The 116,518-nt window shown below is 40.2% G+C and overlaps 1 protein-coding gene and 1 long non-coding RNA gene across 5 annotated transcripts; one reads left to right on the plus strand and one right to left on the minus strand.

Annotated features, from left to right (window-relative positions):
- Positions 1-16,819: 16,819 nt before the first annotated feature.
- Positions 16,820-111,741, minus strand: ADAM23 (ADAM metallopeptidase domain 23). 4 transcript variants are annotated; one of them, XM_020780736.3, is made up of 26 exons: positions 111,365-111,741; positions 109,512-109,738; positions 98,709-98,785; positions 94,304-94,367; positions 91,527-91,609; positions 88,704-88,767; positions 86,897-86,969; positions 85,127-85,194; positions 77,579-77,644; positions 76,962-77,033; positions 74,365-74,531; positions 73,293-73,377; positions 70,755-70,845; positions 69,413-69,464; positions 66,599-66,698; positions 64,399-64,470; positions 62,833-62,919; positions 60,177-60,257; positions 51,283-51,333; positions 49,141-49,204; positions 45,496-45,601; positions 43,730-43,849; positions 42,157-42,325; positions 40,677-40,788; positions 28,553-28,643; positions 16,820-20,827 (listed from the first exon to the last, which is right to left on the minus strand). In XM_020780736.3, exons 1-26 carry the CDS (start codon positions 111,594-111,596, stop codon positions 20,782-20,784), a joined length of 2,520 nt encoding a protein of 839 aa, XP_020636395.3. In that variant the 5' UTR covers positions 111,597-111,741; the 3' UTR covers positions 16,820-20,781. The 4 variants fall into 4 exon arrangements, with proteins under 4 accessions (XP_020636395.3, XP_020636396.3, XP_020636394.3 ...); XM_020780737.3 differs by lacking the exon at positions 28,553-28,643 and adding an exon at positions 32,852-32,942; XM_020780735.3 differs by lacking the exon at positions 28,553-28,643.
- On the plus strand, positions 111,037-113,116 carry LOC140701732 (uncharacterized). Its single transcript, XR_012080675.2, has 2 exons — positions 111,037-111,241; positions 112,802-113,116. It is a non-coding gene; the product is annotated as an uncharacterized LOC140701732 (long non-coding RNA).
- The last annotated feature ends 3,402 nt before the right edge of the window (positions 113,117-116,518 follow it).

Below are 116,518 nucleotides of genomic sequence, written 5' to 3' on the forward strand. Positions count from 1 at the left end.
CTGAAACAATCTTTCCCCTCTGTCAGATAATATTTTCTCCCGTTTGATATTCTGCACAGTGCCAGCTTCACTGGCTTTGCTAAATCAAAGCAATACTCTCAATATATGATTTAATTTGGAAGCATCTGGGCATAACAGGCTGTAATTTCAATTGCAAAACCTTCCTTCGTTATGGTCAGTTTTGGTGCCTTGATCATTAGAAAAATGGCAAGTTATTTATAAATAGTAAACTAAAATGCAGTCTAATAGACCAGTGAAAATTTCTCAATAAGAAAAAAAAGTTTGTTATAATTGTTGAGAAATAGGAGCTTGGAGTTTTTATTCCATTTGTGGGAGCATCCTTTTGAATACTCCTATGTGTAAAAGTGGGAGAAACAGAAAAAGATCCATTGATTTCCCCTTCCCTTTCAACCTTCAGTAATTCTCTGCCCTTTTTCAGGGGATCTCAGACCTGAAACAATGACAGCCCAATGAGGACTGAGTGTGCTGAGTGACACCCCCCCCCCCGAGTGAAGTGAAGTGACCCTTGGGCAAGAAAAAATGGATGTGAGGCGTAGAATCCTTCCTTTGGTGGAATGTTTGGCCGGAACCCGCAGGAGGAAGTGGCACCTCGTTTAGAAATTCAAGAATAGGCGATTCCCTTTTTATAGGGCACAAATCAACCAACCAACCAACCAACCAATCGATTAATAGTTTTTTAAAAAAGTAAGTTTTGATAAATAAAATTTTAATAAATAATAAATAGTTTAGAGTGTCAGAGGGAAGACACGTAAGAGGAAAGGGGTTAATAACAACAATAATCACAGGCTGCCAAACTGATTTCGCCGTAGGGCGACTCTTTCCAGGGTTTCGTTCCCACACAGCTGTGAAGCGCAGGGACCTGAACTCCAGCCCAAGTCTTCCAGCCCTTGCTGTGAAGATCGAAGCACAGAGAAGAGCCATGTGCTCTGCCTTGGTGTCAATAATTAAGTAAAAAAGAGGAGGAGGAGGAGGAGGGTATTATCCTGAGGTCCCCTAACTCCGTGTTTTCCCGCTCCGTGTTTTCTACCTCGCCGTTGCTTTCTTCTTGCTTTCTCTCTCCCTCCCTCCTTCTCTCCCTCTCTCTTGTCGTTGCCTCTTCTCTTTTGGTCCGATTCTTTCTCTTTCCCGCACACGGCAGGACTCTCCTCTTCCTCCTCCTCCTCTTCCTCCCTCCTGCCCCCCCCCCACACTTCGCAGCAGGAAGCCTCCTCCACTCCCCGAGGGGCGCGCCAAGCCAGGCGGCCCAGCTTGCTCCGCCGGAGTCGCTCAAACTCCTCGCTCGGCGCCGCCGGCGGAGCTTTCCCTCCAGAGCGGCGAGGCTGCTGCCGGGCGAGGCAGACGCGCAACGCTTTACGGTGCAAGGTTTCGCGGTGCCGGAGAAGTTCAGGCACGAGCTTGGGCTTTCTGCTTAGCCCTGGCAGGGGGGGGGTGCCCGCTGAGAAACTGCCCAGGGACTCGGTCGCCGCCAACCGGGACGAGGGAGATGCCCGGGGCCCTGGGCGCTTGCCCTTCCTTCTCCCTGAGCCGGCGGAGTCTTGGGAGCTCTCCTTGGTGCTGAACCTGTCCGGCGCTATTGTGCGCCCCTCCCCTCATCCCCTGCCCAGGCTCGGCTCGGCTCTGCTTTGGAAGAATAAGCGGTGTAGTGGTGACGGTGGTGAGAAAGAGATGCTCTTACCTCTCTGAATTCGGGGAGGCCCCTTCAAGTGATCCCCCGGTGAGGATGACTCTGTCTCAAACTTCCTCCTTCCCGAGAAGCTGAAATCTGCCTTGGTCTTCAGAATTCCCCTTTGCTCTTTTATAAAGAGGTGGGAGTGGTTGGCGTTTCTTTCTCTTGCGTCAAAGCCCTGGGCAGACCCCTTTCCCCCCCCCACCCCTTTCAGATGCAATCGATGAAACAGATGACTTCCTGACCCTCCTAGGCATGGCGTTTCTTTCGCAAGCCCTTCAAAAGACAACGTGCTCCAAATGCCACTCAAAGATAATGCAAAACTGAGGCTGCCTCTAGGGGGCCCCCTTTTCACCCCCAACAGCTGCTACTGGTGGCTTTGCAGCGATACAAGGTGTAACAGAAGCTTCTGTAATCCTCCACCTAATTTGTATGTGAGCAGAATTAGTCCATCAGGGGAGAAGCCAATTCCTTTCAGAAAGTTATTTATGTTGGGCAAAACCAGCCCAATTTGATGTCAATAGAAGAGGTTGAAAACACAACCCCCCATGTGCCTGTTCTGTATTGATGGGGACATACCTATACAAGCACATTGATCTACAGGTTGACAGTTCCGAGAAGGAGATTGTGCCTCTCAGCATGTAAAAATTGTCTTTCATGGGACGGAGTGGATCTTCCACTCCTCATGGCCAAATCCAGTCTGGAGAGGCTCGGCTACCAAGACCACTCAGTTGCACAGATTGTGACAGCGCCTCTGCAAAAGCTGGGATGGCTGGCCATCTTTGTGTTGCTAGATGTTAAGGGACCACACTTAGCTGAACCCAGGGAGGCTTCATCTCCATGTTTCCTTTGGCCATATTGTATTAGGCTGTATTCCTGTCAATCATTGATGCAATATGCCTTCTAAGGAGGCATTAGTTGCATTCTGTCTTTATCAGGACTCTGGGAATATAAGCTTATTAGGGCTCTAGCTAGTCCAAAAAACCACCAATGAGCATAAACTCAACTGCATCCAATGGGTTTCATTGCCAGGGATGTGAATACAGTGGTGTAAACTTTAACAGGCACCTAGTTCTCTCGTGGAAAGCATTGGGACTTGCCCAGCTGGATCATTGTCCTTTTTTTAAAAAAGTTTTATTTTAGGGGTTAGGGTTAGAGTTAGGGATGGGGACAGGGGACATGGGATAAAAAGAAAGGTTACTTACCTGTAACGATGGTTCTTCAAGTGGTCATTCTGTGAATTCACACAAAGGGTTAATACCAGCGCCAGCGTTGGGCCTCTCGGAACATTCTCTAGCTGCAAGAGAAAAGTAACAATGTTTAGGACTACCCCTACTGCGCACGCCCAGCCTAACCGTCCCTCAGTTCCATTTGTCCGCCACAGGTACTCGAGTCATAGAGATGCCAGTGACAGACAGACAGAGGGGAGGCCGGGTGGGATTGTGTGAATTCACAGAATGACCACTTGAAGAACCATCGTTACAGGTAAGTAACCTTTCTTTCTTCATCGTGGTCTTCTGTGAATGCACACAAAGGGTGATTAGCACGCTTACTAACCGGATGGTGGGCTGTCACTGAAGAGCCGATGTTAACACTGCTCTCCCGAATCTGGTTTCCTCTCTTGCCCTCATGTCCAATCTGTAGTGGGTTATGAAGGTAGAGGCATTGGACCAGGTAGCGGACCGGCAGATGTCGGGCAGGTCGACGCCACGGAGTAAGGCAGTTGATGAGGCAACAGCCCTGGTGGAGTGGGCTTTAAGTCCTTTTGGAGGATCTCTGTGGTTGAGCTCGTAGGCAAGGGCGATGGTAGATACGAGCCACCTAGAGAGCGTCGACGGCGAGGCCGGACAGCCCTTCTTTGGGCCAAAGTAACAGAGAAACAGTCTGTTGGCCAGTCTAAAGTCCTTGGTCCTGGAGACATAAAAGGCCAAGGATCGTCGAACATCAAGCATGTGGAGCATGCGTTCAGCATCAGTAGTCGGAGACGGAAACAAGGTCGGTAGAATCAGTGGTTGATTTACATGGAAGTTGGAGACCACCTTCGGGAGAAAAGAGATGTCCAGGTAAAGCATAACCTTGTCCTTAAAGAATTGAAGGAAGGGTTGGTCATAACGGAGAGCTGCCAACTCACTAGCTCGGCGAGCAGATGTGATAGCCACCAGGAACAGCGTTTTTAAAGAAAGCATCTTGAGGTCACAGGTAGCCATAGGTTCAAATGGAGGCCTGGAAAGAGCATGTAGAACCAAGTGAAGGGACCACTGTGGGAGCGGTGGACGAACGGGAGGTCGGAGGTTAGAGAGACCCCTCAAGAACATCCGGACGGTAGGGTGAGAGAAAAACCAGGAAGAAGGAGAAGCCCTGGGTTGGAAGAAAACAACCACCGCAAGGTACACCTTGATAGTAGATATAGACAGGTGGAAATCAAACAGGTAACGGAGATACTGTAGAAGCGTGGAAAGAGATACAGGGGAGGGAACAAGCTCCCTCTGCTGGGTGAATTTCAAAAAACTTTTCCACTTGTAGGTATACAAGCGAGACGTGGAGGGCTTGACGGCGTTAGTCAAGACCTCTTGGATTTCGGGACGATCCTCCACACCGTCAGATGGAGCGTGTCGAGGTCGGGGTGAAGGACTTTGCCTGCTTCCTGGGTCAGCAGGTCCGGCCACAGCGGAAGGGTCATGGAGTCCACAGCCATGCTGACTAGAGTGGGGAACCACACTTGGCGAGGCCAAAGGGGTGCAATGAAAATGGCCGGAGTCATCGAACGTTGGAGCTTGATTAGGGACCTCTGTATCAACGGAATCAGTGGAAATATGTACAAGAGACCCTGGTTCCATGGAATCATGAATGCGTCGCCGAGAGAATGCAGGCCGAGACCGGCTCGAGACGCGTACCTGAGGTATTTTGCATTGTGAGGGGATGCAAACATGTCCAGCACTGGAGACCCCCACCGGTTGCAAAGGTCGTGAAAAACCAGGGGGTTCAGTTCCCATTCGTGTGTCTGATGTTGAAGCCTGCTCAGAGTGTCCGCAATGGCGTTGTCCTCTGTGGCTACATGGATGGCTACCGGGTAGATATGATGACGGTAGCACCACTCCCAGAGGAGGATGGAGAGATACAGGAGTGAGTGAGAGCGAGTTCCTCCCTGCTTGTTGACATAGTGCATTGTGGTAGTGTTGTCCGTCACTAGCTGAACTCCGCGGCCCTGTAGCAGAGGGAGGAAGGACCTGAAGGCTTTGATAACTGCAAGGAGCTCCAGGTGATTGATGTGGAGCATGGTTTCCTGTGGGGTCCAGAGGGCATGAATGGTGTGATGACCGCAGTGCGCCCCCCAGCCGGATGGACTGGCGTCCGTTGTGACCTGAACGGAGAGACGGAGTGGACGAAAAGGCCGGCCAACCGTGAGGTGGGGTGTGTACGTCCACCCCTGGAGCTGCCTGGCGAGCTCCGGGGTGACCCGGAGACGCTTCCTCTGGCTGTCCGTCATAGGGTCGAAAAGAGTGAGGAACCAAGACTGGAGCGAGCGTAGCTTGAGGCGAGCGTGAGCGAGCGCCGGTGTTGTAGAGGACATCAGGCCGAGGAGGTGTTGGGTGTGATGGGCTGTCACTCGAGCACGAGGGCGAAATTTCCTGATGGCTCGCTGAATCTTGTGCATCCTCTCTGGGGAAAGAAATGCCCGACCCTTCACAGCATCCAAGCAAACCCCTATGTATTGTACTGTTTTGGAGGGAACGAGCTGAGACTTCTGTTTGTTGACAGTGAGACCGAGATTGGAGAGGAGATACAGGATGAATTTTGTGTCTTTCAGGGATTGTCTTCGTGAGGTGGAGACTACGAGCCAATCGTCCAGGTAAGGATAAACGTGGATGCCCCGGAGACGAAGGTAAGCTGCCACTGGGGCCATGACCTTGGTAAAGGTCCGAGGAGCTGTGGACAGGCCGAACGGCAGGGCCTGGAATTCGTAGATTGTGCCCTGAAAGATGAACCGGAGAAACTTGCGGTGGTCGGGGTGGATAGTGACGTGGAAGTATGCGTCCTTTAGATCTATAAGGACGAACCAGTTGTTTTTCTTCAGCAGGTGCATGATGGACTCTAGGGTGAGCATCCGAAACCGTCTGGGTCGCAGGTAAGTGTTTAGAAGTCTTAGATCGAGGATGGGCCTTATGCCTCCTCCTCTTTTTGAGACAGCAAAGTAGCGGGAGTAAAAACCGCGGTGTATGTCGCGGGGTGGTACTGTATAAATGGCATCTTTTCCCAAGAGAGATGATATTTCTTCCTCTAGCGAGGGGTCGAAGGGAGAATGATTTATGAAACCTAGCGGAGGAGATCTTATAAACTCCAGCTGGTAACCGTGCTGAATAATTTTTAGAGCCCAAGTGTCGTTTGTGATGGTAGACCAGTTGTGAAGAAATGGTTGAAGACGGGTGGCAGGTGGCGAGTGGGTAAAAATGGGGGGCCGAAAGTCAAAGATACTGTTTTTGTTTTCTTCCAGGTGGCTTAAAGGATTGGCGGCGATGAGACGGACGAGGCCGGTATCCCTGATAGCCCTGGAGAGAAGAAGAAGACTGGCCAGAGCGTTGTTGAGGTGGGTGCTTGTAAGGACGGTACTGTTGAGAAGGTTGATATTGACCATAAGATTTGCGCCATGGGGGCCTTCGCTGCCTAGACTGAGTTTGGACAGAGTAGGATTTGGCAGTCCTCTTGGCCTTGTGAAGGTCCTCTAAATGGGAGTCAGTCTTTTCGTTGAACAGCCCGGTAGCGTCAAAGGCGAGGCTCTCAACCTTTGATTTGACGTCCTCCATTATGTCTGCAGAACGGAGCCAAGCATGGCGCCGGACAGTGACGGCAGACATGAGAACTCTGGCAGAGATCTCTGCTGCATGTCTGATGGAGAGACGCTCATACTTGGATACCGTCTGAGCTTCCTCATATGAGTTCAGGAAAGCTTGCCGGGAGTCTTCAGGTATCATTTTGAGACCTGGCAAAAGTTTGAGCCATAACTGTTTGTGATAAGCCCCTAGAACAGTCTGGTAATTTATGACTCGAAGTAACAAGGTGACAAGGGAGTAGATTTTTCTGCCGATGATTTCCAGTTTTTTACCCTCCTTGTCAACGGGGGTAACGTGAGCTTTGGCCGATGGCCTTGAACAGCTTGTTTCAACAATGAGTGAGTTTGGAATCGGATGCTTGAGTAAAAAGTGGGTGTCAGCCCCATGAATCTTGTAGAAGTGTTCTGTGCGACGAGGGACATTAGGAGTATTCGCAGGCTGAGCCCAGAACTCCTTAATGGCCTCCATAACTACAGGCACAAAGGCTATACTAGGGGGAGCGGTACTGTCCTTCTTGATGTCTCCGAAGAACAAGTCCTCACCCGGAGGCGAAGGGAGATTCAAGTCCAATTTCAGTGTTTTGGCAAGTCTGGACATCATCTGAGAGTAGGAAGAAAAATCCTCAGATGGAGAAGAGGCGTGAGGGTCACCTGTATCTGAAAGCACCACATCACCCGGAGGTAAATCGTGCGGTGGCAGGGGTGGGGGTTGTTCCTGATCAGAGTCAGAAGACTGCTCCGTGGACACCTCATCTGGGTCCGAGGAGAAGACATCCCTCTTCTTCTTTGGAGGGGGTTTCTCGATGCCGACCGGCGCTGTCGGAGGTCGAGTCGGGGCCGCAGTCGGCGCCGAGGTGGAAGGGACCGGTTGCGGTGGAGGGGCAACAGGTAGCGAAGGAGGCTTTTCTCCGACTCGAATAGCTCGGCGTCGACGTCGAGGACGGGTCGACTCCGAGGAAGAAGACAGGTATATGTACCGGATCTTCTTATGGTACCGGTCTCGAGATGCGGACGTCGAAGACGAGGAAAGGGACCTCGAACGCTGACGTCGACGTCGATGGCGCTTACGACGCTTGGGGCGGTCGGAGTCCGCCGAACAGGAAGAAGAGGATCGACGTCGATGTTTGCTACGACGCCGATGGGAGCGTCGCTTCTTCCGAGAGCGTTTGCGCTTAGAAGATTTCGAGTCCGAACGATGGGAAGAGTCGGACTGGGTGGAAGCCCGATGCCTCTTCTTCGACCGTTTCCATCGAGGAGACTTCGACCTCGAGCGGCCGGAGGAAGGGGATCGACTCGTGGAGCGATGCTTCTCCGTGCGGGAACGTTTGCCTCGAGGAGATTTCGACCTCGAACGCACAGGTGAACGAGGCACCTTGTCTCGAGGAGATCTCGAGTCCGAGTGTACGGACGAGATCGACACAGGAGGCGACCCCTGGCCCGCAGGAAAAGGGCTATGTGGGGCAGAAGTGAGACCAGTAGTGACACCTACTAACTGGCTCGGCGTCGGGGAAGACATTCCCGATGGTGGCACAGCTTCAGTGTGTCGAACCGGAGGAGGAGCGGGTGCCTCGAACGAGGTCTCGAAGCGTCTCGACAACTCCTCGAGAATCGGTGACGGTATCGAGCCCGAGCTCGGAGAAAGTCGAATGGATGTCATTTTAAGCTGGGCGGCTGCCTTAGCTTTAGATGTCTTCGACGGTTTAGCTTTTGGTGGAACAAGAGCCGGGGGCTCGGGATTCGAAGCAGGCGCGGCCGATTTCGACGACGCGGATTTTTTCGACATTTTCGAAACTTTGGAGACAGGAAATTGAACAGGAGCTGCTCGAGAAGTGGAAGCCATTTCTCCCTCCGAGGGCGCCGTGGAAGACAACGTTGACTCCCACAGATGGAGTTTAAGGCGCTGCTGGCGAGCCTTAAGAGCGGCTTTAGTGAAAGCTTTGCAGTGTGGGCAAGTTTTGGAGTTGTGCGATTCCCCCAAACAATACAGACAAGTATCGTGGCCGTCCTGGTGGGGAATTTTGCGATTGCACACCACACACCTGCTGAATGGCCCGGAAGGGGACATAGGGCGGGAAAAAAACGATGTCGACTAGTTTAAGGGAGAAGGCAAGGCAGTCCGTAAGCAGTCCGAGTAAGGCCAGTAGAAGAAAATAAACCGAGTCGTCTAGTTGAAGGGAGAAAGCGCTAGGGTAGTCCGTGAGCTAAGCGAGGTCAAAAAATCCAAGGAATAATATCAGGTCGCAAATAGAACGCAGCTAAGACGAGAGGCTCCAAACCGCTAGGCGGAAAAATGGAACTGAGGGACGGTTAGGCTGGGCGTGCGCAGTAGGGGTAGTCCTAAACATTGTTACTTTTCTCTTGCAGCTAGAGAATGTTCCGAGAGGCCCAACGCTGGCGCTGGTATTAACCCTTTGTGTGCATTCACAGAAGACCACGATGAAGAACAGGGGTTGTAAAATCAACATGAACATTTTACAGTTTTCATTCTTGTCTATTACATTTCAAAGATATATAAATTTCCGGTGTAACTAATTTATAATACATATTATAATATTACAGAGGCAGCAGGACAAGGCAAATGGCAGTGGGAAGGGGGTGAGGGCAAGCTCTGGGGGTGGGGGGACTCACCTATTTTTTAAGATAGTCTCATGGGCTGCTTAGAAAAACAAAAGCCCAATGAACCAATGAATTAATTGGTTGGTTCGTTGGTTCACTGGGGGGGGGGAGATTTGTGGGTTGTAGGTAAACAAGGTTGATGACACATGAATCAAGACAAACCACCATTTTGGCAGTTCATCCCCATCTCTATTAGGATATTTAATCTAAATATGACCAAGGCTGGCTGGCTTGCTTGCTTGCTTGCTTCCTTCCTCTGGTCCCACCTCTCTTTTCCTTTTATGGTTAGCTGCAAGGCTTTTTGATTACAGAAATATTCTAAACCAGAGGGCTCAAACATTTGTGGCCCGCCGGATGATAGTTTGTGGCCCCTTCCTTGCCTGCCCCCCCAAAGCACCCACACATCCTCTGCTGTCAAGAGTCAAAAAAAGCCTTGCCTCGCTTGCCGGCTCTCTCCCAAGACAGCGCCTCTTGCACCCTCCATCTGGAACTGCAGCCTGCCATTCAGCCAGCCCGCCTGTCTGCCGGCTGGCAGGCTACAGTTCCGGATGGAGGGTGCAAGAGGCACTGTGTTGGGGGAGAGCTGGCGAGCGAGGCGTGCTGCCGGCCCTTTTCCCCGAGCCGCCACCGAGCGATGCCTGAGAGCGGAGCTAGCTCCTGGCCCATCCTTGAAGAGCGCCTCCAAGCCACCAACAGCAGCTGTCACCACCACCGCCTCTTCCAGGGAAACTCTCTGGCTCTCTTTCTCTCTCAGCACCGCAGCACTAGCCCGGCTAGCGGCCGCCTCAGCGCCCAGCAGTGCTTCTTCCTCATCCTCATCCTCATCCTCTTCATACTGCTTCAGCCACCTTGGCTCTGGAGGCTGCCTGGGCTTGCCTTGCAAAATTTGCTCCTCTGTCATGGTGGGGGTAGCTGCTGCTGCTGAGTGTGACTTTTTTTGAGGGGGGTCCTCAGAGGAAGGTTGCCGGACCTCTGTTTGTGTGTTTGTGTGTGTGCGTGTGCATCTGTGGGGGGCCTGCCCTGTTCTGTTTAATTTCATGGGTACAGGTGGGGGCTTGCTTTTCTTCTTTGGCAAGGCAAATTCTGTGAGGGTTTTTTAATATTTTATGTCATGCCCTCCTCCCCTCCCCACGGCCAGGCGGTTGTGGCGCTCCCTCCCTTCCCCGCTTCTTCGTCCTGCTGCTGCTGGTGGTAGTGAAGAAGGAGCTGGAGGGGGTCGTAGCCAGTGATGAGGGCTCGCACGCCCCTCCTCCTCCTCCTTGGAGCCCTAGCTGGGCTGAGGAAACTCCTGGCCAGCTTCCTTGGGCTCTTGCTCTGGTTGGTGGAAAATCTGATGCGGCCCAGCCTCACCCTGACTCTGCCTCCAGTGACCCCCAGGTAAATTGAGTTTGAGACCCCTGTTCTAAACAGTCTTTTATTTCACCCCTCTTTTTTGTGCATGTGTTCGCAGGTGCAGAGGACATCAAGTATTGTATTAATGTAATGCCTCATCACTGATAGAGCAAAGAGCAACACAGTATAATTTCTATTTAATTTAATCCTATTTAATGCTTTTGATACTTTTTGGCACTCTCTTACTGCAATAGATACACAGTAAAGCTCAACATTAGCACCTTTGAAATCTTAGCAGCCCTAGAATATATTAGTAATGTGGAAATATATGAAATACTAAATGAAAGGTTCAAAGTACTGTTCTCGGGTCAGTGATCTTACTGTGATTTTGCACTGCAATCTAAGCTGAGAGAGCTGTTCTGCCTCTTAACAACTGCAGAAAAAATACCCAGAGAAATGTTTTCAAAGAATTCACTTCAGAAGCATGATTTTCCTTAGAATTCAAGCACATATGATTTTTTTAAAAAATTAAAACATTGGAGGGAAATGGGGGAAAGGAATGGAGGTACATACTCTTACTGCCCTAAAAAGCATGTCCTAAGAGCTTTCATCGAATGGAAACACCACCTAAAGACATGCCCCCCCCATCTTCCTAAGAAAGACTTAGGAAGGGAAAAGACATATAAAGGGAAAAGACACAATTGAATCCAGCCCCCTGGAAGCAGAGGAGAAAAGCCAGTTTGGCAGGAAATAGGCTGGAAGGAATTGAATCTGCCTTGAATGTCATGTGGACATTAAAAAATGTATCAAATGTACCTCCTTTACAGGTGGAGCAAATACCACTGTATTTGACCATGTACAGCTTGTTTTGCTCCAACCCCCCAGCATATGCATTCTAATGGATGTATAGAATATGCCCATAACATATTAGAATTACGTCCATATTTTAAGCTGTATCTACACTGTATTGTAGCCACCTGGGTCTCCTATGGAGTATAAATAATATATGGATGCCCTATGACTCCTCCTCCTTTGCACTCCTATGTGAGGTGAACCTGAAGGAAAGTGCACCGAAAAACAAGTGACTGCCAGTTAGACAGACTGGTTGATCAGTCTGTTATAGTAGCAAAAAAACAAAGACATCATTTTCTGCAACCTTCGTCCTTATCAACCAAAGCCAAACAGCCTCTTGAATCAGACAGACCTATAGCATTTAATTCAGGTTCTTTGTGTGGGAGGCTTTGACTGGTTGGTTGGGTGCTGTTGTTTCTTTCTGTTGGCATGTTTTTAATTACCCTTTAATTTTTAAAATAGTGTTTGTTTTCATTTGAGTTCACTACTGTCATTTGCTTCTAGTCCCCTTTGTGTGGCTGGAAGGTGACACAGATACTTCACAATTAATAACAAATAAACTGTTTCTGTCTTCATCCTGAACAGCAGCTAGGCAAAGTTTTGCAACACAAAACTCCTTTGACTACGGCAACTTCTACCAGGGGCAGAGGATAAGTTATTTATCTTTAACTGCATTCTGATCCTTGAGCCCACTGTGTCACATTTTAGTCTCTGGAGCCTATCTGTATTAATATACAATTGAAAGAATTTTTTTGAAAACATTTTGTATGTTATATGACAAAAGACTCAAATGTAGCTTATAAATTATGGTTTCCATCAATTATACCACTTTCCATTGGTAACTTACATGGTTTTTCATCCATGTAAGCCATAATGACAAGGAATTGACTTTCCTGCACTCCACATCAGTAGGAATGGCCACTTTAACCACAGTGGCTGCTTTGTGTCTACTTGTTGATTTGACTGTAAACATGTTGACAAAATAAACACCATGTGCAAAGGATGCAACACCATGGAAGTTAACAGTGGAAAGCAGTACAATTTTACAGAAAAACAGCTACCCACAAATAAAGTATTTCTGCCATACATCAAAGGGGTCAAGGACTGCATGGGAAAACTTTTGAAAAAACACAACCTACAAACAGTATTCAAGCCCACCACAAAAATACAACAAATGTTACAGACAGCAAAGGACAGATGGGACCCCCTCACCACTGTAGAAGTATACCGGATACCTCGCAGTTGTGGCCAGTATATATTGGAACCACAAAACGAAGCATCCACACCAGAATCAAAGAACATGAGAGACATTGTAGACTAAAAAACAGGAAAAATCGGCAGTAGCTAAACATGCCCTAAAACAAGATGGACATGAAATACTATTTCAAAATACTGAAATACTGGACAACACCAGCAATCATTACGTTAGACTGCACAGGGAAGCCGTTGAAATCCACAAACACCAGCACAGCTTCAACAAAAAAGAAGAAAGTTTAAAACTCAACAAAGCTTGGGTCCCAGCACTGAAAAATTCAGCTTGCAAAAGGTCAACAAACTCTACCCTGCCACAAGGACCGGTGATCACTGCACAGAAAAGATCAGCTAACGACACTCAGGACTCACAGTGACAGATAATCTCTCCTCCTTATCACAACAATACACCCACAACAAAAACACACTGATCACCATAATCACCCGTCTCCTGAAAAGGATAAAAGCTGATCCAACAGCTATAAATAGTCAACTACCTAACAAACTGCACCAGAGCAGAGTGCTGTCCTCTGAAGATGCCAGCCACAGATGTCATGAATTTGATTATGAAAATAGAATAGAGATTTATATCATAGGGTTTATTTAAGAGCAGCAACGAAAAAGCTAGAAATCTGCTTGTGTCCAGGTGCTAATTAGAGAGAAAAAATGTACAAGGTCAGTTCTTCTCCAGCTAAAGAAAAAAAAAGTCAAGAAGAGCAATACGACCTTTATCTTATCTCAGCTCTGACGGACAAGGACATAACTTGTTAATTTAAGAAAGATGGGAGAAGAGAGAAGAAGGAGAAGAAGGACGGAGAAGAGAGATGGGGGAGAGTTTGCTTGCACGACAGCCAGAGACAACACACGGAGAGAGATGCATCTGGCAGAACTTTAATTTGAAGACTGCGTAAGAATGTTAATTTAAGATATAGTTAGACTGTTTATTGTTTTCGTTTTATAGAGGAAATATCTGGTGCTGAAAGCTGGGGTATTGGAAATAATTAATGACGTTATTATGCTTTAGTATGTTTGTTTGAATGTTTGTTTTAATAAAAGATAAAAAGACAATTTGTCTGTAAGTTGGCTCCTTGTTTAGACCACATGGTAAAATTGGCTACTTTAAAAATATATTATTTGATCTGGCCGCGTTTATGCTACCAAATTAGGGTCCTAAAGTAATAAAAAAAAAGAAGAGCAGACCTTCCAGATTGTTTATTTAAAATCGAGACAGACTTGGGTGAAGGAGTGAGAAGTCTCCTAGGGCAAAATTACAGGACCCGATTTTGCTGGCAATAGGGACGGATCATTCTGAATCCCTCTCTGTTTCGTGTAAAGGCAGTTCTAAGGAACGCTTTTACCACAACAGATACTGAACAACCTTAAGAACATGGCCAAAGAGCCTGAAAAACCCACAACCATCAGACATTGGCTGTGAAAGCCTTCACGAATACACTGTATTCCTGCACTAGGATGAAATATATAAATGAGTGAATCACTACATTTGCCTCAGAACAAAATTCTCACATATACCATGGCATTCCACCACAGAGCACTGGCACACGGTACATGTGGTATGTACACCATTGTTTTCTTTTTGGATGTTGGCCAGGGAAGATGCAGCCCTTCCACATGCGGCACTGCAAGCTCCAGCATCACTCTCACTAGGGGGTTTGCTAGCTGCTTAACCAGGGCTGGTGGGTACCACAGACCAAGAACCATGTGGAGGGTCACATCTTTCCCACCTCAATGTACACCATCATGTTCAATCATCACATAACTTTTTGTCTGTATTACCTTCCTTCCCACCTATTTACAAGAACTTGCAAAAGAACAGTGGCAAAAGCACTGGTGAATTAGCTACACGTGCCCTGCAGGCAGCTTTCCTTGTTTCACCTATTCTGAGAAATTTTTTACTGAAGGCTAGACAATTAATTTTAATGATGTTCAGGAGCCTTTAAGCATATCATTTGCATTCTGAAAAGAATGCTGTTACTTGAACAAGGGTCTGGCCCTTATCCCTTGGGGCAGGAGTAGGGAATTCCTGACAATGCAATAAAGGGATTAGGTATTTTGTTTCTTTCCTGCTTATGCCCATTAGTCCCTTTATAGGTAATAAAAGAGCCAATTTCCTCATGCATCTCCATCCATAAAGGATATGATTCATTCATCTACAGGGAGGAAACAGTCAGACAGACCCTGAGACACTCCGAAGCAAAAAAAGCACATCTACTATGTTCCTTAACATTTCTACTACGCTGCAGAGACACAAAAACCATACCAGCCTTCCTCAAGACAAAAGGGAGCATCATTTCCCCACAGACCAGCTGTATCTATCACCGCTTGGAACATGCCCTCCTACGGGAAAGAATTCACACAACCCACAAAAAACTGGACTCCACAGACAAAGAACTACTATGCCTACACATCACTATCATCTTTGTCAATGTTGCAACAACGTACAACTTTGGCAGTATTATAGCAGATGTGAAGTACCCTGAAGGTCACCATTAACACTTTTAATGGGCATAGTCATGTTAGCCTGTTGCAGCTTGATTACGGAGATGGGTGTTTTCCCACACACCAATCTGCTTGTCTAGCAACCAACTACCATTTTGTTTCTCATGTGTTTATATCAGCAAATACATGGTGAAATACTTTTTAACAGCCACTAAAACCCCACCAAGGTTAACTCCTGCCTTCTGCAAATGGCTGTGAAGTATAGTTGTTTTCTCAGCATCCCAGTGTTGATGACAACTCTTAAGTTGAGTTGGTGGAGTGTCCCATCATTGAACATCTCTAAAGCAAAGACACTGTCTTGAAAATAGGAGATCACATTGTACATGGAATGGTTGAAGGGCGGTGCGGGGAGGGACACAAATCCTTGCTATGTCTGTCTGAGATTGAAGGACAACTCCAAGTACTATTTTGAGGCATCTTTCACACAAAGACAATTTATGTGCCAGTCAAAATACTGGGTCATATGAGAAGTTTTGCATTCTGTGGAACAGCACAAACCAGAGAACTTCAGAACACAAAGATGCATAGTGATGCCGGACGTAGGAAAATAGATTTGTCTTACAAAGACGGAGAGCAATTAAAGACTAACTTTTCTGTCTTTCATAGTGAAAAACTGAGGTTCTCTTTATTCCTGAGCAAAGGAAGCCAGGGGAGACAACCATGGGCTGAATAAAAAAAAAACCTGTGCAGATTACATTTAGACACCCGTTATAGTTACATTCACAGGCAAGAATGTCTGTCCTGCACACACAGCTAATTTGATAGTTAAAAAGTTTTTAATTACAAATCCAGAGCAGTTTCTATCCCAACTCTGCCATCACTCTTTCTTCCTAAATTTTCTTTGCAAAAAGGATTTTTTAAAAAAAACCTTGCATCTATAATGGTGGCTCCTGCCATTACTGTTGGCTTATACTATTACATCATTACTACAGGCTTCTGACACTGGCACTATAACATTATAGTATTAAATATACCGTATTTTTCGCACTATAAGACGCACTTTTCCCCTACAAAACAGGGGGGTGGAAAGTCTGTGCGTCTTATGGAGCGAAGAAAACAGATTATTTTTTCCTGTTTTCTTCTCCTAAAAATTTGGTGCGTCTTATGGAGAGGTGCGTCTTATGGAGCGAAAAATACGGTAATTAGATGCAATATGGAACCACTGGAGCAGTCCTTGTGCTAAACAGTCACTAGGTTTCTGGCCAATTAAATGAGAGGATCAAACTATTTCTTTTATTAGCATAGATTAACCTTTATTATTATTTTTGAATCATATTTCTGACTTTCAAAAACACACATTATAAAATCTTTCCTAGGAGCACTGGCTAACTTTGGAATTCTTTACTACGTTTGTTGTCAGACCTCTGAATATGCTCTAAAAATTATAATTCCCCATCCACCTCAGAAAAAACATAAAATTGATTCACAGGAGCAATACAGAGCCACATTTTCCCCACTACTGTGATCTCCTCTCACCAAACAACTAAGCTTAGCTGCATTTGTGTATGATTTTTGATGAGACCTATAAATCCATCAAACATTTAAGTTTTACTAGAGGGTGAACCATCTGATAGCAGTCACAAAAATGGTTATGAAATCTACTGTGATGAAGAGTTATCTCTGGCAGCTTTTAAAATGCTGGTCACCTTCACTGTGTACTGCAACACTGGTTGGATGTGGAACATAGGGATTCAATTTAATGGTAGCATACAAAAAAAGAAGTACAGAAGTTGCAATTTTCCATTGTTCATGAAGTTTTTAATACTCATTTACTAAGATGCAGAACAATGACAACCAAACTTCCATTCATCAGCAGCCAACAAGATATGAATGAGTATTAACTTTAAATAAAAATGACTTTGTCATATTGTGCATTTTAAAAAATAATTACAATTTAAAAGGAAGATCAATAGTGAAAGCAACAATGATATAAAATGATTGATAGCTTCTTAGATCAAAAATAAATTCAAGTATTATTTTGTAAAGTTCCTCAGACATTTGTCTTTGAATTTTAAGTTTGTGCAATACCTATCATTGCATAGTAAAGAAAACTTTTTAAAACTCCTGTTCTATGTAGTTTATTTTAACATGCACCTAGAATATATTTTTGTTAATCAGTGTAGTGGAGTTTCCCCTTAGAGAATTTGCTCAATCTGGTGGGATCATGCAGCATATCAACATAAGCTATATAAAATTTCCATACATCTTCCTGTTAAAATGAATTCATTTTAATGGGAAAAAAATATTCTGGCTGAAATGAAAACTTATATTCTGTTGAACACTATTAAAATGATACTGACAGTGGTTAAAAAAAGAGGAAGCATGTGTTCTCTACAAAATGCTGTAAATAAAAGCTTATAAAATAAGTCTCTATCTCAACAAGTTTGATTACATAATTGTAGTAGCACAGGAAAACTATAATCCAATTTCCGTGAGCTGTGTGGTTGCATCGTCATTTACATTCTATACATCTGTGTATTTTAAACATACATACACATAACAGAACAGCAGAGGAGAAATTTAGACATTAGATTCATTGTTAAATTGCTAGTGTAACAAAAAGTTACACCAAATATTGCAGTATGTACATAATTGGGGACCAGTGTGGTCTAATTTAAAACACCACATCGCACATTTACAATGTTTTGTGAATTACTTCAGGTTTTTTTTAAAAAAAGTATAACAATCTGATTTTTAAACCATATTGAATGGCATTCCTACTGTGGTTACTACACTACTCCCCGAACAGAACCATAAAGGAGACATTAGCACCTATTTAAATATCATTCACAGATACTTATATTAAAATGCAAAATGACTCTAGGCAAAATAGTTCTAAGATCTAATTGCATTTTCAGGTCAAGAATTAAAATATATTGCCTTAAAGATGCTGCAAGGTCTGGGCTACATTTGTTAAGAGTCCCCTAATTTCAATAACCTAGTATGATGTACTTTCCATTTCATCTTTCACTCATAAGGTAGTACCTCTTTATCAATTACCATAATTATGAGAAAATGTGAATCAGCCAATTGGATGTGTGCTGCCTTTGAATGTAATACAGCCATTGGCATAGAAAAAGCTACAATAGTAATACACAACCAATGGTATACTATGAGGAAATCGAATGCTCAAATAACATATATTAACTTAACTCTAAAAATAGTTTCAACACGATTTTAAAAAGTGTTAACTGCCTGATATCTTTCTGCTGAAAGAACTGATTCTGCCAATGGAATCAGGAAGAGGGCAATCTCATCTACCCAGTACAGCCCCCCTGCAAATCTACAAAACCTGCTTTAGAATGCTGAAAAGCTTTCTGGAACCTATTTGTGGGTAGTATGGTAGCTGCAGGGAGAAGGAAATGAAAGATACATTATGCAGATGTTTGCTGTTGGATGTTGGCCACTGTTTCCGTTTCTTTTTAAGATAGTTCTGAACTGTGCATGGGAAAATTCTTTTAAAATGATAAAATATTTACATTAACATACAATGAGGATGATTTCTGAAGGTTCAGTTGAGTTATACAAATTGATATAAAAATATATGTAGTCAGATCAAATTTAATTATATGGCTCTTTAGAGTACAAAGCAAAAGCCATTCATGATTAAAATGTCATCCTACACTGCTGCTAATCACCACGAAACAAAACATCTGATCTCTCACTGTTTCTGTACTTTGCTCCAGTACTGTACTGAATTCTGATGCAATAGGAACTGAAATGAAGGTTCCCAACTGTGGAAGATAGGCCTTTTTCTCTCATGGGCCACATTCCCTAAGGGGTAACCTTTCTCAGGAGCCTCTTTCTGATAGCAGGAAATGTCCAGTGAAAAAAGTTGACAAAACCATCCCTTTCCTCTGTTTCTGCCACTTTTTGCTTTCTCTGCCACCCTCTTCCCTCCCACTTAGCAGGCTGCTGGAGGAGCAGCAGCTGGATCCTGCTGAGATCTGAATGGATCACTTGCACAGCACTTTTGAAAATGGGCTGAGGCCTGCATTAGATCAGATAAAGAGCTGAATATGGCCCTAATGCTGCCGTATGCTCATTTCTGGGTTATAAGACGCTTACTATTTGAAACATCATACAGTATTTGCATTTTTGCAGAATAACTTATTATTGGCCTAGTTTTCTACCAGGCATGGAAGCCTCAAATTGCAGCAGCAATGCACTGGGATGTTGATGTGGACATCATTATAAACCAACTCTCCTGGGTAAACAATAACACTCTCCTTATTTTGCAAAACAGAACTGAGTGGTGATAGTAACCACAGGCAGATTAGGAAGTAACATTCAAAGCTGTGCTTTAAAATATACATACTACATAAATAAATGGAGAAAGGTATGGGCATTTGGATTATTTTGATAAATCTGACATAAAACAGAAAGGTGGACCTGAAGGTGAGTGATGCTGGGAACTATAAGACAATACATGGGAAAGCCTTAACCTATTAAAAGCTCTCAATATTCTAAGTGTATTTAAGGCTTATTTAGGCTTTTTTCCTTTCATACAATGTGTGTGTGAGAGAAAGGAAAACAGTAAAATTAATAAAATACAAGCTTGGCACTTCTGTGATTAATTTGAGAGGGTGTTGGTTTGTTACAATATATACACATTATCTCCCTGTCAATACATGACACATCTGGAAAGAGAAAAATTAATTGCATACATATGCATTTAGATATATATTAATGAGATTTGGAAGGGTGTGGGTGGTAGTGTTTTTAGTTTTACTTTTTTTGGTTTGAAGCATACACATTTTAAAAGCAAGTCTCTTTTCTGCTGGAACGTCTTGTGTCTGCATGTGAAATGCCTTTTTAGAGCAAGCCAGAACCTCCACTATATGCCATGCCACCAAAACAAACAAACAAACAAAAATTTAGCAACATTCTAAGAAGGCTTACAACTTAAAACAGATAGAACGTATAGAAAAACAATTAAGAAATGTGCTATATTTAGACAGCATGACACAAATCTGAGATTTAATGACATTTCTTCTTTTTATACTCAACAATAGGCATTAGCTTGGCCCAACCTGCCATACTCGAGAGTTTTTTTTTTTAAAATCAAAATAATAACAAATACATATACTATGAAGGGAGTCTGAGAATTTAAAAAGTAATGAGAGTTGCAGTGGTGGAATGCAATTTTTGAAAAACCCAGAATCAATTTTTCAGTGTTTTATTTTTACGGTTTTCTTGGTATGAAGATTTTGCTTGGGGTCAGCTTGCTAGCTTGTTTGCTGTATATATGCCATGCAGTTTACCATTTCAAAATTTAGCTTATCATGCCACTGGAGTCTGTCATTAATATTAAAATATCATGCAAGGGCATGTTATCAGTTAAGAAATTCTTTACCTATTTGAATATTTTCAATCAGTTCTCTTATTGCACTTGGTTTGTTTGCTCCATTCTTTGTTATTTTTTTAAAAAAAGTTAGGCCAAAATAGTTTATTTATAGCACTTGTCTTGTGTCTAACACTCTAAAAAAAAACAAATGAGTGGAGGGTGTTCTTGCACTTGAATCTCCAAAAAGGACAGTTCTCCTTCAATCCTTTCATACATATCCCAGCCTGTAGTTTGTTGTAAATCATTTGTCTTAGTTTTCGTCTGCGGTGATGTATTTTCTGCACAGCTATTACAAAATTCCACCATATCCAGAATCCAGCAATATGTAGGAAAGTTCTTCCAATGAGTTCCTTAGATACCTTGTTGATTTGGATCATATCTTCTCTTTTTGACATTTCTTCCAGTTCAGCAAGAGGCAAAACAGTAAGACAGGAAAACAAGAAATATTTTAGTTAGTCATAATGGGGGGAAAAGACATGTGATCACCATACAGTAGTAAGGGCTTATATAAAGACACTCCAGATTTAAGCTTCAATAAACCATTTAATTGCTTCATTTTGGGATGAATTTAAAGCTTTGTACTGCCACTGGTTCAGCTGAATGTGAAACTGTATCAAATCTTAAAACTCCTCTATTTATGAAATATTAATGCTATATCACACACACAAACAAAATTGCAGCCATATCCATCCAGTTTTTACTCAAACTGGCCACAAGGAAGCCAATAGAATTTTATTTCAGTCTAAAACGTTTTCTCTGTCTTTTGTTAGCCTTTACTACAATATGGAATACAATTCAATCACCAGTCAACAAATGCTGAGAAGCTCCTCTTGAAGAAGAATGGACTCCAGCATATGTTAGTTGTGCTATTAGAATTTCGCAGGCGTTATTAGCAGAAGATTTTTGAATAAATGTCCATTCTCCTGTGATACCAGCATCCTAAATTAACAAATAGCAAGACATTACAAAGCCACATAAAAATTGGATGCAACCTCCCCATAATCTGGCTTTATGTGGGGCATCAAGCAAGGGGCTCATGCATTTAGTCTTAACACTGGGCGTGTGCACTGCTACTTATCACCAAATTATCATGCAGTAAAACATAGAACAGGATTTCACAGATTCTTCAGCAGTGCGGAACATAAAGCCTTGAGCCTTCTCCACTACATGCTCCTCTTGCTGCAGTCAATAGGATTTGGAAGTAATTTTATTTTGTTTTTCTTGTAAATCTTATCAGTTGTGTGTGATTGCAAAAAGACAGTATTTTCAGACTTTACTTTGTGCCACACATCTAATTTAGACATGCACTTTACCAATCAGTTTGGAGAATCCTCTTATATCATTTTCATGACATTTTGCACACAAAATATACTCCTAAGTATGTACCACGAATCACAATGACTGAATTATACTCATATAGTAATCTCACCACTTCTTATGCAATAATGATACATTTGAATTTTTTTATTCCAGCAGAATCATCAAACTGTTTTTAATACCTTCGAATACCAGTGTACCAGTCAGTAATGATCATCCATTTCTGCTACTGCGAATAGGCGATTGTTTCCATCTTCCATACATTTAGATTGCACAAACATGTTGCATTTTGTGTCCTATTGGTTCTATGGTCAGATGTTGCTTTCATGGTATATGCGTACATGTACGAAATCAAAGATAATGCTTCATGCATCTTGTCTACAGAATCTTAAACCAGATGGATATTTTACTCTTTAAAGGATATCACAGGATTTTGTGTGTGTGTGTATTTGAGTAAGATAGTCTAATGTGCCCAACTTCTCTTGAATTTTGTATAATTTATGAAGAACCAGATATGAACAAAAGAACTTTGCTATGTTTTCATATCACACAGTGCTTTCATAACGAACAAAGAGCATTGAAGTCAATACTAAAACCTGTCTTTTAACTGGTAATAATAAATGCAATTCAGTCGCAAATTCCATATTGCATAATTATACACCAGTGTTAGAATCACACTGCTTATTGTAAAAAGGTTATGCAGATGAGCATGAACAGAGCATTGCTCTTCAAAAACAAGCAGCAGGGCATGTATTTTGGTTTCTCTCATACGAAACATTGGATTGTTTCTAAAAAGATTCAAATCTGAACAGATGTAAAGATTACCCATATGATGTTCTGCTCCCCACAAGATAGTTTTATGACAGAAAGTAGCCCCACTGTGGATCTAGAAGTAATCATCTTTAACTTATTGTGCTATCAAAAATGACCCATGTACTAGAAAGCTTTTCCTGCTCAAAACAGCTTCTGTATTTAGATACTGATATCTACCGGTATGTAATGCAAGCCCACACATGTTGATTCAAAAGAAAGCCTTATTTATTTTAAATGGGCATCCTCAGAGAAAGTGTACGTAGAGTGGTAGTCTAAATTAAAGACTGTCCTAGTAACAAAAATGAGCAATTTATCCTTCTCTAAGAAGTAATAAAAGCAAAATCAAACATAAGAACATAAAAAGAGTCCTGCTGGATCAAGCCAAGGTCCAGCTTCCTGTATCTCACAGGGGCTCCACCAGATGCCTCAGGGAGCACACGAGACAACTAGATACCTGTATCCTTATACCCTTCCCCTGCATGTGGCATTTTGAGGTAACTTCCTTTTAAGCCTGGAGATTATACATCCCCATCATGGCTTGTAACCTGCGATGGATTTACCTCCAGAAATCTGTCTAATCCCCTTTGAAAGGCATCTAGGCCAGATGCCATCACCACATCCTGTGGCAAGGACTCCACAGACTAACGACACACTGGGTAAAGAAATATTTTCTTTCGTCTGTTCTCACTCTCCTAACACTCCATTGGAGTGGATGTCCTCTAGTTCTGGTATTGCATGAGAGGGAAAAGAGCTTCCCTCTGTCCACTTTATCCATCCCCTGCATAATTCTATACGACTCGATCGTGTCCCCCCTCAGGCACCTTTTCTCTAGTCTATAGAGCCCCAAACGCTGTAGGCTTTCCTCATAAGGGAGGTGCCTCAGACCAGTCATCATTTTAGTCTCTATCTTCTGCACCTTTTCCAGTTCCACTATGACTTTTTTGAGGTGTGGCGACCAGAACTGTACGTTACACTCTAGATGTGGCCTTACCATCATTTTGTACAATGGCATTATAATGTTGGCTGTTTTATTTTCAATTCCCTTTTTCAAACACTTCGGGCTTCATGTTGGTATTCTTATTTTCCAAGCCACTATTTCTGGCTTCCCCCTAGCTTTGTTTTCTTCCTAAATTGTTTATAATTGGCCTTGCAGAAAATGGAATAAATTGGAGAATGTATCTTACATTAGGTACTGCAGAGAGAGAACAGAATCAGGCAAGACCACTTCTAAACTAACCCGAGACAATGGTACTTGCTGTGTGAGTAGGAATGAAACAGATATACAGTACTACATGTTATCACATCTACCAATATATGAAACAGAGGTTTTTATTTTCTTTACTTTGAAACTGTGTGACTTATTTACATCATGAGAGATGACTATAAGCACACAGTGACTTAAATTCCTGAAAATGTGACCAAGGCTTTCACACAAGCAGCTTCTAAAACCATCTGGATGTTCTATTGATATAAAACCACCCTGTATAAGCCTATCATATTTTCTATTAATTTCCTTCTTATTAGAACTAAGAGAAGGATCCTAATAGCGAGCAACCCATTGATACCATGTTTGTCTAGGTACAAAAACTTGCTTAGTTCTAAATACCTTATGAAACACCTTTTAGCATAAGGCTCCATAGGAATGTTAATATTTTCCTGTCATTTCCAGCAGCTGTCAGAGCTGACATTATTACGCATTCCTTTTCCTTATAAGGGGACTTCGATGCTTCTACCATATTCCTAGTTGGCAACAATGAGGTTTATTTCTTACCCAATAAATATTGGTTTGAGGAAACAAGGATTGGAAACTAAAGTCTGATTCTGAGCAGGCTACAGACATTTTGTCCCATCGCCATATCTGTAAAAACAAACACCAGGGCAGAAGCAACCATGTGGGTTTTACCCTTATACCTGCTTATCACAGTATCAAACTATGATTTGGCACGACTAAGGAGCCACATAGTTTATGACAAATATTTCTGGATAATAAGATCTTAAGGAGAATCACTTGAAAATATCAGCACCTCCAGTGGCCTGCTTGAACTGAAGGAATTCCCTCAGAGTTTTGATTAGTTTCCACTCTCCTGCTTTTAGAAAGGACGTGAAGACACATAATTTCAATTTGGTCATCTAAGTGGTTTGTTTGCTGAGTATTGTACTAATTTTACTTGAGTGGTTTTTATGATATTTTAATAATTTTATTTCTTCAATTCATTTTTATGGATTCATGAGATGGAAATAATTAATTGTGCCAGAAATTAGAGGCTACAGAGAGGGGCAAAAAGCAAATACCACCAAATTCACCCAGGGTCTGCATTGTGCCTTTCAGTACGGAGACAGAAATACTGCAGCACTAGTTTTCTGGTTGGTACAACACAAATCATTTGGGTTACATATATCTGCCACTGCACACTGTAAGAAAGACACCCTTGGAAAGAATAATTTACATATTTCATCATGCACAATATCAACAAATTCACTCCAATATTCAGTACTTTCTATCATACATACTGAAAATTAAAAGAATTTAGAAAGCATGCATACATGTTTCAAATTGTCTATGGAACACAACACATTATTATAAATGGAGGAGAAATCAAGTGGATTTCAAACCAGTTGGGAAAGCACCATGGTTATGTTATTCAGCATAATGAGATTAGTTTTAATTAAACATGTGGGGTAGTTGTGAATGCAATTATTAGCCATGAAAGTCTTTCAAAACTGATATTCACATTACTTTTCTTGAGACAGGCCAGATTACACAGAATGGTATTGTGTTGTGGGTTGTCTAGGAAAATTACATGGGAAATGAAATCTTTCACATGTCTGAAAATGGCTCAGAATCATAGTAATACTGTATTAAAGATAATGTCAGTCATACGATACAATTTTAAAATCTAATCACTTTCAAAACATGGCTTAGCTGGTTCTAGACTTGTGTGAACAGAATGCCCTTTGTACAATGGAGCTTTCTTGCTCCCTTTCCTTCAGAGTATTCCTCCTCACAATCTGAAGCCATTCCTTGCTTCCACCCAATTCTCACAAATTTATTCCTCCCACTGCAGATCCTTGTGACTGGTTCCCAAGCTAATTAGAAGGATCTTCCAACTTGCAGATATGGCTATTCAGAGGAGGGTTGAAAGCCCTGCTAGGTGAAGAGATTTTTGTTTGCACAAGCTTAAACTCACATCTAAATAAAGATTAGGGTATAAATATTGTGGGATCCATCTGGAATACTATCCATAACATTAGAATTACTTCTGAAGATGGCCACTGTGCATGAAAGCAAAGCCCCTCACTGTTTTCTTCTTCTTCTTTTAGAATTAAAACATAATTTGATGCTAAACATGTCATTTTATTTTATTTTATAGGACTCCACTGTTAACTTACCATTTGGGGCATGAATAGAAACAGAATGAAACAAGCTCCTGAAATCTTTGGGACAAAAACACATCCTCAGCATCCTTGTTGTTTTGGGTCGACTGTCCTTTCTCTAATGCCTACTGGATATTACCAACATTCTAAGCTCTCTCTCTCTCTCTCTCAGTCACACATACGTAAAGCAGCAGCAAAATGTAAGAGGGCCTATCTAGACTAGACCTTTTCTATAAATAAATATTTATTTTCAATTTTACTCCAAAGAAGCATGCACTTCAAGCTGTGAGCTAGGCGAGGCCATCATATTTGAGGTTCTGCTACAGAGTATTACACATTTTTTTTTTAAAAAAAGAGAACTATTGGGATGTTTACTTCGAACTGCTATCCACAGAGGGATAGGGATATGACATTAAATCATTTCATTGGGTATTATGTACACTAGAAAGATACACAGGATGCAAAGTATTTAAATGGAAGCATTATTGTGCAATATTAAGTTCACAGGTGCTTGATTTAAAGAAGGTGGATCTATAAATGCCTGGATCAGGGGAGTACACTTTTCTCAAAATATCAGAGTGAAATGTTGGACAGATCATGAACAGAGTTTCTTCGTCCCAGTGGGAACATTCTCTAGGTGACAGGCAAAGGGGTGGGAGGGAAGGAAATGCTTTTCAGGGGCCACAGAGTGCTTCAGAGAGATGGAGAAAAACTTTTAAAAAGTCCTTCCTCTGTTTTGCCATTGTAAATGCTCTGCTGGACACAAAAGTGTTCTGTGGATGGAAGAATCTCTTCCATTCACTGGGGAAAAGCACACCCAGTTGGTTTCAACTCATTGTGCATGAACATTTTTTAAATAATGAAATTATCTAAATAATTCTACTATTTATTATGTTTATTTTTTTGATAGAATAGTTCTTAATACCATTTGAATACAAGATGTTTCATCCACCTTTTAAGGCTGAATTGGAATGAATGCTAAAACCAGTTTGAGCATGAAACATCTATTGTTTCAAAATAAAATCTGTCCACAGCTTCAGATCTTTCATCTGAATTACACTGTATATTTTATATATGATCCTTTGAAGCAGAATGGAGGGGTGCCGAGAAAGAAAGTTCCCATTGCTTAAGTGAACAGCAGTTCAGTCTATATTGTAGTGTCTCTAGTGAGAAGCAGGGTGGCCAGGTCTCAGGAAATGACTATGCTTCTCCAGCTCTTTAGACAAGATGACCAACCTCAGTCTGAGTGTGACTGACTTTTGTTTGGCATGTGATTTAAAGCCACCCATCTCCACCTAAAACTATTTGCTGTGAAGATTTGCTAACTCAGTGCAAAGGCATTAGCAACTGTGTTATTTTTTTTCTCTGCTCACCCTTGTTCTGCCTTCCTCTGTGACTCCATAAGGCTCCCCTCCCGTGACACCACAGGGATCCTTCCAATGACAACACAATGACCCACCCCCAGGTCTCAGGTTCTGAACGAAATCTCAGGTCATGACAGATGCTGCTGACCTACCAACTGCTGAAAGCAGGCATTTTTGTGGCACTTGCCCATGATTATGGTGCAAATAATGGAGAGAGCAAGCTGGGTAGGACTATTTATACTGTACACAGTTTTCACTGAGTTCAGTGGGACTTAAATCCTTTCCACCTTATAGAAGATTGTTGCTTTTAAAAGGGGGAGGTAGACAAGGGCAGGATTTAGTGTACATATGAGTGTGAGAGAGCAACAAAAGAGGGCTGGGGCAAGGAGGAAAGAGGGGTGGATTCTGCACTTCAGTCTCCTAGTTCTTCCTGTGAAATAGATGTTACTGTGCCATATAATATCAAACATAGGTTTTGATACTTAGGGTTTACTTCCAATCTGTTCTTGGTGCTTAGCTTCTTTGTCATGCTGCTAGTCCAGAATCCATTATTACTACTTGCACAGCACTCTTTTGCATGAACACTTACCTACGCCAGAGTTTGCACAGGTATATATATACTACACGGTTGTGTAAGCAGATGCCTTGTTGCTTTACCGCTCATGCAGCAAGTCAGGGTTCACACAGAACTTTATGCCTGTGGGTTACTGCACCCTAGATGTGATTTTCATCCTTGTCTCTAATTTTCTAAGGTTTCCTTTTGTAAATCAGTACTTTGCTGTGCTTTTCAACTTCAATACCTGGTATCGCATGCAGAACTGAAAATTAGCTGCTACTCTGCCGCTGAGCTAGCTGCTTGTTTTTTGTGATTATCCAGTCCCTCGTGGTTGGCATTTTGTGACAAGCCATATATTCCATGGGAGTCATTTTGAGGTGGTGACATCCAAGGTTGTTCCTGTAATTTCCAAAACATGTAACAACTTTGTGACAAGCAGATAGGCAGTATCTGTCCTATTACAAACAAATGTTTTGGCCCTTTATCAAAACTATTAAGCTCAATTTCCTAATTTAACAACTTTGCACCCTGATGGCATCTTTTGAGGTTTTTAAGACTACATTTTGGCCTTTACCTATATATGCATCCAGTTGAGTATATTACCAGATATCTTGTAGCAGGAACTCAAAACTTAGTGATGTAAGCAGAAGAGAAATATGCCATAGCCACTGAAGAGAAGACATGCGGCATTGCTTACTTAAAGCCCCATCCTGTCCCCCCAAGGACAATAGCTGCTACCAGGATGGCACCAGCGATGGAACCTATTATAAGATTGGTGGCACTAGGACCTGTGATAAAGGATTATGGGAAGAAAGACATAAGAACCAATGACTTAATTAATTCACATCAAGGGAAATGTAGTAAAGCAGTTTAAAATTAGTGCATTGTTATATTACTTTAAACAAAAAAAATGTCCAAAGGGGCAGGCTTATTTTTTTAAGTGAGGAAAAAAAAACAAAGAAGAGATTATCTATCATGTCTGCATCTCCAAGTTTTCAGAATATTTACTATTAACTGAACTCCAATTGATAATTATCCAAACATATTTAAATGTTATATACCTTACAATGTTGCAACATTCAAATATTTATTAAAGAAATAAACCAGACAGTATATTTCTTCTGTTTTAATACCACTAAACTACTTTAAATGTTAAATAGTGTTTGGAATCGTTTTGCAGAAGACTTAAGAAAAAAAGAACATCTGTAGATGGGAAAGAAAAAGCAAAAAGGGGGCAACTAAAAATAGCTGGAGCCTAAAGACTTAGCCCAAGATCCCAGTCCTTAGGCCTCCAATCCTAGTGATGAGAAAATGTTGCTGTTATCAGTAGGAATGCTGTGCAATGTTTTAAAAAGTAAACTATACAGTCCTAGAAACAAAAAGCACCATTCTTGATTTTGTTGTAATATCTAAGATGAAAATGGTCTACATAAAATTTTAGTCATTGTAGTTATTACTCAGTGATTTACAGTACAGTCCTATACATGTTACTTGGAAATAAGCTCCAATTAGTTTCACTGAATTTACTCTCAGGAAGTGTTCTAGGGCAGCAGTCCTAAAGATGTTCAGTGTGCTGCTTCTGCAGCTAAAAATTCACAAGTAAAAAAAAGTATGGTTATTTTAAAGAATGTATATAGTTTGCAATATCAAGCAGCAGGATTATCTAACAACTCTGTTGAAGTACTGTTTGAACTCATCACATGACTATTTCTGAAACAAAAAGTTAATCACTTTAGTTCCAATCTTAATTTTCAAGACCGTGTGATTACCTCTAAAACTCTACCTCAGCCTAACATATAGACAAAGAGGGGAAATGTCTGCTGTTTTGACTGCACTACCAGAATACCTCAGTCAGCTGGGCTGGCTGTGGTATTCTGAGCGCTGCAGTGCGAATAATGGTGGCCAGCACTGTATTGTCTAAATTAACTTACGGTTATCTACTGAAGGAGAGAAAAATAATGATATGCTTCAAATCAGTCTTCCTGAAAAAAGGCTAAGTGATGCTGTGAGAACTCCTCAGAGCACTATCCAGTTGTTAGTCTTTTCATGTAGCAGACTGAGAAACATACATACTGTTTCTAAATTACATTATATTCCCCTGCAAAATATCTCTTTTTTGAGGACCATTATCAAATAGCACTTGATATGGGGAACCCTGTAGTGCCACATGAACTACCCTAGTTGCACTGGGAGGAAGGCATACAAATAAATTAATATGGAAAACAGTTTTCAGACCACAGCAGTTTCAGCACAGCTTCCCTGTTTTTATAATTTCTGTTCCTCTATGTGTTCCATTATGAAAATGTTAAAAGACTGATATTTTTGGCAATTTGCACAGAACTGTAAATACATTTAGATGCTCCTTAAATTTATAAGGACTATTCAGTTACACAAAAAGATAGCTTTTTGCCAGCTACTGTATATTTAGCATACTTTAAAAACAGATTCAAAAAGTGATTAGAAACTGAGCAAAAAGAATGTATCATGAAAGAACAAAAGCAAAATATATTTTCAGAACCTAACTAAAATTACTGACAACCATAAAAAAGGTCGCCTTCACTTTTTACCACTTAGGAGAATGCGAAATTAAACCATCCTTGTAGAGGCTTAGAACTCAATAAATATAACTTTCTGCCACCTATAGATGGGACTTTGCTTTCAAGAAAACTAGCCTTTCTTGCTGATTATTAAGCATGTATGTCCCAATGTAGCATTTACTATTTACCCAGTACACCATGTAAAGTTTACTTTGCCTTTGCTAAACTATTATGTTTTTAGTTTCCTTTTTAAATTTCCTATCCACTTACAAGGAACCTGTGTATTCCACTTAATGCTATCTATTTTTTTCCAAAAGGAAAACAGCCATGCTGCTCTGTTCTTAAAGTCTTCTATGGCATAAGATTCTTTTGCATCAGATAGGTATATCTTAAGAGGCACATAATGTCTCTTCTATGCCATTTACAATCAATCACAAATTGCTTAACATCCAGCCTAATGAACTTTAAAATGTGCTCTCATTATGATGTTCTAGTTCTTTTAGAAAAAAGTATTATCCTTTTATATACTTCCATGAAACATTGTAAGCATTTTGAATTGATTATTACTTTTCTGGAGCAGCATATCTTATATTTAATTAGGAATTCTAATAAACTATTAGAACTTAGATTACATACACATTACTCACTATGCAAGAAAATACTACCTGAAAAATCCAGAGTGGTCGCAATGACCAGATAGGCGGGGTATAAATTAATTAATTAATTGATTGATTGATTAAATAATTAAATAAATAAATAAATAAATACAGTTTTCCTAAGAACCAGAAAAGCAGAAGCAGCATCAACAACAGCTGATGCCCTGGGAAAAGACAACTTATAGCTGCCAGAAGGACATTTCCCTCTTCCAGTACCATTCTACCCCTTGAGCCTGTGCACAGCCTCTCTGCAAGATCTGGAGAACTTTCTAAACAAAGCAGAATGAGGAACTAAAGCAGTGTATTGCTGGGGCAGTAGAACAAGCAGGTAACGCTTGCAATCTTATACACATTGCCTGGAAGCTATGTTCTACTGAACCCAACATGACTTACATATGAGTGGCCATGTATAAGACTGCATTATCCGAAAGGAAACTTTTCCATTCTCTTGTCTTCTGACTAGCTCCATATCCTACACAGTTAAGGAGGTCTCCCAAAAGTCATTTGACATGATTCAGGGGCTGCAAATGGCTGCAGGAGAAAGGGGAGTTGGGAAACTTTTCTTCCATTAATTTTTGTAAGTTAAATTCTTAGGACCCAAAATAATGTCTGCATTTTAAAAAAATTTACTATCATGGATACAAGCCAAATGACAGAAAGTTTCAAATACAGTAATACACTGTCATTGTCACTTGTTGATATTTTATGACAGAGTATGCCAACAGAGTTGCCACGTGAATACATTTTTTGAATATTATAAAAACGCTTAAAAAAACTATTAATGTCTAATGTTATAAAAACAGCAAAATAATCTGCTGACACTTGAAAGAAAGCAATATCCAAAATCTAACAAAACAAGCAAAATGCAGATGAACTACTCGTTGCTAAAAAGCAAAGGAATAAAATACAAAAGAAGAAAGAAGGAAAATAACGGTGAGAGTTCCAACTTGATCTGCAATATCAGCAATATACTGTATTCCATAAAATACTCAATTTTTTTCTGTCAAATAGTGCATTAACAGTTGATACCTTAAAATTATAAAAAAGCATTCAGTACATTCATATTACTTAAGGCCCCAATCCAGTTTTAGAGACACATAACGAGGAATTGCTTCAGCTAGTGATCCTTCAGGAGCATTAAATGAGGTCTATAGCTGAATCAATGATACCAGGATGAGCACTGTATTACAAATCTGAAGTTCACGTCTATAATACAGAGGCACATCCCAATGTATATTTGGATACACACTGATTACATGCTCAGCAGGTGGCTTCAGTGTCAGAATCTCCTGTGCTGGAGCAGGACATCACAATATAGAATACTAGTGGGCTATGACAATTGAAAACCCTAGAAAAACAAGAGTCAAGAGTCATTATTAAGCTGGTTACATCATCTCTAAGTTTTCAGGGAGTTCTGGTTTCTCATAATTCAGTTTTGATAGTTTATCTAATATTAATGGCAATAAACCAATTCATAACAAATCATCTATATTTCTTATCTGTGACAGAATTTTAAAAATTCTTTGTATAATTTAGAGCACTGACACACATAAACACTTAATGGTTTTAATTATGATATAAAATTCATGGGTGCATTGTTTTATGCCCCACATTATCCCAGACATGAGAGGGTTAAACACGCATGAGCATACCACATGACACAAGACATTCAAATCACATGACAAATACAGTTACCACAGAACACAAAGCTAATGAGATAGTACACAAAGGGTTTAAATGCATACAGTTACCTCACACACTAGGCACCAGACATGACACTCTGAAACTAAGAAATATGCTTACTCTATTCCCCACCCTGTGCCTCCAAAAATCACCCCCAGAGCCAGAATGGTCCCTGCTACTGCACCTATAAGCCTGTTAGTGGCCATGCTCACTGTATAGAGGGAAAAGGGAAGACTTTTTAAAAAGAGTAATTACATACAAAGAAGACGTCTGAAAAGAAGAATTAAATGGCACCTCAAAATGATAGTACTGCTTCCTGTTATTCATGTTACAAATAATATAGTTCAGCAGTTTTAGAAACATGGATTTTATAGAGACTATACATGCCTGAATATGAACATGTAGGAGTCGCCAATTTAAAAACTCACACTCAGTTTTGAAACAACTGATGTTTTATCAAGTATAAACACAATCCATATTCCCAGGGGCACAGCTGCAGGCATGGAAGAGAACAGGCATAAGGCTCACTGGAGTTCTATATTTTCCTTCTTACTCCTTGGCTGCCCTTCAGCTGAATTCATTGGAGACTGCTGACCATTACTTTTAAGTAGAACATCTTGACTGCCTCCTCTATTTGCAGTCAGTCATCTCTTTCCTTTTAAAGGTCTACTGGGTTACTTTTACTTCTGAGAACAAACAACCTGAGCCGGGGTTCCTGAGGAAGACAGGAACAGCTTATTTGATACATAGAAGGGGTTGCAAATAATGCCTGGCTGCCATGTACATTAGTGGTAGGCCAGCCAGCAGTCAGGAAGAAGAAGAAGAAAAAAGCTCCGCCATGCTCTGCATCAGCACCTTCCCATGTGAACAGCTATGCTCAGAGGCAGAGGGATGGTGCTGCTATGACACATGTTCTTTCTCAGCCTTAGTTCAGGTTACCATTTTAAAAACAGACACAGTTTGGAACCATTATGAACAACAGAACTAGTCTGTATAGTCAAAAACATATTATATATTGATCAAGCAAAGCATACAAGAAACACATTATTTATATTTATATAAATGTTTTAGAAATATATCCTAAATCAGAGGGTACTTTTCAAAATTATAATACAGAAGAATTACTTAAGTCATTACAAACAACATTTAATAGCTTTATTTTATTATTTTAACAAAAGAAGATAAAACCAGTGTTTGGATGTGATCTAGCTGAAGCTATGGAAATGCTGGGCTACTAGTCACTATTGATGAAAGGTCATAGTGAGTGATTTCTGTTCATACAGTGTCCCACCAGTTTGCAGTACGCAATACAGTGGCTTGCCTTTAACTGTAGCAAAGCATAGTGGTAGTCAATAAGCTGGATGGGACAAACAGCTATGGAACACAGTCTAAAGGCCAGGGCAACTGTCTCTTTACTTCAAACATCTCATGAAGTGAACTCTATCCTATTATGACTTATGCCCAATATTTTTTTTAACCTTTAAGTCACCAGCAGTAACAGACTGATACCCTACTTCTGCACACTATTCATTTGTACTCTTATCCTCTTCAAAGCTAGGACTGGCAGTGCTGTATGTCCCACTCAGGGACACCGGGAAAACAATCCTGAAAAATTTCTGATGACTCACCTAACATTTTCATTATAGACTAAAACACAAAACTACCATACAAGATAAAAATATACCCTTTCTATGTATAGGAAGGGACATGGTGGCGCTGTGGGCTAAACCGCAGAAGCCTCTGAAGAAGCTTTGAAGAGGATAAGAGTGCAAGGTCAGAAGACCAGCAGTCGTAAGATCAAATCCACGTGATGGAGTGAGCTCCCGTTGCTTGTCCTAGCTCCTGCCAACCTAGCAATTCGAAAGCATGTAAAAATGCAAATAGATAAATAGGTACCACCTCGGTAGGAAGGTAACGGCGTTCCGTGTCTAGTCTCGACCACGGAAACTGTCTTTGGACGAACTCTAGCTCTATGGCTTGGAAACGGCGATGAGCACTGCCTCCTAGAGTCAGATACAACTGGGCTAAATGTCAAGGGGAACCTTTACCTATTTATAGGAAAGGCATGTCTCAAGACACTGCAAAATGAAGTGCATTTTTAAGCATGCTCAATGTGTTTCAATCTGTGAATGTGTTTCTGTTGCACATTATCTTGCATGTGTTAAGATGCATGTTAGCTTAATACATTCTCTTGCGCATTGTTAAACTGCAGTTTCCTCTAGGTCTTACACAGCAGTGCACAGGGCAACACAATTACCAGAATTACTGTTAGTGTGTCTCTGGATTGAATTCATGCTCTTTCAATGACTAAAGGGAGTGCTTTGTTTTCCCATAAGAAAACAAATACAATATTATGATTCTTACAATGAGTGGCAAAATATCTTCCAGTATAATTTTTTTTATCAACATCTCTATGACAGAGTGTATATGGAAGATTAATAAAGCACTGGACTATCTAGCAGTTAATAAGCAAATGATTATATAAGTGTTTTGTTTTTTGGTAGTGATAATGGTGAGAATTTAAAAATACATGAGGAGACAGTGAAGGCAGAAAGATGGAACCACTTTAAAGCTGCATTTACTCAACCACTGATTTGTACGTACACACTCTCCAGCATGCTCGATGTACTATTACTGTAAAGGGAGGTATAGCACAGCACTATGGTGACTCCCAGGCTTAGCTGATTTTCCCTTCCTCCTCTGGTAGGTCCAGAAGAGAGTAAAAGCTTTCAGAAGGAGGAGAACGGCACTAGTGGATGGCAAGTGAATAGACCCATAGAGTGGACTGCCAATATTTAAACGGACTAATTATTGTTGTTGCTTTTATTTGTTGCATTTAAACCCTGTCTTTCCTACAAAGAACTCACGGCAGTGTGCACAGCTTTCGTCTACCCATGTTAGGTTCCTAACAGTCCTTCAGATGAGGTTTAAAATAAGTCACTGGGCCAAATTCACTCACTAAGGTTTGCAGCTCAGTGGGGAATCAGATGCTGATATTCTAGGTGCCAATGTAAAGCCCTTAACCACAACAGCTGTCCAAATTAGTTGAATTCTATATTACTCATTTGTTTATAAGACAAACTAAGCTTGCCTGAAAACAATATTTACAATAGTTATAATAGCTGAATAATTCTATGAGTACATTTTATTTTTGTGAATAGCATTTTTATATTGCAGTCATTTATGCAGAGTTTAAAATCTACTTTTTTAAAAAATGTGCAACACGATTTCATTGAGGTATTACCAGCTATATTTATAATTTGAGATAATTTTGCCTATTAACATAAAGGAACATGACTGACTGTAAATGTGGCAATTTCAAACCTCAGATGTTCCATGTACCCTCTCTCATGGAAAGAGAGGGTACATATGTTGGTCTCATATGAAGACAGTCTTCATTGTAGCCTTAGAATTTTATTTATGATATGACAAAACACATGTGACCAATTCTATATAAATTCTTCATTTGAAAATTTGTAGCATTGTTACTAGAGGATGTACAGAATTTGCAAATCCTGATAGTTTTTCTTGTATTCAATAAAATGTAACTGCCATGAGACTTCTGTAATGGTAAACATGTTATCTTTCATTAACAGGAAGCCCACAAAACATGAGTTGTATGAAAATTTACTAACAAAAATATAAATAAAACCTTCTGATAATTCCAAATATATTGCCTTTATATACAAGCATTTCCATTACTTGAATGTCTTAAGAAAGCCACATGAAGTCTACTGACAATGTATAAAAAGTTTTGTACAGTACTTTCCTTTAGTGGAAAGTTTCCACTAAAAGAAGGAATTGTGCCACCAGAATGTGGCACAATTGGAATTTGGTTTTCTACCTTTTCATTTCTATAGAATTTTTCTTAAAGGAAATCAGGACTTTTAAAATAAATTTGCAAAGATCCATTATCTATCTACATAAATTCTGGAGAGGACTCACGTAGAAATAAGCCAGGATTATGCAATGGCACGACTAATACTGCATGCTCAGGTAGACTGTAGATTTGCCTTTCTTGATCTGTATGCATGCCAATAGTCCCCCCCCCCCCCTTTTTAAGGAAAGGTAGCTTTAAAAATTCCTTTGTGCTGTAGAACAGAAGTGCTCAAAAACAAAAGGTCAGCACCCTCAGTGGAAAGTGATTGTTAAGGTGGTCTCTGCATCCTAACCTATAACTGATAAGCAACACATATTGTGAGCTTAATTTATTTTATTCCCAGAACCCCATCTATTGAAGCAATTGTGGTTTACTAATTCCCTTGATTGAGTGAACTCTGTCTTTTTATTTGGAAGAAAGTATTACAACTTGTACACAATGGCTCACATCTTTTTCATGCAGATATACCATGTAACGCTGATGAAGTCTCAAATTACTCCCCCCCCCCCGAGATAGGGAAGCACCACCATTAATACTTTGTTTTAATTTTTAACTTAAAATGTACTGGCTTGATATGTTTGTGCTATATAATCTGCATACTACTATAAATTTTTACCTTTTTAAAGTTACAGGATTAAGTTGACTTTAAAGATTTTCATATTGTTTTAAGCTTATATTGTCTTTTAAAGGGCACATCTGAGAACAGGTTTTGATTTTGTGCAGTTTTATGCATGCTTATTCAGAAGAAAGTTTTACTATCTTAAAGAGAGTTTACTCTCCAGTATACATATTGAAGGAATGCTTTCTTATATGGCTAATTATGAAATGCTGGTTTCGCAGTTACATTTGTTAGTTTACTCCACTGAAAATAACATTTTCAGAAAAATGGAAAATACATATAATATGATATACTCCTTCACAGTTGTATTAGTGAATGATGTGGGTTTTCCCTCCCATGTTACACACATGGGTGTCAAGCAACAACAGCGACCCTTCCTTTCCTTCCTGCTACAATATCTGTGCCTCCTCCTGATGTGCTCCAGAAGATTCCACAATCCTCCAGATAGAGTGGGGTAGGCACAGGGAGTTGTAGGGGCATCTGTCTGCCAGTGTCCTCCATTCCACTGACAGGCAGATGCAGCTGAATTACAACTCTTCCAGTTTAATGTAATTTATCTTTATTTGAAAATGACAGCAAATTGACAGCCTGAAATACATAAAGAAGCAAAACTGATAGATGATATGAAGCACTGAAAGAAAAACAGTAACACAGCAAGAGAAGTTAATCAAGTATCTCAATGTAGCATACTACATACTGTTATGGCTATTATCATATAAAATCAGTTAATTTTTTATTTATTTAATATATTTTCATGCAACCTTTCTCCTTAAAAGGACACAAAGTGGCTTTATATGAAAGATACATAGAGAATTTCATATCTCAGACAATCTATTACTCCAGCCTTTTCCTACATTATACACCCAACACCAAAGCATTCCACTCAGATGCAGCAAAATGCACTGACTTTACTGTTCTTTTAAAAACAGTATTGAAATAAGAATGCTAAAATGAAGTCTCTGTCAATGGAAGTCTGATTTTCTAATGTTCTAACCTTTGGCTACCGAGTTTAAAAAAATGTACCTGAGTTAAATGGCAATGGCCTTGACCACCAGAAAAGGGGTGGGCTAATGCAAATGCCCATTCTTGGACTCTAGAGGGTTACAGATATTCCCATGCCCCCCCCACTCTACATAATGTGGTTGTGTGTGTGTGTTTATTTGAACTGACGAAGACACCTCTTTGGGGAGAACTTTTGCATTTTTAAAATCTTCTAATTGACTTCCAAAAAACTGAGGAACAGGGGGGGAAAGGGGTTGGGGAGAAAGAAAAAGGAAAAAGCACTAGATGTGTGTGTGTGGATTTTTAGAGGTTTTTTTTTTTTCAAATTATAAAATGGGGGTATAACATATGGTGACATTTCTTCCCACAACTCCTGGTGGGCAAGAGGAAACATTTTGAACAACGAGAAAAGGACAGCCAAATCGTTAAATTCTGAAACTTTTTTGGAGGGGGGTGAGGGGATGCTAGGGGGCAAAGGCATTGAGAGTTGCATTTAGGCCTGTTTGGGCCTACACTTAGCTCATTTCTGCCTCTATCTCTCACCTACTGCAGCAGGCTTACTCCCGAGATGCCACCATGGGCCATATTAAACCTAGGAACAGCCATTTACCCCCCTCCCCCCACAAAAAGGAGGTAATTCAATGGGCACTTCATGTTTTGTCTTTGATGAGGGCGCTTAGTGGATCCCCTAAGTCCCCAATAAATAGATCCTGTTCTTGAAGGCATCCAGGAGCAGAAATAGGGCTTTCTACTCCTCCTTTTAATGATTTCTTTTATAATGGGGGTTCTTAGGTGTTTGTGGAAGGGTTTCATGTGATTATGCATCCAGGTGATGAATGACATTGCATGAGCACACGTCTTCTCATTGCAATGAATCTTCTCTCTTTCTCTACACTTCTTACCCACAAAAATCTGCTCCGGAGAGTCCAACATTCCTTTGAAGCTGATGGGAAGGGCCAGTTCACTGCAGGGGAAATCTATACAGTTGATCAGTGCTATTCTGTCAAAATGCCAGTTGAATTATGCAACATCCATCTCTTTGTTGGATCACCTGGACTGGGCAGTGAGTCAGTTTCCTCTTACCTTCTTACTGTGCTATGGCATGGTACTGGGAGACCCTTGAAACAGCTTTAGAAATTCCTAGTACGCCAAGGCATTAAGGGTTCCATACTATCATTATTTATAAACTTATTTCAAACTCAGATTAACCTACTGCCAGTTTTAGCTTTTTATTCCTGAATAACTGTTTTAATAATCTTTTTACAACACTTTAATTCTATTCCTCTTTAATAATAAACCACCAATTTGTCCATTCTTTCAGTAATACAAATTAATATGACATAAATGTATGTTCTGTCACTCCATGTATAAGCAGTAAACCTGCCAGACATAATTTTGGTACACTAGTTAATACAGAATTTTATAATATTCAGACATACATGTACACACAGAAAACGAAATAAAACAAAAAATGAACCCCAGTAAAATAACTATATTCTGAAAATTAGTATTTTCCCTCTTCTATATTTAGTATGAAAGTGATTCTGACCAAGATTCTAGGTACAGAAAGTGGGAAATATAGAGAAAAAATATATCCAAAACTCAAAATGATCAAAGTTTCTTAATGGGATCTGCCACAGAAAAATATGGCACTACTAGATAAATTCTTATTATTTTGGTTAAGTATACTTTAATAGAATCAAATGGTATAATCCATAATTTTGTTTAAAAATATCATTTAAAATATGAATTGAAATTCTGCTCTTAAAGTATTGAAAGAAAACTGCTTCAGAGCAAATCTGAGGAAAACATCTAAAGCTAGAAATATATAATTTTAAGAATACCACTGAATTCGGCAGAACTTACTTCTGAATAGACATACATAGGATTGTGCTGTAAATACTCTTAGAAGACCTCTAAGAATGTTAATCCTTTCCCACAGTGAAAGTTACATTTAATAAACATATATGATTTTTCTTCAGAAACATTGTATATTACAAAGAGACATCAGTAATAAAAAGATTTAATTAAAATATAAATTAATACCATGTTTCCCTGAAAATACAACAGGGTCATATTTTTGCTCCAAAAAACGCATTAGGGCTTATTTTCAAGGGGTGTTTTATTTTTTTTTCATGTACACCAATCTAAGTTTATTCAAATATAGCCATGTCACCTTCTGGTTGCTGCACAATGGTGGAAGGCAGGCTTTCACTTAACTAGGGCTTATTTTTGGGGTAGGGCTTATATTATGAGCATCCTGAAAAATTATACTAGGGCTTATTTTCAGGCTAGGTCTTATTTTCAGAGAAGCAGGGTATGTCAAAGTGGGAGGTAAGATTATTTATGGGTGTTTATTACAATAAACTATGTATTCTTAGATGCACATTATTAAAGATAAGTCAAAGACCTGGGGAAGGGGGGAAAACTGAAATCATACAAACCCTTTGGTCCAGTTGGTTTCTCAGAGTCTTCTTTCCTCTTAGGATCGGGTATGCTGCAATCTGTCCCTGCCCAGGTGGTGTTACAAATGCATGTGGCTTCATTGCTGCATATCTAAATAAAATGTTTACATGTATTAGCATATATGAAAGTTTTCAAGTAGAATTAGGACTATTATTTAGAAAACAACAAGTTTATATTTTAGATTGGAATGCTCAGATGCTCTCACATTCTTAATGGATCTCTTGGTTTAAAAAAAGTAATTTACATGAGTATTTTTAATGTATTTAGATACTATTCTCCTCAAAAATAAAAAAGGATAACATTGTGCAGAGATGAATACTGTATGTCCTTGCCTAGATGCAATAATTGCATTGAAGCATAAACTCAGTAATCTAATGCATATATTGAGAGAACACAATCAGTTCATTTAAGACACTGAGAATGCTAAGAAAATTCTTCTTTGGATCAGAGCTGTTTATATCCATCAAAAAAAATGTTTTACACATTTTTGTATAGCTCAAATGAGTTTATTTGTTAGTGCAAATACATGGACTAGACCAGGGGTCCCCAACCCCCGGTCCGCGGTCCGGTGCCGGTCAGTGGGCTGCCTTGAACTGGGCCGCGGACAGGGATCACCTGTCACGCTTTCTGGTGGGCATGTCGAGCTTGTGTGCATGTGCACAAGTGTGACACGAAAGCATGTTGCCTCAATCTCTGCACCCCCATCCACCTTGATCAAAGAGATCTGGTGGCGGCAGTCACAAGCCTGGACTCCTTGCCTACCCTGCAACCAGCGGCAGCTCAGCTCCTTGCGGCTGGGAGCCAGGCAGTGTGGCAGGGACCAGCGGCTGCAGCCGTGTGCACTCGGGGTGAGTTGTCAGAATAATAATTTTTTAAAAAGACAAAAAAGAGGATGGGAAATGAAGAACTAAGTACAGACAGTATGACGCATGGTTAATGTCAATCTTTAAAAAAGGTTTTTAAGCCTATGAAAACATTTTTATAACTAATACTGTGTTTCTTAATCAAATAACCATTGATTAAACATGTTATATTTTTATTTTGTAACATTCTATAATTGTAAATGATTTTCAAACAGAAAAAATGGAAGCACTGCGCACCCTCCCTTCTCCCCCCACAAAGTATTGTATTGGGGAGCTGTGGCCAATGGCTAGTATGTCAAGGCAAGCTGCAAGTCAAAAAAATTCTGAGGACCACAGTTAACAAGTAACATTTTGTTGCTGTTTTATTTAAAGTATCACTTTTAAGTTGTGCAGCTAAAACATCTAGTAGCATAACTGAAGACAAACTGAGTGCTGGGATGAAAAAGTAATCGCCTACCGAGCTTCCAATATTCTTTCAAAAATTCTGTATCGTTGCTTTTTTTAAAAAAATCTACTCTAGAAATGCACATTGCTCAGCAGTAAGTAAATAATTTTCTTTGAACTAAGGCTATGGCATACCTTAATTGTCACTTACCCCATGTCCAGAACAAATATTTCCCTTAGCATCAACAGGACAGCTACTTATATTCAGAGACTGAATGGATAGGCACCTTCTGTCCATACACATCATCTCAGGACCACATGGAGCTCCATCTTCGACATAACCTAAGTCTGTTTCATCATCTAAAAGTACATGTGCAAAACTACAAGAAGAAGTTTTAAAACATAATATTAGCTTCATTTTAATTCATAAAATAAATGGCTCAAAACATTTATGATTTCAAAATGCCATAAAAACTGATACAGTACTAAAAATGATAAGATCATTTGCTTTTTTGAATAATCTTTTTAAAAATGTAGCTACACTGAATACAATTGTGAAACACCAGATTATTTCAGTGAGACAGTACATATTAAAGCATATCAATATTTTAATTGTGTGACAAGCACTGTGTGAGACCCTGGACAGAAGGCCTAGGTCTCCTGTTGGAGTGCTGCCCCTCTTCCCTGGAAAACAGATGAAACCCAGGATACAAAATCTGAAAGCCAGAAGGGAGAAAGAGAAAGGCGACCCTCCCCCCAGAGGCCAAAGGTGGAGTAGAAGGAGAAAAAAGGGCAGGAAGGATAATGGAAGGAAAGGGGGAGAGTGAAGGACAATATATAAAGAAGAAGAAGGCACAAAAGGAGGAGAGGGTAAAAAGCATTCAAAAAAGATACAGGCTGGTACTGTAGAGATGGAGAAAGAATTGTTGGTTGGGAATGGATCAGAAAACTGAACCTTTGGACTCAAACTTGGCAACGACTTATGTTCCCTAAAGGGGAAGCAACTCGACAGAGCGACACAGATCTCCTGAGAAGCCCTATTACTAGGGGCAAAGAGAAAGATGGGAAAGGAGAAGGGAAGAGAGGGAAGAAGAAGCATTGGTGCCCACAGAGCACAGGGGAGGCTCTCTAAGGAAACAATGAGTTTTGAACTGTTCACCCCTGGTGACCAGGGGGTAACCCATGGATGACATATGGACTCAAGGAGCAACTGAATGATGGGAATCACAGTCATTGCCCAGGTTGCTGGTGCCATTGTCAGACAGGACACTTTTGAGGTCTGGGAATAAGCATGGACTTCAGAATTAATGGAATGAAGTTGCTAGTGTTAATCTATACAGTTCCAAGTTTATTTAACCCCTTCCTTCCCTCATTGCAGGAAGAAGAAAGTTGCTACCTTCTGTTGCATTTGATGTAAGAAAAAAAAGATACTGTAGTAAATGTTGAACTGTTCAAGCAAGAACATGAGTCTAGTCTCTTTACTGGAGGGGCATAAAAAGTTATGTGTGTGAAGGAAGGAACCACACACACTGACTTTAAGTATTTGTGCCCAGAGGGCAATCTATTGAGGTGTCAGTACTTAAGTGAACGTCAGGAAGTAAACTACAGAAAAAAATTATATCAAACAAAACTTCAGCAATAATTCATAAGAATCTGCCTTACAGAAATGTACAAGAATACTAAAAAAAAACCCTCACATAAACAAACAAACAAACAAACAAACAAACAAACAAACACACACACACACACACACACACACACACACAGTATGGGACACTACATACCTGCAGTTCACTACTACACCTTGGTGGAAAAAGGAAGTTGGAGTAATTTCTCCCTGAAGGTGACCAATTTGTGGAGGCCCCTCAAGATCTGCACATAGCAATAATCCACAGAATACATCACTGTAAAATAAAAACCAAGATAGTTTCAAATAACAAATGATTCTATCACATAAAAATAGAAGGAATTTTGTGGTAAATTATTAAAAGTTACCTGTGGGAGAAAATAAACCCTGACTGCACTTTATTCAATGTAAAAACTCCAGATGATTTTAATGCACAAAGATTAAAATCCACAATTTTCATGTAACTGCCTCATGTAAATTTAGGCTGAGAGCAGGAACACTATATAACAATTTCTAGAATATAATTCAAATCGTAAAACTTACTGAGAATCTTCAGTGTTTATACGAGACTGATCATAGCACAGCAGATATAAATCTCCACAAATAAAAACATCGAATATTTATAGGCAATAAGACTAACTTCAAGAATATGATATGGTATGGGCTTCATATGAGATGTAGAAACATGCTATACAGTTAAAGCCCATGCAGATATTTTGGATCCCAAAGAGTTCAACTCATGGACCCACCATCTTCCTGTCACTTATTGCTACTGTGTCAGTCTCCAGCTGAGGTCCAGGTCACATCACATGTATCTGACCGTCTTTCTGAATCTCAGAAATAGTTTGAGGAAAGGGACGTACGTTTTCAATGAAGAGGGGGGATGGGAAGATTTTTGAAGCCAAACCAATGGATAATAGACCATACATTGGTCTTCCCAAGAATGCAAATCAATCAATCAATCACTCAATCAATCACTCAATCAGTCAGTCAGTCAAGGCAGTAATACTTCAAAAGCAACAACCTGATCTACATCAAAACAAAGACTGGTGTCCCAAGCATTTAGGGTAGAAAGTTACTGCAGCTCTAAAGCAAGGACTAAACCAGAAACGGCACAATTCATACAAATTTTAATCCATGTGACTGTGCGTTTGAGGGGAGATGTGATTAAATAGCAGGTACAAGGAGCAGTCCACACAAACGCTTTACATCTCTGCCTTACTTTGCAATCCTAGAATGTACCAGGTGTCCCATACCTGCTATTTGCACAGGGAAGAAATTTGCCACTGATTCCACCAAGTTTGCTATTTACTCTTTAAAAATGCACAATTGCTAGTTGCATAGGTGGTATCACATGCCATTTGCCTTTGCTATCTGTTAATCCACCTACAAAACCTTCAGACAGACAGAAGAATCACAGAAAAATACAAATACTATTCACACATTCAAAAAGAGTTAATATACCTATGTGAGCCCCACCTTCCTTAATATCACTTTCCACAGGTGGACAGCAACAGCATGATTAGCAGAGCTTACCTACATGTCAAGATTCTTGATGTGATCAAGAATTCTCATTTCTTAAGAGTTACACTTTGTGTAAACTGTCTTCACATATAACTGATAATGGAAGCCATGCAGTTAGTGTACTTCCCTCCCCATAGACATTAATTTTGGCTCCCTTTCAAACATCTTAATAGGGCTTTGATTGGCTTAATTTCCAGTCTGCAGTCAAATGCTATCATTGGCAAGGAAACTACAAGTAAAGGTAGGATAAATGCCAGCTATCGGTGAATTAAAAGTTTTTGATCCTCGAATGGAGGATCTGAGCAGTATTTAAACTTCCTACAGCTGTTTTGATAATTCTGTTTTCAGCAAGAGAAAAGGTATACCACAAATATAGTCATTTAAATACGCTACACTTACTGTTTGTGGCAAGCAATCCATTTATCTCCAGCCTTCCCACAATTTCCTTTATTTGTACCTTCTGTGTTAAGCTTCTCATAGCAGTGTTTATGAGATGCTGAAGCCTCTGTTGAGGAAAACATGAATGTAATTTCTAATACAAATTCACACAGGTACTATTTTCCTTTATCAGAATGCATGTAAAATAACAATTTAAAAAGCATCTTTTAGGTAATACAGATTGGATTTTTTAAAAGGTGAATGCCCTAAATGATTTTTATCTGTACTGAAAACGTGTCTGTGTCTGAGAAACCTGGCTTGTAAACCATTCATGTCATCACATCATTACTGGAGATTTGGAGTGGCCAGTGACAGAGAAGGAGAGAGGAGAGAAGAAGTATCTTCTGAGCAGAATTCTATCTATGTGATTTTATTCTCCACCTATAATGAATAAGCATGAAAAAAATGGTAGAAAAGAATGCAGGTTCTTCCAATATGCTTAATCTGTAGCTCTAAAAAACACGCATATCACCAACTACAGTCAACTCTGCAAATTGTATTTTGGCAACAAAAACTTGTAAATTAATTTAGTTTCAAATTGCCCCACACATTGGATTAAAAAATTTATGTTGAGATGTTTTCCAACATACCTGAAAGAGTAAAGAGTGAAGAAGTGGGGTATAAAAGTAGGATAAATTTTAATAATATTCTTGTTGCTCAGAAAATATTAAGAAGATGGCTTTAAGAAAAAGAACTGTACCTAACTACACTCCTTGGTAAAAACTTTTGGATTGCAGAATTACTTAGTGTTGACACCTTTATAAAAGAGAGTGCTTCAATATATGGACTATTTGTTACACACCTGGATCTCTGGAGGATTTTTTTTTAAAAAAACTAGAGCACAGGTCTCCAAACATTTCCATATGAGGGCCATTTTACACATTTTTGAGAGACGAAGGAGGGAAGGGAGATTGCTTGAGTCCCGCTTCCCTCCTCTTCCTATGTCTGGAACAGATAAAAAGTCAAGGTGGGTTGTAGTTTGGGGACCCCTAAACTAGAGCAATGTGATCGAGAGATTTGATCTTTTGTTATGCCTACTTGGCCCTTCTCCAGACTGGGCATTGGTGGGTTGTATCTGAATCACACAGAAGGCATGGGATTAATACCACGGTACTATTATTCAAATATGACACCAGTACTCTCAAATACTGATTCAGGAAAGCAAGAAATAATCAATAACAACCTGCTATAACTTCCCTTATTTCAGGATTAATTTGGTTACTACAGTGGGATCACATATCTAATACCTATATGTTAAATACTGTTTGTTAAGGACTATAGTTTCAGCAACAATTAATTAAATATTATGCCATTGCATTTGTACTGTTATAACATCTGCAGACACCTGATATGAAAATTTAATGATACAAACTGTAAGGGAAGCATTTTGCTATAAATAGCTGTTCTTTGTATCTTCTAGAGCAGCGGCCCTCAACCTTTTTTGGTCCATGGACCGGCTGGGGAAGGCGAGGCACCCCCATGCTCGCGCATGAACAAGTGTGCGCTTGTGCACATGCCCAAACAGTGGTGCAGTGCTTGTCTGAGCATGTGCACGCTTGTGCACATGCGCAAATGGCAGCACGGCACTCACACGGGCATGCTGGAGAGCGCGCGCAGTTGCAAACGGACTGTGTGGGGATGAGTGCATGCGGGGAGTGGGGCGGGAGGTCTGTCTTGGCGGCCCGGTCCAGCTCAGGCCACAGACTGTCACCGGGCCGCAGACCGGGGGTTGGGGACCTCTGGTCTAGAGGGCATTCCACATCTGTGGTTCCCTCTCCCTTTCCAGGTGGAGAACCTTTCAAGAGGAAGTGGCCACTCTGCTCTATTCAGCCTGGTCTGGAACAGCGAAAATAACCCACCTACTAAACATCTGAAATTCTAAGAACTCTCCTATGCACAGTGGGAACTGAACAGAAGGTTAAATAATGAAATGAGTTGTTGGCGTTGTTTTGACTTCTATACTGCCCGATAGTGCTAGAGCACTCTCTGGGTGGTTTACAACACAATTATGCAAGTAACACTAAGGAACACCCATTAAGCTGAGTACTCATTTTACCAACATCGGAAAGATGGAAGGCTGTGTCAACCCTGAGCCAGCTATCCGAATTCAGATTGAACTCAGGTTGTGAGCAGAAGCTTGACTGCAGTACTAGAGTTTAACCAATAGCCACAAGGCAGTAGTTAAACTGCAGTGCTGTTATAACTGTTAACAGTAAGTATGGAGGGCAGAAAAGAACTAGCCTCAAGCCACTGGTTATTGCCCTTCAACTTAATGGCAAGGTAGAAATCTTTGAAGATAATTGCAGTTCATTGCAGCAAGAAGGGTAGTTGAGTGTCCTGTAGAAGACACAAAGGACAGGAATTCATTGCAAGAAACTTCCCTTCCTTCTGTATCTTCTGGCAAGTAAAATAGCACTAGGGGGAATCCACAGTGAATCTCTTGTACTATGTATGCCTAAATAAGGTCCCTTGCATTCATCTGTCACCAGTTGTCACACAATGTCTGTCTTCCCCCTGGGGGGGGGGGGGGAATCTGCCTATTCCACAGGAGAAAATGGCTTAGCCAAGGGCTTGATCTAAGTCTGAGAGCAGCTAGAAAGAAAATGTGGGGCCCCATAGCAGACCTGCCCCTCTGACACCACACATTCATTTGCTTTGGAGGAACTGCAATGGACAGCTCATCTTTGCATTCCCTTCATACCTGAAGTCTCACAGAGCCCTTCTGAGGTATAGCCTGATCCTATGACGAAAGGGAATGGTGTTACTTTCTAAGTGTGTTTTTTGAATGTTGGTTCAGTTACCTCTTCCCAACTCTACTAGGCAGGGGATGTGCCAATTCTCTTTCTGCTGCACACTAGGGACTGCCTAAGCCCTGTCAGGCTGTTCTTTTCCTCTAGCCTGTTTTATTAACCCAGCATAACTCTGGTGAAAAAAGGGCAGGGCTTGATCAGCAATCCTTTACTGCATGCCATCTGCATATCGGTGGCATTTTCTTATGGATGGCCTCCATGCAAGCCATTTCTTCACAGATGAAACAGTATAGAGGGCAGTTATGACCACTCCTCACAAAAAAAAAGTCAAGGGAGAGGCGAAACCCTAATGAATACTACTTTGATTTTCAGAACTGTCTAGAATGGAAAATGCTGGGAATTAGTTGAAACAAAAATCTCCTTTCTCTTTCTTGTTCTTTACTCTTCTGCTGAGCTTAAGAAAGCTTGTGACCCCATTTTCAGTGAAGGCCAGTCTGCGAAAGACAGGATCAATGTGATTGAACCCTGTCTGCCAGCCAGAGAGAGACTTTAAACCCAAGGTGCTGGTATGCTATGAAAATACAGAATATACTCCACCACCCCTGATGTAATTTCAAATATTTACCATGTTTGAAAAAGTAAGACACAAATAGACTTGCTTTAATATATGGCAGGCTTGTCATATTTTGCAGCTGTATGCTTAAAAGAGCCTTTTTTAAAAAATAGAAATTATTTTCTTATCATTATCTTTTAAATCCAGTACAGTTTTATATGAAAACCTATAGTAAAGTGAAAAGTTGATGGTACAAACTAAGAAAGAAATACATTAGAATAAAGCATACTTAAATCAACCTACTAGGTCCCCAGATGTATTTGCACTGATTATCTCTTGTCTTGCAATCTCCATTGTAGCAACGTCCCTAAATAAAAACAATTCATAAATAAAATGAGACATTCTGCCTTTCTCTCCCAAAGGAAAACAAAATTATGAAATAATTATTTTATTTTAAATGTACTTATTACTAAAATTTTATTATTATAAAATAACTTATTTTATTAGCTATGCACACATTATTATTATTTTGTTCTCAAATGGGAAGGTGTGTTTTCAGCAGTTTTCCTGGGTCAGTCTCCTTAGGGGAAAGAGTAGTATAATTACGTTGTCTAGTACTCTGTTCCCAGTAAGATGGAAAGCTCAGAGAACCTGTGTCCTCATAAAAACAATACATCAAAATATGTGAAAAATATCTTCTCTTTCATATTTACCAATTGAGATGGAACTTGGTAAATTCTGTTCTAAGCTTTCAGAATCTGTGTGCCCTGCTTGACCAAAGGTTGTAAGTTATGAGGAGGTATATGAAATAAGAAAGAAGTGGATATTCTAGAAGATAATTTCAGGCCTAACAAATTATACTCATAATGTAAATTAGAATTTGATCCTAGTTAGTTCTGGGAATGGGAACCGGCCATGTATATGGTGAATGTTATTATTGTGCCAGTGGAAACTGGTAAACCAGGGTCACCCGGCTTAAAATGACTCACCTGGGGCCTGGTTTGCAGCCCAGTGAGACCTGGGACAATGCACAGCCACCTGCCATGCTCTGGTTTTCTTTCCACATGCTCTTGTCTGGGGGAAGGCTCTGGGAGGTGCACAACTGGCAGGCCAATTAGGGATAGCTGGTGGCACATAGGGGTAAAGTTCCTGGTCTGTCAGACCTGATTGCAAGTTTTCAATCCAGCTTATCAGGCAGGAATAGAAAGGGGAACTTCAGGCTCCTCTCCAGCAGTCTTCAAGCACACATCACCTACCCACCCTTCCCTGTAATTTAAGAGGGCTGTTTGTGTAACTTAAGGGGGGAGGTGCAGTTTTGCACACATCATTATTTATACATTTTATTACTCTACCACTACTTTATCAGTGGTAGAAGACAGGGCAAGGTTGCACAGATATTTACTGAGGGAGACAGGCATTTGGTTCTATTCCAGGCAAGCCATTGTCTACGAGTCAGGATCAGGGGGTGGGGGACTGACAAGGGGTGCACTTGTCTTGGCAGGGCTGCCATAGTTCCCCATAGATGGAACTAGGGAGTGATCACCATTAGTGGTCTTGCACCTGGAGAGGTGTACATACTCAACTCTGGTTAACTCCCCTGGATACCCAGCAATAAACAGGGAAGGTGGGCACCTGTTTGTCATCCGATGCTCCTTATGCTGCATCAATACACTTTCTACTGCAACTAATCAAATCTTTGGCCTTTTAAATATCCATCAACTCCTTTTTGCAACTAAAACTGTTAACTTGAATAAAGTATGTGTTTTTATTTGACAGGAGGGTTATTTTGCCTGGATCCACAACTCTTGATTTTACTGGATTTTTAGTTTGAACTTTAAAGGAGCTGCCCAAGGTGCTGAAACTATTTAGGTGAGAGGGTTAGGTATCTTAGTACCTGTAAAGTTTGGACTAAGCCCTGGAGCAAATTCACCAACCCAACAATGTGAGATTTACTAGCCTTCACTTCACTAGACTATACTATAGTAATAGTTATGAGGGAGGATGAAAAGGATGATTTAACTAGGGACGTGAAATGTATATGTAATGAGTTCTTTATTTATTCAAATAATTTGCACCCCACTTTCTCTTCAATAACAAAATGGCCAAAATGCTGTTCCATAGCTCTACCAGTGCTACAGGAGTAATATCATCAGCAGTGGCAGCAGTGGCAGTTCCTGCTTGGTTTTTTTTATTATTATAACTTCATCTAATTGCATGTGAGTCATACACAGCTCACAATCAAAGCAGCAGCTCTTTAATTAGCAGCAATGTGCCACCATTGGTTATATCATTCTCACTAAGCTGTTGGATCTACACAACAGGATATTGGCCATTAAGAGCATCAAAACAAAGACGCAAGCAATACAACTAAGACACAGAAGTGCATTGCATGAAACTATAAGCAAAATTAATATTCTGAACAAAGCAGTTTAAAGACTTGCACACCTGATTTGAATCACAAGAAGATCCATCCTGCTTATGAAGATTTGGTGGGCACTGAAAGGCAAAAATATTTGTTGAAGCATAAAACTCTGAAATATAAGACAAGTTTACACATTTGGCAAAAAAAAAACAAAGAAAAATTAAAAAAGAGTAATCAGACAGAAATGTTATGATTTTTGGTTGGGGATGAAAACTGCCTCAGTCATCCTCTGGAATGATCTTTTCAGTAGAAAGGAAGAGTGCAAGCAATACTATTGATGTTACATGCAAAATTCTGTCTCTCAGACATCAGACCACAGTTCAAGTGCAGAGGTGCTCTGTTCTCGACAAGCATCTGAGCTAGCAACTCATGGTTCAGAATGTCTCTTCTTCTGCTCTAATATTTATTTATTTATTTATTTATTTATTTATTTATTTATTTATTTATTTATTTATTTATTTATTTATTTATACCCCGCCCCTCTAGACCATGTCTACTACTAATACTGCTTTTTATTGGCTCCAACATATTTCACATGATCTGGATGACACACAAGAATATAAATTTCCATAAACATGCTCAAGCATTATCTAAATTTAGCCGCAATTCTTCCCCTCATGGTAAGTAGGGTTTTAGCAGTTCCACCACCCAGTAAGTTTCCATGCCAGAGCCAGGGAATCAAATTCAAGTTTCCTGAACCATATACTCTATCTACTACATCATACTGGGTACCAAATATGGGATACTAATTTCCTTAATTTCCCTCAATGTATCAGGCTGCCACTAATTCACAAAGACAATTTCACATTTTCTTTCTGGATTCAACATGAGATCTCTTATTGTGGTCTTTATCTGTTGTTTCCTCTCCACCCAGGAAAGCTGTCTCCTGGCAGTTATATACAACTGTACTTTGAAGCCGATGTGACCTTAAATGGTCTTCTAACAATAACAGATCCTCCTTATATGTACAAGGCAGTTCCTTGCTCAATGACCCTCCAATCTTGATTGAGCCTAAAGGTCATGAATTGTTTTATGTCAGCTAATCCTAATGATTATACAGAGAATTTAATATGTAGAGAGGAAGTAATTCTAAACCATTTTTCTAAGTTCTTCATCACAGTCAACAAAAACAAACAACATTAGTATCTGAAAACTGTAATAATACTGCTGAGCATAAATGTTACTGTTCTCTGATAAATAGATGACAATGACACCAATAAACAAATACAGTAGGGTCCCCTTATCTGCAGGGGATCAGTTCTAAGCTGGACAGATGCTGAAAAAAAGGAGGTTACCTACCTGTAACCATAGTTCTTCAAGTGGTCCTCTGTGAATCCACACAAATGGGTTGTTCTGTGCCTGTGCTGAATGTCTCAGAAGTTTCTAGAGCTTAAAGACACATGATTAGTGGGACATTCCTCCGTGGAGCGCATGCTCTGCCCATCCTAGATCCCCTCAGTTCCTGACAATTGTCCACAGGTAAAAGAATTATTTAAGGTAAAACGTGACGGACAGGGGAGGATGAGTGGGATGTGTGGATTCACAGAGGGCGAGTCAAAGAACTATGGTTACAGGTAGGTAACCTTGTTTTCTTCTTCATGGTCTCTGTGAATGCACACAAATGGGTGACTAACAAGCTCACTTACCGGATGGTGGGACATCACGGTAGGAAGGATGCCAAGACAGCTTTGCCAAAACCAGCATCACTCCGTGTTCTGACATCTAAACGGTAATGCCTGATAAAGGCTGATGGAGTAGACCATGTGGTCGCATGGCAGATGTGAGGTATTTCAATTCCACGCTGGAAGGCAGTAGATGTTGACAGTGCTCTAGTGGAGTGTGCTGTTAGATGTTCAGGAGCTGGTTTGCGTGACAACTCATAAGCCAAAGAGATGGTTTGGATGATCCATCTAGAGATAGACTGTGGGGAAGCTGGTGCTCCCTTGTGAGGGCCATGAAAGCATAGAAAAAGTCTATTTGTTTTTCTAAAGGCTTTGGTCCTATCAATATAGAAGGCAAGAGAGTGTCTTACATCGAGCGAATGGAGCATGAGCTCAAGAGGTGTTGATGGTGATGGAAAAAGAGTTGGTAAGAGTTGGCTGATTAAGGTGAAAATCAGATACAATTTGGGGTAAGAAAGAAACATCAAAGTAGAGTGTGACCTTGTCTGGATGGAACTGGAGGAAAGGTGGATCGGAACAGAGGCCAGCTAGTTCACTGGCTCATTTAGCAGATGTTATTGCTACGAGAAAGGAAGTCTTCAATGATAATAATTTGAGATTGAAAGAAGCCATCGGTTCAAATAGTGGACACATAAGAGCACCGAGGACAAGCTGAAAAGACCATTGAGGGATAATACGTTGGTGTGGTGGATGAATATTATTAAGTCCCTTGAGAAACATTTTTACAGTCAGGTGAGACAAAAGTTTAGCTGATTTAGAGTTAGCATGTTGGTGAGCTACAATGGCTGGAATATAGACCTTTAAGGTGGAATAGAACAGTCCAAAATTGAACAAGTAAAGCAGAAAAGTGAGTAGAGTTTTCAAGTAAACTGGTGTTGCAGGTAAGTTGTTTGAATCAGCGAAGGAGAGGAATGCTTTCCAATTATTTTGATATAGGAACTTCAAGTTTGATCGAGGATGTCTTTTATGGTGAGAGTATCCTCCAGGCTGCCAGATTCAGAGAAGCTATGTCTGGATGGTAGATCCTCCCGTCGTCCTGTGTGAGAAGATTGGAAATCAGCAGGAGCCGGAATGAGTCTGTCAAAATCTACCTGAGGTGAGTGAACGGTTGCCTTGGTCACCAAGGAGCTAGAAGGATCACATTGGACTGAAAGTGTCGGGAGCCGAATGATTGTTAGTTGTATGAGTGGTATTGGTGGGAAGAGGTAGAGTAGGCTTTTGTTCCAGTCTATCATGAACGTGTCTCTGATGGAATTCTCATTGACTCCGGCTCGAGAACAATAAATGTGGCACTTGGCATTTGCTCTGGAAGCAAAGACATCGATGGTCAGAGTGCCCCACCGGTGGCAGAGAAGATTGAAGATGGTATCATCCAGAGACCATTTGTGTTTTCTCAATGTCAGATGGCTGAGGTAGTCTGCGATGTAGTTTTCTTCCATGGTGATATGTACTACTATTGGGAAGATGTGATGCAGGCAACACCATTCCCACAGCTCAATTGTGAGGTACAGGAGGGATAAACGGTGAGTACCTCCTTGCTTGTTCACGTAATAAAGGGCAGCAATATTGTCCGTGGCGAGTTGAACTGCATGTCCTGTGATCAGTGGCAGGAAAGTGTGAAAGGCTCTGATAATCACTAGAAATTCGAGATGATTGATATGCAACCATTTCTCTTCATTTGTCCATAAGCCATGAATCTTGTGATGTAGACAGTGTGCTCCCCAACCCAACAGGCTGGCATCAGTGGTAACTTGTACTGTCGGTTGGAGAAGCATAAAGGTTCGTCCAATGAGTAGATTTGGGAGAAATGTCCACCAGGTGAGTTGAAGGGCTAATTCAGGTGCTACCGTTAGTCACACAGCTGGGTGGTCTGTCACAGGACTGAATAAGGACAGGTATCACAACTGGAGCAATCTTATTTTGAGTCAGGCATGTTGTATGACCGAGGTTGTTGATGCCATGAGTCCAAGAAGATGTTGGACATTATGAGCTGATACAGTGGCTAATGGTCAAAAGGGCTGAATAGCCTTTTTTTTAATTTGAGGATTTTCTCTTATGAGAGAAAGGCTCTGGCTTGTAGAGAATCAAAAAGGGCTTTGGTGTAAGTGGCCTTTTGGGAAGGTTTGAGGTGTGATTTTGCGAAGCTCACCTTGAGGCCAAGATCTCGAAGCGTGTTGAGTGTAAGGTTGGTGGCTCTGATGGCATTGTGATAGTATGTTGAGACTATTAGCCAGTCATCTATTTAAGGAAAGATGTTGATTCCTTGAAGTCAAAGATGTGCAGCAACTGGTACCATACTTTTTGTGAAGGTCCTCGGTGCTGTGGACAGACCGTAAGGAAGAGCGCAGAACTGGTATGCAGTGCTGTCGAATCAGAACCGAAGAAATTTGTGATGACCTGGATGAATCAATATGTGGAAGTAGGCATCTTGGAGATCAATCACGATGAACCAGTCTCCCTGCGAAAGTAGAGGAATGATAAGTGTCTAATGTCAGCATTCTGAATCGTCGGAGGTTGAATAAATTTGTTGAGACGGAGGTTGAATAAATTTGTTGAGATGTCTGAGGTTGAGAATGGGACGGAGTCCTCCGTCTTTTTTGGGAACTGTAAAGTATCTTGAGTAAAAGCCGTCATGCAGGTCAGATGAAAGAACTGTGATTATAGCTTGTTTGTGAAGAAAAAGAGAGACTTCTTGAAGGACTGTAGAGTATGGGGTGTTTTTGACTCTTCCAATTGGTGGAAGGGATTTAAATTCTATAAAATAACCATACTTGATGATAGAGAGGATCCACTGATTGTTAGTTATAGTTTGCCATGCATCAAAGAATGGGTTTAGTCTTGTTCGGAATTGAGCTCAAGAATGGTAGAATGGTAATTGGAGCTTATGGATATTGCTTACCCTTTTTCTGACGAAAGGGCGTTGTTGTTGTTGTTGATTCTGAAAGGAGGATGATACTGGAGGTGAACGGCCTTGAAATGTTTTGTCTGATGATTGCGGTTTGTATTGTCAATATGGCTGGAATCGTTGGTATGAGGATGTTGGTATCTGAATGTTTGTTCAGTACAGTAAGATCAGGCTGTCTTGCATATTTTATGAAGATTTTCCATGACTTCATCAGTTTTTTGATTAAACAGTCCAGCTCCATCGAATGGAAGATCCTCTGTTCTTGATTTGGCATCATCGTAAAGTCCAGGAGACCGAAGCCATGCATGGCATTGTAATGCAAGAGAAGAGGCTAGAGATTTTGATGCAGCATCTGCAGTGTGACGAGACACAATTCTCTGCTGTTTAGCCAGTGTAGTAGCTTCCGTATGAATGTTGATGGCCTCTGATTTAACCAGTTCGGGAGCTGACTCCAGTATAGGGAGGATCTTATTCCATAACTGTCTTTAGTAAGCTCCCATTGCCACTTGATAGTTCGCCACCCGCAGTATGAATGAAGTAAGAGAGTAGATTCGTCTACCAAGTATATCGCGCTTTCTTCCTTCCCTGCTGGTCTGAGCAACAGATTTATTTTGAGCTCTGGATTGATTGGATTCGACTATTATTGAGTTGGGTGTAGGATGCTTAGTAAGGAAACTGGTATCGGGTCCGTGCATTTTGTAATGATTTTCTGTGCATCTAGAAATTTGTAACAATGATGGAGGCTTGTCCCAAGATTCTTTAATCAATTCTAGCATGGGCGGGATGAAAGTGAGACTGAGGTGTTCTGTCTTGCTTGATGTCATCAAAAATCAAATTGGTTTTGGATGGTGGTGGCTCTTCCATCTCGAGTTGTAGGGACTTGGCCATTCTCGTAATTAGTTGGGAATACGGGGTAAAGTCTTCAGATGGGGACAGAGAATGGTTCTCATTGACATCAGAAGTAGGGGTTGGGAGATTCGATGGTGATTCTTGAGATGTGTCCGAGTTTAATTCTTGGATAGATAATGACGATGAAGATGGGGATAGATCTCGAGGTCTCAGTGTCGATGATCGTGCAGAAGGAACTTGAAGTTGAACGGGAGGACGTGTGTTTCGGGAGGAGGAGGAGAACCTTTATATGTAGTGGTGACTTGTAATGATGTTTGACATTTAGAGGAGTGTTTGGATCATTTGGAGTGAATGTTGAACAGTCGGCAAAGAGCGTTTCAAAGTTGGTTTGGCTGGAATGGTAGGATAAGTGGACATGGAATGCTGAGATCGATGTTGGTGTGGAGGTGGAGATGGAGAGAGTGATGGTGAATATCGAGATAGGTATGGTAGTGTATATCTGACTCTATTGGGTTCCTCATAGTGAAGTTGTTCTTGAGGGTCTTCAATTAAGTACAGATCATAGTGATAACATCTCTCCCTCTCTTTGTCACTAGATTGATATCGTGAAGATCGCAGGTAGTAATAGTACTCTTGATATGGAGGAACGTATTGAGGAGGTGAAAGGTGTTTACGCTTCTCTCAGTGCTTCCTGAGAGAGTGGTGAGATGACTCAGAACCCGAAAACTCTATTACAACTCCCAGCCCTGACGAAGCAGGGCTAGAATGGGCCGAGGCCTGGCTGGATTGCATGTCAACTGGAGAAAGGCTGGTATTAGGCGACAAGCTACCAGTTGAGACTGGAGCTTGGGCCAAAGGCAAAGGAGACTCTCCCCTCTCAGATGTCGATACTGGAGCATCTCTGGATGATTCTTCCATGATAGGAGATGGCAAAGTTGGTTGTGGTGGGTTAATATGAGTAGATTTGACCTTTTTTGCCTTTTTTGAAGTCATCTTATCTTTCTTCTTTAAGAAGAGTCTGGGGCTCAAGTCGAGGTCTTCGACATCGATATCAACTTCCATCTCGATGCTGACTTCGATTTCTTGGACTTCTCCTTGGGATGCGGAGAAGGAGTCACTGAGCCAGGAGCTGGCTGTGGTGGAATTTGCCACTCTACTTGAGGATCTGGGGACTGTATGGTCTCCATAGAAGCCGCGGGAGGGTTGAGAGACTTAATCCAAAGGTAGGACCTCGAGTTGAAGTTTGAGGGCCAGCTTCATTAATCTCTTCCACGCACCCAGGCAAAACAAACAGGAGTCGTGCCCGTTGGTTAGAGATATTTTGTTGGCACAAACAACGCACCGCTTAAAAGGGCTGGGCAAGGTCATAAAGAGCAGGAAAAAGGAAGGAAAAATGGCTTGAGATGGGGGGAAGCAAAAACATGGATAGATAAAAACTAGAACAAACTTACAGGGGAACGTAGACTGTATGATTGGAAATAAACAGGATAAATTTGAAATATGATAGATCTGGATGCTCAAAGTGACAAATTGCTCTGTTCTTCCGTAAGAGGTCTTAACAACACGGCGGAAAAAAGGAACTGGGGGGATCTGGGATGGGCGGAGCATGTGCTCCACAGGGAATGTCCCACTAATCATGTGACATTCAGTGCAGGCACAGAACAACCCATCTGTGTGCATTCACAGAGACCATGAAGAAGAAATGCATGTTATTTTAATAACGAATATTATACATAGCATGGTCTCTGGATCTCTCTAGTGAAAAGTTCTGGGACTACACCTTTAGAAATATATTTTTCAAGGATTTTTCTTTTAATATTTTTAATATTTTCAGACCATGGAGAAGTGGATCACTGGATACTGATCCGCGGATAAGGGTGTCCTACTGTAAATAAAAGCAATAGTATTATTACGAATGAATTTATGAAAACTCTACATCCCATATAGACTATAGTTCTATTCAGGTATTATTCAACCACTTCCTGTGAACTTATTCAGAAACTAGTGTCTGCTCCTGCTTCTGGTTGTCACATTGTTAATGCTGACAGCATTTGGGACTACAGAGAAGGTAAGTGAGTCTCTACATGTGGGAAACAACCAAGATTTTCCAGGATTTAAGGCTTTAAATTTAAGCAAGAATCTCTCCTCTTCAAAGTCAGCACTGTAACCATGAAAAATGTGACAAGGGAGGAACAGAGTAAAGCATGTCCTTTAAAGCACTGGTTCTTAACCTTGGGTTACTCAGGAGTTTTGGACTGCAACTCCCAGAAGCCTTCACCACCAGCTGTCCTGACTGGGGTTTCTGGGAGTTGCAGTTCAAAAGCATCTGAGTAACAAAGGTTAAGAACCACTGCTTTAAAGCACATTCACAGTGCTGAGTTGAATAAAACCTGCATAGGAATTCTATCCATACTCCACTGGTGGTACATATTCCACCAGCTGAGAACCACAGCAACAAAAGATATCATTGCTTAGAGGGCCAGGATTTAAACAGAACAGTAATGCATTCTGAATTTGGACAGAGAAAAAAATAGAGTGTCACACTAGATATGACATGAAGTCTCATTATCTTTTTTCTCTCATCCTGCTCAAAGACATTGCATTTGCCAGATATTCAGCATGCTCTTAACCCCACTGCATCACAGCATACCACCTCCAACACTTAGGAGAGGTTTTTATTATTTATTTATTTAGTTAGTTAGTTAGTTATTTTGCCGTTTTGGAGAATTGCAAGCAGGAGTTGGAGGTTGAAAAGTCACTTTCCCTCTGCTCCTTTTCAGCAGTGTTTCTCTGGATCCATGCCATTAAATGGAATATTCCAGATGCATCAACATTTTCAAAGAGCTGGGAGGCTTGAGCTGGCTAGGTTTCTTCAGCTGCTCGCCTCCCGGCTCGCCTCCTGCTCGCTCCTCGCCGCCCTCTGCCATTTGAATTTCCTGCCATCGGCCCACGGAGGGTGGCATGGAGCAAGTGGGAGGTGAGCAGCCGAAGAAACCCAGCCAGGCTTAAGCCTCCCGGCCGCAGCGATCACAACAGCGATGGAAGCCCGGGAGGCTGAGGAGGCTTCAGACCGGTAAGGTGCTGCTTTTTAAAAATGTTTTTTTTGCTTTGTTGGGGATTGAGGGTTGGTGTTGTTTTGTTTTTGGTGGGGTTTTTTTGCACTCCCACCATGGGACTTGCTCTGTTTGTTTGTTTGTTTGTTAACTGTATTTTCTTCTGAAATGCTGGAACGGATTAATCCCATTCTCATGCATTTCAATGGGAAATGGTGCTTCAATTTACAAACATTTCGACTTACAAACACCATTCCAATACAGATTAAGTTTGTAAGTCGAGGAACCACGGCATATGGTTTCACAAAAGCGTATTTCCTCAAAAATACATTTTGGCTCCAGCTGAAATAATTCTCTATAACCCCGGTATAAAAATATATATATAGTATCATACAGTAGCATGGCATACATTAGAAGAGTTTAATTACCTGACCAGAGTCCCCAGTACAGTTCTCTGTGATATCACACCCATTTACCGCACCACGACATTCAAACCCTCGTGGAAAAAACTGGAATTTAAACAACTTTTGATTAAGATCCAAGATGACTTAAATGAAAGGATATAAAATATTCAAAGTTTCTCTTTAAAACATTAGTCTACTACTAGTGAGAAATATCATTAAATAAAAGGATATATTTTATTTTATTGGCAGAATAACACAGATCTGATCTGATGTTTTGATCTGATGTGGTAAGAAAGAGTTTAAACACCAACTCTCTCTTCATTACATTCTGTTTCTAACATACCCTTATCACATCATTATAGTCGTTTGATACCATTCTGACTGCCATGGTTCTCTTACAAAATCTAGGATTTGTAGTTTGATAAAGTGTTTAAAATTATCTGCTATGGCTTAGGACACTGGTTCTTAACCTTGGGTTACTCAGGAGTTTTGGACTGCAACTCCCAGAAGCCTTCACCACTTGCTGTGCTGACTGGGGTTTCTGGGAGTTGCAGTTCAAAAGCATCTGAGTAACAAAGGTTAAGAACCACTGGCTTAGGACATGACTGCTAGAGGTCTCAAACAGAGATTTCGAAGGATCTCACCAAACTACAAATTCAGTCCTTCAGAAAAACCCTGTAGTGGGCCACAATACTAACTTGAAGTCAGGGTCACAAATATGGGAAGACAATATTAAGTAAACAAAAGCAGTTAATTATAAAGAAAAAATATACAGTGGTGCCCCGCATAGCGACGTTAATCCGTTCCAGGAAAAACGTCGCTATCCGGAAACATCGCTAAACGGAACGTAAAACCCCATAGGAACGCATTAAACTCCATTTAATGCGTCCCTATGGGGGGGAAACTCACCGGTAAGCGAAGATTCCCCATCTGGCCGCCATTTTCGCCGCCTCAGTAAGCGAGGGTAGGGCGTGAAAACGCTGCGGGCGGCCATTTTCTGGATCCGGCGGCCATTTTGGAATCGATGATCAGCTGTTTCCCTAAAATCGCAATGCGAAGATCGGTAAGCGAAACGCTTACCGATCATCGCAATGCGATGTTTAGCCTATTAAAACATTGCGATGTTTGGCCTATTAAAACATTGCAATGCGGATTCGCCATTAAACGGTGCGCTCTTTATGCGAGGCACCACTGTATAAGATGTTCTATAGATGGTATATGACACTAAAAATTATCGAAAATATATCGAAGTACCTCTAACAAATGTTGGAAATGCAAATTAAAAAAAGATAGCTTTAATTATATGTGGTGGACTTATAAAGAAGTTTAGAGCTTTTGGAAATTAATCCATGAGATTCTACGAAAAATTTTATCCTCTATATTTCCCTATGAACCTGAACTGTTTTTCTTGAATATAATACCAGACTCGGTAGAAAAAGAAAAATGATATTTGATCATAGATGTAAGGACAGCAGCAAGAATTGTGTATGCTAAGTACTGGAAAAAAGAGGAAACTCCAACAATCCAAGAGTTAATAGAAAAATTTTTAGAAGCAGCAGAGATAGATATTTTAACTGAAATATTAAAAGACAAAGAAATAGAGGTGGCTAGAAAAAATGGGAATCATTGTATAATTGGATGAGATATGAGAACATAAATGTATTAAAATTATAAGAAACAAGATATAAGACATAATTGTAGATTTTAAAGGCTTAGAAAAAATTGGCAAGATTATTGTGAAGTAAGATTAGTAAGTAAACATATCAGTAAAAGTTATAATGATATATATTGTTCTCTATCACATTCTGTATATGTATTTACCCTAGTACCTTATTCCAAATCCCCTTCCCTATGACCTTTCCTTGACTCAATAGAAAATGAATTAAAAAAATTAAAAAACAAAAAACCTCTAGTTTAATTAATGTATTGCTCCTGTATCCGTGATACAAAATGCCACAAAATGGTCTGACATTGCCTTGTAGCATCATACCTACAGTGCCAGCAGGACAGATCATACCACGCTTTAGATAGCAACGGCAAATCTTAACGTTTGTATCATCAGCGTCAAACTGGTCTTCAGGACATTCTCTTGTGCTCACTATTTGTAGTTTGGTGAAGTCCTTGGAATTCTCTGTTTGAAAGCTATGGCAGCCACATTTTCCTGGTTTTTAAAAATGGAAGTTTAACAACCCACAATATACCAAATGTACACATTGAGAAGTCTAGTCCACATTCTTCAAGAAGACCTCATAACCTCAATCTCTTCTCCTTTTGTAATTTACCAGGGTTAACATAAGGCTTCAGTGCGGGATAAAATTTCTGCTATCAATGACATGACAAAGTTAGAGTAAGAAAGAGCTGAAGAAGATCTGGATACATACAAATGGAGAACATCTCAGCTGACTTAACAGCAGCTATTGTTTTCTTTAAAAAGGAATGGTTTTAATAGAGTACTCCAGTTTCACCAAGTTTGGTTAGAGAAACTGGCAAATTGCTGCCAACATGCAACACTTAACTGCAAAATGTTGCTTTGGTATCATCTGTTTGTTGAACAATGCCCTCTTAAGTAAGCACTACTTCTTCAGCTTCAGCCATTGAAAGCAGTGAGCTGAAAACATTAACAATGAAATTTAGACTATGGTTATAGCAAAGAGGGGGAAAATCTTTTAAAAAAACTTACAAGACAAGTTTCATTACAACATGGGCCATCACTGCAATGAGCTCCATTGGAAAGTGAGCATTTCTTACAGCACTCTGCATGGCAATCCTGAAGAAAACACACTGTGATGTATTCATGCTAAAAATCAAGTACATTAACTCAGTCACAAAAATTCAACCACAAATTGATGAAAAACGATAAATGGATATGACTTATTTCTATACTGTAGAATCAACAAGATACACAGCAACCTAAAACAAGGAATAAGTGTAACAGAATTTAGTATTTTAAAACCACATTCACTGATTGTACTTATGTCTCCTTTTTGCTAATTTCCTCCATTTTTCTAAAGAAAAGCCCTGTCATGATTGAAAGAATGGCTATGGAACACAGTTGGACTTTCTGCTAGCAGGGATTTCCAACAGTTTTTACATATTGGTTGAAATCTTCTTGCTTAGCATAGCAAGTCATACTAGAATAGGTCCACTGAATTGGGTGGGTTTATGGAGTCAATCTCTCCACAGGGTAACTGGTTCAAATGGGGCTACTCTAGTTGCACCTTACTATGCTGAAGTTAGGTTGCAAACAAAGTGGACTCTTTTAAATCAATGAAACTTACAGAGTTGACTCACCAAATCTCCAGTGATTCAATTGGCCAACTCTAGTTGTGACTTACTATGCCAAGAAATAGGATTTCAGCCATCTTTTCTTTTACCAAGAGAAGGAAAGTTCTTATAGAAAATATATTATTCCTCATTATTCTTCACTTACCATATTATATGCAATGATCTCATATTTTATGTGTGCAGTATTTAATATCCAGTATCTACTGCACAGGAGGAGTGGCAACTTGTGACTCTCCAGAAGCTGTTAGACTATAGGTCTTATCAGCACAAAGTAGCATAACTGATGGTAAGAGATGATAGCCACTGCATTACAAAATGCTGGAGGGCCACAAGAAGAAAAAGCCCTGAAATAGTGTTAAGCTTATTCAGGGAGGGGGACTCACGGCTGAATCCGACTCAAGTTGCATTGGTAACCTGACTTGGACTTGATTTGCAGGTTTTGGCAGGGAACTGTGACTCGTCTCATGATTTGGACCCATTTGTCTCAGTCGCACTGTTAAGTCTCTATATGCCCACCCCTGTCCCCAAGCATGCCAGCCGCTCCAAGAAAAGCGGGCCTGGCTGGCTTCCCTTCTAGGCTTGTTGTTAATAAAGTATTATTAAGTTTTCATTTTAAGGAACAGTTTATTAGATGAATAGTAAGGATTAGAGCTGTAGCAAAGGTGAGGCAAGTGAGGCATATGCCTCAGCCACACAAAGCTGAGGGTCACAGGAAAAAAACATAGTATATGTATCTGCTATCCTAAGCATGCCATGCCCTTAGGAAAAAGGTGCATTGTATAATCATTCCCTAAATGAGCACTACACATTTTCATTTCTTGTTATTTACCTTATTGTCAAAATAATTACAATGAAAATACAGGCGATGCAATTCTATATATTTTATTTTCTTGTAGGTGCAAAAATGGCTATTTACAGTTCAGGTAAGGTTAAATAACTGGATTTTTTTTTTTTAAATTACCGTTTGGAAGCCACAATCACAGTCTTCTCCTGGTTCAACATAACCATTTCCACATTCAGTAGTGTCAAACAACTTAAAGAGAGAAATATGCAAAATATCATTTTAAAATATATTACAACTTACTACCATTCAAATACTTAGTTGTATATTGAATTTTTTTTGATTATTGCCTACTCCCATTCTGAAGCACTATAGTGACAAACACAAACGAGTCAAGAATCTGATAGAGATTTAGTTCTATCTGGTAAATTTCTATCTTCACCAAATCATTGAGTAAGCAGGATACTAATCCTGTAAGAAATCTCATGAGCCATCCGCCCATATACCAATTTATTACCTCAGCAGAGTTGTTTACATGTGAAAAATATTATGACTACAAGCCAGCAGCAAAGCTGACTTCTATGACTGCAAGTTGCAAGCATGCAGAGAATATGTAGAATTGTATAGAAATATTAGAGAAGCACTTTGCCACGTAACACGATAAATATATTAGTTAACTGCTAGATTTAACAGCTAGGAGAAGTATAAGTAAACAAGAAAGAAAGTTCATAAGCATATGATATGAGATAGATTAAAGGAAGAGAGAGGAGAATTTAGCATCATGGACTACCACCATATGAGCTTAGTGCTGGCACAAATGGCTGGGTAAAATTTTATTTTTGTATGTCAATGTAAGGTTGTGTAAGGCTATATATGCTTAATGTTATGTTATTCTTTAGATATGTATTCTTTGCATTTTGAAGTGTGGTTGAAAAAAATTTTTTGACAGTAACATTTTATGTTTGCCTTTTTTGGAGTGATACTTTGTGTGTATATGATATACAGACGCAACGTTAAAAAATAAAAGCACATAAAACAGTATCGGTTTGGCTGGTTCACTTTTCTATTCAGAAATACTAGAAGAAAAAGGACAAAATGTCTGAGAAGAGAAATGCTTTAGCGTGAGTTAAATAAAACTTATTCTTATGCCCAGAAGAGGAACACAGCATTTATACAATGATACTCAGATAAATTATTATATTTTAAAGTGTTAAGAACTATCTGACTTCTACGCAAACAAACATAAAAACTATTCCTAATGGAAAGACTGCATGGGAGGAAGGCATTTAAGCGCTGGGAACCAAACCTGGTATTAACATTATTTTAACTAAAATGATGAGTCTTCTGTAATGTATATTTCAGTTCTCAGCTGCTCCTCAAAACACAGATCTTATCTTTTTTAGTTCTGAAAAAATGCTGAACCAAAGCAGGAGCGGAGACATGGGGGAAGAAAGACTGAGGGTCTGCTCCTTCCTCCCTTCATTTCTTTCCCAACCACTCAGCCGCCGAGCAAAGGATCTGGGACATAAAACTTCAAGAACATTTAGGTTCACTGGACAAATCCAGAGTTGTAAAAAACAACACCTTTATACTTCCCACCTATATGACCAGTATAACACCACCTAAATCTAGAAGAGCTTTTACCTTAGCTAGATTTAATGAGCTGCCTTCTAATCTCCTGGAGATTTCAACGCATACCCTATTCTGATCGTTTATGTCCTTGTGATGGTGGTGAAGTAGAAACAGTGTCCTCTTACACTGTCATTTCTATCAAGATCTCCACAAGGATCGTCTCTCCCCTATTTTTCAAAAATTCCCAGGAAGATCCGACAAATTCTATATTCTTTTGCTGCTCTCCGATAAGGTTTCTTACATTACTAGTAAAGTGGCCAAATACTGAAGCTGCTGCAGTATTTGATCATATAAGGTCTTTGAGTGCCCCTGCCCTTGTTAGAGATGTCTTGTTTAACTTACTTTGTAGGAGAGTTGGGGTGGCATACTGATGGTTATATGTGTCTCTTAATTTCATTCTATATCATGTGATTGCTGTGATGTTTTAAAGGCTTTTATATCCTTCAAGTGCTACTGGCTAACTCAGAACTTCTTTTTAATTTTAATGTTGTAAAAGACCCAAAGGATGCATTGATGTATTGACCAATATCTCTTATATTATGTGATTTTATCTAAATAATGCATTCTTATCTTCCTGGTCACTGACCATCATCATCATCATCATCATCATCATCATCATCATCATCATCATCATCATCATCATCATCATCAATACCAGCCATTTATCCACTGAAGTACTCATGCCAGGCACTTCCCCACTCCTCACAAAAGAAAAATGACCGATTTAATTACAGTGTAAGCAATGTACCTTGGTGGGTCTATTGAAAAGACAGGAACCTCCCCCACGTTTTAAAAAATCTTTGTATTCTTTAATGCTGCACTTTGAGAATTTTCTGGGGTGGTAGACACTGAAAAACAAAAAAAGACAGTAAAGCTATAAAGAATGCAGAATCCCATAAAAACTGATATAGGTTTGCTTAGATTAATATAATATTGCAGCTCCAGTCACCTCAGTTCAGTCTCTTAATATTTTCCAAACTTCCCTCAGTATTATTTTCCTTGAATTAATGAAAATCTCTATGACATGAGTTAAATGCAGATCTCTGTCATTTCTTTACCATCTCTTTGACACCTGCAAATTCAAACAATCTTCAATCTAACCCATTATAAATAAAGCTACCTGTCATCTTTGGTTTACTTTCTTTAATTAATTTTGTAGATACCGTATGCCCTCCCCATCTGAAGAATGACTTAGAAAACAAATACCTTTCCACTCAGGATATCTCCTATCTGCTAAACTCATATTTGTTTATGTACTGCATCAGACTGTGCTGTCCTTTGAAGATGCCAGCCACAGAGACTGGCGAAACGTTAGGAAAAACCACCTTCAGAACATGGCCAAGAAGCCCGAAAAACCCACAACAACCAAAGTGATTTTTTTAAAAAAATGAGGGCATAGATGGACTGTTGAGGAGAGAGAGAAAATAAACCAGCAACATTGTGTAGCCAACCATATCCATTCAAACAGGAGGAAATAGTCCGTTGCCACTAAAATGCTTGGGACAGAGGTATGGAAAGTACTGGAAGAAACACAAAACATTTTCCTTTTGTGACCAGGGCCTAAAATGGGTACAACAGCCTTCTTGTCCAGCTATTGCAGATCTTCCAGGTCTATCAACCAGGAAGTTCCTGAGCAATTCATCCAGACTTAGCCCAGGGATTTTGACATCCCTACCAGCAAAACAGCAGATGTTATGAAACATGGAACGGAAATAAGATAAGAGTCAGTCTGGCTGTGTTTTAGTTATATCAAACACAACCCCTTTCAAGAAACAACTTCATCATGCATTATCAAGTAAGATTGTAGAGGTCAATATTACTGCCGACAGCAAAGGCAGTCTCAAGCAAAGAAACTACTTGCAGAAATAACATTTTTGGACCACAATTCCCAGAATCCTTCTATTAGCATGGACACTGTATGTGAGCTTGTGGTCTGTAGGGCAGGAAAAGAAAAAGGCAGCTGAGAAAGAAAACTCCCCTTCCCACTTTTCTCAGAGCAAGGAATGGCCAACTTTTTCCTACGAAAGATTTTTGATCCATAAAAGAGCATCAGAGTCAAGGCAGGGTGAAATCTGCCACTCTGCATATTTCTCTGTCAACTCTGCCTATCTCGCTTTATTTCACTGTCTGTGTGCCAGCCCATTCCCACAATGGATGCACAAAGTTAGCCAAGGGTAAAGGTTCTCTTTGCCATCTCAGAGGACCTGCATTACATTGGGCAAAAAGTGAGAAAAGAGAATTTTAAAACCACAGCCCCTAAAGGTCATTTACAATGAGCACTTGAACTCACCTCTAAGAAGCAGACCTGGCACAGCTACCTGTCATGAATTTTTGGGACTCTCGTTTATATTTTTTTCTGGACTGTCCACAAAATATCAGTGCTTGGCCTGAAGAGGTGGACTTGACCTCACAAAAGCTTACTGTTTGTTTGATTTTGTCATGGTCTAAATGGTGTCACCCACTCCTGTATTTACGTAATTTTAAAGTCCACCTGGCCTTTTCCTAATTTACCCCATGTAAATTATCTTACATTCCAGCTTAAAAAAAAAATTAACCTTAGTAGTGTGTGACTATACAACATGAAAAATGCAAATGAATTCAATGCGACCTTGCTTCAATCACCCACAAAGGAATCAGCAAAGAGAGGGAGAGAGAAAGAGAGGAGGAAATCAGTCTAGTTTGCACTTTGTTAACCATTTGAATCCTCTTGTTCCCACACCTGGTACCTGAGTCTGCTTGTTTTCCCCTTCCCTTCCTTCCTTTTAAATGTTCGCTTCCTGTTCCTAGGCTAGCTAGATGACCAATAGTGTGTGTGTGTGTGGGGGGGAATGCCAAGGAATTAGCAGTGAGACAGGAGGAAGCCTTGTTTCCAGCTTGCAAAGATAGTTCTGTTCTGCCCTGGACATCCAGATTTAACTGAGGCATGGTTAGAGCAGAGCTGCCTCTCTCTGTCTAGTCCTATCACTATATCTTTGGTCCCATAACTGTCTCTGCACTAGATTAGCAAGCCTTTAAAAGAAAGAAAGGAAAAGAAAGAAACTGAATCGGAAGGGAAGAGGGAAACAAGCAGACACCAGGTGTGCAGAGGAGAGGATTCAAAAGGCAGCTGATTTTCCCAATGCCCTGCATCTTTCACTGATTCTGGCTTTAAATACACCAGCTACAAACCCTTCGACATTGGCTCACACAATCATATAACCTGAAGTGATGCAAAGGCTTTTGATTCCAAAAAAGCAGAAGCCCCAGCAGCGGGGAGGGGGGCAAATTAAGGTGGGAAACTATGTCTTCACTTTTATATCATGCAGTCTACAGAAAATAATTAGATTGTCCCAATCCTGGAGCATTTCCCACATTATTTGTCAATATAATCGCACCCTTCATTACCCTACTATTACCTGAAAATCTAATTCAGTGGTTACCTCAGTCTATTTCTAATTGCTGATTTTTCAAAAATGAAGTATTCTATCTTGTTAAATGTCTCTTACTATATTATATGCATCCAAATGACAAGGATAAGCATTTAATTTCTGCAACATACAGTGACTCTTTTATTATTTCATACCCTGTTTCTTCCATAATGCATCCACCCCAGGAATCTGTGCAGTCACATCCTTCTAAAGCAAAGTGAAAAACACCAAAGAAAAAAACATATATGAGCAATAAAAATAAACTCCACATAAAAGGACTAAAGAGAATAGCTAAGAAACACACTTTGCTCACAGAGGTTAGTAGTAATTCCAGCTAAACAAAAATATAGCTAGGTCTGAGAATGGGTCAATTGAGATACCATATTTAATCTTACATTTTACTGGAGTATTTCAATAGAAAATTTGCTGTGCAAAAATTATGAACCCAGCCAAAATGTTCTGAATAAACTGTCAGGCCTTTAAACTGTTTTCTTTTCTTTCCTTTAATGAATTTAAACATATGTAAGAAAATTTCTATGAGGCTTGGAAGTAAACTATAGAGATAGTGCTGCAATATTTCAGACCATTCCATATGTTGCTTTGATCTTAACTGATATTTTAAATATATTTTTATTGTCCAGACACCTAACTGTATAACATGTTTAAAAAATACTCTGTAATTTCAAAATCATTTAAAAAAATCTTGTAATGAGATACTATATGAGAAAAGCAATATCTGGGGTAGAATGTTTATTTTAATGGTTGGTACCTGTCCCATCCATACTGTCCTTCCTCTTCGCACTGCTTTAATCTTGCAACTTTTAACCATTTTTTAAGTTTAAAATGTCCATAACCTTTCGATATTATTTTTATGGGCTGGACACTGAGTTCTGAGAGTGAAGGGCTACCTCCACTTGATTTTTATTGATTTCATTCAAATTCAGTGCAGTCCACATAGCAAGCCATTCCTCAGGACTAAAGATAGGCACAAACTGTCCGTTCGGCAGTTTGGACTGGTTCATTTATTGGCTGAACAATTGTTTCGTGCTTCAAAGAGCTGCCTACTCCCACGGGTACCCAGTCAGAGGTAGTGCCCAGAGGAGGTGGGGCAGGAAAACTAAGTTGCTGTCTCCGAGTGGGTGCACACTGGAGAAGGTGGGGTTTTAAAACACTGAACACCCATTCCACCAAAGGAGAAGGAATATGTAGCTTCAAAAGAGTCAATGTAATTTTCGAAGGGGAATGGGGCTCCACAGAGGGAGGGAAACCTGGTTGAATCTTCAGGTGAGGAGGAGCATGATTTATATGCCATTTTTTTTTTGTTATTTGCTATTAGAGGTTTAGTAAAAATAACATTTTTAAAAAAGTATGTGGACTTCAACATTTGCACAGATCAGAATGCAGTCCCATGTTTATATGTTTATTTTTCAAAATCCAAACTGTAAAATTTTATAATCTCTATTTAAAGAATAGAAGGAGGTAAACACAAGTACATACTCTGTTTCCTGGATGCTGGTTCCCACTGTATTCCTAAATTCTGAGCCAAACTTTGAGATAGTTCTTGTGCCATTGCCCAGGGAAGACCATACTGTGGGGGAAGGGGAAAAAATTAAAGAAGAAATAAAACCCAACAAAACCAAACATGGGTTATTACAGTTTTTCATTTCCATCTTGCTACTTATTCTATATGGAATTTAATAAAAATATATCTACTGAAATTGACTCAAACATCTCATATTTATGTGGAAATATTTTTTAACATGAAGTGAATTTATTTCCAAGACTGCATTCTCAAACTTTCACAATGTATACGCTAATTATCGTAAACAAGAAAGCAACAAAAACACATTTATACCAGAAAGGAAGCAACAACATCTTAATGCTCTTCTATGGGTAATGCTGTGGAAACTCACAAAACTCTATGGAATATTAGCAAAGGCACATTTTCCCAGAATGACACACTTTATACACTCACATATCATAATAAGCCATGGTTTGTGTTGTGCATGACTTGTTGCTTAAGCCACAATAGTGCATAAAGTGATAAAACAGTTGCTTTTCTTTCTTATTTCTGGCTTGTTTTTCTCTGTAGTTTTTGTAAGCTCCTGTTTCAGGTCGGGAAACAATCCAAGGGAGAAGCTAGAACCAAGATAAAATCTTATTTATAAATAATTAATAGATAATAGCTAAAATTCTGTTGCCATATATAACTCTGCATAAGGCTGATGACATATCAGCCACAACAATTTTTCAGAAATCAAATATTTCCAATTTTTCACACAAAGGTCCCATGGAAAATCCCTTTCGCCCATGGAAAACCATTGGTGACTACAGGTCAGGAGGGGGAAGGTCTTTAATTACTATAAATTGCCGCTGCTAGGAAGACTTTATTTGGAGGCAGCAATTTTTAATAGATTACTTCCCCATCCACAGTCCTTGACAGCTTCCCAACACTGGAAGGGATTCCACAGGAGCCTCAGGACCTTCAGGGGATAAATAAGTTATGTTTTATCTATGTTTTGAAAGCCAGAAGGGGGATAAGGGGAAGGAGGTGGCAAAGGAAGCAGTGGCAGTAGTGCCTCTGCTGCTTCCTTGCGCTCCCCAACTCCCACTGGCACCAGGCAACCGAACTAATTCTCTTCCAACATCTGACAAGGCATTGGTTTCACCATCCTTAGCAGCTCCCCTACCCTTGTTTCTGAAACTGGGACAGAAAAGAAACAGCCGAATGACTCTCTCTTTCTCTTTTGTTTACTGAAGACAAGGGACCCAGAAAAATCAGATGTTGGAGCCCCATGGTGCCAATTTGCTTATAAATGCAATTATTTTATAAGACCATGTAAGGCCCTCAACCAATATACAATGCAGTTTACTTATTAAATGTTGTCTCAAACACACCAACGTAAAAAAAGTGACCTGTAACTAACTTCAACAAACCCTGTCCAGCTCCCAATTCATTTCAATACTGTAACCAAGCTTTATGAGTCTCACAGACTATGATGGAGAGCCATTTAACTCAAATTTCTGAAACTACAAATCTGTAACAAAATACAGACGAATGACTAGCAAAATGATGTGAATGATTTCTACCGATCAACAAGAAAAACTGCTTGAGGCTAATGTGAGAACCACAGTGGAAGAAACCATGGATTAAAATGGAGCAAAGTATAGAAAGTAAATTTGGAATTACATTGCAAAGCCAATTTCCAAAAACAAGATTCTATATTAACTTAGCTGACAAAAAAGCAGACAACTGTTCTGGAAATATCTACAACACAAAAGGTACATAAAGTAGGCCAACTATTTTTTTCTGTCGTATACTGGATTCTATATAAAAAATATTTCATCTCTCATACAGATGCTTCCTTCCTTCTTCTAAACTGAATGCTTTCATTAAAGTGTATACTCGTACAGTGGTGCCTCGTTTAATGGCGATAATCCATTTCAGGAAAATCGCTGTTAAGCGAAAACATAGTAAAGCGAAAATAAAAAGCCCATTGAAACGCATTGAAAACCTTTCAATGCGTTCCAATGGGCTTAAAACTCAGTCCAGCGAAGATCCTCCATAAGGTGGCCATTTTTGCTGCCTGTATAGCAAGGAATCCATCCAAAAGCACAGCAGGGAGCCATTTTATTTACCCGGCGGCCATTTTGAAACCACCGATCAGCTGTTTAAAAAACATTGTTTTGCAAAGAATCGGTTCCCGAAGCAGGGAACCGAACATCGCAAAGCCAAATTCCCTCATTTAGACCACCGCTTTGCGATCGCAATTGCGATCGGAAAAAGATCGTCATAAAGCGGATCTGTTGTAATGCGGGACAATCGTAAAGCAAGGCACCACTGTATTGAACACCAAAGCTAAAAGAATAGACTAGACCAAGTTGAGCAAATTTTATGTGCAATTTAATATTTTTCAAAATATTTACGAAAAAGATTTGGAATTCTGAGGATGAAGTAAGGCACATCTCTTTTTTTAAAAAAAGGGTATGTGATAAGGGAACACAAAAGTTCCAAAAAACAAAAACAAATATTACCTCATTTACTCCAACACCTCTCGGCACAGAACATATTCCTCCAAAGTAGCTCAGACTACTTCTTTTGTAATGAAATGTCACATTCCTTAGAAAAAGATAAACAATGTGATATTGAAAGCAATGTCTCACAATGTAAGGACATCATATGTATTTATATTTGGACTACTGGAATTTCAGTAATGAGCTTTCCTGCAGCACAAGGAAGATGCCTACAGATACGTTACTCAGCACCATGCTAATTAAGTATTTGAGTGACCTCCTGTGAGGAATAACCTATAATAAGCTACAAGAATGGTCTTAAAGGATCTCCTGCCACATGGATGTAACATCTACAAGATATTATCAACCCATGTAATTAGAGCAAGATGCAAAATAGCTGAAGTTCAGACAGTTCAGCTCACCTGCAAATGCTTGAAAGAATACAGGACTTCAGTAGTTGAGAGAACTGATATTATTAATAAGTTGGTTAAAGTGAATAAATCAATAAAACAAATGAAGAATTGAATGTGTAACCAAAGATCATAGGTTTTTAACAAGTGATTCTATACAATGATTAAAAAGAACATCTCTGATTCAAATTCAATTTAAATAAACTAGTTATGTTGGCAGCAAGTGTCTGATTCAAATATTGGGCAAGTGTGGATAAGGAATATCCACTGGTGGCAGCGAATGAAAGAGAAAATGGCGCCAGAGTGAACCTTGGTTTGGGGGGAAACAAACAGGGAACACATTCCATTCTGTTGGGCTATATGTGGATTTAAGGCTACCCTGCAGACCACCATAAGAGTACACTGGATATTATTTTGAATCTTTAAAATTGGTTCCTTGTACTAATTTACAAATCTCTGAATCAAACTGATTTAAAATAAAACATGGAAATACAATACAGAGGTCTATATTTTAAAGTTTTTCTAATACTTGCATCTTCCTTTTATAAGTGCAATGATAAAGTAACTGAAGTCAGCAGCATTTAGGATAAATTTAGGAAAAAAAATCAGTAGACAAAAATGAAAACATGAAGGACAGGTCTTCTGGAAAAAACTATGTACAAAATAGAGCTCACTATACATACGAGAGAAGATGTACAGCATCGGCATGCTGTTTGATGAATTGCTGTCGATATCTGGAAAAATCATGAAGCATCTGCCTTGGGTCAGGACGAACATTAATACGATCTCTATCTGACCAGGTTTCAACAGCAACCAAAACAACTCTGGTGTTCAGCTGCTCCTTGTAAATCTGTGGGCAGAGACAGGACAGGCACAGGAGTAGAACACTGGGTCATACATGCAGTTAGCCAGTCAGTGGAAGGACAAAGGGGATGAAGCAGGAGGGGAACATGGGAATACAATTAGCTGATATATCTATAGTTTTCCTAGAAATCATATTTCAGTAAGGTTACATTAAATTCTATGTTCGAAAATATCATAGTTAGTACCCTATTGAGTTTTTACAGAATGGAAAGTCCTACAAGCATAGTGATGCAGGACTGCACTGTTTGTGTATAGTGTGGCTGTTGCCCAAATGGAGGTCAGGTTTTCTTTATGGAGATAACAATTTCTAATGTGATGCTTGCGTAGATGGCATGAACCCGCATTACTATGCTGATGGGACTTTTTTGCTTAGCAGAAACTCAATAGAATATCAGTCAACGTATAATTATTATTGCACCTTCATTATTAAGTGCTTACACTATGCTATGGGAAATTTAAAATGTGACAGAATATAATTTTAAAATTATGTTTCTTCAATTATATGTATCAGAATTTATATGAAGACATCAACAGATATTTCTGCAGTGTTGGTGATGGCCTCTACCAATCGGAACTCCAAGAGGCAAAGTTCAACACAGACAAGGATCTCTCATCTCAGCTGCAATACTGTTCCACCACTCACTGCATTAAAAGAGAAGGACGGTTACTTACCCAACTGTGGTTATTCGAGTGCTCGTCTGTGAATTTACACTGAGTTTCTTTTACACATGTGCAGAACATTTAGAAAACTGCTATAGTTGAGTCTAGCATTTTGGTGGGGCCCATCCCTCTACTGCACATGTGAAGTTGTTTCCTTCTATTTACCTCAGTTCCAAATTTGCCAAAAATGGGGAGGTAGGGACATTGAGAGGGGAGGGAGGCAGGATTTGTGAGCTGACAGATGACCACCTGAAGAACTACAGTTCTTGTAAGTAACCTGCCTTTCTTCTTTGTGGACTCTGTGAACCCATATTAATGAATTAGTAGTTAGCTTACCTCTGGATGGTACTAAGTACTGAAAATGACAGTGCTCTGATTTTTTTGGAAAGAAGTTGCATTCTTTTATTTCAGTGTTCTTAACAAAGAAACAAACAAAGAAGGCCACTAGAGGACAGAAGGAAGCTTTTTTAGTAAAAAAAAATCCTTCTAAGTCGGGAATACTATGAGTTTGGGATGGACCAATTCAATTTTTTCTCTCTTCCTCACACAATGCAATAGGAAATGTGAATCAGCATAGAGACCCCTCCATCTGTAATTTTTCTCTCCACCAGGGATGCTTTTATTTATTTAAAAAATACTGTACAAGTGCTTTCAGATTGGCTCAGACATGTGATCACCTGGACTGATGCAGAAAGGGAGGACAAGCTGAGCACATGCGCACATACATAAACTGGTGCATTGACAATGACTATTCTCCCTTGCCTAATGAGGAAGAACAAGTCATGAACACGCCCATGAACACATGCGTGCACATGCATACACACAAGCAGCACCACAACACACTTATGAGGAGCAAATACACTTTTTTATATAGCTGTCCTCTGCAGGGCAACACTCCTGGTTTCTCATTTTGTTTTACAAGTTAAGAATGGAGCTTTTCTCCATGGATGAGAGGTGTTTTATACACACACACACACACACACACACACACACACACACACACACACACACGCACGCACGCACGCACGCACGCACGCACGCACATGCACGCGCACACACGCACACGCACAGATGATAATTAGATGAGAAAATTTAAGTAGGAAGCCTTTTTACTATTCATAAGACAGTTTGTTGTAAAGGCACCACCTCCCGGGCTATAAACAGAACAGCAGGAAAACAGCAAAAAAGAGGCTTTCTCCTTTTTTCTGTGTGCCTACTTAAATAGCACACATCAAAATTCCTTGGTGCAACTTTATAATGAATTAATGTGAGTGGATTTGCATTTCCCTCACTGTGTTGTCACACCCTGACTAAGCATGTCTTTTTAAAATTAGAAAATTAAGTATTTTGTGAAGTAGAGTTTAATTATGATTTATGCAGTGAAATTAAAACTACAAATTTTGCATTTTCATTGGAGAAGTACGTTTAAAAGATTTTAAAATTACATTTTAAAAAGTTACAAACTTTACATTTTTAAAAAAGTATTTTATACTTCTTCAAAGCACAGAACTTCCCCAAGTTGGTGATTTTGTTGTGTATGTGCAAATGGTGCTGTTTTGACTACATCGTAAGGACTGGCATTATTAGAATTCTGTTATTATTGGATTAGTTCTTGCTTCCAATTTTTAAATGTTGTTCATATCCTAAAAACACTTTCAAATTATCATCCACTACCACCTTTATGTTCTTCTTAGTGTCTGTCAAGTCCAATATTTACTCATTTACCATTCATTGAATTAATTATGGCAATACTCACCGCATCAACAAGGTTTACCACGGATTTTGCAAAATTATTCGTATAAGCGTAGGACGAGCGATGTTTTTTGAACTAAAAGAAAAATATTAAGTCCTAATATGAGATATTTGCTATTTGCTGTTTTCTCCTAGCAATACAGCAGTTCTGCTACTAATAGCAAGCAGCCGCTCTGCCAGTAATATTTTTCTTTTAATTGCTAACATTTGTATAGGCTACAACCTTCCCCCCCCCCCCATGATGGTTAGTTGCACAAAACAGAGTAAAACCTACTATAAAAAGGCCATTTGAAACATTTTCGCACCAGTTCCATTTTAAAAAGTGATGTAACTTTTAAAACCGTTCATCATAAGCCCCTGTTCTGTAGCTCACTCTGAATGCTGCCTTTCTTAACCATTCTCACTAGAGCCCTTAGAATCTCCCAATACTGTAATTTAGATTCCAAATTCTCTGTACAATTTCATGCATTTGGGACAAGACAAATTCTACGGAACATTAACTGGATTAAAACACTACATTGTACCAACAAATAACATGAATAGCAGTTGATTGTTGCAAAAGCAGAATATATTCTATATGTGATCATTTGATAAGAGGTTTGCTGAAATCAATGAACTCACCATTTTATAGTCATTAACAATCATAAGTTCAAGGTACTTCATTTCTTCAAATATGCCACGTGATGCCTGTAAGATTAACAACATTAAGTCAGTTGCTTTATCACGAGCCATGAGACACTATCTAAACCTGATTTCACTTAAGCAAAAATTTAACACCGCTCTTGGTTGCGACAAACGGACTGTACATTTTCACGACAGTATCTCTAACTACAGTTTATTCATATCATTGGCGATTTCTTTTTCACTTATTCCTCCTTTTTTTGTATTAAAAGTTATATTTATGGCCTATGCCAGAATTTACATTATAAGCAGGATGGAGGGACACTTAGTAGTGGAGGATATACTTGGTGAAGTTATTTCAGCCTTGTATGCTGCCTCTAGAACAGTGGTGTCGAACTGTGGCCCTCCAGATGTTCTTGGACTTCAACTCCCAGAAGCCTTCACCACCACCTCTGCTGGCCAGGATTTCTGGGAGTTGAAGGCCAAGAACATCTGGAGGGCCACAGTTCGACACCACTGCTCTAGAAGGTTTGGCTGGGAGGGACTTTTCTGGGCTCAGGTGGCTGTCAATCAATCCAGCAGTAACCAAAATAACTATACTCCTGCCTTTGATTTAAAAGAGAGCAATGCCTCTCTGCTTAAGTTTCTTTTCCCCTCTCTCTTTAGTCCACTAGCAGTTATGCAGTTAGCTGTGTGTGAATTTACAGGAGTCTTCTAGAAGCAGACTGTGAGTCTATTGAGATACGCTGCTATAAGCAATCATTTTGTACAGTATGCTGTTTGACTCCTTCACGGATTGCTGCCTTGTTGTGGCGAAGGGGTTTGAGTAATTCAGAGAAGCTATGGGCTATTCCATGCAGGGACACCCAAGACGGACAGGTCATAGTGGAGAATTCTGACTAAACGCGATCCACCTGGAGCAGGAACTGGCAAGCCATTCCAGTATCTTTGCCAAGAAAATTCCATGGAGAAAAACAAAAGGCTAAAAGATATGACACTGGAAGATGAGCCCCTCAGGTCGGAAGGCGTCCAACAATGTTACTGAGGAAGAGCGGAGGACAAGGACAAGTAGCTCCAGAGCTAATGAAGTGGTTGTGCCAAAGCAGAAAGGACGCTCGCTGTGGACACGCCTGGAAGTGAAAGAAAAGTCCGATGCTGCAAAGAAAAATACTGCATAGGAACCTGGAATGTAAGATCTATGAACCTTGGGAAGCTGGATGTGGTCAAACAGGAGATGGCAAGAATAAACATTGACATCCTTGGCGTCAGTGAACTAAAATGGATGGGAATGGGCGAATTCAATTCAGATGACCCTGTAAGAGAAATGGAGTAGCCCTCATAGTCAACAAAAAGAGTGGGAAAAGCTAGATAGGATGATTTCAAGACAAATCCAAGGCAGACCTTTCAACATCACAGTCATCCAGGTTTATGCACCAACCACCAATGCTGAAGAGGCTGAAATTGACCAATTCTACGAAGACTTACAACACCTTCTAGAACTGACACCAAAGACAGTGGTTCTTCTCATTATAGGCGATTGGAATGCTAAAGCAGGGAGTCATAAGATAAAAGGAACAACAGGTAAGTTTGGCCTTGGAGTTCAGAATGAAGCAGGGCAAAGGCTAATAGAGTTTTGTCATGAGAACAAGCTGGTCATCACACTTTTCCAACAACACAATTGTACGGTAGTTGGAGTATTCTACATTTGAGGTGACTCTACACATGGACATTGCCAGATGGGCAAGACCGAAATCAGATTGATTATGTTCGCTGCAGCCAAAGATGGAGAAGCTCTATACAGTCAACAAAAAACAAGACCTGGAGCTGATTGTGGCTCTCATTATCAGCTTCTTATAGCAAAACTCAAGCTTAAACTGAAGAAAGTAGGAAAAACCACGGGGCTAGTCAGGTTTAATCTAAACCAAATTCCTTATGAATACACAGTGGAAGTGAAGAAATGATTTAAGGAACTAGATTTGGTGGACAGAGTGCCTGAAGAACTATGGATGGAGGCTCGTACCATTGTACAGGAGGCAGCAACAAAAACCATCTGAAGAAAAGGAAATGCAAGAAGGCAAAGTGACTGTCCAACAAGGCCTTACAAATAGCAGAAAAGAGAAGGGAAACAAAATGCAAGGGAGATAGGGAAAGTTACAGAAAATTGAATGCAGACTTCCAAGGAATAGCAAGGAGAGATAAGCGGGCCTTCTTAAATGAACAGTGCAAAGATACAGAGGAAAATAAGAGAAAGGGAAAAATCAGAAATCTGTTCAAGAAAATTGGAAATATTAAAGGAACATTTTCTGCAAAGATTGACATGATAAAAGGATGAAAATGGTAGGGACCTAAGGAAGCAGAAGACATCAAGAAGAGGTGGCAAGAATACACAGAGAGATTAGACCAGAAAGATCTGGATGTCCCAGACAAGCCAGATTGTGTGGTTGCTGACCTTGAGCCAGGCATCCTGGAGAGTGAAGTCAAGTCAGCCTTAAAAAGCTTGTCTAACAACAAGGCCTGTGGAGGTGACGGCATTCCAGTGGAACTATTTAAAATCTTAAAAGATGATGCTGTTAAAGTGCTACATTCAATATGCCAGCAAGTTTGGAAAACTCAGCAGTGGCCAGAGGACTGGAAAAGATCAGTCTACATCCCAATCCCAAAGAAGGGCAGTACCAAAGAATGCTCCAACTACCGTACCATTGCACTCATTTCACACGCTGGCAAGGTTATGCCCAAAATCCTACAAGGTAGGCTTCAGCAGTATGTGGACTGAGAACTCCCAGAAGTACAAGCTGGATTTCGAAGGGGCAAAGGAACTAGAGACAAAATTGCTAACATGTGCTGGATTATGGAGAAAGCCAGAGAGTTCCAGAAAAATATCTACTTCTGCTTCATTGACTATGCAAAAGCCTTTGACTGTGTGGACCACAGCTAACTATGGCAAGTTCTTAAAGAAATGGGAAATATCAAGAACTTCACATATGCAGATGATACCACTCTGATGGCAGAAAGTGAGGAGGAGTTAAAGAACCTCTTAATGAGGGTGAAAGAGGAGAGCAACAAAAATGGTCTGAAGCTCAACATAAAAAAACAAAACTAAGATCATGGCCACTGGTCCCATCACTGGTAAATAGAAGGGGAAGATATGGAGGCAGTGACAGATTTTACTTTTTTGGACTCCATGATCACTGCAGATGGTGACAGCAGCCACGAAATTAAAAGGCGCCTGCTTCTTGGGAGGAAAGCCATGACAAACATCACCTTGCTGACAAAGGTCTGCATAGTCAAAGTTATGGTTTTTCAAGTAGCGATGTATGGAAGTGAGAGCTGGACCATAAAGAAGGTTGACCACTGAAGAATTAATGCTTTTAAATTGTGGTGCTGGAGGAGACTCTTGAGAGTCCCCTGGACTACAAGGAGAACAAACCTATCCATTCTGAAGGAAATCAACCCCGAGTGCTCACTGAAAGGACAGATCCTGAAGGTGAGGCTCCAATACTTTGGCCATCTCATGAGAAGAGAAGACTCCCTGGAAAAAGACTCTAATGTTGAGAAAATGTGGAGGCAAGAGGAGAAGGAGACAACAGAGGACAAGATGGCTGGACAGTGCCATCGAAGCTACCAACATGGATTTGACCCAACTCTGGGAGGCAGTGGAAGACAGGAGGGCCTGGCGTGCTCTGGGGTCACAAAGAGTCAGACCCGATTTAACGACTAAACAACAACAACAATGCTGTTTGATCTATACAACTGAGACTAAAAAAATTTATTTTTTTCTCCTACCAATGTTTCATAGTGAGTTGTTGAGGCTGCATGTCCCAGTTGATGAGACAATAAGGGGTGGTCTACTCTGGGGAGACTTGAAGCTAATTCTGCTCTGTAAGTCCATGAACACCTGCTGTGCAGTTTTTAGCCAAAACTCAAAACTCTGCAACAATACTTCTTTAAAAAATCCCACCTTTAATCTCTAGGATCTCTGGTTAAAGGGAATTTAGTTAACAAAACTGGGAATGATGTCTGACTAAGACCACAACTGCCTGTCAGTGTTTGCTGGTAATACCTGATGAAAACTAGTCCTGGGGATAACCAATCTAGTTTTTTCTCTCTCCCTTCCAGAGGGGCTGGAAGTAGACCAAACCCTCCCTAGAATCAAACTGGGAGAGTGGGAAAATAATAACACTTTTAAAATTCTTTTAAAGTCTTGCCATTGCTTCAAGCAGCACCTTGGCTCTTCAGAACAGCCCTGTCTTATTCCTAGGCCAACATGCTCCTGGGAATACATTCAGTAGGGATGCTTTAAACAGAAAAGCCACCTTCTGAAACAGCAGCTAGATGAAAAAGGGAAAATAAATCATTCTTACCTATTTATTTTGAAAAATAACTATAGTCAAGTGACTTTCACTCTGGCTTGAAAATTGCCAGCCATTTCCAGCAAATTGTCCCACTGGAGCAGGGAGCTCCTATAACCAATTAGTGGTATAACCATTCAAAAACCATGAAGAATATCCTCTCACTGCTATATGATTGGGCCCAAGACATGCCATATGCCCCTCACAATCAGCATTTGTATCCATGGATGTCTATCCTAGTACAAAACTGTTGTATCTATGCAGGATCTAGTGAGTATTTGCATATACAGTGGTGCCTTGACTTACGAACACCTTGACCTATGTACATTTTGCCTTACGAAGAGCTCCGTTGGTAAAAATTTGCTTTGACTTGCAAACGGAGCTTTGACTTACGAATGGAAAAAAGGCAGGGAAAAGGGGCGGGGAATTCAAATATATTAACTGTTGGTGGCAAAGAGGCTGCTTCTTTGTAGCTCTTTTGCCCCAACAGTTAGGCATGCGGCAGTGGCAGTGGGCATCTGGCAGGGAGGCGAGGACCTATCCCAGTCAGGCTCGGGCTCCTGGCACTGGCTCTGTCCCCACTGCTCGCTTCCCGGTCGGACTCCGAGAGGCACAGCCCGGCTAAGAAGCGAGCAGCGGGGATGGACCCAGCACCGGGAGGCAGCCCGGGAAATTCAAATGGCTTCCTGGCTGGGCTCTGCCTCCCGGCGTTGACTCCGTCCCTACTGCCTGGCTGGGAAGCGAGCAGCGGTGGCAGAGCCAGCGCCAGGAGAGCCCAGCGGAGAGCCCATTTGAATTTCCCAGGCTCCTGCCAACCACCGCGGGGTCAGTCTGCACTTCCCACTTCCCAGCTGGACTCCGGGAGGCAGAGCCTGGCCGGGAAGCAAGCAGTGCGGACGGACCTAATGTCAGGAGCCAGAGCCTGGCTGGGAGGCGAGGATCCATCCCGGCCAGGTAGCGGTGGCAGAACCCAGGCGGGGCGGTGGTGGTTTTGGCAGCAGAGGAGCCCAGGCAGCAGCCGTGGAAGCCAAGGAGGCCTCCCGCTGATGGCGGTGTTGGCAGCAGTGGAGCCCGGGAGGCTGAGCATAGCTGGGAGGTTTCCGGGGAGGCTTCATGGTGAGGTAAGGTGCTGCTTTATTCCATTTTGGGTGGCTTTTGCAGTGTGGGATTAGGCTGGTGGGGTTATGTTTTATTTTTATTTTTTTGTATTTTTTTAAAATGCTGGAATGGATTAATCCTGTTCCCATGCATTTCATGGGAAATGGTGCTTTGACTTACAAACGTTTTGACTTATGAACGCCATTCCAATACGGATTAAGTTCTTAAGTCAAGGTACCCCTGTATTTAGCTTTGACTTAAATTTAACTTCTTAAGTCAAGGCACCACTGTACAAGAATCAAAGAGAACTTTAATAAGCATAAAATTCTTTTCTACCAAAAATATACACTTTTGAACAAACATTCAATTATCTGAAGGCACATGATACATGATGAACTAAGCTGATCTAAACAGTGCTGGATGGGAGACTATCTGGTCTTGACTGCCAAGTTAGAGCAAAGGTGGGATATAAGTAAAATAAATGAATGAGCAACCATCCTTCTTTCATTCCAATGGAAATAATAAGTTATAATATATGACAATATATTCATTCATTTAATGTTTTCATCCAGCTAGTGCTGGGACCCTTGCTATTCAGTACTTTGCTCAGGATGAAATAATAAATTCAATCCACAGTATCTGAGCAAAACATATTTAAGTTAATGGCAAGATTAATGAGTCTGTTGAAAACATATTTATTTTCTGTTGCCTTAGTAATCTTATACCAGAAAATTCCTTTGCTCCTAGGAAAAATCCCGCAAATGGAAAAGGTATCTTCTTTCTTTTCCTATTTCTAAGAAATAGTGTCTAGATTTCTATTTATGTTTGTGTAAAGGTATGCTCTACTTGCATAACTGATGAAGCACTGGCCTGGTATGTCTTAGTAACATGCCTGGTCACATGACTGATTATGTGGTTGGGATGCATCCCAGTACCTCACCAATTGGGTAAACTGGATCTGGCAAGTTAAGCAAACCTCACACAAAAAACAAGAGGATTCCAATTAGTACTGTACATACTAGAGATTGGGGTATTTGTATAGAAATACTAATATCCCCACAAAGGTGGCATTAACGAGGGTCCAGCCCCATGGGGCCGGACGGTCCACTCACTGATCCGCCACAGACGGCACAATTCTACCAATGGCTCTGCAGTGCGCAATCCGCTCGCCAGTCCCGGCAGGAGGACAAGCCTCACTGCAAGGTCAAAGAGTGGCGAGCGGCTCGTCTGCTGTGGAGCCATTGGTAGAATCGCACCGTCCACGTCCATGGTGGATTGGTGAGTGGACTGTCCACCCAATGGGGGCTGGATCCTTGTTAACGCCACCTGTGCAGGGATATTCGTACACAAATACAAATACCCCCATCTCTAGTATGTGCCCATTATTAGATGCAATTTTGAAGTTTTGGAGAGTTGTGCTCTCTTCATGTACTTAATAACTTCTTTTAAATTAGTACATACTTAAACATTTTAATATTTTCCAATATGTTGTTATGCATCAAGTGAATAGAGCTTCCAAAACATTGTCCCTAATTTGACTTGTGATTTTGTTCTACCACACAACAAAATGAAATAAGATCTAGTGAAACTAATGCTCAACTGAAAACTAGAGACTGGATCCAACAGTTTCATTCTCATGACAGAAGCAGTTCCATTCAGAGTTCCAGTATTCTCTCCTCCCACCTCACTCTGCATAATACTTGTTGTATAATATTCCTTCCTCTGCCCTCAAATATTCATTCTTCAGTATTCCTATTCTTTTTTTTTTGGTCCATAAAGATTTTTTACTTTTTTAATGAATATAACATTCTGTTCTTTTTCAGCAACTAAATATTTTTTTTCTGTGTCACCATTTTAAATACATTTATACATCCAAGGTGAACTATCGCCACTTTTCTATTTGAAGTGATGAAAACATTGATGAGGTTAATCAGATTTTTCCCTATCCATGGTCACTGCATGGCAGTGAAAATCACAGTACAAATCTGTTCAGCATGTGAACTGAATGTATGAAAAATTACTTTTAACACAGTTTTCCCATGTATTTTAAAAGCAAATATCTTGTGATCTGGCGCAGGATCACTGACATCGTAACACTCACAGCCCTCCTTCTCCTTCTTAGCCACTGCAACTCAGACAAGAAGGGCCATTCAGAAGTAGAGTCAGTATCTACAGAAGATAAAAGCAATAGTAGAGAAGTTACAGTTTCATGGCACAGCAGTATCTTATCTTTATCAAATGAAATACATTGGGTTAATATGTGTGTCTAAGAGTCTCTCTCTTCTCATTGCCCTTCATTGGTACTGCCTAATCCCATAAAACATATACGTATTTCTTTTCTCTTATGGAAGCCATTAGAGATAGGCACAAACTGGCACAATGGCAGTTTGTGATAGTTCATGGTTTGTCAGTGTCCGTGAACCATGATGATTTTTTTTTTTTAAAAATGAACCAGTTTGTTGGTTCCCAGGGTTTGGGTACATATCAGAATGAAAGGGGGCTTTCTGTGTTGTTCGGCTACATAGAAAACCCCCTTCATGGGTTTCCCATCCCACCTCCTCCCTTTATGGTCCCCAGCATCTACCTTACTTGCTCTGGGCCTTCTTTTGCCCTCCGCCAGTGCTGTGCTGCCCAGCTGAGTAGGACAGTGGGCTCTCTGGGACCTACTTCCTGCCTCAGTGATCCTTGGGAGGCTTAGAATATTGTGGGTAGTATATTTCTTTGATGGTTCCCTATATATAGCTCAATGAATAGCAAAACCCACAATCTCCTGAGCCTTTCAGGAAGACTCACCACCACTACCTCCTCGTCAGAGTGGACAATTACATGAAGAAGGCAGAGGAGGGAAGCCTGCTGCAGTTGGCGAGTACCTGAGCGCACAATGGAGGAGAGGGAGTGAAGTGCACTAAGGGAAAGGATGAGAATGGGCAGATTTCTCCACAGTTTTCTCTGCACTAAAAGGAACCAAATTCCAACATTAACTATATTTTCAGTAATTAGAGCCATTCATATGTATATCTTTCACCCTGGAACCAACAGACTTTTTCTCTGTGTTCTCTGACCATACCAGATAACAACCGCAGAAGCCTCATATATTCTAACATTAGCCACTGCTGCAGACTGTCAGTGTTGTCTCAGCAGTGGCAGCAAAGTACAGTCCTCTATTAAAGCATCTTCCTTCAAGTAACGTCAGAGCAGAGCAGAAAACACATTTGATTTCAGATATCAGGGCTGCTCCTACTCCATGGTACTTTTAACAAACAGCTCACCCCAGAATGCATTAATAGAATGCATGGGACTTCAGGAAGATAGGAAAGATCTGCCTCCAGCCTTACTTCACAAACTTCTGCATATTCATATAAATTGCCAGGTACATCTGTTCAACAATGAAAGCCAAAATGATGGTCTCCACATTCAAGGACCTTCAGCCACAAGGCTAATGCCAGTCCTGGCTAACACTAACCAATACATGCTTTAATCATGTGTTGAAGTCCACTTGGTAACTTTAACCATCGTGACAGTACCACTGACACAACCTTTAGACATAATTCAGCCATGGGCAGGCTTTCCATTTGAGAGCAGAGAGAAGTAAGAAAAGTACTGAACAAGTGCAGATTTCATAATTTCTTAGTTGAGAGATGGGGCACATTAAATATGGTACTATCCAGCCAAGGTGAAGCTGATTTACCTACCATACTGATAATTTCTATTGAATAAAAGTGGACGTGCTTGTTAGTATTATTCCAATAAAATGTTTGCAAGTTGTACTGATAATTATCAAAGCAGAATGTTTCACTTTAAAATTTACAAAATTATTTTTAAAGATTAAACATTGAGTTATTATCATAATATAATGTAACCAGTGTCCTACCAGTATCTTCCCATTGCTTGGAGATATTTGCTCCTAAAGTTTTCTGAATGACATGTGGCCTACCTGTACTGCTCTGTAAAAAAAGAGAGAGAAAGACAAACAAGTCTATCATATTAGTACGAATTGGAGCACAAGGCATTCTAATATCTGAAATAGTTTTCATTGGTTTGGACACATGAAGCTTCATAGTACAAATCATTTGGATTTATCATACATTAACAAATTAATCCAAATGTGAAATATCATGTTATGTGATACAGTATTTAAGTCTAGAAAACCTCTTATTATACTTGTCTAAAAAGCCAAACCTAAATCTGGTTTTTCCTGCAGAGGTAAGAAGGAACACTACTGTCTTTCCAGAAATCGTATATTCGATTTTCTGGGCAAAAGCATCCACAAAAATGAACCCTCGATGAAAACCTCAATCTAACAAATCAACATAATCTACATAGGGTAGAGAAGAGGATAGCGAGATATGCAAGTGTATCGTCTTAAGAATTGTAAGTAAAAGCACACTAAATGAAAATGATAGCAATATAAGTTTAATTTGGACAGATGTATACAAAAGAACGTGTGTGTGTGTGTGTGTGTGTGTGTGTGTCTATACACATACATCAAAAAAGTATAAAAAGGAACCTTGCCAGTAAGTACTAAGAGAGTCCAGAAATGTTACCACTTACTGTGTAACAATAGTCATATTTCCCTATTCTTTACTTTCACATTTATTTTCCTTCTGCTGCTAATTTGAATGTATTTCTACCATAATAACATATGTATATCTGTATCACTCTTTTATATATTTCAAGTTCAGTATTGTTTGCATTAGACTTCTGAATTTTGGTGCAAATAAATATTTGGCATATTTATGTTTGTTGTTTTGACTTATGTGAGTAATGGAAACTGTGCACCTCAAAATGTCATGAAATGTCTTTTCATTATGTTTATTTTATATGTGCTTTTCAAATCTGTTTACACAGAGAGAAAGTGGCATACAACATTTTTTAAAGTATAAGTTTAGAAGCAGATTTTCAAACACAAGAGCAAAAACTATTTTTCAGCAACAGGAAATGCTGGGGGGGAAACAGAAAGGAGAGTTCTGGCTGTACACACAGTTTATTTCTGTTTGAGGGTGTTTTCTGGATCCTGGCCAATATTTCTAGGAATAGTACGTAGTTTAACAGAAATCTTCCCTTGTTTAGCACTAACTGAAAACTGTGAAGAAACAATTAACAGAGTACCCAATTCATGTCGGTTGTTAAACTGAATTCAGCTGGGAAGTTTCATCAACTAATTTCAAAAGGCTAGCATTTTACTGTAGCCTTTGACAGTATGCCTTTAAGACTACAGATTCACCATCCAAACACTTGACAAATTGAGCTATTTTATTGAATGACTGAACCTTGTTATATTAAGACCGTATGTCATTTCAGTATTGTGGACAGTAAATAAAAACAGGCTAATATATGAGACATCAGCATAATATATATTAATTTCTTCCCCTGTTTATATATGCCTGTAACAAATAAAAATGTAAATATTTGTTTTTCCTATCTTTGTAAATGAGGACAAGGAATTGCAAAACTTCTTACCCTGCAAAGGGCTAGGTTTTTGCTTTTTGGTGTTGTCAATATAGTAATGTTTATGGAAAGTGCATATCTAGCACAAATTATGTTATCTTGCCTAAGTTATACCATTTGTTCATAATGTCAACACAGCCTAAATTTATGAGAATAAAAAGTTTAGTAAATATTCTTCGCGTTTTCCCCAAAAAGCAAAGGAAGAGTTATCTATTTAGTCATGAACTTACCATACTATGAATCAACTCCAACGGTTCTATCAAGTACACATAACGGTCATCCTCAAACATACCACTAAAACAAAAAGGAAACAAGTATTTAGGACCACTACAAATTCAAAGAAATTGTGTAACACGTGCCATCATATTGCATTTGATTTACAGTTACCCTAACTGAAATATTTAAGGAGTGGCTTAACAAATGCCAAATGCACCAGTGAGTTTCAATGTTCAATCCGGGATTTGAACCTGTATCTCCCGAGTCCTACTCTTATCACTCTATCCACTATTCCACATTGGGTACCAACAAGAAATTATTCACAATTTATTAGTCATACGGATATGCACTTACAGACTGGTACATTCACACAATGAAATGGTTCAAAAAGCTAAGGGCACAATAAAAAAATGGTCTCTGCATCATTTACGGTCAATTATTTTTTAAAACAATCATGGAATATTTAGGAGGAGGGGTGCAAAGGAAAATGAAAAATAATGAATTATGACAGTAAGGGACGAGCTGAGTACATTCATGTTCTATTTGCAAATCTGTCTTTTTCTTGATGGCACTTACTGGGTAAAAGAGACTTGGACTCATAATTTGAATCAAGCAGCATGCGCCATTAACGTACAGGGAAACTAACCCTCCATGATCTCTAAAAATTCCAAACCTTCCCCCGTATAAATAAACAGCTCATTTCACTTTATCAAAAAGGGTTACATTTTGTTGAAAATATTATGAGTGAGTTCTGAGCACGCCCAACTGAAGCAAATTAAAGATTTCCAAGAAAACTGTTCTAAAAACGAAGAACTGCCGTTGGTGAATCAGCCCATCTAGTCTAGCTCATTGCCCCACTAACATAAGATGATTCCATGATTCCACTGTTCAAACTGTATTCAGAAATTTAAAAACAGCCTCACTGATGAGCTCCGTGATCAAAATTTTCTGCAAGTTAGGGGGTGACTATATAAACAAATAAGGAAATGTTCTGGGATTGGGAAGGTCATTATTTTCCATCGACTATGTGACACAAGTCAATGCAAATCAGCCTGGAGTCCTGCTCTCTCAAAATTCTTTGTGGGGGAGGTTGCCACTGGATATTCTACTTTTTTGAGAGCAAATGCATTCACATTGGTTCAGGCGATGTGAGTTCACAAAGCCAATGTGGAGGCATTTGTAGCCTTTCGATCCAAAACCACTGCACCTGACTACAGAGGTAGTGAAAGAAGCAGAGCAGAAGGGAAACTGGTTGCTGTCTGAATCCTCTCTCTCCTCAAACCTGGTGCCAGAGCCTGCTTGTTTTCCCCTTCCCTTCTTTTTTTTTCTTTTAAAGGCTTGCTGCACTAGTGCTAAGATAGGTAGATGACCAAAGGGTAGGGGGGAAAGAACAAGGAATTAGCAAAGAGAAAGAAATAAGTTATTAATCAGCCTTGTTTCCAGCTTGCTAAAGGAGCTCTGTTACTGTGCCTCTGGCAAATCTGGATAGCCACAGCAGAGCTCCTTTAACAAGCTGCACACAAGGATGAGTGCCAACTTCCTTACTATTTTCTGCTTACTATTTTCTGTGTGGCAGGCTGAAGCGCATCAACCCAGAGAAACCAGACTTTCCAATGAGACTACAGCAAGTTTATTCAATTTTTCCCACTGTGTAATCATACTCTTTCTATTTCTATGAACTAAGAATTCCACTGGAAAAAATACTTCATTTCTTAAATAAATTAATGGTTATCACTGAGAAAAAGGGTTTCGGAAATACTCGTCAATACTCATGCAGTTTCCAGTCTGCAATGGAAGGAATCAATGAGCTTGAATGTTGCTTCCTCCAAGCCTCTCTGCCTCTTATGCACTCAGCTTCAGATAAGACATTCTATAGAAGATGTCCATGATGCTCAAACCTAAAAATAGTTTTAGCAGTCTCTGAAAACTAGTATGCAGTTGTAGACAGCATTTAAACCACCTTAGATACCATAGAAGATTGTGTGGTACCACAAGAGAGTGTGCGAAGCTGGATGCATAGAACATTTGGGAGTAGTTAAGCTTGTTTAAACTACTCCTAGGAGTCCAATGTGGACACTTCAGCTTAACAAAACTAACATGAGTAATCCATTAATATCATCAGTTGTTCAAAATACTTTACAATGGCAAACACAGCATGTGAATTATTTGGTGAAAAATAGGAAGTATAATGCTGCTGTAAACACGAAAGAGAATCACCTTGAAATTTTCCCTTATCTTATCCTATGAAGAGTAGCCACTGCCTTCAAGCAAGCAAGCAATTGAATGGCAAAGTCATAGAGGGAGGAAAAATGATTATATCTTCAATGGTCCAAGTGGGGAGAAGAATGCTTTATATAACTCTTTTTTGTTGTTAGGTTTTTCAATTTGAATGTTTTTGTTAAAATAAAAATTTGGGGGGGGGGGAGAGTGGCACTTATATCTACGCCTCTCTACCTAAATTAAGACTATAGTCCTACAAAGAATGAAAAAAGCAGGACTACATGTGAGCAAAATACTATCCTGTGTTTGGACGCACTAAGAATCAGACGAGATATTATCTAATGAAATGCGTAGTATGAACTCCGCATTTCCCACCGCAGAAGACATAGGCATTTAATATGGAGAATTGTAGGGAATGATGCTTAATCCCTTTCTTTACATGCTCCTACCAAGGCCATTCTTCTCCAGTTATGCTCACTTTTGATTTAGGAGCAGGGGAAAACACCTGGAAGACAGTGAAAGGATTTGAATCCAGGTCTCCCACATCCTAGCCCAGAAGTCTATCCATAACACTACACAGGCTCTCACCTAGTAAAATACCTATCAGTAATACTTACTGGAGCCCATTACATGTGGAAAGTGCAGCTCTGGAATTCTTGACACCTCTGATATTTCCGTGATAATAACAGTGCTCTCCTCCCTGAGGATTCACAGAAAGATGTAAAGTTTTGCAATACAGTTTTAAATAATTCACTACATACCCAAAATGTACAGGTAAATTGTCATTAGTGTATCATATTTAAAGCTACACAGGACTCCTTCCCTCCAAAATCTTATGTTAATTATTAGTATGCTTCTTTTGAAGGCAGAAGTTTGGTTACCAATACAAGAAGCATATGAGTTCTGCCAAATGAAATAAAACATGCTACACTCATTTAGTGTTTTATTTACTAGGGAGTAAACTGCCTTACAACAGTGGGACTCTCTGTCAAGTAACCCAGGCAACGTGTGCTTCCCCAGCACTCTATCCACATCAGCACTCTCACGCTCTCCAAAACCTCAAAAATTGCATCAGAAAATTTGCCTCTTGTTCCTTCCAGGGGGGATATAGAACAATCCAGTCAGATTGTGAGGGCCTCCCAGCACCCCTCCCACTCTCCATGTAGTAGTCTTTGAAGAAGACAATCATTTTGATAGAGTGGTGTAGTGAGCAATTCACTCATCTGACTTAACTACTGTATCTTGTCTGTAATTGTACTGTGAAGTATACTTTTCTCAGCCATCTAAGATTGCTATATTTATATTTAAAATTTAATATGTGAGTTAATTTTTCTAAAGCAACAACAGATAAAAATTTAAACGTTCATAAACAGAGTTGCTAAAAAAAAAATTCCTGTGAAGATAAGGTACAGCAACAATTTCCAAACTATCAAGAAAAGCAGTGAGACAGCAAATTAACCAGCTGTCCCTCTATGCACCTACTATCTATGGTCAGAAAGGAACAAAGAAGGGGAATATTAAAATTAACCTTTGGATACAGGAAAAGGTAATGAATCTTCTCTCTTTAAGATCTTTCAGAAAGATTGCACAGCGTCCCATGCATTTTGAAAGGCTTGTTACAGAGACAATGAAAAAAAATGCTATACTCCTCTTACAGTAAATTGTTTCTAAGTGTATTCCATTCAAAATGTCTACAAAGAGAGACAGAGAGAGAGAAGCTAGCTCTTTCTTTCTTTCTTTCTTTCTTTCTTTCTTTCTTAAATAGCTAAGAAATATACTTTCCTTAATCAGTGGGTTAATAAATTCATTGTGTGTTTTAGGAATATAAGTTATGCATCTCATGTAGAATATATAATTTCAGCTCCTCTCATCCTATTTAGTCTTAACAGTAAATTCTATTCAACACAAATTGGTGAGATGACTAATAAGATGACTAAATATAGCTTTTTAAAAACAAAATGTATTACAGATTTATTTAACAACTCTCAAATACATGGAGCCTAAGCCAATGTAACATTCAGGAATTCAAGCCTCCCTCCCTTGCAGCCTTTTACAGCAATGAAAACATACCCTACTGCTAAGGGCTTTCCAGCCATTCTGGAGCAGGTTTTTGGGGGACATGGAAAGCAGCAGCCTTCCCTTTTATGGTAGATTCTACTGTTGTTGATTGTCATAAGTAATGATATTATATATACATTTAACACTGATGCAAACACATTTAGCACAAGACACTAACAATATTCAGCATCATCCACGCTTTCCACAATGAATGAAAAAGTCTATTAGGAAAAACAGAATGAATTATTATTTTTAGGCAATGGGTGTGGAATCTCTTATTCGCTTTAATATTACAAAAATAGGATGATACATTTTTGAAATCTGTTAAAAATTACCAAATATTAAAGTAAAATATATGCAATATTTTAAATTTAGGCAATAGTGACTTCAAAGACATGGTGGCACTGCGGGTTAAACCGCAGAAGCCTCTGTGCTGCAAGGTCAAAAGACCAGCAGTTGTAAGATTGAATCCATGTGCCGGAGTGAGCTCCCGTCCCTTGTCCCAGCTCCTGCCAACCTAGCTGTTCGAAAGCATGTAAAAATGCGAGTAGATAAATAGGTACCACCTCAGTGGGAAGGTAATGGCATTCCGTGTCTAATCATGCCGGCCACATGACCATGGAAGATTGTCTATGGACAAAACGCTGACTCTATGGCTTAGAAACAGGGATGAGCACCGTGCCCTACAGTCAGACATGACTGGACTAAATGTCAAGAGGAACCTTTACCTTTACCTAATTGTGACTTCAGAACCTAGCTCTATTAAAATTCCTTCCCTTCTGTCATTAGCTGCCAAAATATTCATCATAATAGCTCTAGAATCATAATAATGCTGCAATCTAGTTATTTTTAAATGTTAAGATTATTTGTCCTCCCTCAGCTTATATGAAAATATATGCAGCTCCTGGTTGCAGAGAACTACTTTCTCCAAAATGTAGGGGTCTCTGTGTGAGGTGCTCAGCTTTGTCAGACCATTTCTCTGCTTCTTAGAAAATGTTTGTATGTGTTCAAATTCACATGAAGTTTTAAAGTTATCTTCTTAAGACTTGTTTAAATTCCACAGTTTATTATATCCAAAAGAATGATATTTCATTGTTGCAATATTCTTACAGATAATAACAAACTATTTTTCTATGCACTTATTTTTGTAAATGACTCTTTTATATACAGTATGTGTTCGCAATGACAAGCACTAGTCACACATCAGTGCACGAAATTAAAACTGTACTGCTTTTTTTTTGAAATGAACTAGAAAAATAAACAAATAAAACCACATAAGTGTAGAATATGCTAACGAGGTTTCATTGTTCAACTAAAAGGGCAAAAATTAAGTTACCTTTGAAAATTGTGGTTTTCCATCCTCATAATGAATCTCCACATAATCAGAGGATAATAAATCACTACAAAGAAATGAAGATCATATAAATATCACTCCTCAAGCAGTCATGTTAAAGACTGTGCATGTGATCCTAGTTTATGTAAGAACTGAGAATGTAAAATAAAGATTTTAATCTTAATCATTGATTATCATCTCAAATCTGAATGTATTTGTATGTTACTTTTCCTGAATGACTTCTAGGACATTCATATAAGTACGTTTATTTAATTATGGCATTGTTTTTTCTAACTTTACATAATTATTGATGGAACACCAAAATCAATTATTTTACTCAGAGCTTAGAAGTAACTACTTTCAAATAACATGTTTCTTACAATTAATTCCTTTTCCAGTAATCACGGTTTTACTCTATAAGATTTCTAACTTAACAAGTGATGATTTCACTCCTTTTGCACTGTAACTATAAATTTTGTAACACCTTTATTGTTAAGGAGCTGCCTTCACTAGGTGGAAATGAAGGAATACCACATAGTTCAATTTTTTATTAAAGAGTTAACTCAAGACTCTGTCATAGATCTTAATGCAAAGATGTGTGTTCTGTAGCACAGGCCATCCATTTGTACCATTTAGATGCATTTCTAAACTACGTACCTTAGTTACTTTAGAAAACAAAAAAGGAAATTGTTAGTTTTTCAATTGCATCTACAACTACAGTGGTGCCTCGCTTAACGATTTTAATTGGTTCCAAAAAAAAAACATCGCTATGTGGAAACATTGTTAAGCGAAACACCATTTCCCATAGAGATGCATTGAAAACCGGATAATCCGTTCCAATTGGAACGGATTACCATCCTTAAGCGAAAATCCCCATAGGAAAAAACGTTAAGCGAAACCCATTGAAATGCATTGAAGCCTATTTCAATGGGGGGAAAAATTCACAAAAAATTCAAAAAGACTCAGAACAAAGCCAAATTAAGTTAACGAAGGTTTTATTAGGTGCACTAACGATTCCAAGCATTTTAAACATTTTTAAACATTTTAGAATATTTTAAAAATAGCAAAAACGGGGCTGTAAAAAAAAACGTTAAGCGAAACAAGGGGACCTAAAACTGTCATCGTTAAGTGAAGCATGGTCCCAAAATCGTTAAGCGAAAATTGCCCATAGGGAAAATCGTTAAGTGAAGCACAAGATCACTCCAAAAAAGCCATCGTTAAGTGAATTTTTCGTTATACGAAGCAATCGTTAAGCGAGGCACCACTGTATATTTACTTTGAATGAACCACATGGGTAAGGAATTACTACAGTAGGACTCCATATCCGCTGAGGATTGGTTCCAAGCCCCTCCATGGATACTGAAAACTGTGGCTAATAGCGAACGTTCCACATATAGCATGTTGTTTAGTCGTTGTCGTGTCCGACTCTTCGTGACCCCATGGACAAGGGCATGGCAGGCCCTCCTGTCTTCCATTGACTCCTGGAGTTTGGTCAAATTCATGCTGGTAGCTTCGATGACACTGTCCAACCATCTCATCCTCTGTCGGCCCCTTTTCCTCTTGTCTTCACACTTTCTCAACATCAGGGTCTTTTCCAGGTAGCCTTCTCTTCTCATGAGATAGCCAAAGTACTGGAGCCTCAGCTTCAGGATCTGTCCTTCCAGTGAGCACTCAGGGTTGATTTCCTTCAGAATTGACAGGTTTGTTCTTGCAGTCCAGGGAACTCTCAAGAGTCTCCTCCAGCACCACAATTCACAAGCTTTAATTCTTCGGCAGACAGCCTTCTTTAGGATCCAGCTCTCATTTCCATACATAACTAATGGATTCAGATTCAGAGAGTTCTGATTGGGCCCTACAGGCAAATGGCTACTCCAAAAATTAAAGCACAAGAGCCATCAAAACAAGAAAACAATACGAAACTGAACAGTAAAAACAGCCACCCATAAATAAAATATTTCTGCCATACATCAAAGGGGTCACGGATTGCATGGGGAAATGTTTGAAAAAACACAACCTACAAACAGTATTCAAGCCCACCACAAAAATACAACAAATGTTACAGTCAGGAAAGGACAAAAGGGATCCCCTCACCACTGCAGGGGTATACCGGATACCTTGCAGTTGTGGCCAGGTATATATTGGAACCACAAAATGCAGTATCTACACCAGAATCAAAGAACATGAGAGACACTGCAGACTAAAACAACTGGAAAAATCGGCAGCAGCTGAACATGCCCTAAAACAAACTGGACATGAAATTCTATTTCAAAACGCAGAAGTACTGGACAACACCAGCAATCTTTATATTAGACTGCACAGGGAAGCCATTGAAATGCACAAACACCAGCAGAGCTTCAACAGAAAAGAAGAAAGTCTAAAAATCGACAAAACCTGGCGCCCAGCACTGAAAAACACAGCCTGCAAAATGTCAATGAACTCTACCCAGCGACAAGGACCGGTGATCACTGCACACAAAAGATCAGATAACAACACCCATCAATCACAGTGACAGATAATCTCTCCCCCTTAACACAACAATACACCTATAACAAAAAAAATGCTGATCACCACAATCACCCATCTCCTGAAAAGGACAAAAGCTGATCCCACAGCTATAAATACTCAACTATCCAAACAAACTGCACCAGAGCACAGACAGAGTTCTGACTCCTGTGCTCTGAATACACCAGCCACAGAGGCTGGCGAAACATTAAGAAGAAGATCCTCGTGGCGCAGTGGTTAAAACGCTGTACTGCAGCTAAAACTGTGCTCACGACCTGGGGTTCAAATCCCAGGTAGCCGGATCAAGGTTGACTCAGCCTTCTATCCTTCCGAGGTCGGTAAAATGAGTACCCAGCTTGCTGGGGGGACAATGTGTAGCCTGTATAATTAAATTGTAAACCGCCCGGAGAGTGCTTGTAGCACTATGGGGCGGTATACAAGTCCAAAAAAAAAAAAAACAAAAAAAAAAAAACCAACCTTCAGGACACAGCCAACGAGCCCGAAAAACCCATAACAACCATCAGAACATGGCCATGAAAGCCTTTGAGAATGCATTGCTTGTTCTGTTAACACCTGTATCAATAAACAATTTCTATTTGGTTCTTTTAAAATGACATATGGTCTGGATATCTACTATTAATCATAGGTATTGTTGATGAAATCAACTGGTGACAGCTGAAGGGGCACATAGTGTGAGCTCCTAGTTTGGTGAAACAATCAGGGGCCACGTGGAATCGTGACAGCCCCTTCACTGATATATAACACTGTTTAGAAATAGATTAGACATTTTCCCAAGAAGACACACACCAACTCAAAAACCACATGACTGTAAACTGACCTCAAAAACCCTGATCCATCTTCCAATTCATTTACACAGCATAACCACATCCTCAGTTAACGAAAAATATCAGTGTCTTTTAAAATATAAATTTCACTAGACTCACACCTTATGGAAACTTACAAGAAAGTTAAAGTATTGGTATTTAACATTATTACATTAAATTCATATTTAATTAGAAAAATGTAAGTGTAGTGAAAATTAAAAGTAAGATATCCTAGTGGACACCTCAAATGCTTTTTGCTATTATTTCAAGTATTTCCCCCTTCTAAGGTCTCCCCTCTCTGTGCACAATCACAAGGCACACTTCTGGTTTCAGAAGTTTTGCAAAGTTTATTGCATAAAATATTGTTTTACATATCTTTAAGGAGGAATGTGGAACAAATTTATCATCATAGGAAGACTTTCTTCCTTAACATTCCTTGTTTCTCACCCACTTCACATCTCTTCCCCTCATATCCTACATGAAAAGCATTCCATGTATTTCATATCCTTATATGCCTGCTATCCGACCACTGCAGTTACCTTACCCATATGTTTCGGTAATAGAAGGGTAGCAATCAATTGCATAGGTGCACTTCTTGCAATATCTAGAGTGTAAGGTACTGTATCACTGCAGTCAGCTAACCCACTGCAATCAGGTAACTTTTCTCAGTGAGAGATTACATAAATGTTGAGCATACAGAATAGGCATAAATAATACATAGCAAAAATGTGGAGTTTTCCTGCACTGGAATGCAATTTTCCATCACCAGAAGATCCTTAAATGCTAATGTATAGTATTGAAGTCTAACAAACATGACATGCATATTAAAAATGAAAATAACTGCAGATTCAATGCAGTTTTACAGTTTAGATTTGAACAGTGAAATTACAGTCTGGTTTCTTAGGGACTGTTGTATGTTATTTGCACAACCTGTTAGCATGAACGTCAGGAGGAGGAGGGACTGTTTCTTTGTGGCCTAACATAGAGAATCCTTCAGGAAATGAATTCAGAGCCCAGTTATTTCTGAGATCTAAAATCCATCAGGACTACTACAATCAAAAGAAGAAGGACTACAAACTTACTTATTCAGTGAGAGGTCAAGAATAAACAAGGAGCCAAAGGCTTCAATCTGGAAACTTGCCTGAGCCAGATGCACAGCCTGAAGACAAGAAGGAAAGAATGTGGGGCAAACACAAAGGATACGTTGTTATTTTGCCAAGTTATTCATAAAAAGCCAAGTTATTAATTAAGACATTTACACACTTTTAATCATCGTAGCATGATTCAAGGCACGTTGTAAGCATTAAAAAGTTATTACCATATTAAATTAACTTTAACATTTTACTTATCACATCCTATAAAAAATATACAACACTAGATAAATAAGTAACATCACAGAAACACATCTGCTGCACTTAACTAGCTAATATATTCAAGGTGATGCTGGGGGGGGGGCTCCTCTTCGACACTCCAGCCATTGGCCTGCGGTGTGCCTCAGGGTTCTGTCTCCTATGATATTTAACAGCTACATGAAACTACTGGGAGAGATTGCCTGGAGTCACCAATATGTGGATGACACATAGCTCTACCTCTCCTTTTCATTAAAATCAAAGTGAGCTATTTCAGTTCTAGATCATGTTTGAAGTCCGTAAAGGACTGGATGAAGGAGAATAAAATGCAACTTAATCCAGGCAAGACAAAGGTGCTCCTCGTCAGTCAAAAGGCAGATCAAACAATAGGGATTCATCCTGTATGAGATGGGGTTACACTCCCTCTGAAAATACAGGCATGCAGCTTGGGTGTGTGTGTGTGATTCTGGATTCATCTCTGAGCCTGGATACCTAGGTTTCAGTGGTGGCCAGGAGTGCCTTTGCACAGCAGTTGTGCCCACTCCTGGAAAGGTCTGATATGGCCACAGTGACAGATGCCTTATTTACATCCCAGCTGTACTGTGCAGTACATGGCGGTGTCCTGGAAAATCATTGAAAATGCTGCAGCCAATGTTAAGTAGGGCTGGTTACAGGGATTGCATAACCCCCCCCCCCCAAACTGTGCTCACGACCTGGGGTTCAATCCCAGGTAGCCAGCTCAAGGTTGACTCAGCCTTCTATCCTTCCGCGGTCGGTAAAATGAGTACCCAGCTCGCTGGGGGGGGGGGGCAATGCGTAGCCTGCATAATTAACTTGTAAACCGCTCAGAGAGTGCTTGAAGCACTATGGGGTGGTATATAAGCAGCACGCTTTGCTTTGCTTTTGTTTTGCTTTTTATCCTATAAAGCTCTAAATGGCCTGGCTTCAAGCTATCTCAAAAACCCTGTCTCCCTTTATGAGCCTGCCCGAGTGTTAAGATCATCAGGTCTTTCTTTTGGTACCACCACCCTCAGAGGTGCACTTGATAGGGACAAAGGAGGCCTTGTCTGTTGCTGCTCCTGGACTCTGGAACTTCCTCCTATAGGTAGCCAGACTGACCCTATCTCTGCTGTCCTTTGGCAAGCAGGTGAAGACCCTTCACTTCAGGGAGGCTTTTCCTTAGCGACTGACTGACTGTCTAGGAGCAGTTTCAAAACATGATGGTGTGTATTTTATTGCTTCTAAATCTGTTTTTAGTAATGCTTTTGCCTAACATTTTAAATGCAATGTTACTAATTGATTTTAATATTTGAATAATTTACTATTTTTAGCTTTTGATATTATTTTTAATGATGTAAAAATAAGACATCATTTAGGAGAAAGGTGGAGTAAAAATATTTTAAATAAAATTTAGAAATAAATAAAAAACTAAATGCTTTAAACAATGCATTACATAATACATATAGCAGCCTACACTAATATCAATAAAATATTTTGTAATATCTCTCTAGTGTGAAGCCTCCATTAAAATATCGGCTTGGGTTGTATCTTATCTCTGAAATGAATAACCGAATGTTTGCATATGGGTGGGGGGAGTATTTTCTAATAAGCTGAGACAATTATGCTAAAATAAAATCTCCATCAGTTCCTCCTGCCCTCTAGGAGACACTCATTAGGTCCATAAGAAAGAAACCTAACTTGGCAGCGAACAAAATTGGCAATTATAGGCCCGTTGCCAATGTTTCTTTCACCAGCAAAGTGGTGGAGAGGGTGGTGGAGAGCCTGACTAGCTTCAGGCTCTTTTGGATGAAACAGATGCCCTGGATCCGTTTCAGTGGGGCTTCAGGCAGTGCCATGGTACAGAAACGCCATTGGTTGCCCTGTATGATGACCTGTTGAGGGAGGCTGACAAGGGTAAAATATCTCTGTTGGTCTTTCTCGACATCTCGGCGGCCTTTGATACCGTCAACCACGGTATCCTCCTGGGGAGGCCCACCGAATTGGGAATTGGTGGCCTGGCGCTTGCATGGCTCTGTTCCTTCTTGGGGGACCATCTCCAGAGAGTACAGCTTGGGGAGAGTGTATAGGCTCCATGGAGTCTCAGTTGCGGGGTTCCACAGGGGTTGATTATCTCACCAATGCTGTTTAATATCTATATGTGGCCGCTGGGTGGGGTCATCAGGGGGTGTCGGGCATCGTGTTATCAGTATGCTGATGACACCCAGCTCTACATCTCCTTTTCACCAACTGCAGGTGATGCCGTCCTGTCCCTTCAGCGCTGCTTGGGGGCCATACAGCAATGGATGCAGGAAAATGGGCTGCGACTGAAACCCGGACAAGACGGAGGTCCTGAGGGTGGGTGGCCCCACTATTGGTGTCTTGGGTGACTCTGTCTCGTTTGGGGGGGTGACCCTGGCCGCAAAGAGTGGGGTTTGCAGCCTGGGGATCTACCTGGACCCGGTGCTCACTATGGAGACTCAGGTGGCGTCGGTGGTCCGTACCGCCTTTTTCCATCTTTGGTGGATAGCCCGACTGCGACCCTATCTCGATACGGGGGTGCTCACTACCTTGGTTCATGCGCTCATAATCTCGAGATTAGACCACTGTAATGTGCTCTACGTGGGGCTACCTTTGAAGTTGACCCAGAAACTCCAAGTGGTGCAGAATGCGGCAGCCAGACTCCTTAGCGGAGCGAGAAAATACCACCATATTTCTCCTATTTTGGCCGTGCTGCATTGGCTACCCATTCGGTTCCGCGTTGACTTCAAAGTCTTGATGCTTACGTATAAAGCCCTAAACAGTTTAGCACCTCGATACTTGGCGGAACGCTTACTTCCACCAAGCTCTACCCATGTCACTTGAGCGAGTCAGGAGGTGAGGCTGAGGAGCCTGACGCCGAGGGAGGCCTGGAAGGAAAAAACAAGAAACCGGGCCTTCTCGGCAGTGGCTCCTCGCCTCTGGAACCATCTGCCTCCGGAGATTCACACGGCTCCCTCACTGGGTACTTTCAAAAACCAATTTAAAATGTGGATGTTTAGGCAGGCCTTCCCTCCAGTTAATTCCTGATTCTCTCTCCTCCTTTCTCTATTGTGGTTTATTTTTTGTTTGCTCTTCATCTTGAAGAATTGCCTAATTGTGTAATAATTCCTTTTATTTCTTTATTTATTTCTTTATTTCTTTATTTCTTTATTTCTTTATTTATTTATTTCTCGCCCCTCTAGACAGAGTCTACTCGGGGCAGCTTACAAAGAAGAATAAAGCATTATAAAATACAATCAAATAAAAACCATCAGTATATGTAAATCAATGACATAATTATATCAACAAATAATGGATTGTTTACATTTTTATTCTCTTAAAAGATTAAGGACTTTGCACATTACCCTGAGATATGAGTTTACTAGCTGAAAGGCAGAATATATACTTTTTAATAAATACATAAAAAAGCAATCTCAGCTATACAAAACAAACAAACAACTCATTTATCTGAGCATCTGTCAACAGGACCAAAAATTAAGTTGACTACTAATTTCACTAACAATTCAACATGACAAAATGAATTCTAATTAATATTACATTATTTACATAGCAAGTGAATCTGTACACACAAAGCTAACATATGAAGAGACTTTTGCAAGCAGAAATTAAGCTGTTATGGATATAAATAAATAAATAATCCTCCTCTCATTCCCCAAGAACAATGTAACAAACATATGCAACTCCAGCTACTGTATCTGGAGAAAATGAAACACATGGAAAAGATAAAATTGCACAAGATCTCCTCCAATCAAGGGTTATAAATATACAGAAGCTAAGTTCCACGCACATATAAAGTCCTTAGCAAGATTTCAGCAACAGCCTTTGCATTTCATTGCTCTAAAGATGGAAAATAAAGGCTGCATTTCAAAAGCAAGTTAAAAATGTATAATTTCTTAAAGATCAGAAAAAGTATCCACACAACTTCACCCAGAAAAACAATTTATTTTAGATTAGGATACACTATCTTCTGTCACTCTTCTCAGAAGTATTACAGACTGCTAGCAATATTGAAAAAAAACAAGCCACATCCTAGATTTCCCATAATGGAAACAGAGAAAGTTCCCTATTCCTTCCTACTAGGAAATAGGTGTTAGGATTATTTGGTATTTATTGGCAGAGTGGAAAAGCCTAATACTGAATTTGTGAATATGAATAGTGATAACTGTAGTAACAGATAAAGTAAAACAAGAAATAAAGAATTGATTAAAATAGGATACTGGCTAGTGTAGGAGGAAATCACCCCAAAACTCGCTTACAAGCCCTAAGAGCTGGTTTCCATTCTTACAAATTTGTCTCACTACAGAGAAGAAAAAGAAACAAAAAGTGGCCTCACTGAAAGGAAAGAAACCTAAGAATATAAACCGGCATGAAGATATAAAAAGGATGAATCAGGGCAAAATATAACTGTGTTATCTATCTGTATATTCTCCAGCCCAGGTTCAGATTACTTGTTCCATGTGACAGGGTTCTATTCCTACAAGTAGATCACGGATATGTGCACACGTATATATGTTACCCCAATACTCATCGACCATCATTTGCAGGTATTGGGCCTGAAACTTATCTACACTTCTGTACATAAACATTGTACATAAAAATTGAGCATTCTGAAAAGGTATAGAATTATAGAATAATTTCAACTTTTCTGTATCACAAACATTTAGAGTATTTTATGGAGTGAAATTAATTTTTGTAGACTATTTTTCAATCTTTGTTGATTACATATTATAATCCAAGAACTGTAGTTGGACTCTTTCGTATATGAGCTCTATGTTGACACCATATTTTACAAATTGCATTGAATATGAACAAAGCAGAACACAAATGTATCAGTTTAATTCTGTTCCAAGTGATTCCAAAAGTTATCTAATTTTTGTTGTGGGTTTTTCAGGCTCTTTGGCCATGTTCTGAAGGTTGTTCTTCCTAACATTTTGCCAGTCTCTGTGGCCAGGATCTTCAGAGGACAGCACTCTGTGCTCTGGTGTAGTTGGCTTGGGAGTGCGGTATTTATGGCTGTGAGATAGGATTTTGTCTTTTTCTGTAGATGGGTGATTAGTGTGTATTGTTGTGGGTGTATTCTTGTGCTAAGGAGAAGAGATTATCTGTCACTGTGGTTGATGGGTGTCATTAGTTAGTCTTTTGTGTGAAGTGATCCCCTGTCCTTGTGGCTGGGTAGAGTTTGTTGACCTTTTGCACGCTGTATTTTTGAGAGCTGGGAGCCAAGATTTGTTGAGCTTCACACTTTCCTCTTTTTTGTTGAAATTCTGCTGGTGCTTGTGGATTTCAATGGCTTCCCTATGCAGTCTGACATAATGATTGCTGGTGTTGTCCAGTATTTCAGTATTTTGAAATAGAATTTCATGTCCAGTTTGTTTTAGGGCATGTTCAGCTACTGCTGATTTTTCCAGTTGTTTTAGTCTGCAGTGTCTCTCATGTTCTTTGATTCTGGTGTGGATGCTTCATTTTGTGGTTCCAATATATACCTGGCCACAATTGCAAGGTATCCGGTATACTCCTGCGGTGGTGAGGGGGTCCCTTCTGTCCTTTGCTGACTGTAACATTTGTTGTATTTTTGTGGTGGGCTTGAATACTGTTTGTAGGTTGTGTTTTTTCAAACGTTTCCCCATGCTGTCTGTGACCCCTTTGATGTATGGCAGAAATACTTTATTTGTGGGTGGCTGTTTTTCTTCTTCAGTTCGGTGTTGTTTTCTTGGTTTGATGTCTCTTGTGATTTCATTTGGAGTCACGGTGAAGAAAAATTGGAAGAATTTCTCAACCATCTCAACAGCATCCACCCAAACATACAATTCACCATGGAAAAAGAAATGGAGGGCCAAATGTCGTTCTTAGATGTCATGGTCCTACGCAAAACTGACCTCCGACTGAGACACAAGGTCTACAGAAAACCCACCCACAGAGACCGGTACCTACACAAAAACTCCAACCACCACCCACAGCAAAAAAGAGGCATAATCAAAACACTGGTAGACCATGCAAATCGGAACTGTGAAGCTCAGTTTCTCAGCACTGAACTCAACCATCTGAATTGGGCCTTACAGGCAAACGGCTACTCCAAAAATGAAATCCTTAGCACAACAATACACCCACAACAATACACACTAATCACCCATCTACAGAAAAAGACAAAATCCTATCTCACAGCCATAAATACTGCACTCCCAAGCCAACTACACCAGAGCACAGAGTGCTGTCCTCTGAAGATGCCGGCCACAGAGACTGGTGAAACGTTAGGAAGAACAAACTTCAGAACACGGCCAAAGAGCCCAAAAAACCCACAACAACCATTAGATCCCGGCCATGAAAGCCTTCGCGAATATATTATCTAATTTTTGTTTGCTATTTTTGCTAAAACAAAAATGCCAGGTGTATAGGACATAATTAGTCTGTTCTTACACAACTTTGAAGCCTGTTAATTCTGCAGGTAAAATGCTTGAAATATGTTAACACTGTAGTCACATATACGTATTAACAGAAATACAAAATGAACAATTTACATTTACAATTAATTTTTAGCTGAGCACAGGAAAGGCATGGGATAGGCCATGATACAACATTAAGTTTCAAAAGTAAATAGGATGAGAACTGTGTATCACCACAGACATCTCTTTGTCCAGGGCCAAATTATTCATTGCATTAATTATACAAATGCAATTTAAAATTCACAATATCTGCTATGTAAACAGCAGCAGCAAACATTTGGATCACACAGAGTAAGAATGGAGAGTGTAACCACACCACAAAAAAATTGACCCCACATACATTATTTGCAGTGGGAAGTCTCTACTGGCACAAAAAGAAGCCCAAATGGGCCCTTGTGTATACTCCTCCTGGGTAGGTTTTTTCCTGCAGTGGTCCACTCCCTTCCTTTGTAGAAGAAAGCCTTAAGGTACAAGACTTCTTGCCTGAAACTTAACACTCTGTCACCACTTTACTGTCTCTAGAGCAGTGTTTCCCAACCTGGGGGGGTCAGGATTCCCTAAGGGGTCGCAAAAATTTTTCGGATGGGCAGCAACTTTATATGTGTTGCAGCCCTTGTTAAATAATTCCCACTTTTTCACCTTTTGGAGTAGCATATTAAAGTTAGCATGTATTGAGTATGTATGAGAAACACGCTTTGGGGGGGGATGGGAGAAAGAAGCCTCTACTTTATCAGAAGGGATTATCGCTATTTTATAGAAAGAAAGAAAGAAAGAAAGAAAGAAAGAAAGAAAGAAAGAAAGAAAGAAAGAAAGAAAGAAAGAAAGAAAGAAAGAAAGAAAGAAAGAAAGAAAGAAAGAAAGAAAGAAAGAAAGAAAGAAAGAAAGAAAGATGCTACTTCTGCAAGAAGTCGCTTTGAGAGAGCCTAAAGAGGAGGAGGAAAAGGAAAACAAACCACCACCCACAACAACCCCCAAGGAGGGGGGACACAAAAACAAATGGCCTGCCTCTTCTGCAGTGAATGCAAAGAAAGCTCTGTTCCAGTTTCTGAGGGAGATCCTTTTGCCCCCTCCCTGGACACCATCTTTGAAGTCCTTTCCCCTCTCTTCTCTGTATCTTTAGCCTCCTCCAAACTGTTCTCTCCCCAGTTTTGAAGTGATGGTGGCAAAGTTGGAAGCAGGAAAAGTAGATCCCCCCCCCCATCCTGAACTATATTACTATTGTTGTTTTTTATTTTATTATATTGTTTTTATTTTATTTTCTCTTGTTAGCCACCCAGAGTGGACTTCAGTCTAAATGGGTGGGGTATAAATTTAATAAATGAATGAATGAATGAATAAATAAATAGATGGAGGAGGATGACAATAGTCTTATGTAAATATGGCAGGGGGATTGCAGGTTACATGGCTATTATAAAGGGGGGCTGCGAGTAAAAAAAGATTGGAAACCACTACTCTATAGGCTGCAGTAAAAAGCTGATATGATGAATATGAGGCCCCTGGTGAAGAAAACATATATATCATCTGAATCTGACAAAGAAATAACTTTAGGCTGGAGTCCCAGTTCAGCAGTTAGTTAGTTATTCAAAATATTTTTACCCCGCCTTTCTCCTTAAAAGGACCCAAGGAGGCTTACATCATTAAAGAGCAGCTTTAACCCACACAACAGGCTGTAAGTAATCCAAAGGTTTGCAGAGCTACAAACTATCTTCGACACTGGGGAGATGGAGGGGGAACAAAACATGGCCCATTGTAGACTGAGGAAGCCCAGTGCATACAGAAAGCTGGCTAGCTGTTAGGAGGAACAGTAGAAAACTAGAGTGGTCATGGCTGGTTTCTTGATACCTTGAACATAATTAAACCATACTGCAACATTTAGTGGGATTCTGTTCCCACCAGACACAAGCGGAAGTTGGTAAAATAACTCATATGATTATTAGAATAAAATCAGAATTCTAGGTCTATTACCCTGTGGAGAATAAATGGATATCAGATTTCATAAATTCAATTTTTAAAAATCTCTACCATGTAAAATAGGACAAACAGGATTCCAATATTGATAGAAATGAAAAAAAGATAGCATTCTGAAGCCATGGATACTAATGAATGATATTTCAGCAAAGGTGGTTGTCAGAAGGAGGACGGGTACAGCTGTAAATGTCATGTTTCTTAGGTAATGTTGTGTTAAAAGAGAATTTCTGTTAATCATGATTTGCAGACATGGTTCTTTGCAGTCTAGGGAACAAGCAAGTGCCTGTTTATGCACACTCCTTGAAGAAACCATATATACAAAGATACTGTTGGGGCACATATGTTTGGCATCTGCTGTATAAAGCCATGGCTATTTTCTATAGTATAAATATTGATAATACTAGATTTTTTTTTATTTTTTTGCAAAACATATACAACAATACGAAATATTTACTAACAATCTAAAATACAGTGCACCCCCATACCAACAAGGCCCTTTGGAGCAATTTTACTGTAATATAGTAAGTCAGTTAGTAGACCCACTTGAGTGAATGGAATTTACAGAGGAGTTGACTCACCAAATCTCCATTGATTCCATTGGCCTAGTGTGATTTAGCATGCTAGGCTACAGGATTTTGACCAACAAATGAACCCACACACTAAGATCTGCCAAGGAGGAGGCCCTCCTCTGTTTCTCATAGCTAGAAGTTATACATAAGATGGAGACACGGAAGAGGACCTTCTCTGCTGTGGCGCCCTGGTTGTTAAATATTCTGTTGTTGGATGCTCATCTGACACTAACACAGATCTTACTTTAACACAAAGTTTAAAACCTGGCTTTGCAACTAAGCTTTTGAGACCCAATGACCATGGTTTGCCTTGTATCTTTGGAATTGTGGGATTTTGTCCTCTGTGTTATTCCACTGAAGTAGTATTTTAAACTGTATTCTAATTGTTCTAACTGTTTTTACAATCTGCACTCCACCATAAGGTCTCTAAAGTAAAATATTTAAATAAATAAAATGGAGTACATTAGAAAAAACTTTATGTAAAAGCAAAGACACATTGGGACTCTTCTTAAAGTCTACCATGATTTTTAATATAATGTTAACCAGAACTATTAGGCATCTGTCCATATGTGTTTAAAATTTTCACATTACTTCGGGACTGAGTCGTTTTTAGGAGATATTCCCTATAAAATAAATAGTAGCATAGGCACATATAAGGACTTCATTTTTTTAAAAAAAAAAGATCCAGTCTCTAAGGAATTCGTCAGTATATGTCACATGTAAATATGTGCCCCACAGGGCTTTCTTGATTACAATAAATCAGAGATGACTGCCAAAAGGAGTAATATGTCAGATGGCGTAACAACTTAAGATATTCTGCTATGCTTATAGGGCTTCTCAATCATCTCTTGGTACCCACTCACATAATATTATTAACTCCAGAAAATACGATTCTTTTAACTTGGAATAATGCTATTAATCAAAACTGAAGAAGCATCAACTTACAGTGGTCCTACAGTGAAAGGAATGCAGCTGACTCCCTCTTGTCATTCAAAGAGACTGAATGCTTTCAATCATATGCCATACTTGAAACTGGAAGCAACACAATTCTGACCAACAGTAAAGAACCAAATACTTTTATCATAGGAGGTTGGGGGGGGCGGGGAGAGAGAGTATTTATGACTCTTGGAAAATTATCCTCCCTAAACAGACTGCAACATACATTTCTTCTAGACAGATGCTAGCTGGAAAAATAACTCCTGTACTCATTTTCTTCCATAAGCTGCTAGGAAAGTTAAATGCTCTGTGGTTCAAAGGATCCCCCCCCTTCCCCCTTATTCCTTGAGCAGTGATAACATTTACCTGCAAAGGACTCCTGGCACAAAATATTAGTCAGATAATGCAGTTTCATCAAATACTTATCCAACTTTTTCAGTGATACACCTTTCAACCCTAAAAATAGCATAGTGATTTCTGGAGCATTACAGACTTGCTGAATAAACATCCTGAGGTAAGAAAATCTGACAAGAAGCACAACTACTCTGAGAACAGGTCTGTATACTCCCTTTTGCAAACCTTACCTTATTGTGTTTTTGCTGGTGCCTTGTCCTAGTATCCAAAACATGGTAAGGACTTTCAGAGTCTCTATTCAAATAATAGACAAGTCTTGAAGGCAATATGATTTCTTTCTGGAATGCACTGCTGGGATTGTTATTTTTGCTGCTACTGCTATTAGTATGATGAAATGCAGTATCTTCATCTGCCGGGATTCTTTCTGTTTCTCCTGCAGTTTCATTCCAGTGTCGAGCTACGGAACACAGACAGAACCATCATATATTCATACAGCACTTTAATGCATTTTATAATGTGGCTTAAGTTGTGCTAATTTACTTAAATTAAAAAATGTAGCCATATCCATTAATCCAGTGTATTTGATTATAATGCGGGCATGTATCTGTTATGCATTACTTTATATTATAAATGTAACACCATAAAATATTTTAAATATGCAGGACTCAATTTACAAAGTACTCATGAACTTCTTTCTGCCAATGTTTCAGGCAAATATTAGCAAAATGAAAGAAATTTGTGAATCTGCTGCACATACTACAAGTCTTTAATTCATGTGCACTGAATATTAATCGGTGCCCTTTACATAAGGGCCCCTTTCACTATGTTATTAATCACACATCCTTGAATAACTAAAAGCTCCAAAAAAAATTCAGTAGGATTTATTCCTAAACAAACATTTAAATGCTTGAATGTGGCCTATAATCACACATCTCGCTAGAGACCAAATTCCAGACTTCTCTGCCCGCATTACAAAATCTTTTGTAAGCAAAAGGTACACTTTATCCTATTATCAATGTAAGATAAAATAGCCTATAAAGCGAGCTTTCAAACAGAAATCCTCATTATTTGTGACATTTAAAGATCATGCATACAACTAGAACCCTTGAAAACCTTCCAATGTTGTTTTGCTGCATCAGCGCTTTTTGCAATTTTATTTGCTGAGCATCATAAACCAATAAGAAGATAATAAATATGTGTACTAGTATGAGTAAGACTGAAAATTGGATTGATCAGTAGATACAGTGATCAGTCAATTCATATATAGCAGGGTCAAATAAGTAAAACAATAAAATATGTATTTTTTTCTCTCCTTCTCTCTCTCCCCACGTCCCCTCCCCTCCCTAACGGGCGGTTAGGGGAGAAAAGAGAAATCCAGCTGCAATCATAATAAATTATTACTACCGAAGGGAAAAAAGAGAGGCCCTTTAGATAGAAATTGCGTCAACACCGAAACAAATCTGTGCGTGAAATTACGTGTGTGGAAGAACTTCGGCCTTATTATAGTGCGCTCCGCACAATAGGCGGCCAAACCCAGGACGTGGTTTGTGGTGCATTATCTCCGGGAAGGCAGTGGAAGACGGGAGGGCCTGGCGTGCTCTAGTCCATGAGGTCACGAAGAGTCGGACACGACTGAACGACTAAACAACAACAACATCACAAGGAGGAGACTATTCACAAGGAAGTGGCATGAAGAGGGTGGTTGTCAGAGAGTCAAAAAAAGAGGCACAAATACACACATGCACGCAGGCGCGCACATACAGACGGCAGGAAGGAAGGACGGACAAACGTGGAAAAGGGAAGAATAAGCAGACGCCGGTGCTCCTTACGTGTGAACCCTGGCATCACACACGCGTGCCCACAGACACACACACACACACACACACACATGGAAAGAGGGAACAAGAAAAATGGCAGGAGGAAGACGCTTCTGCCACCCCCGCATTCCCCACCTGCAGAGGTGAGAAAGGGAAACGGGAGGAAGCTGAGGAAGAGCAGCACGGGGAGGGAGGGGGGAAGGGGGGGATCTCCCTCGCCCGACCCGGACCCACCCCCACCCCCACCCCCCACCCTGCACACTTACCGGTGTCCGCAGTGACCCCCGAGCTCTGTGGGCGAAAGAGCAGGAGCGTGAAAAAGACGAGGCGCAAGGGGCGCCCCAGCTGGGGCCGCCGCCTCGGGGGGGCAGGAGAGGCGCCTCCGGCAGCAGCCGCCGCAGCCCCCCAGAGGCCCAGGAGGAGGCGGAGGAGGAGGCGGCGGCGGCAGCAGCATGGAGGCGAAGGCTGCCGTCGAGAACTTCTGCCAGGCGGCTTCATGGCTCATCGCTTCCCTCGGGGAAGGTCGGTTCGGTCGGTCGGTCCGGGTGGCTGAAGCGGCGGTGCTGAGAAAGAGGCGCCTCGTCTGGACCGGGGGAGCGGAGGGGGTGCGGGGGTAGGGGTGTATGGGGGGGGGTTCGCGGGGCTGGGCCCCCTCCCGGGCGAAGGCGGCGGAGCGGCTCAGCCCTGAAGCTTCAGCGCCGCTTCCCTCATACTGCGGAGAGAGGCAGAGCGGCAAAGGGTTCCTCCTGGTCCTCCTCCTCCTCCTCCCCCCCCAGTTCTTTTGCTGCCGAGGCGCCTGCCTTCCTGCTTGCCTGCCCTCCTCCCTCCCTCCTTCCACGGCAATTCTCCGCACTCCGTTGTCCCAGAAAACTGAGCGAGCGCGAGAGCGAAAGAGCAAAGAGGAAAGGCAAGGCGGCAGGAAAGGCGCGCGCGCCCCTCCTCACGCAGCCCACGAGACCCGCACGCTCTTCGCCTTCGCCTCCCCAGTGCGGAGGCTCGCGCCGCCGTGCGTCCCCCTCGGCCGTTCACCTGTCACGGCCCCGCGCGCCGCGCAGAGTGACGTCAAGGCCCAGCAACAATTCCCTCCCCCAGCAAAAAAAGAAATAAAGAATTCTGCCTAGTGTGGTTACCTGCTTTTTTTTTTGGGGGGGGGGGGAAGAGAGCGCGCGCACGTACTTGGAGAGAACCCGAGAGAAAGTCCGGGTGGGAGTCAAAAAAAGAAAGCTCGCGACGGGAGGGGAAGTCTTTTTCTCTCTCCGAGGCCAACTGAGTTGACGGGAGGAGTGTGGAGGGGGAAGAGATGCCCGGGGTGGGACTCGAGGCTGCAGTGCCAGCTGCATTCCCTGCGCGGTGCAGCCGGCGGGGCGCGCGTGGGCTTCCTTCCGAATGCAAGGCAGGCGAAACCCAGGTGTCGTGATGCAGCATCTCGGCCTTTAGAGAGGGAGGGGGAGGGGGAGGGGGGAGCAATACGGCACCGAAGTCCTGCATGCGGATGTCTCTCCTCACCCCGCACTTCGTGTCGGTGCAATTCCTTCCCCTCGAGATTTGCTGCAGAGGGATGGGGGGGGGAGAGAGGGAGAGAGAGGGCGGAAGGCAGCTACATTGTTTTAAAACGCTGGCACGATCCCAAATGCAATGCTTCAGTCGCCCACAGAGACTCCGAATCACGTCAGGTGTTTTTTTTTTCCCCTTCCCCTTTTCAGTTGGCCTCGTCCCTTGCAGTGGAGATCGTCTCCCCAGCAAATTTCTCCGGCAATTCTTGAACAGTAAAAAAAAAGGCATTAGAAACACATAAGGAATGGCTCGTCATGACGGGGAGTGCGGCAGCCACAGACTCGAGGGACCGCTCGTTTTTTATATAACCCAAGGAATTCTTAGAAAAAGTTTGCACAGATGAAGGTTAGATGTAAAAGCTTGTAAAGGAAGACGACCGAATTTATTTGTTAACCTCTATCCTACCTTTCCTTCAAAATCTATTTAAGGTTCTTGACACAAAAATACAAATTGATTTTTTAAAATGTTTTTGTGCATAGTCTATACTCTGGCTCTAGTCTTGATTTGTAAAGAGTTTGTGAAAGTTCCGTGGGTGAAGATGTGAACCAAGACAACCTTTTCTGATGAAGACAATATGCAGATATTTTAAGTAAATAAAAATAAATAAGTTACTCAATCATCCAACAAAATGCCAGTTACCAGAAAGGGCCCTTTCATGTATTTTCTCATCATAAACCTGCAGTTGTAGGGGAATCGCTATCTGCATAAATTCTCCATTCTGATAATTACCACATATGCAAAAAGCAAAGTGGTTTATAACCTATGTTCCTCATGTTTGTGGAACTCTGTTCCTAATTATCTATGTGTGGTCCTATAATACAGGACTTTAAATAAGCCATAAAGACTCACTTTTGGGAAGATGCTTTTCCTTAATGCTGGTTTCATTTTTACATATTGTGATTTAGGCTGTTCTGAATTGTTTAATGGCTGTAAGTTGCTACTTTTTAAAAATCCAGTATAATACAAAATGATTTAAGACAGCATTTAAGGTGATATATAGACCAGATTATACTATAAACACCATTAAACAATCCAGAATAGAATAAATCACTATTAAAACATAGCATCAAAACATTAAGAAAAGGCATTCCTCCTTAAAATGAGCTTTTAAGACCTGTTTAAAGTCTTGTTATACAAACTTGGTTATTTAGAGTGCTGTTTTATTGAACATTTCGTAAACCATCTTATGTAAGGCACCTATGCAAAAAGGTGGTCTGTAAATCTCAGTAAATGAATTAACTGTGTTAATTCTCATAACTTGCTTGTGAGGTAAGTCTGTATGCTTACCATTTTACAGCCTCAAAAAAAAAATGATTCTGGGTACGTATGTGTTTTCCAGGATTGCATAATGAATCTGTGCCAGATATGGGCTTTGGATCTAGATTCATGCATATCCAGGTTTCTCTGCACACTGCTTCATACCCTGTTTCCCTGAAAATAAGCCCTTGTATGATTTTTCAGGATGCTCGTAATATAAGCCCTACCCCCAAAATAAGCCCCAGTTAAGTGAAACCCTGCCCTCCACCATTGTGCAGCAACCAGAAGAAGTTGACATGACTGTATTTGAATAAATGTAGATTGTTGTACATGGGGAAAAAATCCCCTGAAAATAGGCCCTAATGTGTTTTTTGGAGCAAAAATTAATATAAAACTCTGACTTATTTTTTGGGAAACATTGTAGAAGAAAGCTACAAGGGTCTTTTCTATTATTAGACCACACACTATGTCTAAATGGCACAATTTCCTATTTAATTTCATACTGAAAAAATTCAGATGAAGGTCAGTAAATTTCAGATAAAGAAGCAAGATTAAGCAAGATTATTGACCTTCATCTGGAATTTTTTTTACAATATGAAATAATTGGGAAAGTGTGAAGGCAAGAAGAGAAGGGGACGACAGAGGATGAGATGGTTGGACAGTGTCATCTAAGCAACGAACATGAATTTGACCCAACTCCGGGAGGCAGTGGAAGACAGGAGGGCCTGGCGTGCTCTGGTCCACGGGGTCACGAAGAGTCGGACATGACTAAACAACTAAACAACAACAACAATCTTGCTTAAAATGAGATTGTACCATTCATAATGTGCCCCAAAGGTCTAGAAAATATGAGAGATGATGAAGTCATACAAGCTGATGTGTCTACACTTTCCAGTGTTTTATCTTTGGAGCTCCCCACTATCATTACCAATTCCCCTGCCAAGCAGGTATTCAAACAATGCGTACATTAAATTTTTCTTCTGATTTTCATTAATATACAAGAAAACATTCGAAAACGTGGCACAAATTTAAACTAAAAGGTCCTGTGCCAGAAATAAAATATGGACACAGCAACACTTTACTCAGGGAAAGAAGAATATCATTAGCCTGTGTTTAAATGTGAGAAGAGCTGTGTGCTTCGAAGATGAATCGGCTCAGCTGGGCTGAACTGGCATGGATCCATCCAAGCTGCCAACAGAGCACAGAAATGTTAACTGTCAGTACTAGGCACTTCCTTTCAAGTGCTCCTCATCTTCTACTGCCAGTCAACATTTTCAGAAACAGCTACCAATGCGATGAATATTTGAAAAGGTAAATTTAGCTTCAAAGAATCACTGTGAGTTCCCTGTTCTTTCTGCTCTTGCCATGGCTACAGGAATCAGGAAACATTTAAGTAGTGTTTGTTTTGGAGAAAAATAGAGTGTACCTTTTTAAACACTTCTACAAAAGTCCAAAATAGATGTTTTTGTTTGGGACAGATCTCATAATTTAGTATTTCACTACTTGCACTGCACCCTAACAGTATCATCCAGGGGAGATTTCCCAAAAGGTATGTGGTCATCTTCCATTCAAATAACACCCTTGGAGGTCTACCTTTCTGTTGGGGGAGGCAGTTTTTCCTATCTGAAATAAAAAGGGGGAGCCATATTACAAAATACAAATACAAGAATAGGTGATGTTTTTTATGCCATCAATTAAAAATTTGCTTATGTATCTGTTGTGATTTTGTCCACTTCGTCTGCATATATGTTAGGATATGTGTAAAGAGTAGAGAAGTGTACAATTGCATCCTGTGTTATGGGATGATTTTTTGTTATAGATGCTAAAGCAGGTATGCAGGAAGTATGGCATCTGGTTACCTGGTTTCATAATCAGATTTAAACATTAGAAAAGCAAATTAAGGATTTGGCTAAGTTAATAGCAGAGCTTATCTGCATGTGGAAATTAGTATCTCCCATGTGTGTGGGGGGCATTGCTTGGGTGTATGGGCATAAGTTAGAATAGCACAATTGAGATAGAAATGCAGTATTTACATATAGGAAATAGGACAAAGAATGTGGGGATATTTACAGTAGTTGCACTTTGTGGCATGCTTCTCTCCGTCCTTTATTTACCTGTGTGGACTCTTGCATTCTAGAATTCCCAGTTGTTGAAGAATGGAGTTCAGTGTTGGAGGTTACATTTCTGAAGTGGGGTACCTATCATGGGGAATCTTGGCAAAGAAGTCTTTTTAATGTGCTCAGGTTTCTAGGACTATTCTAGGGACCATCAGTTATGAGCAAAATATTGGGTAAAGTGTGTGAAGATTGTTGGTTTTTTTAAAAAGGCCACAGTTACAGAGCAGTCTAGACAGAAGCCTACAGCACAGATTAGTATACTAAGTTACAAATTTCCTTCAGATAACCACCTTTTATGGTGGTTAGTTTTCATTCAGATTTACATCACTTTACTTCAGCTGGCATACAGTCTCAATATGAGTAGTCAGAGACTCTTGGTTTAGAAAGAATAAAAATGTATCTCTTTTACTTACACAATCTTCATGTTAGAGCACAAACAAAAATATATTCACTGGTTACATAGTATGATAGTTTAACTGGCTGGCTTCATTA

The sequence above is a fragment of the Pogona vitticeps genome, chromosome 1 (genome assembly GCF_051106095.1).
Source record: "Pogona vitticeps strain Pit_001003342236 chromosome 1, PviZW2.1, whole genome shotgun sequence".
Lineage (NCBI taxonomy): Eukaryota > Metazoa > Chordata > Lepidosauria > Squamata > Agamidae > Pogona > Pogona vitticeps.

Excerpts from the sequence above, each read along its gene's own strand:
- ADAM23 (XM_020780735.3), bottom strand. The coding sequence starts at position 111,596 with ATGAAGCCGCCTGGCAGAAGTTCTCGACGGCAGCCTTCGCCTCCATGC. Across the intron at positions 109,739-111,364 it reads GGGGGTCACTGCGGACACCG|CTCGACACTGGAATGAAACT; the intron begins GTAAGTGTGCAG and ends TGTGTTCCGTAG. Across the intron at positions 73,378-74,364 it reads GATGCTGTACATCTTCTCTC|GAATGTGACATTTCATTACA; the intron begins GTATGTATAGTG and ends TCTTTTTCTAAG.